The 144179-nt window shown below is 43.6% G+C and overlaps 2 protein-coding genes across 9 annotated transcripts in view; one reads left to right on the forward strand and one right to left on the reverse strand.

The window, feature by feature from the left end:
* The window catches only part of phf21aa (PHD finger protein 21Aa), a 427640-nt gene extending 406735 nt beyond the window's left edge, over positions 1–20905 (forward strand). For 3 of the 5 annotated variants that reach the window (XM_070899356.1, XM_070899358.1, XM_070899360.1), the window contains 6 exons: positions 1060–1214; positions 4212–4319; positions 5285–5440; positions 6440–6515; positions 7219–7322; positions 18687–19988. In XM_070899356.1, coding sequence (XP_070755457.1) covers positions 1060–1214; positions 4212–4319; positions 5285–5440; positions 6440–6515; positions 7219–7322; positions 18687–18905 — 818 coding nt within the window. In that variant the 3' untranslated portion in view covers positions 18906–19988. Of the gene's footprint in view, positions 1–1059; positions 1215–4211; positions 4320–5284; positions 5441–6439; positions 6516–7218; positions 7323–18686 lie in introns of all 5 variants that reach the window. The other 2 variants (XM_070899357.1, XM_070899359.1) reach the window with 2 other exon arrangements.
* Positions 20906–49404: 28499 nt separating this feature from the next.
* On the reverse strand, positions 49405–107776 carry arhgap1 (Rho GTPase activating protein 1). 4 transcript variants are annotated; one of them, XM_070899365.1, is made up of 14 exons: positions 107700–107776; positions 105240–105317; positions 93251–93406; positions 88252–88350; positions 86368–86455; positions 83043–83174; positions 78744–78830; positions 78025–78123; positions 73745–73840; positions 73093–73166; positions 69292–69369; positions 68223–68351; positions 65930–66033; positions 49405–54271 (listed from the first exon to the last, which is right to left on the reverse strand). In XM_070899365.1, the coding sequence occupies exons 3-14, from the start codon at positions 93390–93392 to the stop codon at positions 54218–54220; spliced, it is 1182 nt and encodes a 393-aa protein (XP_070755466.1). In that variant the 5' UTR covers positions 93393–93406; positions 105240–105317; positions 107700–107776; the 3' UTR covers positions 49405–54217. The 4 variants fall into 4 exon arrangements, with proteins under 4 accessions (XP_070755466.1, XP_070755462.1, XP_070755463.1 ...); XM_070899361.1 differs by having other exon boundaries at positions 49405–55341; XM_070899362.1 differs by having other exon boundaries at positions 49405–55341; positions 105240–105314; positions 107700–107741.
* Positions 107777–144179: the final 36403 nt, after the last annotated feature.

A 144179-nucleotide genomic window follows, 5' to 3' on the forward strand; every position in this document is an offset into this window, starting at 1 on the left:
TAGTATTTGTATACAGCCCCAATACAGTAATCCGATTTCACAGCTTAAGTCACTGTGGTAAAGATGATGAGTAACACCTAGGAACAGCAGTAAATACATCAACCTCCTCCCATTATGAAAACTACTTATCAGCATCCTGTTTCCCCAAAGACAGCTGACTAGCAGATCCTTTGAAAAATAAAAGTATTTGGGGGTAATAAGGTGCTTTTATATTCCACTTAGTGGGGTTCTTGGGCTGTTGGTGGCAACCTCATATTAAATTTGTCGGGGGGGGGGGGGGTTATACCAGTGATGCCTTTGCAAAAGGATGATTAGCTCATGTTAACTTAGCTGAGATTGTATGAACATTGATGACAGAATCTTCACTGTTTTAAATGAAGGAATTCGCGCATAGGCTTTCGTGAATATGATTTTTGGGGGATTTTTTAAAATAAATATTTAGACTGCTTTTACGAAACTAACTCAAATTTAAAAATTGCTGGCAAGTGTTATTGTAAATTAGTCAATAGTAGCTTTCTTACTAAATATAATAAATTCTCTGTTAAAACTGGGACTTCAACAACTGCCATTGTGCTCCAAACAACTGTGTAGGCACTTAATGTAGAGCAATCTCATTAAAATATCTTTAAAACAATTATGCTGGATATTGATTTGTGAGAAGCCATTCAGAAGGTTGATTTGGAACTTCTCCATTGCTTGCTAAATACTTAACCCTTAAGTAGTGGTTTTGAAATCTGATCAATAAAATATAATGTTAAAATTGCCAGTTCTGTATTACTGTTTATAGTTTTGGATCAGATGTGTTTCTGTATATTATAATACCAAGTGACATTTGTCCAACATATTAGTGCTGATAAATTTGTTAACTTCATTTTTTCCCTTTTAATTAAATGCTGGTTGTGTGTTATTGCTTCCTTTGTTTTGACCTTTAACTTGTGATTGTTTATTAACGCTGTCTGTGCTCCTCCTCCTCTTTCCTCAATGGCAGCCAATGAGGATCAGTGGTTGAAGGTATGTGTGTATATATTTTGTGTTCTTGTTTTTTTTTCTTATGTGTAGGTCGCCCTCCTAAGTACACTAGTGTGCTGGGTATGGGGGCACTGGCACCCTCCTCCCCTCCGAGTCATCCTGCTTCCCCAGATTTCGAAAAAACAGAGAATTTGCTCAGTTTTGGTGCTCCAGCACAGTCTGCATCCAGTCCCAGCTCTGTAGATGTAAGTTGCTGAATTTCACAGGGTTAATAAACCAGCACATTCTGAGGTATTAATTTTGACGGTTTATATATTTTTCTTGTAGTGGGTAACAAAAGAAGGAATAACACAGTAATTTGAACGACATCATGAATCTTTTCCTCCTCCTTCCTTCACCTCGCTCATTCACTCACTCATTCACTCACCACACCGCTTATGTGCATACACAGTTATTAAACAAAACCTCTAGCTGCATAAAGCAGCACAAACTGCACTAAACTATATGTTTAATGTTTCAGACTTTTTTCCTACGTTAAAAGTCTGGTCACTCCTGTACGAGGTATCAGCTGAGCAGTTCTACACCACGTGAGAGCATTGAGAGGACTATACAGACCCTCAAGTTTATATAAATTACTACTTTCTCAGTTTCACTGAGGCCCAGATCCTCTGCCCCTCAGAATTTAATACATTATTCTTTTCCTAAGGCACCCAAATTGTGATTGGGTGTACTTGGTTACAAGACATCAGGACACACTGCGACTTTACTAGAGTGTGGCTGTTTCACCACGTAGATTGTTAATATTGGCGACCTAATTTACTCAAACGTCACACAAAAAAAATACGTGGCTTGTGTTTCTGAGCTATTCATCCTCTGGGTGTTTTTCTGGCCTTTGTTTCTCTCCCCACCCCCATTTCTGTGCACAACCAGAAGTCAAGTGACTTGCTCGAATGTTTTTCAGCGCCTGAAGCCACTGCAACTTGACAATGACACTCCCTCATTTTCACCTGCAGTCAGCGCGATAGGGCAGTTTGAACTGGAGGTCCCTGCGGCTGCTATTGATGCCTTTTTGTATTGGCAGACAAGGCATGCTAGGAGCAATATTTCACACATCAGAGTGTCTTGCAAAACTGGAACTTAATCAAGGGCTTAAATGAAACCATCAACCACAGGAGAGAAGTTTGATTGACCTGATCAACTTTTTTTTTCATTTTTGTGATTTAAAAAAAAATGGTAGCTTGAGCGTTTTATAAACCACAGAGCCCCAACATTAATTACATTCCCACAGTACAAGGTTATCTCGTGCAGTATAAAGTACGCCATCTATTACAATTTATTGCTCACATTCCTCATCTGTTTTCGGTGAATGCTTGCATGTTGTTAACAGAAGAATGAATCACTGTTATCAGATATTTAGAAAAAAATAATTTGAAGCTAGATTACAGAAAAATGCTACATACGCAATATCTTCATAGTGAGATAAAAGTTCTGCTGCTTCCTGTAATGCATCTTGTAGCAAAGCTGTGGATCGTGAGTTCAATTTGAATTTCAACTGGGAAAATATCAAGTTTTGAGGAGACTCAAACTTTCACATTGAGGATTGGTTTAAATGCAGCCCAGTCTGAAAGAATGAAACTCTTCTCTCTGACAAATGAAAGGATCCAACATGAGTTACTGTGGCCTCACCCAGCCTCTGCAACACTGTATAAAATAAAAATCACAGTGAATTTACAGTACATTAATACTCTTCTAAGGTTGAGGCTAAGGCACATTGGGCTGTTGGGTATACCTGGTTAATTGATCGGATGTTGGGTATACCTGGTTAATTGATCGGATGTTGGGTATACCTGGTTAATTGATCGGATGTTGAGTACACCTGGTTAATCGATCACTTGTTGAGAGTGGGAGCTTGCCGTGTGGGACATCAGTTTGAACTGGTGTTCTTCCAGCACACTGATAGTGTAGTGCAATCTGATTTTCGATTTGTGACGGCATACTTCGAAAATATTTGCTTTTCTAATTGTCGTGATATGGTTGTTTAAAAATGTACTTTAAAATCTTGAAAAAATATAAATAATTGATTGGAATAGTTGAATTCATGAGAGACTCCTCTTTCACGCTCACACATCCATAATCAACTACCACTAATGTGCTCTAAGTTTGCTTTTCTATCTTTAACAATATGTTTTGAATAATTCGTAAACATTTGGAATAATCTGTAGGCTGGTAGAGGTAAAAACATTAGGGTTGTTCACAATACAAATGGATGCTAAGTTGGGAGAGTTAAAGTACAAGAGGGATGAGCTTTGACATGAACTTTCCTTGACCCTGACCTTTCTTATTCAGTGTTCTCACTGAAGTTCAAGATGATATGAAATGCAGATGGATGCAAATTAAAAAATTATATGAAGTAGAATTCTTGTCAGTGAGAAATGACTTCTAATTTTGTAATTACAGTATGTTGATTCTATAATGTGGTATCAAGTGTTTTTAATGTCCAGAATTACAACGAAATAGGAAATTTTAGTTGAAAAGTTTTAAACTTTGCCTTGAGGGATTAATAAATATCATATTCAATATACGTTTCCATTTTCAGAAAAGGATACATTTATATGTGCAAAGATTGTTCTGGATGTAGCAAAAACAGTAATATTGATGGAGAATGTATGTGGGAGTGTTGCTTATTGACAAACAACTACATTATTAAAGCTCTTTTATTAGTTACAACAGCTTAAATCTTAACTACTAACCTCCTCTCTCCCAGTCAGTTTTTTCTTAGAAACAGTGCAGCTGAAATCTCTATCGGAATGTTGTTTTGAAATTAAAAGTGCTATATAAATGCAAGTTGTTGAGTGTTAGAAGACTGGAAGAGAGGTGGTATTCTGTTCGTACTTCGGGAACAAACTTTCAGTTTTAACTCCAAATTAACATTCAATTGCAGTACTTAATCCAATCCTGACGTTGGTGTGTACCTGTGCTCATTGAGAACTGACTGATTCTTCCCAAAGCGCAACAGAAAATCTATGTTAATTCATACCTGCTGTGTGTGAGAATCAGTATGTGAACAGCTATTTGTTTGTACACAGAGGGCAATCAATACACCAGCAGTTATTGGAACAACACACAATTAAAGCCAGTAACAATTCATGGAAGAATCTAGATGGGTTGACATGCAATACCACGAATGGACGATTATAAATTTATTTTAATTTTTTTTTTATTTTTAAAACATCTTTAACTAGGGTTTGCCCTATTTAGCCACAAGGGCTACTTTACAAAAGGGCCCTGTCAACAAGATACAAGATGAGACAAACGACATTGAAAACATCACAAAAAATACAACCTTGTCTGTGAGTGCATTTATATTTGTTTAAAATGTGTGTCAGGCTCTCTTTAAGCACTGAATCTGAAGAGAGATTTTATTTCAAAGGTGATTAGGATTTGAAAGTAAAGGCAGCTTGGACTGGAAAGTACTGTTTGGCAAAGTTGGTGCAGGCCTGCAGTAGAATCTGTTCAGAATGACATATAAAGCAAAAAGTGGGGGGAGGACCAATTGACTTATTTGGAGGGAAACTTCTAATTCTGTTTTAACTGCCTGTCCACAGTGCAACCTAATCACAACTGTATTTGTCTTATTTATTTATTCATTTGTTCATTCATTCATTTAATTATTATTTAGTTCTTCATCAGATTTTCTTTTCAAGATACAGCAGTGAACATTGTGCTGTACAAGATATCTTATTAGGAGTCAATATAATATCCATTGATGTAATAAATAAAAACTTAATTAGGTCTAGGTTTAAGCTATGCTTTTATTCTTGAGCAGTTTGTATAAAGTTGCAGTTATATCTGTAATAACTATAAAAGGAAAAGAGAAAAAGATTAAGAAAAGAAATTCAAAGTTCCACAATTTTGAGTTCCACCTGTCCCATTCGCGGTCCAGCCCTCTGGCATCTCCACAGATACAGTCACTGCCACTCCTTGGTCGACTCACCAAGTGCTGCATTTGAGTGGTGCAGTTAGGGCCCTTCCCCACTCAGGCCAGCCTATCCTCCGATCCTTGGACATAGCTGAGGTTGGATTAAGGGAACCCCGAGTGGAAAATTCAGTTGAGACTGAGATCCAAACTTGGATCTGGTGGTCAGGACTGCCAGTGCTATAGATGCTATAGTGCCTAGGCTATCTCTACTTATTTTGACATGTGTCTGCCACATTGGGAGCCACTAAAATAATAACTGTAGCAAAAGTTAAAAATTAAAACCCAAAGTTATAACTTAAGCCGTGTAAATGATTGTGTAACTTTGTTTTTTGATAGGGTGACATCCATGAGGATTTCTGCTCTGTGTGTCGGCGTAGTGGACAGCTGCTGATGTGTGACACTTGTTCTCGTGTGTATCACCTGGAGTGCCTGGACCCGCCATTAAAAGCCATTCCCAAAGGAATGTGGATTTGTCCCAAATGTCAGGAGCAGGTGTGGGCTTAGACAGTGCCTCAGACTTAATTTAGTCTAATATAATTCTGGTAGTTGTAGGGTTTTGTTTTTGTTAATTTTTTGGTGGGACTTGCTTTTTAAAAAATTTTCTTTCATGTCGCACAATGTCTCAAACACTCCAGGGTATACACATAGATGTATAATTCAGGATGATAAGTTAATAAAATTAGTAGTGACAGTACCAGACAAACTACCATGTTTGGATGTTCTCTGGTTAGTGGGGATTACAATGATCCAATTTATCATTCCTGGCTTAAATAGTGTAACAACTTAACTTAAATACTTCAGGCAGTACCAATAGTTCTTTCATCTCTGGAATCTGCAAGTCTAGAACGCAGGGAGAATGTTGGTCAATTCTGTCAGGCAGCTGTTAAGTTTGGACGTCTCAATCTATTACTCACTGGATGTAATATTATGACACAAAACTAGCTATAACTTACAACTCATGGGCACTAGATTGCCAATTCTTTCTGAAGGTCCATGCAGTGGTGTGCAGTAAAGGAAATAATGCACCAATGTAGGAAAGTGTTGTGTTTCTGTGGCTGTGATTAAGGCATGTTGTTGGCATCTCAAACTGCATCTTAATCTGCTACACCTGACCTGAGAATATCTGGTAACACCACCCAGCTCAAAGAGGAAAACTATTTTATTCTCTACCATGGTCATCCATTTGTCATGTACATTCCCAGACACAAGTTGGACAGTGCTGTTGATACACAACGATTCAATAAATCTAATTTCCTTCCATCAAAAGACAATAGTATTCCCATTAGGCATTAATATTAAGAGAAAATTATAACGAATACATTTACTTCAGTACTTTACGGATTGAACAGCCTTTACCTAAAGGCAAGCCTTTTCTTGTCACTCAAGTCAGTTGCAAATTGTTTTTATTTACAGTCTAAACACCTTCTGCTGAAAAGAGTTTAAGCATGCAACTTGTCCTATCCATCACTGTTGAAAACGTTCTGTTTTTAGATTCTGAAAAAGGAAGAAGCAATCCCTTGGCCTGGGACACTAGCTATCGTCCACTCTTACATTGCCTACAAAGCCGGTAAGAGCTTGTTGTCTTCCGAGTTTGTCTACAAGATATATTGGCTCATCGTTGATTATATATCAGATTACAATGGTCCTTTCTCCCTTGTGAAACATTGCAGAGATATTTATTGTGGGAGCAAATGGTTCTGTTAAGGATATTGCTTAAAAACTGAACAGTCTTTCTTTATCTCATCATGGTCTAGGTTATTAAAGCAGTCAAACACAGTGTGTGTCAACTTGTCAGGAAAATCATGCTGGCTTTGAGAAGTGTAACACCATCCACATTACAACAAAATGTGTGCAGATGTTAGTGGAACAAATCAAACCATTCAATGTTTCTGGCCAGGATTCTTTGCATTTCATTTAAAGCTAATGTGTTGGTAAAATATCGATAGGGGTCACTTCGGAACAGACATTTTGTGTAGTCTTGTCTCCTTTTTCCCTTCTCTTCCACAGTGATATAACTAGGAGTGTTGTGTGTAGTCCACCTGGCAGCTCAGAAACATAAGAATAAAAGAGCTCCGAGGGACTTTGGAAAGTGTGCAACATTCTGTTTTTAATTTTTAGGATTATTTGCCAATTCAAATGAATACAGCCCCTATTCAAATATTGTGCCCCATTTTTCATTTGCTAGACGGTCTTGAATATTAGTTACATTTCTGAAATCTGTTGAGTATTGGTTTATATGTATTACAAATGTTATTTTCTCTATTCTTCAGCAAAAGAAGAGGAAAAGCTGAAGTTGTTAAAATGGAGTGCAGAACTAAAGCAGGAGAGAGAACAATTGGAGCAGAAAGTCAAACAGCTGAGCAATTCCATAACGGTGAGTAACACGCTCCAGGGACAAGAACGAGCATGTTGCTTCGGCTTAGAAGCTTACAATCAGAGTCATAAATTAAAGATAAAAAGAAGCATTCTCTGAAATGTGACAAATACTTTCTCTGGAGTTTGCTCTTAATGTTTGTAAACTGGTTGTTGAAAAGAAATTGGGAGCTTTTCTTTGATGGAGCATTTTTCTTTTGTTTAGGAGGCAGGAGAGAGCTTCATACTGGGCCCATCCTCCCCGGGTTACACACTGTCTGATCTCAGTGGGCCCCCGGGTTACACACTGTCTGATCCCACTGCTAGTTTCACTCTAACTCCTGCATGTCCCCAAACCCTCAGCTCCGGGACTGTGTTACGTTCTGTGTTTCTCCTCACAGTAAAATTCTGGCTGCCTGAGATTCCGCATTTTGAGTGGTGTGGGCGGAAATGCGCCATTTTCTCCCCAGGCTGCAGACTGAGCCACCACCCTCCATCCCCGGACCGTGCCCTGTATTGTGAGCTGGGTCAGCACATTCCCTGGGATCTGATGCTGACCGTAATCGGCCCGGTTTCCCCACTCAGTTACTGCCCATTACTGTTAAGTTTATAGTCCCTCAGTGTGTGATAGAAATCATCAGACACAAATAACGTCCCAGAAATGCTAGGGAGTCAAGAGGAATTAAAGGAACTGATTATTAGTGAGAAAATAGTGCTGGAGAAATTAATGGGACTGAAGACCGATAAATCCCCAGGGCATCCCAGAGTACTAAAAGTGGTAGCTATGGAAATAGTAGATGCATTGGTTGTCATCTTCCAAAATTCTATAGATTATGGAACAGTTTCTGCAGGTTGGAGGGTGGCAAATGTAACCCCACTATTTAAAAAAAGGGGGGAAAGAGAAAACGAGGAACTACAGACCGGTTAGCCTGACATCAATAGTAGGGAAAATGCTGGAGTCTATTATAAGGGATGTGATAACGGCACACTTAGATAATATCAATGGGATTAAACAAAGCCAACATGGATTTATGAAAGGAAAATCATGTTTGACAAAGCTATTGGAGTTTTTTGAGGATGTAACTGATAGAATAGATAAGGGAGAACCAGTGGATTTAGTGCATTTGGTTTTTCAGAAGGCCTTTGATAAAGTCCCACATAAGAGGTTAGTGTGCAAAATTTAAGTACATAGGATTGGGGGTAATGTCCTGGCTTGGATTGAAAATTGGTTAACTGACAGGAAACAGAGTAGGAATAAAAGGGTCTTTTTTGGGGTGTCGGGCAGTGACTAGTGGGTACCACAGGGATCAGTGCTTGAGTCCCAGCTATTCACAATATATAAATGATTTGGATGACAGAACCAAATGTAATATTTCCAAGTTTGCTGACGACACAAAACAAGGAGGGATTGTGAGTTGTGAGGAGGATGCAAAGACGCTGCAAGGCGATTTAGATAGGTTGAGTGAGAGGGCAAACATATGGCAGATGCAGTTTAACATGGATAAATGTGAAGTTATCCATTTTGGTAGGAAAAACATAAGGACAAAGTATTATTTAAATGGTGATGGCTTGGGAAGTGTCGATGTACAGAGGGACCTGGGTGTCCTTGTACACCAGTCATTCAAAGCAAACATGCAGGTGCAGCAAGCAGTTAGGAAGGCAAATGGTATGTTGGCCTTCATTGCAAGAGGATTTGAGTACAGGAGCAAGGATGTCTTACTACAGTTATACAGGGCCTTGGTGAGACCACACTTGGAGTATTGTGTGCAGTTTTGGTCTCCTTACCTAAGAAAGGATATACTTGCCGTAGCGGGAGTGCAGCGAAGGTTCACCAGACTGATTCCCGGGATGGCAGGACTGTCATATGAGGAGAGAGTGGGTCGACTAGGCCTGTATTCACTTAAGTTTAGAAGAATGAGAGGGGATCTCATTGAAACGTATAAAATCCTGACTGGGTTGGATAGACTGGATGTGGGGAGGATGTTTCCCCTGGCTGGGAAGTCTAGAACAAGGGGTCACAGTCTCAGGATACGAGGTAGGAAATTTAGGACCGAGATGAGGAGAAATGTGGTGAACCTGTGGAATTCTCTACCACAGAAGGCTGTGGAGACCAAGTCATTGAATATATTTAAGAGGGAGATCGATAGATTTCTCGAAACAAAAGACATCAAGGAGTATGGGGAAAAAGCAGGAATATAGTGTTGAGATAGAGGATCAGCCATGATCATATTGAATGGCAGTTCAGATTCGAAGGGCCGAATGGCCTACTACTTTTTTCTATGTTTCATACGTGTCAATCATAAGCATTTTAAGCTGTAGTGTTTCAACCCACAAGTCATTTTGTTAGTATCGCACAAGAAAAATCTTTTTTCCCCAACTGGAATGGATGGTTTATACTGACAACCTATCAGCTGAGTTGGATAACTAATCTGAAAAGTTGGAGAGAGGGACTGGAGTCAGTGAATCAGTCAGTCAGACCTTGCTATTGGTTGCACAAACTTGAAACTAAAACGTTTAAGATGAGCTTAATGGTTTCTGAGAGTCACAATTATAGGTTTGATTTGTTAGTCAGATAAATAACAAATAATCTGCTTCAAAAAACATTGTATTTTTCTCCAAGAGACTTTCTGGAGTATCTTATATTATCAGCTGTGGCTCAGTGGGCAGCACACTCACCTCTGAGTCAGAAGGTTGTGGGTTCAAGTCCCACTCCAGGGGCTTGAGCACATACATTTAGGCTGACAGTACTGAGGGAGTGCTGCACTGCCGGAGGTGCCGTCTTTCGGATGAGACGTTAAACCGAGGCCCTGTCTGCCCCCTCAGGTGGACGTAAAAGATCCCATGGCACTAATACAAAAGCAAAATACTGCGGATGCTGGAATTTGAAATAGAAACAGAAAATGCTGGAAATCTCAATGGGTCAGGCAGCATCTGTGGAGAGAGAAACAGAGTTAACGTTTCAGGTCGACGACCCTTGCTCAGAACTGGCAATAGTTCGAAATGTAACAGATTCGTAAGGAAGTGTTGGGGCCCTGAAAGAGGGAGGGGGGAACTTCTACACTATTCAACGCAAGCTCGAGAAGCAGCATCTCATCTTTCATTTAGGCACTTTACAGCCTTTGAACGCAACATCGAGCTCAACGATATCAGACCATAACCTCTGCCCACATTTTGTTCCCTTTCCTCACTTTTTTACAAAAACTCTTCTTCCCCCTCCCCCCCCCCTTTTTAAAATATTTTTATTTTGTTTCTCTCTGGTTTCCATGACAGCTGACAATTATTTCGGCATTCACACCCTATCTAGACTCACCTTTTGTTTCCTAACTTGTGCTATTACCATCTCAATTCGGCCCATCCCCTTTGTCTCTCAAATCTCTTTTGCCTTCCACCCTATCACAGACCTTCCCTTTTGTTCTTTCCATCCATCCTCCCCCTCCCTCTTTCAGGGCCCCAGCACTTCCTTAAGAATCTGTTACATTTCGAACTATTGCCAGTTCTGACGAAGGGTTGTCGACCTGAAACGTTAACTCTGTTTCTCTCTCCACAGATGCTACCTGACCTGCTGAGATTTCCAGCATTTTCTGTTTTTATATCCCCATGGCACTAGTTCGAAGAAGAGCAGGGGAGTTATCCCCAGTGTGCTGGCCAATATTTATCCCTCAATTCACATAACAAAAACAGATTATCTGGATTATCACAGTGCTGTTAGTGGGAGCTTGCTGTGCGCAAATTGATTGCCGCATTTCCTAATTACAACAGTGACTACACTCCAAAAATACTCCATTGGCTGTAAAGCGCTTTGAGGGGTCTGATGGTCGTGAAAGGCGCTATATAAATGTCAGTCTTTCTTTATGTCAAGGGGTAGTTCCTCCAAGTGCAGTTGTAGCCACTTTTCAAGATAAGGAAAATAGTGTGCATGCATTAACTAACTTTATTTCAGCATTCCTGTCTCTCGGATTGGAAATAAAATAGAAAGTGGAGTTGTAATAGTGATGGGATTTATTTAATTGAAAAAATGCAGTGGGATTCCACATTTGGATTTCACAACAGGGATGTGTGATGGAGACTGCTGGCCTGTTAGTGGGTGAGTTTTCAATGGTGGATTAGGTTCTGTCATTTGAAACCTGTTTTCAGTTTGTTTACGAGCTTGTGGTGGAAGTCCCTTTCTTACCATGTATGCTAGAGGGTTAAAATCCACAGGAAGAAGTGAGGAGTTACAGTAATAATAAGAGTATATGTACTCGACTGCAAATTCTAGACTGAAGGCCGTCAGCCTGGTCCACCCAAGACTAAAAAAGTTAATCTAGTGCCTGTTCCTGTAAGTCATGTTACCGAACATTTTCTTTTTTATGATTGTTACAGTGGGTAATGATTTTTCTTTCCAGTACAAGACATTAAGCTTTTTCCAACAGGGTCACAAAGTTAGCCCACCAACTGGGATACCATGACAAGGTTTATTATTTTCTTTACAATGAGGAAAAGCTGAAGTTAAGTTAAAGTGTCAGCCTTGGCTCAATGGCAGCACTCTTGATGCTGTCAGTCGGTTGTAAGTTCAAGTCCCACTTCAGAGACTTGAGCATAAATTCTTGGTTGGCATTTCAGTGCAGTACTGAGGGAGTGCTGCATTGTCAGAGGTGTTATCTTGCGGATGAAATATTGAAATGAGGCTCCACCTGGTCTTTTAGGTGCATATGTAAAGTCCCATATGCAATATTTGAAGAAAACCGGGGTAATTCTTTCAGAGTCTGATGCAACATTTATCTTTCAACCTGCAGAATTTAGTCAAAATAGTGAAACAATCTACAAATGGTGTTAAAGCTGAAACTTCATAAAAATAGCCACGCTTCAGAGGATTGCCAGTTTTGAAAGTTTGTTAATGTAATGCTGAACCTCATTCAAGGACTGCTGATCAATTCAACTGGATTTTTTTTATTGGTGGTACTGAAAAAACAATTGAAGGGTACGCAGTCGATGCTTAGGACTTGTATTCAGACTTTCTTCGTGTTTTTTTGCATTGAGACCTGAGTTTTAATCTGAGGAAGTTGATACTAAAATAGATCTTTTTGGTATCCATGCAAGCTAGTGAGGTGTTGAAAGCTATGGAGAATCAGAGGCAGCAGGTAATTAAAAGAGAATGAAGCAGCGATACCCAGTAAATATCTTTGTATTTTGTTTCATTAAGTACGTCATTGGCTGTAAAGCGCTTTGAGACGTCCGGTGGTTGTGAAAGACGCTATAGAAATGCAAGTCTTTTTAAAGTTAGAAAATAAATGAGCCATTGTGTGCAGGTCCAGTTTAGTACGCAACAGTTAGTTTCTATTTCCTGCTTGCAATTATGGCTTCCCCAATTCCATTATATTTTTGTGACAGCTTGTCAATTGGAACAATAATCCAGTGGAGGTGGATTATTACCCCACTCCATAGACATCATCGTGTTGAGAGTCTGAATTGCTAGGTGAGTTAGTTATGGTGACTCTATGGCCCGGATTTTGCAGTGTGTCATGATGGCGAACTGTCAGCGTTCGTTGTCATTACTCTTCTGAGACTGACTATTTTCATGATTTAGCGCATGCGCATCTAAGCATGGAAATACTGAAGTTGTGGTCAGTCATTCACTGCTCCGACACAGGCTGTGCTGTGGACCCCCCCCCCGATAGTCGGATCTGACGAAAACTTAAACATTTCCACGCTAATATCGCTGCTATAAACATCATTAAATGTTGAACCTTTTTGGAATAGGTATACCTGGGGTTTTAATAGCATATTGACTGCTAACCAAACATTCTGGCCCTAGAAAATCTAATTTTTATATTTGTGGAGTGTCAAATTTCTCCAATATTATAATTACAATTTTCTTAACAACTTAAAAAAAAAATAAAGTTTGTTCATGATATTTGAGCATCTACTTTATCCCCATGTGAAAGTCCCAATCTTTATTTCACACTCTAACATTTTTTTTAAAGTCCAGATAGAAGCTGGTTTTCATTTCCTGGTTTGCTGTCAGTAAGAATTCTTCAGTGTAATTGGCTGCTTAAACAGCTTGTTGATGTCTCTGCAGCTCTGTGCTGGGGATTCCCATTAGACTGCGCTACAATCAATTGCACGTCAGGAAAGGTAAACTTCTTGCCACAGAAATCGTGGAATCCCTGTGACCAGCTTTCTTCGAGGCCAGTGGTGAGCCCCTTTGCTTCACGTTGACCACAAATTACGGGCCATTATTTTTGTCCTCCCTAAACTACTCGGTACCTTACATAGAATCCTTACATTTAGGAAAGCTGTCATGTTTTCTTAAGTTTAGGCTCCACTATTTTTAGTGTCTGATTCTCTGGAATAAATATGAATATAAGTGGGATTCATTGAATGTCTGAATAGCAGTATATTTTTGTAAAAATAACATTGAATGAAATTTGAATTACTTCTTCATTTGGCAGCTCATGAAATCTCTTTTTGGAGTCCACTGCTTTCATGTCCATTTATTCACACTGACTGCAAACAAAACCTTTTTAAAAGGACAGGGATGGAAGTAGGGATGGAACCAAACTTAATTTGATTTTTTTTTATTTGTTTATGTGGGCATCGCTACCAAGGCCAACATTTATTGCCCATCCCTAATTGCTCTTGAGAAGGTGGTGGTGAACCGCTGCAATCCTTGTGGAGAAGGTACTTCCACAGTGGTGTTTGGGAGGGAAGGTGGAAAGGCTTTGGGAGTCAGGAGGTGAGACACTCGTTGCAGAATACCCAGCCTCTGACTTGCTCTTGTAGCCACAATATTTATGTGGCTGATCCAGTTAAGTTTCTGGTCAATGGTGACGCTCCCCCCCCCCCCTCTCCCCAGGATGTTGATGGTGGGGGATTCAGCGATGGTAATACCGTTGAATGTCGAGGGGCAGTGGTTAGACTCTCGCTTTTTGGAGATAGTCATTGCCTGGCAATTGTGTGACGCGAATGTTGCCACTTATCAGCCCAAGCCTGAATATTGTCCAGGTTTGCTGCATGTGTGCATGGACTGTTTCATTATCTGAGGAGTTGCGAATGGCACTGAACACTATGCAGTCATCAGCGAACACCCCTCCTCCCCCTCCCCCTCCCCCTCCCCCTCCCCCTCCCCCCCTCCCTTCTGACCATATGATGGAGGGAAGGTCATTGATGAAGCAGCTGAAGATGGTTAGGCATAGGACACTGCCCTGAGGAACTCACAGCTGGGGCTGTGATGATTGACCTCCAACCACCACAACCATCTTCCTTTGTGCTAGCTATGACTCCAGTCAGTGGAGAGATTTCCCCCAATTCCCATTGACTTCAGTTTTACTAGGGCTGCTTGATGCCACACTCGGTCAAATGCTGCCTTGATATCAAGGGCAGTCACTCTCTCCTCACCTCTGGGCATCAGTGTGCAGGTTATTGGTGAGTAAGTGCCGCTTGATAGCACTGTCAACGATACTTTCCATCACTTTGCTCATGATTGAGAGTAGACTGATGGGGCAGTAATTGGGCGGATTGGATTTGTTCGGCTTTTTGTGGACAGGACGTACCTGGACAGTTTTCCATATTGTCGGATAGATGCCAGTATTGTAGCTGTACTGGAATAGCTTGGCTAGAGGCGTGGCTAATGGTCTAATGGTGTCTTCAGCACGACAGCTGGGATTTTGTCGAGGCCCATAGCCTTTGCTATATCCAGCACGTTCAGCCGTGTCTTGATATCACATGGAGTGAATCGAATTGGTTGAAGATTGGCTTCTGTGATGGTGGGGATCTTAGGAGGAAGCTGATATGAATCATCCACTCAGCACTTCTGAAGATGGTCCTTGTCTTTTGCACTCGCGTGCTGGACCCCGCCTTCATTGAGGATGGGGATATTCCCGTTAGTTGTTTAATGGTCCACCACCATTCATGACTGGATGTGGCAGGCCTTCAGAGCTTTGATCTGATCCGTTGATTGTGGGATCGCTTAGCCCTGTCTAAAGCATGCTGCTTCCATTTTTTAGCATGCGTGTAGTCCTGTGTTGCAGCTCCCCCAAGCTGGCACCTCATTTTCAGGGATGCCTGGTGCTGCTCCTGACATGCTCTTCTACACTCCTCATTGACCAGGGTTAGTCCCCTGGCTTGATGGTAATGGTAGAGTGAGGGATATGTAGTTGAATACAATTCTGCTCCTGCTGATGGCCCACAGTGCCTCGTGGATGCCCAGTTTTGAACTGCAAGATCTGTTCTCAATGTATCCCATTTAGCACGGTAGTAGTGCCACACAACACGTTGGAAGGTGTCTTCAGTGTGAAGACGGGACTTCGTGCTTGGTCTGGAGTCAATGTTGAGGACTCCCAGGGCCACTCCCTCCAGACTGTATACCACTATGTTACCAGCCCTAGTGGGTCTGTCCTGCCGGTGGGACAGGGATGGTGATGGAGGAGTTTGGGACATTGGTTGAAAGGTATAATTCTGTGAGTATGACCATATCAGGCTGTTGCTTGACTAGTCTGTGCAACAGCTCTTCCAATTTTGGCACAAGTCCCCAGATCGACTGGGCTGGGTGTGCCATTGTCGAGTCCGCAGCTGGTGCTGAGGTCAATGCCAATTGGTCCGTCCGGTTGTGTTCTTATTGTTTCTTGTAGCAGTTTTTTTACAACTGAGTGGCTTGCTAGGCCATTTCAGAGGGTAGTTAAGGATATTGGTGAACCAGATGAGTTTTTACGACAATCCGATAGTTCCATGGTCACCATTACTGATGACTAGCTTTTTATTCCAGACTTTTATTCAATTAACTGAATTTAAATTCCACAGCTGCCGTGATGGGATTTGAACTCGCATATCTGGATCATTTGTCCAGGCCTCTGGATTATTAGTCCCATAACTTAACCACTATGCCACCGTTCGAGCGCAGATATATTCACCAAAAAAATAATAAATTTGGTCCATCCTCATTTTTTAATGCAGTTGGCCCTTCACAGTAGAAGAAAGTAACACATTACCTGTGAATTTCACCATCTGAGTTATGACCACGCTTGCAGAGACTTCACTGTTGCTGTCTGGTTGTATCAATGGTTAAATCTGTGGAATACTGTGCCCTCAAGCAAAAGAAACCAAAAAACGTCACTATGCCCTGAATTAAAATAGAAAGACATGCATTTATATAGCAAATAATCAGGACTTCCCGAAGCACTTTACAGCCAATTTAAATACTTTTGAATTCACTGTTACACTGTAGTAAACGTGGCAACCAATGTGCGTACAGCAAAATCCACAAACAGCGATGTTATAACGAGTGGAAAATCTATTTTAAATGATGTTGCTTGAAGGATTATATTGGCCGGGACACCGGTAGAACTCCCCTTTTCTTCTCCGAAATATCGCCATGGGATCTTTTGTGTCGATCTGAGAGGACAGACTGGGCCTCAGTTTAATGTCTCATCTGAAAGATGCCACCTCTGACAGTGCAGAACTCCCTCAGTATTGCACTGGAATGTCAGCTTGGATTATGTGCTCAAGTCTCTGAAGTGGAGCTAAAACCCACAACCTTTTGACAATTACAATTAACAATTAGAATACCTGGCTAGCAACTAAAATAAGAATTATTTGTCTTCATTTTAGGTTTTTAAAAATTGGAAGCTTAATGGTGGCTTCCAATTCTTGGCAGTACTGACAGAGGATGTGTGTTTGAAGCACTTCTTTAAGTTCTCAGGGTCAAATAGAGAGTTGCCCTTGTAGTGTATCTATCCAGTTCATGGTCTGTATGTAGGCTCTCTGTAAATTCCATCTTCCTCGGGCAGATAACAGCACCACATAAGAATGGTTTTAACCATGCAGTAAACCTTGTACCAATAATTTGTAGTGCTTTTATGAAAAGAATGAGCAACATAAAGTCACATTTCTTTTGGAAACAGTCCAAGATGGAGATGATAGTAATAGCCTTGTGACTTTGGATGGAAAAACATTATATCCAAATATAGAGTAAGTTATTTAACGATTGATAATGTAATATTTTATTGGCCTCAATATTAATTTGCATTTTGGGGGTGTGGGGTGGTGCCTTCACCTCTAATCTGAACAATTTAAATACCTGACTGATTTCATTAAGCCTTCACCTCATGAGGATCTGAGATAATCACTCCATAATATCCTCTGATCTAAAAGCTCCAATTTTTCCAAGTCTAACTTCCCACTTGTATTTCCTCATACCAGACAGCATCCTGATGAATCTGCACTGAACCCTCTATATTGCCTCAACATTCTTTCTATCATCATCATCATAGGCGGTCCCTCGAGCGAGGATGACTTGCTTCCATGAGTTCACAGGTGTTTCAAGACCCGATATTCCAGTCCTGAACTCCAATTGAGGGTGTGGAAGATGCCTATGCGTGAATTTTTTTAATGTGTGGTGACCATTGCACATCAGCCACCACACAGGCTTGACAGAGCTAGGCCTTTATCCAGTGGCAAGGATTAACCAGGACGACTGGAGACCTGCTCTGCTGCATGGACCTAGTGCGCACACATATTGCAGTGTGGGCTGGTCCGTGCTGCTCCTGGGCCCTCGGCTCTTCTGGGCCCCCTACCCTCATTTGCCTCACTTACGCCACAATCTCTCGCCGCTCCTCCGACAAACATTCGCCTCACCTCCACTGCAATCTCTCATTGCACCTCCATCGCGATCTCACATCGCTCCTCCGCCACGATCTCTCGCCGCTCCTCCACCGCAAGAACAATCACCACACCTCTGCCACGATCCCTCACCACTCTTATGCCACGATCTCCCGTCGCACCTATGCCACAAATTCTCGCCGCTCATCCGCCCCGATCTTCCCACTCCTCTGTACCTGGGTCCTGCCGATGTTCCTGCCCATGCTCCAAAACGGCGACCAGGTTTTTGATGACGTCACCCAGTCGCCCATCTCAAAATCATCGCACACTTGGAGCAGCTCGCGCTGGAGGTTGAAGTGGTACGCTGCTCCAGCTCTTTTATAGCCCGACCTGGGGAGCTGTAGCATGGAGCTCAAAGCTGCACACAGTACTCTAACTAGGCTTGCTAAGATTTTACATTCTATTCCTCTTGCCATAAACCTAGTATTCCATTAGCTTTCTTTATGATCTTACCCACTTGAGGTGCTGCTTCTAACGTCTTGTGAATCTGAAGTCCCAGTCGCTCTGCTATTCTACGACACCCAACCTTCCCCCCCCTTTTAAACAAAATAGACAGCCTCACATTTATTGCCAGTGAATTTTATCTGACACAATGAGGGTCATCACTAAAGACCAGTATGAGAGCTAATGTGGAGTCTCCCAAACCTGGTTATTGGGTGTGAAAGATTATATAGGGAACTGGAAGTGGAATAGAATTTGTCTTTTCAGTAGGATTCACAATTACACTAAAACAAACTTTTCTTTTCTTTAGAAATGTATGGAGACTAAGAACACTTTACTTGCCCGGCAAAAGGATATGCAGACCTCGTTGGAAAAAGTGAAACGGCTGATCCGCCTGATCCAGGGTATACAGCTCTCACAAAATGCCACACTAACAGATGAGGCGATCAACAACCCCACAGACTGCATGAACTCTCCCATTGCTGCACCTTCACCAGTGAACTGTGACAGTAACTCAGAGACCAAGTAGCTGAAAGAAAGGGCTGGATTCTGTAGAACTTGTAAACCTTTCTGGGAACAAAATATTGACAGGCGGTTCCTGATTTGCCAATTTAAGGGGGATTCTGTGCTGGATTGTGTTCTTGTAGATCCATATTGGGAGTGCCAGCTGGGTAAGGACCAGCATCAAGCCAAGTGAAATACCAGTGTGTGCCTGCTGCCACCAGTTTGGTTTTAAGTTTGTCTACTCTTCAGGGAAATAGGTAGAAAACAACAGCAGAGACTTAGTGAGCTGCCCTGGTCTTGGATTGCATTCTCACAATTCCCAAGTCTAGGGTTACTTGAGCAGAATAGCAGACATTTAGTACAATGCAACACGATGGGGAAAAAATTGTGTCGAAGGGTCAGAGGCATGAGAACACAGAGGTGGCAATCATTGACTGTGACTGAAGTAGCAAAGGCTGAATCAAAAGCACAGACAGAGACAGGTATATTGTATAATGGGCACAGCACAAAGTACAGTGATTCTCCTCTTATTTTATTTTAAATACAAAAACCACAAATGTAGGTTTATTATTGGGATTGGTAGGCGGTGGCACCAAAACCATGCATGGCTTATGATGAAGAGTGTTTCTTTTATAAATAAAAAAAAAATCACGTGCTTGTTCATTGTGCAAGTAAGTGTTTCAGTGTCTTGGGCACTGGAAAGACACAAGAGGGACAGACTGAATTTGTCCTGAGATTTTTTTTTAAAGCTTAGGGAAATAGTCAGGTCTTCCTCGTGTTACAGAAATTAGATCAAGTAAACTGTTGAGTGCTTTTGTTTCCTAACGAGGTGATTTATAGAAAACAAAGTGTTAGAAATTGAGCAGATTCTGTATATATAAATATATATAAATATATATATATATATATATACACATATATATATATAAAAAATTGTGTGTGTATATATAAAAAGGAAAAAAACACAAATCTGTTATCGTCTGAACTGCCAAATGCTTCTATATTGAACCTGCAGGGAATGGTCTTCAGTTTACTGGGGAATATACTGGAACAGTTTTACAGTTCTTACTATTTCCATCTTTAAGAAAAGTGGATTGAAGTTCACAGGTAACAAGATCAGTTAAGTAAAAACGGTCATGGGTCATTAGTTGTGTAAAGAATGCAAAAAGTCTGTTGTCTGTTGTGCAAGTACAGCCAGAATGGAAATTTATATTATCTTTGCATTAATATTTAATGTTGGTTGTACTTATTCACATATCAGGGTGTGCTTGCCTTTACATTTGGCACTGGGTGAAAATTTCAGCCATTTATACTTACATTTGTAATTACTAGCCAAACAATGTGGCAGATGGGAGAGACTTTTAATGCAGAGTTTCTTCTGAATCAGTTATCTGGGGAATTGGGTTTTCCTTATTGCTGCCTGCCCAACCTGACAATGGTACATGTACAGAACAGGGTTTTTCGGGATGGGGGGGGGGAGGGAGGAATTCGCCTAGAAACAGTCACAATAATTTTCTGTTGTTATTTAGTGATGGTCTTTTACAATGTTTTTAACCCAATTCTGGAACATAACTCATATTAAAGATATTTTTTAATAGAATTGATACTCATTTCAAGTGATAGAAAAGCACCAGACTAACAAGAGGAAAAACTGTCTCAAAACCAAAAGATGAAAGTTTTTTTCAGAATTAGTTTGCAACCAAATAATCGCTCTTCAAGACTGGAATAGTAATTTAAATAAATGAATATGGTTGCAGAAGCATTTCTGAATGTAAACCAAAATCTTTCTGTTTTTATTCTCCATTCCCTTGACATCAGTACTTTCCTCAACACTCTCAAATACAATCACATACTCTCGCTCCCTATTCTCAGTCAGGAAAGTCCAGTCTGCAGATATCTCCATAGTCTTTATTAGGGCTCTTCCTAACATTATTACGTGAAAAATTTGTTTTAAAGTTAACTCTTAAATGTATATCATTTGATAACGGCAGTGAGCTGATAAATATTTCCACATGTGAGGCCAACTACAGCTTGTTTGTGTAGATGTTTATAATATTTCCCTGCCAACCTTGCTCTGTCCAGGTAGCGGATATATCATGATTAGCTCATCTCTAATCTGTTGTCAGAAGAAATATTAGAGTATGCTACATATCTTCCGTTCTTAAGTCACGGTCATATTGAGCCCTTCATCTACATTACACTACCACTTTTTAACAGCACACTTTTCGTGTGTGTCATATATACAGTAATAGCTGGCCCTGCATTCAAGGCGATAAATTGATTGACATGTTTTGCTCATGTTCAAAAACCATCTTTCAGTTAATGGTAACTTTGGGAACCATTTGAGTCAATAACTTTTGCAACTCATTGTCAGCTTTCCACCACCTGTTAATTTAAGCTGTGTCATTGTTAACACAGTTTAAATTAATACTGCACAGTGCTGTTCAGAGTACTTTCTAAAGCTGTCCAGATGGTTCGTTTGGTAAAACCAACATTGAAGAGCCATACAGATTAGAAGCCTGTGCTGAGTTAGCTGATTGGTGCTCGGTAGCAGCTATTGATGGCAGTGCTACAGTATTTGGTACCTCTGAGATAGGGAGGGAAAATCAACAAAAGTTCATGCCTTTTAATCACTAGTGACTTCTGCTGGAAAGCACCAAGGTGTGGACATTAGGAATGTACAGGTTGTGGCTTAACTGTGATGTCCTCCATAGTCATTCATTGTCTAGGCTTATGATGATGATGATTTTGCATGAATAATGCAACTTGCTTGGGTGACTGGGACCTAATGATACTGTGGCAGGGAGGGGGAGATAAAATTGACAAAGAAAAATCCTAATATTCAGACCAAAAGTAGAACTTAGCTGCAATATAAGGTCCCATATTGGCATTCTCTTATTTCTGATAATGACTCTCTAAAGTTTGTTTTGCTTTTGAGTAGTGACTTTTTGCACTCCCATTTGTTACTATTTGGTCATGATCCTAATACATTTTTCTCATTCTCATCACAATAAACAGTTTCCATAGGTGAACCTGAACTCGCTTGAGATATGAAACTTAAGCTGACACAACAGCAACAACTTACGTTAATATATGGGGAATAGCAGGGCAAACAATTCATCTCTTTCCCCCCCCCCCCCCCCCAATAAACTCCCACCTTGTTACCTTGGTACTGAATAGCAATTCATTGCATCTCGTATCACTTAAGACAACAGATAGTATCAGCCATACCAAACATTTTTCACGAGGTTAAGCTATTTAATAAACAGGTTTATTCATGAATAGAATTACTTACAGAAGCAAGCAGTATAAACAAGATGTTGAACAGTCCAACACAATGCTAGAAATCTGGAGACAGTTCACAAGAGGGTAATCAAACAAACCATTTAAACAAGATCCTATGAAATGTTTCAAAACTTGAGATAGAAGGATTTTCAGAGAAATTATTAATATTGATTATCAATCTTGTTCCTTAGCAAAAACGCACTATGGCCATTTGTACGAACTACAAAAGCAGCAGTTTACGGAGCTTAATTTGTTCTCGTGCTGATGCGAGACAAGCTGAACTAACACAAAATGTACTGTTTTTTAATACTCCCAAGTCTTTTCAGGAACAGTCACATATCTTGAATGGCTGACTACCAGATTTAAGTGATCGACTGATCAAACGTTTACAACTTGTAGACATAGGCACAAGGATGATCACCTGAGGGTATTAGAGAACTGCAAATATACATCCAACAAATGCTGAAAACACTCAGCAGGTCAGGCAGCATCTGTGGAGATAGGAAGGTGTAGGATTAATGTTTCAGATCTTATGACCCTTGTTTTGTGACAGACTGAGAAACTGGGAGAAGAGACTGGAATACTTAAAGGAAGTGAGATGGGAAGGAGTATAATCGAGGTAGCTGTGGGAATCAGTGGGCTTGTAGTAGATATCAGTGGACAGTCTATCCCCAGAAGTGGGGATAGAGAAGTTGAGGAAGGTACGGGACAAGTCAGAGATAGATCTCACAAGGTAAGGGAGGGGGAGGGGCAGTGTGGAAAAAGAAGCAAAGTTAATGAAATTCACCAGCTCAGAGCGAGAACAGGAAGCAGCACCAGAAGAAGAGGTCTTCATCCATGTACCCGAAGAAGTGGTGAGGGAAGGGACCTGAGTAGGACTGGAGCAAAGAATGCTCAACATAGCCCGCAAAATGGCAGGTATAGCTTGGACCCATGTGGGTTCCCATAGCAACATCATTTATTTGGAGGAAGTGAGTGAAGTTGACAAAGGGTCGCAAGACCTAAAATATTAACCTCACCTTTCTCCACAGATGCTTCCGAGTGTTTCCAGAATTTTCTATTTCAGACTTCCAGCCTCTGCAATATTTTGATTTTTGCAGTTCTGCATCATCTGAGTTTGGGCAATTTGTGACAACGTCAACCCACAATAGGTGTTCAGACACATTCCCTTCATACCTGGTTTAAAGCACATTTAACTTCATTGATTTTTCAGAAACCGGCAGCCTTCCAGCAGTCTGTCCTAATAGAATGGAGGAAGTATTCTTGTACATTATCAATCAGCACATTAGCATGTCGAAATGCTTTGTCTATTTCCAGCATGTACTGTGGCCATAAGCTACACATCGCTCCTCCAAACAAACATACTGACATTTAATGGATATGTCACCTCTTTGAGTGTGGTGTATTTAGGAACTAAGCAAAAAGAGATACCTTTTTATCCCATTACTTTCCCCACCTGGCAGAGGTTTCTTGTGAGTGCTGATGATGTGTTGCTCTTGAGGATCAAGACTGTTTCAATCTTGATCTGAAAGTGCGTTAGCATTCCTGACCTGCAAATAACAAAGTTGACTGTGTTACACCCCTACAGTGCATTGCTCCATCATAACAAACATGCTTTCTTTTTGAGTTTAACCAAACTAAGGAATTGTGGTCAGATTATACAGTGAATATGGTTGTAATTTTTGCAGTGCCCAAATGATGCTTAGACATTCATTCAGAATTGGCTTATACACCATGTTTTTTGACTTCACCTGAATCAGCGCAGAGCCAATGCCCCTGTTCAATGCGTTCTTGTGCATTGTAATCTGGACCGTGAAACACTTTATCTGCCCGTAATGTGTCTTTCTTTTACAAAATTGTTCTCCATATTGAGCAGGACCACCTGGTTTGGGTGTTGCCTTTTGAGTCGAATCTGCAAATAACACAGCTATGCTACAGCCCTTAGGGGGGAGCTAATCTACAATAAAGTCAGCACCCACCTCCATCCGCTTTAAGAATGCATGAATGTGTTTCGTGATTGTCCAACAGGCCTGTTGTGTGATGATGTCCATCTTTTCCAGTTCCAAAGTTACACGTTCTAGACGATATAGGCAAGGTGGTCATCATCCTCCAGCCCCCAACTAAATATAGCAATATCATCTGCATATGCCAGAGTGAATCCACCGGTCACTGGAACATGACGGATGCATTTTTTCATCCCAAACTCGCAACTCCCAACGTTGTAGCAAACAGAGCATGAGTGGGCTGCAGAACTTAGCAGTATCTCCCAATAGTTTTGGAGAAATTGAGAATTGTTAGATGGTTAACATGCCTTAGCCTCTCCAGGATTTCCTCTATGTGATGCACAGGATGTACATCTCAGGTCGTTTCTTTCTATTAGTTCATACAGGACCACGTGGTCTTATTTTAGAGACCAGACAACCCTATAACCCACCAGATCTAACATCTCTACTTCCCTGTCTTTAAATCCCATCACACAGTGTGGGACTGGGCAAGTGCATTGGCACGCTATACTTATAGTACCTATCTTTTAACTCATTACATAGAATTTGAAGCACAGAAACAAGCCATTTGGCCCAACTGGTCTATGTCCATGTTTATGCTCCACACGAACCTTCTCCCACCTAACTTCATCTAACCCTATCAGCATATCCTACTATTCCAATTTCCCTCATGTACTTAGCTAAAAACATAGAAAATATGTGCAGGAATAGGCTGTTCGAGCCTGCACCACCATTCACTAAGATCATGGCTGATCATTCCCTCAGTACCCCTTTCCTGCTTTCTCTCCATACCCCTTGATCCCTTTAGCCGTAAGGGCCATATCTAACTCCCTCTTGAATATATCCAATGAACTGGCATCACCAACTCTCTACGGCAGGGAATTCCACAAGTTAACAATTCTCCTGAGTGAAGAAGTTTCTCCTCATCTCAATCCTAAATGGCCTACCCCTTATCCTAAGACTGTGTCCCCTGGTTCTGGACTTCCCCAACATCGGGAACATTCTTCTCGCATCTAACCTGTCCGGTCCCGTCAGAATCTTATATGTTTCTATGAGATCCCCTCTCATCCTTCTAAACTCCAGTGTATAAAGGCCCAGTTAATCCAGTCTCTCCTCATATGTCAGACCAGCCATCCCGGAAATCAATCTGGTGAACCTTCGCTGCACTCCTCAATGGCAAGAACGTCCTTCCTCAGATTAGGAGACCAAAACTGAACACAATTTTCCAGGTGAGGTCTCACCAAGGCCCTGTCCAACTGCAGTAAGACCTACCTACTCCTATACTCAAATCCCCTAGCTATGAAGGCCAACATACCAGTTGCCTTCTTCACCGCTTGCTGTACCTGCATGCCAACTTTCAATAACTGATGAACCATGACACCCAGGTCTCGTTGCACCTCCCCTTTTCCTAATCTGCCGCCATTCAGATAATCTGCCTTCGTGTTTCTGCCCCCAAAATGGATAACCTCACATTTATCTACATTATACTGCATCTGCCATGCATTTGCCCACTCACCTAACCTGTCCAAGTCACCCTGCAGCCTCTTAGCACCCTCACACCGCCACCCAGTTTAGTGTCATCTGCAAACTTGGAGATACTACACTCAATTCCTTCATCTAAATCATTAATGTATATAGTAAAGAGCTGGGGTCCGAGCACTGAGCCCTGCGGCACTCCACTAGTCACTGCCATTCTGAAAAGGACCCGTTTATCCCGACTCTCTACTTCCTGTCTGCCAACCAGTTCTCTATCCACGTCAGTACATTACCCCCAATACCATGTGCTTTGATTTTGCACACCAATCTCTTGTGTGGGACCTTGTCAAAAGCCTTTTGAAAGTCCAAATACACCACATCCACTGGTTCTCCCTTGTCTACTCTACTAGTTACATCCTCAAAAAATTCCAGAAGATTTGACAAGCATGATTTCCCTTTCATAAATCCATGCTGACTTGGACTGATCCTGTCACTACTTTCCAAATGTGCTGCTATTTCATCCTTAATAATTGATTCCAACATTTTCCCCACTACTGACGTCAGGCTAACCGGTCTATAATTATCCGTTTTCTCTCTCCCTCCTTTTTTAAAAAGTGGTGTTACATTAGCTACCTTCCAGTCCATAGGAACTGATCCAGAGTCGATAGACTGTTGGAAAATGATCACCAATGCATCCACTATTTCTAGGGCCACTTTCTTAAGTACTCTGGGATGAAGACTATCAGGCCCCGGGGATTTATCGGCCTTTAATCCCATCAATTTCCCTAACACACTTTCCCGCCTAATATGGATATCCTTCAGTTTCTCCTTCTCGCTAGATCCTCGGTCCCGTAGTACTTCCGGAAGGTTATTTGTATCTTCCTTCGTGAAGACAGAACCAAAGTATTTGTTCAATTGGTCTGCCATTTCTTTGTTCCCATTATAAATTCACCTGAATCTGACTGCAAGAGACCTACGTTTGTCTTTACTAATCTTTTTCTCTTCACATATCTATAGAAGCTTTTGCAGTCAGTTTTTAGCTTCCCTTAAATGCAGTTATGCTGTTTGTCGCATCTACTCCATGCAAGTTCTACATTCTAACTGCTCTCTAGGTAAATAAGTTTCTCCTGAATTCCTTATTGAATTTGTTAGTGACTATCTTGTGTTTATGACCCCTAATTTTGGACTCCTTTAGAAGTGGAAACATTTTCTCTCCATCTATGTTATCGAATCCCTTCATATTTTTAAAGACCTCTATCTGGTCACCCCGCAGCCTCTTTTCTAGGGAAAAACTCCCAGCCTTTTAAGTCTTTTCTGATAATTGCAGCCTCTCCGTTCTGACATCATCCTTGTAAATCTTTTTTTCACTTTCTCCAGCGTCTCTATATCCTTTTTGTAATATTGAGACCAGAACTGTGCACAGTACTCGCAAGTGTAATAAAATGAGTCATGCTCAAACTATTTTGCATAAACTAGCTTACCTGAGGATAGTGACAAAGCATTCCAACGTATCTAGCTTGCTTTTTCTGTGCAGGGAATACCTAATCTGCTGGATTAATCTTGGCTACTGAGGAGCAAGTTTAGGTCTTGGCCCCAAGGTCTATAATGGTGATCTCTTCTGGGGTGGACTCGACATGCAGTATCATCTCCTAATGGGCACTGTTTAAGCTTTCAGCATGTTCATGTGGTAGATCTGTTTCTGTTTAAGTAGCCTGACTATTTACCCAGTTACTCTTCTTCATCAACATGAATAGACCTGCCACTTGGCCTGGAATTTGTCTCAGTAGTAATAGAATTTGCATGCTCTGGCCTGTTTGGTGCATGGTTTTACTGGCAGCCCTGCACACAGTTGGCTAACCTAGTCAGGTAATTTCTCACCCGGAATGTATATAAAATATGTTCCTATCGTCAGGGATTTTCTTTGGCGCCTCCTTGGTTAATATTAACAGACTACATTCAGCATCTGTATAACAATTCAAATGTTGAAAGCCCCATTAATTTTCATGGCATCATATAAGCAAATAATCAAAACTTTTTAATTATTGTCCTCTGATCAGTTCCACATATATGTAGAGCAATATTGTTGAGTAGAAATCGCTGTTTGGCCACATGCCTGGCCACATTGCATCGTTTTAGCCAAATGCACTCATTTTAGTAGAAAACGCCTTTCACAATACAAATACACTTACGCAATACAAATAAATGGACTTCATGGGTGTATATTTACTTAGCAAACGTCTACCACAATTCAATAACCAAGGAATTAAAGCATTCACAACGATTAGAAAACACTCACATTCTGCTTATAGTATCACCATTTTACCAACAAATGCACAAAAAGGTTAAAGTACACATGTAAACGGCGTGTAACTGGGATCACATGCCCAACGACGATGTTAAACTGTATGTGGCTAATGTATTGGACAACACTGATGTGGAGCAATATGCCATTAGACTTCTCTGCCAGCCCATTCATATGAAAATGGTACTGATGTTGATCGTATGTCCTACAAAATCTTTAAGTCATTGAGAAATTGTTATAAAAGTCTACTTTTTGTGCATTTCATCCATTCCCTGCTGTCCGTCAAGTAGGCTGCCATAGGTTGCCTTTAATAAATCTCGGCAGTGCAGAGCTTGGAGTAGCACTATTTCCTGTTCCTGTCCCTCACCTACTTTCAATCTCCACTGTCAAATCATGAGCTCTTCCTCATAGCGATATCACTCTGCTGCTCTGACTGTGAGCCACTGATACCCCATCTAGCCTTGGTTTGCCCACCTTCCAATTTGGGGGTCAGTACATTGCACAGTGCAGTTCAGCCTATTTGTGCTCCCTGGTTGATCATTTATCTGAGATATTGTCCAAAGAATCCTCTGCTATGTCCTTGTATCAAGCACCTTGGAGTGTTTTACTATGTTAAAGGTGCTATATAAATGCAAGTTGTTGTTGTATCTGCTGACTTTAGCCCATCTTAGCTGGGGCAGTGGTAGGGGCACCACATTTGACTTGAGTGTCCTCCGTTGAGACAGGTGAAAAACCACTTGACGGTCCTGCTTCTGATATGTAATGTGTTTGCTTGTGACGCCTCTACTGTCAAGCAACCTGCTGATGGCCCTCATTTACTAGAATGTAAAGAATGAACACTTGAATTAGGACTGTCTTTGGGGAGAGAAGTAAAAGAACAAACCTATCGTAAATTATTGATTGAGGTGTACGGAGTCAGATAAATATTTTCCCTGCAAATCCTTTCAATTGGGATGTATTTTGCTTTGGTAAGTTTCTCTCATCATTCTAGTTTATGTAAATCAAAACCAATTCCACTCATTACCCAGGGATAACCTACAACGACAACAACACCAGCTTGTATTTATATCTGCTAGGAGGCATACTGTTGAAGTGTGTTGAGTCCTATCTCTGAGGATTACCTGGAAGATCATTTTCAAGGTATGATTGCTCACTCACATTTAATGGTGGGGAGTGGAGATTCCTCGTTCTGAAAGTAGCCTCTTCCTTTCCTGTGGTCAGATAGCCTGCTGACTCTATCTGGACTCTCACTGCAAAATGCTCACTTGGGAAATGTTCAGATGTTCAGATGGTCAGCAGGTGACAGTGGAACTACATGACTAGCTGAGTTAACATCTGTAAGAGAATGAGGGTGGGGGGGGATTATATTGGGTTACAGTGAATGATATGTATACTTACCTTTTTAATGTTGTACATGTGCAGTGAAGGATATATATTTACCCCATAAATACTGCACTGATATTTTACTTAAAAAAATTAATTGCATTTATACAGGTAGAAGGCTGAACATATCAATTTTACTGGTCTGAATGTAGAGTATAACATGACAGAGATTCCTTTCCAGCATGCCCTCTCCAGAGCATTGAAAATATAAATCTGTTAATGGTCTGTTAAACTATTCTTTTTTTTTACCCCCATTCTTGCCCTTGAATATTTTTTTGTTCTTGAAAATGCAATATTTTTACAACCTATTTTATGATGAATGGCGCAGCATTGATGACACCTGACATTAGCCCAGGTTCTAATCTCAGCCCCAAACTCTTGAGTTAACCATTTTCACAGACTCTTGTGGCATACTCGTGAGTGGCTGCCCTTATTTTGGCTCCAAGATGGCGCACCCGGCAATGCGAGATTGGAAATGACTCTAGCAAACTCTGTCTCGAGTATCATCTTCCTATCAGGTCTGGAGTACTCTAGATCACTGGTGATTGACCAGCCTCCAACCTAGCTCATTAATGAGACCTAGAGGGATAGACTTGTCATGGGACTGGAATTCTTCCCATCCTATTCCAAATAACAGTCCCAAGCCAACTCTGTAGGAGGTAGAATAGTTCTAGCTGGTGGAAAGTTACCAGTGATCCGTACTGGTAAATTGCGCTGTTTAAGCCAGGAAGGAAATATGGTGTGACAGTGAATCAGAATTAAATAAGTGAAATATAAAAATGATACGCGCAACATTAATTTAGAAGAGGATTGGCAGCCAAAACCCATTGTGCATTTGTTTGTTTGTTTTTGTGAGTGTACATAGTAGCTCAGCATGGACTGTTACAGGCACTCTTTCACTCATGTGTTTTGCACTTGTAATGTAACAGGGTTATCACAGCGACAAACATAAGGATTTCCCTCACGCAGAACTGTCCTCTGTTTATTTATAAACTTTAAACTCCTCAGGGTCGCTGTCCCTGTCTCCACCACGCGCACACAAATGTACACAAAATTGAAGCCTAACCTCCTAACGAGGTGTGGAGTAATTTAAGCGGGTTTGCTTTGTTGCTTTAATCAGTAACGCAACCTTTTATTGCTTTAAGGCGTATGTTTAAAAAGCAATAAAATTCACCTTTTATACAACTCTAAAAATGATCAAAATACATCTTTTTGCATCTAGTTTGGGCTAGTATATTAGGGTTACACACTTGCATACAAACAATGTCCATAGTTTAAGGATACTTTGATTACATTTTCCAGGGTTGAGGTCAAAATACTTATTTTTGCTGACAATGCCACAGAACAACTCTTGCAAAGTTAGCAAAAAGGAGTTTGTAAAAATAATTGTATTTGTAAATATTTAAGTTTGGGAGATTTATTTACTTGATTTTGAGAAACAACACTGATGTTTATTACAGCCCCTATGCCTGTGTGTGTGAAACTTTAGAAACAGCCAGCAAAATATGAACTTCTCTATAATTCCAGTAGTTTTGCTGAATTATAAAAATGTTCTCAAAGAATGTTGTAACTCCAGTTATGTAAATTTCTAACTTAAACTAATGGAAGAATGATACAACAGGCATGTGTAGCACACCTGAAACCAACGAGTGATGTTTTTTTGGGTTTTTGTTGGCTCCAGTCTCGGGAGGGAATCCTCCATGCACTGCTCTCTCGAGTTGCCTTGTTCCAGCCTGCCCGTTCATTCATCAGAGATAAGTTCAGGGGACGGACATGGAAGCAGCACGGCATGACATAACTGCATGCAGTGGGCAGGTGAGGGAATTTTAGGCTGAGCCAGTCACATGCAGCATCCTATTTACATCGTAATGTTAGGTTGTGTCATTATGAAAGCACAGAGGGGGTAGGTTTAGCTCATTTAACAGGTCACAGAAGGAGATTATTATTCCAACAGCAAAATGTGGGACCCATGGAAGAGTGGTTCTCCGCTGCCATCTGCCATGTGGAGGTTGAGTATTTGAGTGCCATTGACTGCCCTGGGTCAGCATTCCACTGCACTTTAATAACGTAAAAGCATCTTGCGACAGTTGCAAATAGTAAGTTACTGACCCTTTCAATTCAAACCCTTTCTCAAGATAAAAGCATCAATAACATATGTTATGAACTTGTGGACCTCATTTGACAGGGCCAGTTCCGGTCATATTGATTTCCTGTAATCTCTTTTTTTCCAGGAAACTTAACAGCACCTCTTATCCCAACTTTACTTTAAACTGACACTAGAACAAAACAACTGACGAAAGCATGATTTTGTTGATTTTCCCTCTTGGCCTAGTTGGAAAAGGCACCTCTGGCCCAGTTGTAAGCCATATGAACCCAGATGATTACACGTTCACTTCCTGGTCTGTGCTGAGTTGGGATGTTACAATTGGCCTGAACGATTCTGAGTCAGTCAGGAATCCTGCTGCTGATTGCTGTCCAGACGATGTAATGCCTTTTATGCTCAAATAGTCCAATGCATATTGTCTAGCCTCACAAGTGAAGAATGGTTACTTGGGTGTTGTACTACACAGATGCCATCACACTTGAAACTATACTCAGCAAGAAACTTCCTCCTCTCCTGAAGGTGTTATTTTTTAAGCGAAAGAGTTGAGTTTGTTACCTTAAAGCTTAAAGTTTATTGTTAACGTAAAGTTTGTTCATGAAAGTAGACTCTTGTCTACATACTTTATAACTTCTGACAGAAACCGAGTCCCTTAATAAAATTCTTGGTCTGTACTTTAATTTGTATTGATTTAAAGAAAGGACAGTTGTGAGACTCAGCCACTATTGTCCACCCCTTTCAAACTACATGATTTTTGAACAAAGAATGGTTTAGTTCCTTCTCATTTTAAAGCTAGTCAATTTAGTTACGGCAGATTAAAGATTCGTTGATTCAAAGAATCAATCATCGTCTCCCGATTAGCTGTAGTGCTGTAAAATATAGTGTTCTGCTGACTGCACATAGAAACATAGAAAATAGGTGCAGGAGCAGGCCATTCAGCCCTTCTAGCCTGCACCGCCATTCAATGAGTTCATGGCTGAACATGAAACTTCAGTACCCCCTTCCTGCTTTCTCGCCATAACCCTTGATCCCCCGCGTAGTAAGGACTTCATCTAACTCCCTTTTGAATATATTTAGTGAATTGGCCTCAACTACTTTCTGTGGTAGAGAATTCCACAGGTTCACCACTCTCTGGGTGAAGAAGTTTCTCCTCATCTCGTTCCTAAATGGCTTACCCCTTATCCTCAGACTGTGACCCCTGGTTCTGGACTTCCCCAACATTGGGAACATTCTTTCTGCATCTAACCTGTCTAAACCCGTCAGAATTTTAAACGTTTCTATGAGGTCCCCTCTCATTCTTCTGAACTCCAGTGAATACAAGCCCAGTTGATCCAATCTTTCTTGATAGGTCAGTCCCGCCATCCCGGGAATCAGTCTGGTGAACCTTCGCTGCACTCCCTCAATAGCAAGAATGTCCTTCCTCAAGTTAGGAGACCAAAACTGTACACAATACTCCAGGTGTGGCCTCACCAAGGCCCTGTACAACTGTAGCAACACCTCCCTGCCCCTGTATTCAAATCCCCTCGCTATGAAGGCCAACATGCCATTTGCTTTCTTAATCGCCTGCTGTACCTGCATGCTAACCTTCAATGACTGATGTACCATGACACCCAGGTCTCGTTGCACCTTCCCTTTTCCTAATCTGTCACCATTCAGATAATAGTCTGTCTCTCTGTTTTTACCACCAAAGTGGATAACCTCACATTTATCCACATTATACTTCATCTGCCATGCATTTGCCCACTCACCTAACCTATCCAAATCACTCTGCAGCCTAATAGCATCCTCCTCGCAGCTCACACTGCCACCCAACTTAGTATCATCCGCAAATTTGGAGATACTGCATTTAATCCCCTCGTCTAAATCATTAATGTACAATGTAAACAGCTGGGGCCCCAGCACAGAACCTTGCGGCACTCCACTAGTCACTGCCTGCCATTCTGAAAAGTACCCGTTTACTCCTACTCTTTGCTTCCTGTCTGACAACCAGTTCTCAATCCACGTCAGCACACTACCCCCAATCCCATGTGCTTTAACTTTGCACATTAATCTCTTGTGTGGGACCTTGTCGAAAGCCTTCTGAAAGTCCAAATATACCACATCAACTGGTTCTCCTTTGTCCACTTTACTGGAAACATCCTCAAAAAATTCCATAAGATTTGTCAAGCCTGATTTCCCTTTCACAAATCCATGCTGACTTGGACCTATCATGTCACCATTTTCCAGATGCACTGCTATGACATCCTTAATAATTGATTCCATCATTTTACCCACTACTGAGGTCAGGCTGACCGGTCTATAATTCCCTGTTTTCTCTCTCCCTCCTTTTTTAAAAAGTGGGGTTACATTGGCTACCCTCCACTCCATAGGAACTGATCCAGAGTCAATGGAATGTTGGAAAATGACTGTCAATGCATCCGCTATTTCCAAGGCCACCTCCTTAAGTACTCTAGGATGCAGTCCATCAGGCCCTGGGGATTTATCGGCCTTCAATCCCATCAATTTCCCCAACACAATTTCCCGACTAATAAAGATTTCCCTCAGTTCCCCCTCCTTACTAGACCCTCTGACCCCTTTTATATCCGGAAGGTTGTTTGTATCCTCCTTAGTGAATACCGAACCAAAGTACTTGTTCAATTGGTCTGCCATTTCTTTGTTCCCCGTTATGACTTCCCCTGATTCTGACTGCAGGGGACCTACGTTTGTCTTCACCAACCTTTTTCTCTTTACATACCTATAGAAACTTTTGCAATCCGCCTTAATGTTCCCTGCAAGCTTCTTCTCGTACTCCATTTTCCCTGCCCTAATCAAACCCTTTGTCCTCCTCTGCTGAGTTCTAAATTTCTCCCAGTCCCCAGGTTCGCTGCTATTTCTGGCCAATTTATATGCCACTTCCTTGGCTTTAATACTATCCCTGATTTCCCTAGATAGCCACGGTTGAGCCACCTTCCCTTTTTTATTTTTACGCCAGACAGGAATGTACAATTGTTGTAATTCATCCATGCGGTCTCTAAATGTCTGCCATTGCCCATCCACAGTCAACCCCCTAAGTATCATTCGCCAATCTATCCTAGCCAATTCACGCCTCATACCTTCAAAGTTACCCTTCTTTAAGTTCTGGACCATGGTCTCTGAAATTACTGTTTCATTCTCCATCCTAATGCAGAATTCCACCATATTATGGTCACTCTTCCCCAAGGGCCCTCGCACAATGAGATTGCTAATTAATCCTCTCATTACATAACACCCAGTCTAAGATGGCCTCCCCCCTAGTTGGTTCCTCAACATATTGGTCTAGAAAACCATCCCTTATGCACTCCAGGAAATCCTCCTCCACCGTATTGCTTCCAGTTTGGCTAGCCCAATCTATGTGCATATTAAAGTCACCCATTATAACTGCTACACCTTTATTGCATGCACCCCTAATTTCCTGTTTGATGCCCTCCCCAACATCCCTATTACTGTTTGGAGGTCTGTACACAACTCCTACTAACGTTTTTTGCCCTTTGGTGTTCTGCAGCTCTACCCATATAGATTCCACATCATCCAAGCTACTGTCTTTCCTAACTATTGCATTAATCTCCTCTTTAACCAGCAATGCTACCCCACCTCCTTTTCCTTTTATTCTATCCTTCCTGAATGTTGAATACCCCTGAATGTTGAGTTCCCAGCCCTGATCATCCTGGAGCCACGTCTCCGTAATCCCAATCACATCATATTTGTTAACATCTATTTGCACAATTAATTCATCCACCTTATTGCGGATACTCCTTGCATTAAGACACAAAGCCTTCAGGCTTGTTTTATTAACACCCTTTGTCCTTTTAGAATTTTGCTGTACAGTGGCCCTTTTTGTTCTTTGCCTTGGGTTTCTCTGCCCTCCACTTTTCCTCATCTCCTTTCTGTCTTTTGCTTTTGTCTCCTTTTTGTTTCCCTCTGTCTCCCTGCATTGGTTCCCATCCCCCTGCCATATTAGTTTAAATCCTCCCCAACAGCACTAGCAAACACTCCCCCTAGGACATTGGTTCCGGTCCTGCCCAGGTGCAGACCGTCCGGTTTGTACTGGTCCCACCTCCCCCAGAACCGGTCCCAATGCCCCAGGAATTTGAATCCCTCCCTGTTGCACCACTGCTCAAGCCACAGTTTCTCCTCATGCCAAGCAGAGTACTTGGTGATCACTTTCCATTTGGCCTCTGAGCAGGTAAGGGGGTAACCCAAAAGTTAGAATTTGGTTGACTCTCAAGTGGGTGGTTAATTGAATTACCAACTTCAGGGGGAAGAGGTGGATCCTTGTTGCGGGGGAGATATGAAAGGTGAATGTCCAGGTTCGAAGATTGGTTGTGTAGTATTCACAGTTGTGACCAGTTTGTGCACTGGTTTATGGAACATAGTGTCTTTCAGTAGATACACATTCTGGGCTCAAAACTGAATGTGGTCTGTGAATCTTGCATTGAAAATAATCTTTTGATTCAGGCTATCAATTCATTTATTGTGTGCTGTTATTTTTTTTAATTCTGACCTTTAAGAAGTACCATATTAACTTTGAGGTTCCCACTAAGTGATTAAAAAACAGAAGGTCCCAGGATCAAATCCCAGACTCTGCTCAGTTCTGTGATCTCACGGCAGTATTTGGGATGCATCAGTTTGCATTTAGATCCTTTTTGATGTGGGGGAGGGGGAGACAGGAGGAAATGAACCAGGGTTCCTACCATGATCACAATCCAGACCCGTGTGTATTTTAACCTTTTTGTGCATTTGTTGGTAAAATGGCTAGGGAGAACAATAAAATCGAGTGTTTAAGGTAAACTTCAAGCATCAGTCTAAGCAATCTTTCTAAATGGCATAACTTGTGGCATTTACAGTACAGTCACCAATACACCAGATATTACAATGTAACAATTTTATCTGAGCTGGTATCCCTGAACGTTATTAATAGAAGCAGGGAGGAAAAGAAAATGCATAATATGTGACTGGTTAAAATAAAACTTGCCGCTATTCATGAATGATAAAATTAATGCATATTTTATATTCAGCAAAAATTTACAGCATTCAAGGCTTTTATAACTGGCAAATAAAAATATTTGGTGGCTGCTTTATGGTTGGGTTTACGGAGCTTTTAAAGGAACCAAGTTACATCGGTTATTCCAGGGGTTGATGGCCCATTAGCATCAAATTGTAAAAATATAGGAACATGAAAATATAATGCTGGGTGATGGAGAAGAAACTGAGCACAGAAAATATTTGTACTCTTTATTTTAATTTCCAAAGGATTTTTTCAAGAACAAGGAGCAACAAACAAATGGGGATAAACTGAAGTAAATTTGTAAGACCGACTGCAACAGGGATTTATCATATCAATTACAGCACAGCCATGTTCCAGATTAACACTGTGATACAAAGAATGTAAACCAAGTCAGCAAATTGAAGAAATCTGATCCAGAGGCAAATTAGATTGGGAGAGCCCTCCGAGACTGAATCAGCCACAGACCATGACCACTGGTGTTGCTATATCAAGTGGGAAATGCAGAATATCACTGTTAGAGGGTAACTAATTGCAGAGGATCGGTCTGGGAATGGGGGTAAGTGGAAGTAATAACAAGGTAAGAAATAGAGCAGGGGTAGGCCATATGGCCCCTCGAGTAATGAGATTAACCCTGTGGAAAATTAATGTGCACCATGTTTTTCATATTTTGATGTAAATCATATCCTTTCTTTTGCTCTAGTGCCTGAACTATCTGTGCGTCTCATTAAATCCTGCAGTTTAGTTGAACAAACAGTACATCAAGTATGCAATCATGGTGTTGCCTGAACTTTGGCCAGTTTCCCAGATCTGAGTCGATGAACCTTGCTGCAAGGGAAAATATGTCCATTCTTCTCGTGTGCTCATAGCATGCCTTTTGAAAGTTGCTTATTTATTGCTTTTGGCTTGAATATTTTAAAGTAAAAAGAGATCGATTTCTTTAATACTCTCCAATAGTTTACAAAATGGATATAAAAACGTGTCCATTTTTATGACTTATGGTTGCGCTAAATGCAACAATGCCACACATTCTTGAGTTTTGATCTTTTAGAAACCTACAAAAATGATCCCTTTCCCAAACACTCAAGCAGTCCGTTTAGAAACTTGTCCATCTTGCTGATGGAATTGTATATGTAACATTCTCTGCAATCAGTAAAACCTATTTGTATTGATTTTAATTGCATTGGGAATCACTGAATGATGGCATAGATGCCATCTGTAGAGAATTGGTTCATTCACTATAACACTGGTTATCATTAGGAGACGAGAGCTTGGGTTCAAGACTGAACTGAATTTAGGCCTACAGGAATCCCAAAAGCAGACCTGTAGTTTTTAGTTGAATCATCTGAGAAGGTCAAACTGGATTCAAGGGGAATCTCTTTTGGCTGATCAGGGATTGTAAAAGCTAATGGTGTTTTAATCACCCTACACAGGCAAAAATCTAGAGCAGCCCACAGATTGACCTGTCTAATCCTCCAGACTGAGAATAGTTGGATTTGAAGGGGAGGGAGGAGAAAATATCCATATTGCTTGTGTCAGTTGTTTTACTGTATATCAATCGATATTGATTGGGCCAGAAAATCGATCAAACTGTTCAGCTGTAGAAAAGACCCTCATTCTTCTCATTACCCTTTAGCTCCTCTTAGAAAGAGGGATTTTAGTGTATGAAGCTAAATGTTCATTCTCTCCTCCCCCCCGGCTCCCCAGCCATAAAAGGTGTGGCATTTGATTTATTTTCTAATCCCATAACAGAGTTGCAAACTGTTTCTAATAAAATGTTTAAATTCGCTGGAGCTGGCACTGAACAGAACAAATACTGGACTAGTCAAACAACAAAATATATGCTGTATACCTCCAACATTGTTCTCCTCTTCAGCTTTAAGCAAAGCAACATATGATCCCACTCATATTGTGAAATGAGCTGAAATATGCAAATCAATCTCTTCACTTATGATGAGATGTGTTGTCCTGACTACCAGACTGCGAGTCCATTACTTTTTTAAAAAAACGATTGTATTTAAAAAGCCCAAGAAGTCTATTCATTAATTCTTTTTTTTAATTAAATAGCTTGAGGAATATAATTTACATTGATTACTGCTTACAAATTAGCTATTTGCAATGGATGACATCACAATTTTTTTAAGGTTAGAAAACAATAACAGCCTTTCAGGATTCACTGAAATCAGATACTTTTTAAGATCTAACCATGATTATTTAATAAATTGCATATCTGCATTATGTTGTTGATAAATTAATTTAATTAGTGGTGCTGTATTTAAGAATGAAGTTTGCTGCATCAATCCCAGGATATTTGGTGTAAAACAGTGGGAGGACTTGATTGGATTTAACCCATTTGTATCTGAATACGTTAAACAACCTTGTTTTCTTTTTAAAAGTTGGAACCACCAATGGTGCCCTGATGAAAGTGTTGTGCAAGTTCTAGATTTTGAATATGGGATCAGTCATGTTTTGTGGAGGTAAAATATTTTTACTGAAGGATAAATGTGACTCTGACAGAAACACTGCTATTCTCCCCCTCCCCCCCCCCCCCCCAACCCTTTGTGTCTCTTGTTGGTCTTGATGCCAAATAGTCTGGCTGAAGAAAGTGTGCTTGCCGCCTGTCCCCAGACTCCAGGAAAGCCCAAGTGCTTCACTGCAGGATGATCTAACTGAGGGTGCAAAACTTGTATCCCCAAGCAATATATCAGAATTTTAAAATAATTTATAAATTTTTCATAATCTAAATTTTGTCACGGTCAAAATGGCTTGTAACATTTAGCTTGCTGATCCCTTTTGGGCTCTCTTGTTCTATGCACCATTCCCTATCTAGAGGGTAGAGAGGCAACTGCTCTGCTTCTGGACTCTTTGTTCTGTGGCTGGCTGCAGAATGCCTTAAGAGCTCCCTCTCTTTTCTCCCCACCTTGTTAAGTGAAAAGTTTTGCCCTCATACTCCACTCCTTGACATCCCATGTGGGTTATGAAGTGTGTAATTCCACTTCTTACCTTCTGTAGTGTAGCACGTTGGACTGCACCAGTGGGCTGCTCAACTTTTTTATCACGATTCCAGAGTAGTTGCAGAATCTGAATCGCAATTACCCAACACTTGAGTTGGTGTGTCACTGTGGGCAGGAGTTTTAGTCCATTGACAGCATGCGACCTAAAACAGCCTCATTGTGCAGGGATGGACCGAGAAACAGAGAGTGTGTAACATTTTTCCCATGCCTAAATAATGTATCAATTGCCAGAATTTGAGGTTGTGGATAATATTACAGCAAGAAATGAACTGCAAGGTGAATGACTGGATTTCTGCCAGATTCTGACCACGATGGAGTGAAAACCTGAACCAGTTTTATTGTCCTAGCTCCAAATGACCTTGTGACAGAGTTTGATCCCATGTTAGGCATGTGCTTGGATCAGTAATCCCCTCTAGCTCAGGACTTTCCTTACCATTGACGGCAGGCATAGCCTTAAAAAAGCTTCACAAAACCCATGCGCACATATTGATGTGTTTCTCTTGTGTGCATGCCTGCCTATTGTAAATGATTTCCTTTTTTAAAAAAAGAAAATGCAAGTTGCTATAAGTTGCACTGGTATATGGACCCCCAATATTTAGAGAACTATGAAAACAGGAATGGAGGTATAATTTATACAATACATTTTATAACAATTATATTTCCTACCGTGTTAGCTGTACTTAAATATGTTTTATTTATTTCATTTATAAGTCTGCTTTTGTTACGATATTTAACCATTGCACCAATGCTATTGCTTCAATCATTGGCATTATGATTGGCATTTAACTACTTCTAAAGTTCGCAGGTGGTCCTCAACCTGAATAGTTCTGCAATAGTGGTTTAATATCTCTTTGCATTAGAATCACTGTGGCAACGTGTTTGATACCCCAGTCCCAATCTCTCTCTGATTCATAACAATACTTTCCCCTCCCCCTTAGCAAAATTATGATAGTTGTCAGGTCACCACATCACCCACAAACCATGGCAGGGTAGCAGAGCATGGCATCTTGGTTGAGTGGAGAAGTCCGTGGTTCTTGTCTGCCTTTTTGTGTGATACAGAGCCGGGTTAGACAACAGCTATGGATCACATCTACTATGTAGAGGTGATCTTATTAACTTGTTCATTCAGTTGGAAATGAAGTGATAACTTATCCAAACCTTATTTGATGAAACCCCTTGGCACTGATTCAACTAAGATGTCTAGCATCAGAGAAGATGTTCTCTGCCCGGAAAAAGAACTCCAGCTACTATGTTCCAATTAACTGGTGTCAACTGTGTTACTAATATTCCTGTAGCCAAAAATAATAATTCATAGGATTTTCAAATGTGCATATAAAAGCTTATAGGCTGTACAGTGACCTTTTACTGGTAGAAAAGGTTTTAAAATCTGACGTTGTGCAGGATACATTGGTAGAGTTACCCTGCAGTGGCTAATGGTTAGTGCCCTAAAAGGTTAATGGTGTAGGTACCAAAGTGACCCGGAATAAAAATAACTTCAATTTTTGTGTGTTTGAGCTTGGCAAGGCAGGAAACAGTAATGCACTGACCCAAGTGATCTGTGACGATACCAACGGTACTTTAAAGGATAGCCCACTTTGTCACAGTGCCCCAGGTATCTTGTCACAATTCCTGCTCTACATTTGCTGATGGTCTTATCTTTTTAAACAAGAAAAGAAAGCGAGTAAGTGGCAGCAATCAGTGATGTTCTGTACACTGGAATTGAGACAAAACCAGCATCAGTATTATATCTGTTTACTGTAAGGAGAGAAAGAGGAAATCAGAACCTTTCTCAAGGTACTATGGTACGTTATAATATTTTGCACATACTCTGCTTTTTTTTCCAATTTAAATTATTTTGCCATCACTGGTATTTTTTCCCCTGTTGTTTTGACAGATTGTGACTAATCGGAGGAAACCGTTAAATAGGCTGGCCTGTTGACATTGTGCTGCTGATTCCTGCTGCCTGAAACAGCCCTGCAACAGACTCTGCCTGTACTCCAAAACAGACAAAATCGAAAGCCTTCCAATTTGTTTGAAAGGAAGGAAAGTTCTTTCAAAATTACTCTTGCAGTTTTCAGAATCTATTTACTTTACTGTTGGAGAACTGCAACATTTATTGTGACCCACTAAATTAAATCTGGAAATGGTTTTGTTAATACGCGCTATATCGAGTCACTTGAGGTCATAATTCTCGCCATCAGATTTCCATTTTGTTTTCTTCTAAATAGTGTACATGTATAGAATGAGGTAGATGCAGGGAAATAATTCAAAATCAGGCCTGAAGAACAAGTGTGTCCAAACTTCTTGATGTGAGTGAAATTATCTTCCTATATCTCACTACAGTCAGCAACTATTTTTTTTAACTTTCCAATTTTGTTTGCTCATAAATCTGCTGAATTAGATGGGATTATAGTTCCACAGATGCTGCCTCTTGTATCTCACCCAAGTGAGCCTGAACAATGAGTGTTGGCAGGTTATTCATACTTGGGAGAGCCTGATTATGTCTTTTAATGTCTTCGCGTGCACAAATACACAAGCACTCGTGCGTACATGAGAATACACATGCATACACAAGAAAGTGCAGACATGCGTACACGAGAAAGTGCACACAACCCACGCGCGTACACGAGAAAACACACACGCGTACATGAGAACGCGCACATACATACACACACATACTTTCCAGAAGGGCTTCACTACGGAAACTGGAATCATTATTTTTTTTTTCTCTCACTCTTTCTATCCATTATATTGCACCAATTACTACCTCAGATCAACTCACTCAGCACAAGTCAGAGATCCAACCTGGGACCTTCCTGGTTTTAAGGACCAAGGACCAAGAATCATGCTGAACAGTGCACTTGATCTCTGAGCCATGGGGGGTGGGAGTGGGAGGGAGAGCCAGGCATGCTCTGTTCCAAATGGTCATATCGAACAATACAGTTTGGATAACTAAAAATGCTGATGGTGGTGGTTGACTGCATGTGACCTGAGGTAATGTGGCGTTACATCCTGCTTTCAAAACAAACACCCTACTAATAGTTCTTGTTGCGATAACGTGCCCTAGTGAACAACCAACTGAAAAATAAACCCTACTCACGTGGGGTGATATGAATTGCGCTTTAAAAAAATTAAGATAAACTGTCCAGTCTACATTTTATTTCTGTCAGCCATCAAAAAACGCATTGGCTGAGCTAGACTTTCGTTATGAAGGGTCACAAACGGCAGTAGGAATCGCTGTCAGTGTTTTCAAAACCAGATTATTCTTCAAGCAGCAGGTTGGAAAGTGTTGGTGCTGTTGGCTTATGGAGAGCAGTCCCTAACAAAATAGGGTACTAACTGTTTACGTTGGTTATTGTTTATTTTTTTTAAATAAACTCCTTTACCTCATATGCACAGTACTTTTACTCTTGTATTATTGTCTCTATATACAGAGGGGGGAAAAGGCAAACAAAATGAAACAGCAAAACAAAACTAGCAAAAATGTTTTTGAGATTATTTGCCTCATGCTTCCAGATTTAATGCAGATAATTAAGCAGGAAGTGTCACCGTATATTATCAATCCATTCAGGAGGGCAAAACAAACACTAGAACTGTTTGAATGTGCTGCAATTTGTGTAAAATGTATCATTACACTGATTTAAATATCAGTGCTTATTTTATTGTAAGATAGTGGTCAGTTTTTTGAAAATTGTATAGATTTTTTTCAAGTTGGTTTGATAGAAAACAGCAAACTCAACAGACTTTTTTAATGTAATTGTTTTCTAATATTGTTTGTTCAAGAACCTGTGCTAAATTTTTGTTTCTACATTTTCAGCGACTGATTGCTAGCAGTTTATGCCTCTTATTTACTCTTTTCCCTTCTGTTTCAAAACCAATGTGATTTTTAATTGGTGGTGTATCTAGATAATAGCTGTACTAAAAAAAAGGACAAAAATCTTGAGATGCATCTGAAGCCTTTTGGATCAATTTGTATTTATTTTATTCTTTGCTAAGTAAAGATTGTACACATGATGCTTTTTGGACTGTTTTGACCATGTCTTTTTGTATGATGTAAGCCTCAACCAGCAGAAATCTTTTTAGGATGACGTATTCTTTGTTTTTTTTATTTTACTTTCTCTTGTTTTTTTCTGAGGAAATGGTGGCCAAAATAAATTTTACTGGAAATTACAACCCTGCACCGTTTGTGCTCCTCTGTCTAAAGGATATTTTTTGTTGTGTTTTGGAAGATCGGTCATGTACACATCTGCAATTGTTGCTTTCCCTGTTCATATATGCACAGTGGGGGGTATGTCCCAAGTTTGCCACTGTATGCCAGAAATGCCTAAAGGGAAGTTAATGTTACATTGCTGACTTCAAAATTTTACAAACTATAATGAATACTGTTTAGACCCGGCTTCAGTCACATATACGGAGATGTATGTCGATTTCTTGTGGCGTTGCTCATGGTAAGTCAGAGAATGTGGGCTCTTTCTTACCTCTATACTGCTTTCGTGTTGCTGTTTTTCTCTCTTCTGACGCATTTTATTTCTCTTCTTGCAAAATAGAATTGGATAAAGACTCGAAGTAAAAAAACATTGCAGGACTATGGGGAAAGAGCAGGAGAGTGGGATAAATTGGATAGCTTTTTCAAAGAGCTGGCATTACGGGCTGAATGGTCTCCTGTGTTGTATTCTGTGATTCTATGCTTCTTTCTCCCCAACTCTCGCTTTTCTCACTATCCTCTGCTTTCCCCTCCATATTTCTTATTTTCCTTTTGGGTGGGACATGGTACACGTGGCATTAAATGGTGTAGTGGAGAAAGAAACCACCATATGGCTGCAGACTGCATTTGGGTCATTGTTCCCTTTAAGCTGCGCAGCGCTCCAGGGGTCCCGCACAGCCGTGAACCATTTTTTTTAAATTGAAGAAAACGCGCATGTGTGAAATTTTGAATGGGCCGCGCAGCCCGTTAAAGGGGCCGTGTGGGCCAAAATAAAATTATGGGGAACATTATTGAGGGTTACATGGAAAACGTCTCTTTTAGTGACTCCCTTCCCATTCACTTATCCTTCACCTTACCTCCCTCCTGTTTGAATTGCCTATTCAACCTTTTATCTGATTTCACTCACTTCACCCTTCATCCATCCTATCCTGCTTGAACCTGTCACTCTTCCTACCCACCCTCCTTTCCTATATGTTTCACTCAGGCTTTATCTGCTTCCAAAATTTAATTTGCCTATACCTGTATTTAAAAAAAAAATCTAATTCAAATGTGGAAAGATACTGTCTTGTTCTCTCTCTCTTATAGGTGTTAGCAATTAGAATCTGTCTCAGCAGTAAGTAATTATAAATTACTTTTCTAACTTGTTAATAAAACGCAGATGAGATCATTAGTTGCCTTCAAAATTCAAGTTTAAAAAAAGAAATGGAACTAATATTAAGGTGAAGACTTTCTCTTGTGTGTGCTTCTTGTCCCCCAGCTTAATGCATTTCCTGCAGTTTATAGAAAGTCGATGCATTTACTGCTTTTCCTAGAAGTTACTATTACCCCAGTGGCTGGAGTTAAGAAATGGGATTACTGTATTGAGGCCGTATACAACTGCTGCGCGAACATTTCTTTCATTTCCCTCTCTTGAAATATATGTCTAAATATCCTGTGGGTGGAAAGGATCGAAGGTGTCTGAATTGGACAGCCTCTCGATATAATACAGATTAGTTGTGGCACTAGCACAATTCGTCAATACTATATAGTGTAATTACAAATCATGCTGAAGGCATCTTGGATCAGATTGTAGCAACTGCACCATTTCTGATATTATACGGCTGAAAATTTGACACTTGGGGTCTGAGTATTAAATCCATCAGACCTTCTTGGTCATTGCTATAATTAGGATGCATTTGGTTATGGTTCAATCATGCAGATCACAGGAAAAAAACAGATCACTGCCTCTTTTCAGAAGATGTAACTAAATAATTATTTTACCCACTTCCCTTTCAGTCCCTATGCACACATCATAGTTTGTTAATCAATCATTATTGATATAATAAACAAAAATCTCCCCGTTATTTTGTTGCATATTTCCTTCGATTTAGACTCTACTAGATAGAATCTTGTCAGTGTTGCTGAGGAGCTATCCCCAGATGATGAGGAAGTGGTAGCTTGCATGCCACCATAACTTGTATTGTGAATGAGACCTTACTTACTGAATATCCTATTTCACTGCCATTTGCTTTGGAGTAAATTACTGAAAAGTGCAGTCATTTAAAAAGGATGCCAGTGTTCCCACTTATTGCAGGCATTCAGTCCTCTGAATAAACGAGAGCTGCTCTACATTACTATGTAAGTACTTAACTTTTAAACACAGCCAGTTTCCCCATTCCTTTACTGTTTTCAAATGTTATTTTGCCCACTCAACATGCACAACCCTCCATTAAGAAGCACTTTGAAGTATCATTTCAGTATTTACATTTTTTTAAATGCGTGTCACAATGAATCACTGCCAGCACAGCTTTACCACACACACAAGTGACGTATGGACCAAGACAAACCCATCAATCTCCCTGCAAGGACTCTCTACAATCCAATCTATTACAGATTCAACCCAAACTATTGTAACCGATGCTCTATTTGGCCATATCCATCTGTTTTTAATCCCTACACCTTTTAGTCTGCTCCAACCAATACTTAATTAGCTTCTTAAAAATAGGAATTAATTGCAACTTCTTTTGCTTAGATCCTCTTTAATATATCCACTGCTGTGGGGGTGGAGAGAAAGAAATCTTCCTATCTCAAATTTAACTCCAGAACACTGTGCGAGAAAACTAGCTTACTTACCTCTCCGCCACACCTGGTCCACCCTCAGTCTTTTTCCTAATGAAAAGAAATTCAGCTCTGCAAGTCTTTCCTTATAATTCCAAGCATCACCCTTCTTTGCTGATCGCTCACCAATACATAGTCACTTGGAAGGTACAAAGCGGCACCCCATATTCCTAAAGTGGCTTCAGTTTTATCTTCTTGTTAGCAACGTGACTGTCTTTTCCAGATAAGATGTGCTTTAATTCACATTAAATGGATTGGTTCGATCCCCACCTTGATGCCACTGGTTGTTTGCAATCTTTCTCCAGAAACGGGACCATTGGGAACTGCATTTGACTATTCCGTTAGACAGTGTGATTTGGAGTACTGTTGATGAGTAGTATCGTATGGTTCATCCCAACAATACCTTAGTTCCTGATTTCAGTTGTGTAGGGTTTGAGAAGGGGAGGAAGGCACTGTGTAATGATTGCACGGCGGTTTTGTGTTTGTGCAAGTCAGTCCCAAATGTGAAACATAAATTAACTATTTTACAATTAGATCAGACTCTACCTGAGCTTTCTTGCTCCAGGTCTGAGGGTTGCCAGAATACCCTGCTCCACTAAACACACTGCCACATATATCGGTCCCCTTTTAACCATTTCAATGTTCTTCCAATTTTTATTTTGAGGAGTAAAGACAGGCAGGCAGATGAGCTGAGGGCACAAATAGACACGTGGGAATATGATATAGCTATTACTGAGACATGGCTGAAAGGGCAGCTCAACATTCCTGGTTACAGGGTTTTCAGACAAGATGGAGGGGAATAAAAAAGGTGGGATCGCAATATTGATTAAAGAAACAATTACAACTTTGAGAAGGGATCTGATGGTAGAAGGAGCATCAAATAAGGCCATATGGGTTGAACTGAAGAACACTGAGCAAATATGTAAACATTTCTGAGAAGGGCAAAAACATTAGGATACTGCCCTATTATTAACTGAGATAAAATGAGTGTGAAAGGTATAGAGGGACCAGAATTCTTAAAATAAATTCAGGAGAACATTTTTAGCCAGTAAGTAGCAAGCCCAACAAGGGAGAGGTGATTCTGGACTTAGTTTTAGGGAATGATGCTGGGCAGGTGGAAGAGCATTTTGGTGGCAGTGATCATAATTCAGTTAGATTTAGGGTAGTTATGGAAAAGGACAATGATAGACCAGGAATAAAAGCCAAGATGTGATTTAGCCAAAGTGGACTGGAAACAGCTACTTAAAAATCAGTGTCAGAGCAGTGGGAGGCATTCAAGGAGATAGTGAGGGCTCAGAGTAAGGATAGGACTAACAAATCTAGAGCCTTCTGGATGTCAAGGGGCATACAGGGTAGGAAAGAAAAAAAGGGAATCTTATGACTGATACTGATACCGAGGGCTCAATACTGCAGAAATTCTGGAGGAGTATATAAAGTGCAGGGGTGAAATTAAAAATGACATTAGAAAAGCAAAGAGGGCACATAACAAAATATTGGCATGTAAAATCAAGGACAACCCAAAGATGTTTTATAAATACATTAAGAGCACGAGGATAACTAAAGAAATAGTACGGCCTATTAGAGACCATAAAGAAAACCTGTGGAGGCAGAAGTAGATATGGTTCTTAATCAATACTTTACATCCATTTTCACAAGAGAGGGACAATGCAGACATTGTAATCGGCGAAGGAGTGTGAAATAGTAGATGAAATAAACATCGAGAGAGAGGAAGTATTAAGGGCTTTAGCATCTTTGAAAGTGGATAAATTCCCAGGCTATTAAGAAAGGAAATAGCAGAGGCTCTGACCATCATTTTCCAATTCTCTCTGGCTACAGCTGTGGTGCTGGAGGACTGCTAACATTATAGCATTATTTAAAAAGGGATAGACTAAGTAATTACAGGCCAGTCAGCCTAATCTCGGTGGTGGGAAAATGATTGAAAAAAAATTCTGAGGGACAGGATAAATCTTCATTTAGAATTACACAGATTAATAAAGGACAATCAGCATGGGTTTGTTAAGGGAAGGTCATGTCTGACTAACTTGATTGAATTTTTTGAGGAGGTGACACAGGTCGATGAGGGTAGTGCGTTTGATGTAGTCTATATGGATTTTAGCAAGGCTTTTGATAAGGTCCCCTATGGCAGATTGGTCACAAAAGTAAAAGCTCATGGGATTCAAGGCAAAGTGGCAAGTTGGATCCAAACAGTAATGGTCAATATGTGTTTTTGTGACTGGAAGGCTGTTTACAATGGAGTTCTGCAGGGCTCAGTACTAGGTCCTTTGCTTTTTGTGGTATATATCAATGATTTGTTCTTGAATGTAGGGGGGTATGATTAAGAAGTTTGCAGATGATACTAAAATTAGCTGTGTGGTTGGTAGTGAAGAAAGCTGTAGACTGCAGGAAGATATCAATGAATTGGCTATGTGGGCAGAACAGTGGTAAATGGAATTTAATCCAGAGAAGTGTGAGGTAATGCATTTGGGGAGAGGTAACCAGGCAAGGGAATACAGAGAGAAGTGTAGAGGATAAGGGAGCTTGGCGTGCATGTCCACAGATCCTTGAAGGTAGCAGACCAGGTCGAAAAATGGTTAAGACGGGATAATTGCCTTTTAGCCGAGGCATAGAATACAAGAGCTGGAAGGTTATGCTTGAACTGTATAAAACACCAGTTAGGCCATAGCTAGAGTACTAAGTGTAGTTTTAGTCACTACATTACAGTAAGGATGTGCTTTTGAGCAGAGGAGATTTACGTGGCTGTTGCCTGGACTGGAGAATTTTAGCTATGAAGATTAGATAGGCTAGGGTTGGTTAATATTGAGGGACCTGGATAGAGTTGATGGGAAGGACATATTCCCCTTAGCAGAGAGGTCAATAACCAGGGGGCATAGATTTAAAGTAAGTAGTAGGAGGTTTAGTGGGGATTTGAGGAGAAATTCTTTCACCCAGAGGATGGTGGGGGTCTGGAACTCATTGCCTGAAAGGGTGATAGAGGCAGAAACCCTCATATAGCATTTAAAAAGTTCTTGAGTATGCACTTGAAGTGCCATAATCTACAAGGTGACGGACGGCGCTAACACGATGGGCCAAATGGCCTTCTGTACTGTAAATTTCTATGATTCAAACAGAAAAACATGATACAATTCACATATATATTTTATTTTAAAGTCAGTTTGACCACCACACTATAAAACTGAAAGCAAATTACATGAAATGTGATTGAGGTCCCCAGAAATTAAGATGGAGCTTCCCCTTCCCTACACACTACAGAAACATGTAGAGATATTACTCAATTTACACAAATATCAAAGCATAAAGCAGAAATGGCTGGCAATAAATTTCAATATTAATAGTGAACTCTTTATATTGGTGAAAAAAGTGGAGCATATATTTCAAAGACCATGATAATAGGATGATTTTGTTTGCTTTTCTACACTCTTCCTCCCCCTTACCCCCTCCCACGCGATGCCTCACTGCATCATCCCCAGTTCGAACTTCAACTCCTAGAAGAGATCGGTCCTGAAACCATGTGAGGTTTTGATAAATATGGAAGGAAATATGTGGCACCTGCTAGGACCCAGAAATAATAAAAACAGTGAATTGCTATACTCCAGTCTGAAGATATGCAGGAACATCCTAAAAGACAGGACAGACAAGAAAGTCCCTAAAGGATGCAGAGTAAGTGGTCAAATAAGAAAATGGCAAAGGCACTGGAATCAATCTGGTTCGTTGTGCTTCAAGTTCTAATAGTTTCAAGAGAGGATACATACTCCTGCAAATTCTCTTTTATAAAAATAAGACTTGAGGCATGGTATCCCTAACATATGGGAGAGGCATGGCTTTTATACAGCAGATGGGTGTTAAGTTAAAGACCTCAAAACCACCACATTGATCAGACAATTCTAGCTTTGGTTGTCTCTACACTGCTTCTCCAGACTGAGAATGTTGAGCAGCAAGTGTGCTTAAAACCTTCAACAGAAAAATTCTATCTTAGCACCAGACTGTTCTAGAGATCAGAGGAGAAAAAAAGTTGAGATGGTGGCTGTCTTTGGATATTGGAAAATAAATTCTGTAGTGTGGACCACAGGTTTATCTGTAAAGAAAAAAGTTTGCAGTTACATAGCACTTGATCATGTTTCAATGAAGTGTATCGCCATATCCAAATCATGTATGGGATGAATAGCTCACATTTCCGAGCTTGAAGACCAAATATTGACATGGATGCGTCCACGGTAGTCGAGGGAGAAACTGAAGTCCAACAGAAGTTGACATGAGGAAAAGAGTTAAAACAAGGACTGGCTCACCAATTGCCGATCAATGATCCACTAATATGCACATTAAAATCTTAGGGCTCACCTCTGGAATTAGATCAATTTGATCCTAAAGTTAAGGTTACAGCCCTCACATTTGCCAAGTATATGACCATCCTCAACTCAACCAAGAATATGGCCAAATACTTGCACTTATAAAATCCTACTGTAAAATGACTGGCCTTTCTTCCAACAGGATAGACTTTGTCCATGGAGTAAGATAAAACTGCCCAAGTGGCAGATGGTCAACCAGTGAGGTAGAATAAAACTCATTAGGCAGTGCAGAAAATTGCCTGCTGACACATTAATTGACCCTGGATCAGTGTTTATAAAAATTGGAACCCTAAATTATTAAACTCATTGTCGATTGAAGCAAATACTGAACTCCTGAAGATCCACATAGTGAGAATGACTATCTATCCAAGGCCAATTCTACTGTCAAACTGGAGGGATAGTCAAAAACGAGGGAAGCAAAAAAATTTACATTAGGCCCAGTACAAGACCAAATTCTACAGGTGAGTACTTGTGGACTTAGGCTTTATACTGGTAGTAGTGAAGAAGCTCACGGTCCTGATAAAAATCTAAAGATCAGATAATCCCAATCTCCTCTCTCATTGGAGCAAGATCAACAGCAAAATGAAACAAAACCAACCTTTATTGTCAAATGTAAGGCATCAGAATAGAGGTCACTGCAAAGATGAAAATATCTCTGGCTTAAGCACACAAGCATATTTGGCAAATGTTTTTTTAGCATCTGGACATGCCCAGATTGGCACATTCTTCATCTGGTTTCCGAGTGTGACAAGGCGTAGTGTAATAGAATGATTGAGTGCACTCCTCACGCGGGGGAGAATTAAAAGTTTATGTCCATGTCTTGGGGGAGGGTACAAACGGGCTATCCCATTTTCATTTTGTGCAACTCTGATCAGCTCCTCAGGTAGAATGGAGGGGGGGGGGGGGGGTGTCAACATTTAGAAATCACTGGAGTAATCCCACTCTAACCTTAAAAATCTGCAATTATTCAGTATGTATATTTTTATGATTCAATAGACAGAAAATGTAGGTGTCTTAAGACTATGGAGAGTTCAGTCTAGTTATAAGACTACAGGGCTTTGGTTTATAACTTTTTCCACATTACATTTTTAGTTCCTCACATTAACACCCACTATATTGTATATGCTAGGCTACTAAGTGAAGCTTAGGTTCACTGTAGCTATGCTAGTACTGATGTCAGGTGGAGGAAGGGAACAGAAACCAATGGTACATAAACAACTAACATTAACACGTACATAAAATTAGAGTGTGCGAGACAACGAACATCCTTGTGTATATAAACAGGATTACAATCAACCAGTTTAATTATCGCATCACAATATTAAATAAACCACATTGCCTCTGAAAAACTTCAGGGCAAAAACTCTGAGGTAATGAAAGATTTAAAAATCCAAGGACACAATCTCACCTTGTGAAGGGAGGATCAGGGAGAGTCAACAGGAGAATTGTAGTAATAGCTGGAAGTACGATGCAAAGCTTTAGCACACGATGTTTGAAAGAATCATACAATTACTGAAGTTTGTTGGTTTATAATGGTTAGTGCCTCAAATATGGTGTAATTTTTTCTCTTGTATTATTGGTTTTTACGTTGCTGTAAAGGTGGAGCTGTCACAAGGGCTGTAAAGATAGGCTCAACCCACTCACTCAGTCAGGAAGGACACTGATCTCTCTCTCCTGTGGTGGAGTTCATTTGGCCACTGCTGCTATCAGATGCATGAGCATAAGCTACCTTTCAAGGTGGGTCTCAACCTCCAGAGACAGGGGTGACACCTCATTCACTTTATCATGCTGCTGCCACCACCAGGAACATCTGGCAGTGTAAGGACTTGTTTTGAAATACAGGGCCAAGAATACATCACAAACAGGTGTCACAAAGTGCAAATTCTCCAAAACCAAATGGATCATGCCATAATCATTACTTTGCTGTGGAATAAAGATCAATGGAATCAGCAGATTTTTTGTCAGATTAGAGACAGGCTGCAATGGCCCTGTTCTCTGGCTTCTGAAAGATACCAGTGACAAAAGTATTTTTTTTTTTTAAACACAAAGATGACAAGTTAAAATGTTTCTGGCTATGGCCTGTATCTTCCTGTCAATGTTGAGAGCTGATTAATACTGGCTGCAACTTAATTCAAATAAGATTGTCGTACACACTGCAAAAGTTCAAATAAGGAGTTTTCAAACATTCATGTGTTGGAGATTGTCACCTTAACTCAGGGATGTCAGTGGTTGGTAGATGATGTTCTGGGGACTGTTTAAATAACCAGTAGCAGAATCAAGCACTGGACTGATGCATAAACTTCTGTCCTACTAACCCAAGATGCTAGAATAATGCTTACTCCTGCAACAGTTCACTTCTATTCCCACCCACGTGAGTCCTGTGGGCAGAATGAGATCACCACTTCCACTTTGTCGAAATCTTCTGCTGTGCAACACAACTGGAATAACATTTTGTATTGGGGGGGGGGGGGGGCGGCGAGGATGATGTATGCATGGATCTCTGGTGAGGATGATGTGGACTGAGCTTTCCTTTTAAAAGGCAGAGGGAGCCAAGTTATTCAAGAAAGTTTGAAACTTGTTCATTGAATTCTCTGCTTATGCAGTAAATTGCTTCTAGGGTCCAGCCCTCTCGAGTTCTGAGTTATAACTTCCCAGTAAACATCTTAAAAATGATAATTTGACTACAGTATTTGCAGCTGCCTGTAGAATTATTAATATGCTGTACAGCAAACAAAAGAGGTTAAGTGGTATTTACTATAGCCTTGTTTTAAGTTAACGCTATAATATTATGATTTTAGCAGTGGCCAATTCAGGACAGATTTGAGGCAGGCTTTCTTGTCAAAATATTGGGTTGCATACTTTGAATGATCTTGGAAAAAAGCCCCACATACTTTATTAAACGCGCCAGAAATGACACTCACTGCAGAAACCCACTAAATGCACAATATTTTAAAAAGACAAGCTCACTATCAACAACAAACAATGATTATTCATTTCATGTTTGTTTTTAAAAAAAGGGAAAAAAAACAAACATTGAATGCTGAGGATATTATTGAGAACTTGTATAAGTACAGGCAATTTCTCACATCTTCAATATAAATGACCCAAACTATGGCGACTCAGGCCTAGAAATTCTTCTTGGGCATTTACGCAAACGGACGGTATTGGATTGGGTGCCCGGTTTACGCAGTGCCTGATATTACAGTCAATGGAGCTGAATAGCAGGCACTGCGTATAACGGGCGGCCAATCCGCCACACCCCGTTTTGCATCACCGCCCGAGACGAATTTCTCGTCGATAGTAAGTTACCACCAGGTCTCCCGATAAAAGCAGAGCCAGCTTCCCTCCCTTTGATCAATGGGAATCGTGTAGATCTCCAGCCTTTATTGTAAATTGGCAGTCGGAAGAAAAGTAAATAATGGAGTACCAGTTTGGGCATACTTCACCAGACCACTTTTACAATACAAAACACCCACAAGTCTGACATGTACAGTTAAAATGACATGACAACCTGAAGCATCCTGAGATAATGACAGCTTCTCCATGGATGTCAGCTCAACTCCTGACCTCAGCTAATCTTTCTCTGATTAAGCCAGTTCCCATGATGATGTAATTGACTCAAGAATATGGAAAGGCTCCCTCTAAACAAAACAGAGCATGGAGAGACTTTAAAAAAAAAAATTTAAAATATGCAGGATACATTGCAACATAATATTCTTAAACATTTAAAACTTTCAGTGCTGATCAAGCCAAACCATTTGATATTATGGAATTTTCTTAGAGAGCACCTTGCACATCAGAACAAACTTACACCACCAGACTTGTTACATGAATGAAACAAACCCCCACCGTCAGCTCACATGGACCAGCACGGAATGTGTGAAAGGTACAAAAAAATTTAAATTATGAAATTGTACGCAGCACAGTTAACAAAAATGGTGCACGGCACGGTAAAACTGAACATCTTTGCAACAAATCTATTTTCACACCAGGGAATCAAGAGTGTATATTATAATAGTGGCACACCAACAATGCACTTATTCGATATATAAAAGCAGGTTTGGGTGTGGAATGAAAACATTACCCACAAAATGATCAGCTTCAAGGTGTATCCAGCATGGAAATATCCCAGCAATGGAAATTCTTTGTAAATCTTGCATCATTTACAAAAATGATTAATGTGCTGAGAGCCAGGATAGAACAGGAAAAGAAATATTCAGAATTTAAAACATGAGCACACGCACACACAAATAAATCAAGCTTCCCAACACACCGATTCTCGAGTCGACAAATTAACAAAAAGAGCCAGGGAATCCAGCCCTGGACGCATGGTGATTTAATCCCATCCCCCGAAGCTTGTGCACACAGACAAAGCAGTGTAAAGACATGCAAACCCCAACCCTGACTCAAGAGTGCACCCTTTAATTTGACCTCTCTCCTGCGCAGTGCCACACGCAGGTACATTGCATGAACATTTAGAAAGAGAAGAGCAACCTGATTTGACTCCAGCAGTGGTTTAAGACAATAAAGTTTTGTCCTATTTGGCTGGAAAGATTTCAGTATAATTTTCAAAGAGTAATTGAACAAAGCTATTAATGGGGTTGATGGCGTTGAGTGAAATTGCAGTATCCTTTGCCCACATGAGGGTGGGTCCAAACACCAGAGCCAAGTTGGACGGCGTCATTTTATTCAGTTCACTGTAGTCAGCAACCTGGGAACAGATAGGAAACACAATGCAGTCATGTTGATGAATTAAGCATTTGGGAAGGACTCTACTCTTTTGTTCAAGAAGGATTTGATTAAAACCCTTCCTTCATATTCTCTCCTGCCCCCAATACCGGACCAACAGGAGTTCAACCTCGGCCGATGCTGCTCGCAGCGAATTAAAAGGAGACCGGTGTGCCTAGTGCCCTGTGTAAAAACATTTATTCTCTTAATTTCTCTCCCAACCCCCAAAAAAAGTAACCCCGCTGACACACCCTGCAATGAATCACAGGTGTAAAAGCTTGTGCCTCTGAACATTTGTGCTTCAACAGGCTGTGTTAACATGGTCAGCGACTTAGATGTTAAGGTTAGTTGGGTCTGTTAGATCAAGGCAGTGAAACCTGACGAAAGCACATCATTTACCCAAAGTTTCTTTAATGCAGATAGCGCTGAGAAAAGCTCTTGCATATTGGCCACAGCACAGACAGAATATGCTTGACCTGACATCAAGGGAGTATGATAAAGTGAAAGAGTCTACACTTTGATGAACCAATTTTTACATAACATGGCAATGAACTTATCTAAAATCTTTCTATCTGATGCTCTGTGAATCATCAATGGAGTGGTATTTCCTTTCAGTGGAAACATGTGGGGTGTATATAGATTAGTGAAACCCATATATTTAATCAAAACAATCTGAAGTGGCTGTCCTATTGGCATCGATCAAGATAAGTCAGACCAAGTGCTGAGGCTGGAGTTGTGCACTGAGATAAATACAAGGTGGGTGATCTTTCTTAATGTGTTTTTAAAGACAGAGCAGGTCATTAAAGGAAATGTTTAAAATGTAAAACAAAGCACACACAAAAGACAGACTTGGATTTATATAGCGCCTTTCACGACCACTTAACATCTCAAAGCACTTTACAGCCAATGGAGTATTTTTGGAGTGTAGTCACTGTTGTGATGTAGGAAACACGACAATCAATTTGCGCACAAGCAAGTTCCCACAAACAGCAATGTGATAATGACCAAATAACCTGTTTTTGTTAAGTTGATTGAGGGATAAACATTGGCCAGGACACTGGGGATAGCTCTCCTGCTCTTCTTCAAAAAAGTGCCGTGGGATCTTTTACGTCCGTCCATTTGAGAGAGCAGACAGGGCTTCGGTTTAACGTCTCATCCAAAAGATGGCACCTCCGACAGTGCAGCACACTCAGCACTGCACGTCAACCTCGATTGTTTTTGTACTCAAGGACCTGGAGTTGGACTTGAACCCACAACCTTCGGACTCAGAGGTGAGTATGCTACTTATTAAGGCACAGCTGACATTATTTGCCAATATTCTCCCCACAGTTCTAGGCTCATGGTGATTTAAAAATCACATAGGCACAAGAGAAATCTTATTCACAGTAATCATTTCACACGGACAAAGCTGTATAAATCCCTTCATTTGATGGGATTTCTCTTGCATTGCCACAAATAGCAAGGTTCAAACTGATGTGACACCCAAATCCCAGGCAGTTAACTGTTCAACAGTTGAACTTTACAAGGCCAAAGGGCACAGTTATAGTGGAAAAATATTTATTCTCCTAATTTCTGTATCAAACCCCAAGAAACATAACCATGCTGACACACCTATCAGTGAATCACAGGTGTAAGAGTTCATGCATTAATGCTCCAACACAGGTTTCTTGGTGAGATGTATGATGGGTCTGACCCAGCTCTTCCTGACTAAGAGAAGGATGAACCATCTGTGACTAACTCAGGAAGTAAAAGATGGTATCAAATTGAAACATAGAAAATAGGTACAGGCCCTTCGAGCCTGCACCGCCATTCAATGAGTTCATGGCTGAACATGCAACTTCAGTACCCCCTTCCTGCTTTCTCACCATTACCCCTTGATCCCCCTAGTAGTAAGGACTTCATCTAATTCCCTCTTGAATATATTTAGTGAATTGGCCTCAACAACTTTCTGTGGTAGAGAATTCCACAGGTTCACCACTCTCTGGGTGAAGAAGTTTCTCCTCATCTCAGTCCTAAATGGCTTACCCCTTATCCTTAGAATGTGACCCCTGGTTCTGGACTTCCCCAACATTGGGAACATTCTTCCTGCATCTAACCTGTCTAAACCCGTCAGAATTTTAAACGTTTCTATGAGGTCCCCTCTCATTCTTCTGAACTCCAGTGAATACAAGCCCAGTTGATCCAGTCTTTCTTGATAGGTCAGTCCCACCATCCCAGGAATCAGTCTGGTGAACCTTCACTGCACTCCCTCAATAGCAAGAATGTCCTTCCTCAATTTAGGAGACCAAAACTGTACACAATACTCCAGGTGTGGCCTCACCAAGGCCCTGTACAACTGTAGCAACACCTCCCTGCCCCTGTACTCAAATCCCCTCGCTATGACAAAGGCATACAATGTTGCAAAGAACAGTGGAAGGCCAGAAGATTAGGACATTTTTAGAAATCAGCAAAGGACGACTAAAAAAAAAAAGAGTTTGAGTAAACTAGTAAGAAATATAAAAACAGACAGCAAGAGCTTCTACAGGTATATAAAAAGGAAGAAAGTAGGTAAAGTAAACGTCGGTCCTTCGAGGAAGAGACTGGGGAATAATGGGAAAACAGGGAAATGGCAGAGACTTTGTACAAATATTTTGTATTGGTTCTTTGAGGATGTAATGAGCAGGTGGATAAAGGGGAACCAGCAGATGTCATGTATTTGGATTTCCAGAAGGCATTCGATAAGGTGGCACATAAAAGGTTACCACACAAGATAAGAGCTCATGGGATTGGAGGTAATATATTAGCATGCAGAGAGGATTGGCTAACTAACAGAAAACAGAGAGTGGGGATAAATGGTTAATTTTCAGGTTGGCAAATTGTAACTAGTGGGGTGCCACAGAGATCAGTGCTGGGGCTTCAACTATTTACAATCTAGATAATGATTTTGATGAAGGGACCAAGTGTAATGTAGCCAAATTTGCTGATGATACAAAAATAGGTGGGAAAGCAAGTTGTGAGGAGGTCACAAATAATCTGCAAAGGAATATAGATAGGCTAAGTGAGTGGGCAAAAATTTGGCAGATAGAATATAATGCGGCAAAATGTGAGGTTACCCACTTTGGTAGGAAAATAAAAAAGCAAAATTATTTAAATGTTGGCCTTTATTGCAAGGGGGGATGGAGTATAAAAGTAGGGAAGTCCTGTTACAACTGTACAGGGCAGGGTGTTGGTGATCCCACACCTGGAGTACTATGTACAATTTTAGTCTCCTTATTTAAGGAGGGATATACTTGCATTGGAGGCAGTTCAGAGAAGGTTCACGAGGTTGACTCCCGAGCTGAAGGGGTTGTCTTATGAAGAAAGGTTGAACAGGTTGGACCTAATACTCAGTGGAGTTTAGAAGAATGAGAGGTGATCTTATTGAAACATAAAGATTCTGAGGGGGCTTGACATGATAGATGCAAAGAGGATGTTCCCTTCGTGGGGAAAATCTAGAACTAGGGGGGCATAGTTTCAGAATAAGGGGTCGCCCATTTAAAATGCAAATGAGAAGGAATTTCTTCTCTCAGGGTTGTAAATCTGGAATTCTCTACCCCAGAGAGCTGTGGAGGCTGGGTCATCGAATATATTTAAGGTGGAGATAGACAGATTTTTGAACGATAAGGGAGTCAAGGGTTATGGGGAGCGGGCAGGAAAGTGGAGTTAAGGCCAAGATCAGATCAGCCATGATCTTATTGAATGGCGGAGCAGACTCGAGGGGCCAAATGGCCTACTCTTTCTTATGTCCATGTGTGCACTTTCTAACAGAGGTCACCAGATAGTGACCAGGAGCCCTGGCTAATTGTCCAACTATCTCACGACATTGCAGCATCCTCATTGGTGCCTGATTGAGACCAGCTGAGCACAGCCATGGTCTGATCCTGGGACCTTCCTGGCAAGTTTTTCCTTCCCCAGAAGGTTACCGCCCCCAAGATGGGAGCCTGTGTGGGGAGGCAGAGGGAAGTTGAGGGGAGACAGGGCGGGGGATGGAGGAGAGAGTGGTGGAGGTGGGGGGCGGAGAAACCTAGGGCGGGGGACAGGAGGGCCCATATTGCAGCGAAGGTCTGGGGGGGCAAAGTGGGTTGGAGGGGCAGGCCTGGGGGCTCTGTGCCTCGGTGCGGGGAGTGTTCGGAGTGGAGTGGATGGGTTGACTGCGCAGATGGCAGTTGGTGGATGTGGTGTGGTTGGCGTCGCGGGGGTGTGGCTCTGGGGTGGCCAGGGCTGGGGGCTCGACATCCGGGGGTGTTCGGCATTTGGGAAGGATTTGGACAGGACGGGGCGGGTTGGGTGCGAGGGGAGTGTTCCCGGTGTTGGGTGGATCCGGAGCCGGGAGGGGGGGTGGGGACATGCTCTTGGGATGGGGGGTGGGCTGTTTGGGACTGGGATTGGGAGAGACTTCTTCACTCGGGGAGTTGTTGGCCTGTGGGGTTCCCTGCCGCGGAGAGTTGTTGATGCCAATTCATTAGATGTGTTCGGGAGGGAGTTGGATGTGGCCCTTGCGGCTGGGGTGTGTGGAGGGGGCAAGGGGGGGGGGGGAGGTGCTGGGGTGGGTGATCAGCCATGATCTTGTTGAATGGTGGTGCAGGCTCGAAGGGCTGAATGGCCTACTCCTGCACCTATTTTCTATGTTTCTAAATATCTCAGTGGAAAGCACAGACTACCATCTTGCAGCATAAAGCACTTCCTGTTTAATCTACTCTTCCTGAAAATAAGTGCATCTTGGAGTCACTGTGCATGAAGATTGAAGTGATGGAGACTTGCATTTGGTCCCATGGATGTGAGACTGTAAATCATCAGTCACAGGATGTAGATGTAGCAATGAGCCTTGTACCGTACCCTCATGCCAGGAAATGTGACCTGCATCTTCTTCACATGCTCCAACAGTAACAAGATCAGTTTTCCACAAGCTGTAAATGGCAGCTCGTTAATTGGCAGGGAACTCGATTTCACGAATAAACTCACTGTGGAATGCACACACAAACAGCAGAAAATTTCATGGAGGCCAATAAGACACCATTGGAATATCGGAGCATTCGGGTTCAATTTTCCCAGCCCAGTAATTACCCCACAAATTTGTGCGAAGTGGGCTGCAATCCAGTGCACCAGAATTCCGCTCCATTTTCCAATCAGTAATGCCACTTTACGGCTGAAAATTGGGCACTATCAACCAGAAAATAAAGTTTTGTAAATGAAATGAATTTAGCCAATGTCTGCCTGGTTCCACACAGGCATGGGCTCATAGCACAAAACTTGGCACTAAACGATCAATCTCATTCAGTAGCCACAAGGATGGCTGATATGGGAAATGGAAATATCACGGTGGTACAGACCGAGGCTGCTCATTTCAGATTAGGGTTAAGATGCATTGGTGGGATAGAATAGAAAAAGGAGTTATACGCTGCAGCTAACCACTGCGTTATCTGCTGAGTGTGCATCGTGCTCACACTGGGTGTTGGATACAAAACTCTGCAATTTCTCAGCAATAATATCTTACACTGACCGACAAAAAAAATTCACTAAACATTAAAAAAAACAGCAAGTAGTGCTGCAGCTCTTTAGTGCTTTGCTCTACATCGTGACCACATAGAAATCATGAGACCTTTACGGAAATAAGCAAGCCTGCAAGCAACAGCAACACTTAATCAGGGGTTCAACTGGGTTTTTGCACACAGCTTCTCTTTACATAACAGAAATTGGAGCAGGAATAGGCCATTTGGCCCCTTGAGCCTGTTCCACGCCATTCAATGAGATCATGACTGAACTTCTACCTCAACTCCACTTACCTGCACTATCCCCATATCCCTCGATTCCCTTAATATCCAAAAATCTATCGATTTCTGTCTTGAACACACTCAACGACTGAGATTCCACAGCCCTCCAAAGATTCACAACCTTCAGTGAAGAAATTTCTCCTCATTTCAGTCCTAAATGGCCGACCCCTTATTCTGAGACTGTGACCCCTGGTTCTAGACTCCCCAGCCAGAGGAAACATCCTCCCTGCATCTACCCTGTCAAGCCCTGTAAGAATTGTGTATGTTTCAATGAGATCACCTCTCATGTGAACATAGGCCTAGTCTACTCAATCTCTCCTCATAGGACAATCCCCCATCCCAGGAATCAGTCTGGTGAACCTTTGTAGAACTCCCTCAATGGCAAGTATATCCTTCCTTAGGCAAGGAGACCAAAACTGTACACACTATTCCAGGTGTGGTCTCATTAGGACCCTATATAATTGCAGTAAGATGTCTTTACTCTTCTACTCAAATCCTGTTGTAATAAAGGCCAACATACCATTTGCTTTCTTAATTGCTTGCTGTATCTGCATGTTAACTTTCAGTGATTTGTGTACAAGGACACCCAGATCCCTCTGAACACCAACATTTCTCAATCTCTCACCATTTAAAAAATACTCTGCTTTTCTATTTTTCTTACCAAAGTGGATAACTTCACATTTCTCCATATTATATTCCATTTGCCATGTTTATTGCTCACTTACTTAACCTGTCTATATCCCTTTGAAGCCTATTTGCATCCTCCTCACAACTAACATTCCTACCTGGCTTTGGAGCATCAGCAAACTTGGATATATTGCATTTGGTTCTCTCATCCAAATCATTGATAGATTGTGAATAGCTGAGCTTGCCAACCCAAAAATGACCCATTTATTCCTACTCTCTGCCCGTTAACCAATCCATGCTAGTAAATTAGCCCAATCCCATGAGCCCTAATTTTGTTTATAACTTCGTGTGGCACCTTATCGAATGCCTTTTGAAATACACAACATCCAATGGTTCCCCCTTATCTATTCTTCTGGTTACAACCTCAAAAACTCTAACAAATTTGTCAAACATGATTTCCCTTTCATAAATCTGTGTTGACTCTGGCCAATCTTCTTATTCTTTTCTAAGTGCCTTGTTATCATGTCCTTAACAAATTCTAGCATTTTCCCTAATACTGATGATAGGCTAGCTGGTCTGTAGTTCCCCTTTTTCTCTCTCCCTCCTTTCTTAAATAGTGGGGTTACATCTGCTACCATCCAATCCACAGGAACTGTTCTAGAATCTATGGAATTTTGGAAGACACCACCAATGCATCCATTATTTCTATAGCCACCTCTTTCAAAACCCTAGGCTATAGGCCATCAGGTCCAGGGGATTTATCGGCTTTCAGTCCCATTAATTTCTCCAGTGCCATATTTTTACTAATGCTAATTTCTTTCAGCTCCTCATTCTCGCTAGATCCTGGGTTCTCCAGTATTTCCAGCAAGTTTTTTGCGTCTTCTTCCATTAAGACGGACACAAAATATTTGTTTAATTTCTCTGGCATTTCCTTATTCCCCATTATAATTTTTCCTGTCTCAGCCTGTAAGGGACCCACATTTACTTTCACTAAACTTTTCCTATTTACATACACAGTCTCTCGCTAGTTTACGCTCATATTCTATTTTCCCTTACTTTAATCAATTTCTTGGTTCTCCTTTGCTTAATTCTAAATTCCTCCCAATCCTCAGGCTTACTGAGCTTTTCTGAAACAATATAAGCTTCTTCCTTTGAACTAATACTATTTTTAACTTCTCGTTAGCCATTTTTCGGACCATTTTTCCTGTGGGGTTTTTGTGCCTTAAAAGGAATGTATATTTGTTGTAAATGATGTACTAATTCTTTAAATGCTATCCATTGTTTGTCTACCATCATACCTTTTTATGTAGTTTCCCCAATCTACCTTAGCCAACTCGCCCCTATGCCTACGTAGTTTCTTTTGTTTAGATTTAAGACCCAAGTTTTGCATTCAACTCAATATAAAATTCTATCATATTAGGGTCACTCTTCCCTAAAGGCCCCTTTAGTACAAGCTTATTAATTAAGTGGGACAACAATTCCGGCCACGCCAGATCCGTACGAAGTGCGCACGGACCCAGCGAGGTCTCGCAAAAGCCGGTTTTTGGGACGCGATGCGCATGCGCCAAAAAACAGCTTTTCCGTCAAGAGTTCTATTATATTCAAGATTTCTATTCAAGATAGACTATTCAATATTATTTTTTTGTTTCTAGATGTTGTTCTATTTTCTCCATGAGTAGGGATTCCATTATCTTTCTCACCACTAATGTTAAGCTCACTGGTCTATAGTTCCCTGGACATGTTCCATCTCCCTTCTTAAAGATAGGTATTATGTTAGTTATCCACCTGTCCACTGGTACTACACCTTTTTCTAATAAATTAATATTGCTGCTAAAATAGTTCCTAAATCAGTCTTGTGCTGTGCCAATATTCACGGAAAAAAGATCAACATGGAGGCAGCTAAATGTGGCACACTCCAAAGAGTTGGAATATCACATGTGATGGTTCTGGTGGAAGGGTGAATGTGTTGAACAGGATGTCATAAGAACATAAGAATTAGGAACAGGAGTAGGCCATCTGGCCCCTCAAGCCTGCTCCGCCATTCAACAAGATCATGGCTGATCTGGCCGTGGACTCAGCTCCACTTACCTGCCCGCTCCCCATAACCTTTAATTCCCTTATTGGTTAAAAATCTATCTATCTGTGATTTGAATACATTTAATGAGCTAGCCTCAACTGCTTCCTTGGGCAGAGAATTCCACAGATTCACAACCCTCTGGGAGAAGAAATTCCTTCTCAACTCGGTTTTAAATTGGCTCCCCCATATTTTGAGGCTGTGCCCCCTAGTTCTAGTCTCCCCGACCAGTGGAAACAACCTCTCTGTCTCTATCCTGTCTATCCCTTTCATTATTTTAAATGTGTCTATAAGATCACCCCTCATCCTTCTGAACTCCAACGAGTAAAGACCCAGTCTACTCAATCTATCATCATAAGGTAACCCCCTCATCTCCGGCATCAGCCCAGTGAATCGTCTCTGTACCCCCTCCAAAGCTAGTATATCCTTCCTTAAATAAGGTGACCAAAACTGCACGCAGTACTCCAGGTGCGGCCTCACCAATACCTTGTACAGTTGCAGCAGGACCTCCCTGCTTTTGTACTCCATCCCTCTCGCAATGAAGGCCAACATTCCATTTACCTTCCTGATTACCTGCTGCATCTGCAAACTAACTTTTTGGAATTCATGCACAAGGACCCCCAGGTCCCTCTGCACCGCAGCATGTTGTAATTTCTCCCCATTCAAATAATATTCCTTTTTACTGGTTTCCCCCCCCACCACCCCCAAGGTGGATGACCTCACATTTTCCGACATTGTATTCCATCTGCCAAACCTTAGCCCATTCGCTTAACCTATCTCAATCTCTTTGCAGCCTCTGTGTCCTCTACACAACCCGCTTTACCATTAATCTTTGTGTCATCTGCAAATTTTGTTACACTGCACTCTGTCCCCTCTTCCAGGTCATCTATGTATATTGTAAACAGTTGTGGTCCCAGCACCGATCCCTGTGGCACACTGCTAACCACCGATTGCCAACCTGAAAAGGACCCATTTATCCCGACTCTCTGCTTTCTGTTAGTTAGCCAATTCTCTATCCATGCTAATACATTTCCTCTGTCTCCGCATACCTTTATCTTCTGCAGTAACCTTTTGTGTGGCACCTTATTGAATGCCTTTTGGAAATCCAAATACACCACATCCATCGGTACACCTCTATCCACCATGTCGCCTCTGTTTTCTCTTAAAAACTACAAGGTACATCTTGGAACCAGAATCAAGCAACAGGTAAATATTTAGTACGTCTAAGTTAATATACACGAGGTGGGAATAATAGCATTTTAAAACACATAGTGGCATCTGGAATACAATGTCTCAAAATGGAGGTAAACCTTTTGCTTTGGCTCTGTAAAGGTTTGCAGAACATTTTTTTTTAAACTAGATTTTCAATGTGGTTTCAACTTTCCAAAATTATCAATGCTGTAATATTCAATTAAAAAAAAAACAATTACAAAGCTTAGCTCCTCATAATTACTCTTAGACAATGGAGAAGCCAGAACTCAATATGTATGGTGTCAGGGGGGGGGGGGGAAGGAAGAAGAAGAGAAAGATACTTCGAACACAACTTATGAAAATGCTTTGCATTTGATGACAAAGTAGTGTGTGCAAGAATAGTACAATTACAGCACTGGTCCCATCTGCAGTACAAGAGAGGGCTGTGCAAAGACCTTTTAGCCCACCTCGGTTGCCCTATGATTTAGGTCCATGTAGAAGATTTCTACACTGCACGTCCCTCAGGCAATGCCATTGGGCCCTTGCACCTCTATTCTGCTGAATCAGGAATGATATCAGAGGAGAAACAATTCCCCTTTTCCACCTTTTGTTGTTGGATTAATTGCAGAGAAAAGCTCTTTGCAGTGGTCTACAAAACAATGACCTGTAACTCTCAACAATCCCTACTGAAGGACTTTTACAGGGGAACCTGGAAACCTCCATCCCAGTGGCTTCAGATTGAATACAAATCCATTGCACCACCAGTCCCGAGTCAGTGTTTCCCATCAGCCAATCAAAAATATATTTTTTTAAAACGTAATTTGTCTGGACAGCCCAGTTGGCAAAGGTTAAGCCATTTCAACATTTGATGACAAGACAACTAAACTTACCATTCCCAGGAACTCCACCAAGTAATTCAGCACAGTGTAGTTATTCTTGGGCAGAGATTGAATCATTTCAACTATGGTGTCGATCTGTTTATGTTCTGCCACTTCTGGACATCAATAAGTAAAAAACAAATAGTTACACAAAGTACAAAATGAACACATGCGACTACAATACACAGGCACTACTGGATTAAATCATGATCATACAAAGTTGTAAAGGAGGATGCCGTCAATTCACTAAGATGCATGTATCAATTAAATCTGGAACTTGTCCACCACTTTCCAAAGCAGTGGAAGACTTATGTGCCTGAAAGCAAAGCACTTAGCATAGTAATGGTGGAGGACTTAATATCTGCTTGGCCAGGAGTTACTTCTGTAACTCACTGCTCCCTCTAGCAGTATGAAGTCACTCAACAGGTCACAGGGGCTTTACAGAGATGTTTGTTGATGGCGATTCCAGATCTCGAAAGGAAGAAGTCTTTTTGGAGTATTGAATTTTGCAAATTTCCACCTCTTTAGATCTCCACACAGTGCACTTTAACCTTCAGTCAAAGGAACGTAGACAATCTGCTCCCATACCTCTGTAAACGTTATTCTTCAGCCAGTAACGAAAACGTAAACTGTGGTGTTGCCCTCGGATTAATCCTCTCCCAGTTTTGGTTGTGGAGGGAGGGAAAGGAGGAGGAGCAAAAGAGAGAGCGAGTGAAGGAGGGAACCGCTTCCAGCCTCTGCTCAATGTACCTTTCCTTCGACAGTACAGCTAAGATTGGGAGTTACATCAGGAAAAGGTGAGCCACTTCCCATTACTCCTGCAATGAGCCTGTAGATGTGCAGACATCTAGTTTCTTCACTCTGCCTCCTTCCCACACTCCAGTGAGCCAACAGCCACCACTGCACACTTCCCCATGGCTAGGTTAACTGCTGCTGCAGTTTGACATCAACGCTCTGTGACTGATCTGTTGCTTTAGCTTTGGATTATCATTAATCAAAAGCTCAATTTTATAAAAGGTGCAAGACACTCATCTTAGCTTTGAGATAGTTTCCAATATGTCGTAGCTTCAACTTGGATGGAAAGGGGAGGCGGCATTTGAGACCTGTTGCAAATGTTCTTTTTAAAAAAATCAACACTTTTTTGGGTGAATTTTGTGCTTTTTAGGTCAGAGATGTTAGCGTTGGTGAATAGAACACCTTCCATTTCTGGTACTCAGTGGCAGCAGCAAGCACTCCCAGGCCAAATATAGTTCAGACGGAAGTAAAGCTTCCGCTACTCAATGTCTCAGCTTCAGAACAACATCAACTGCACCATTGTGACTGTTCCATTCCCCATACCAGCGGGAGAAAATGCTTTACCCAAAATGTGGTTAGAATGTAGAATGCGCAACCAGAAGGAGTAATTGAGGTGAACAGCATAGATGCATTTATGAAGAAGCTAGATAAGCACGAGGGAGAAGGAATAGAAGGGATCTGCTGATAGGGTTAGAAGAGGGGTGGGTGGAGGCTCGTGTGGGCATAAATGCCAGCACAGAAAAGTTGGGCCGAATGGCCAGTTTCTGTGCTGTAGACTCTACGTAACTAAGTAAGCAACACCACGGAAGCAGATTATCTGGTCATCATCACATTGCTGTTTGTGGGAGCTTGCTGTGCGCAAATTAGCTGCTGCATTTCCTACATTACAACAGTGACTACACTTCAAAAGTACTTCATTATTTCATGTCCCAAAGTACTTAACCAAAGAACTTGCATTTATTCAATTTCACCACCTCAGGACATCTCAAAGTACTTTGCAGCCAATGAACTACTATTTTAAGTTTAGTCACTGTTGTAATGTAGAAAATGCGCAGCTAAATTGCATCCATCCTGGGTGTCACACTAAATGTAACTTATATTCAGAAAAAAGTGAAAACAAACATTTTGTTTTAAAATGCTAGTAATCTATCTATACATTGTATAAAATAATAGCCACTGACTGTTCGATAACTCCAAATAAAACAATTGCTTCCTGGAGACGTAAACCATTGTGTGGCTAGTGCCACTCAGCTGGTTAATGACATCTGTCCCTTCCTACAGGGTGTGATGTTGAATTATGCAATGGACAAAGCTTAGCAGTTTTAAGTGAGGAGCAACTTTTGGAGTCAAAGCTAACTAAACTGTCCAATGTAATTCTTTTCAAAGCTCGCATAACAATTGGGAGTCTTTCAAAGGGAAGCTAACCAGTTCGGGGCACTTCAATAAGTATTCTGAAAAATTTAAGATGTAATAAAGAACACAATGTGGGATGTTGACATATGCAACTTACTTCCAAATGAGACCACTTGGTTATACAGGTTATAGGTCAGCAGAGGCGTAGGCAACTCGCGAAGAAAGGTCTTTAGCATAACAGCCGCCAGGTGAACATCATTATAGATTCCAAAATCCACAGCAACACCTGCAGAGAGGTCACAGCATTAATTATTTTACACAAACACTCCTCTGGCTAAACTGCATGGGCTAAAGCAGCAGATACTCAGAACTAATACCCACAATATGGTGCAAATGTTTAGAGTGCACGTCCAGAGTGTGACACTGCACACCAAAGCAGCTCACATTTCACTTATTAAAATAATTCACACTCTGCGTTCTGTAATGATATGACTCTCACGTACTTAACCAAGTAAAGTTTACGTGTTATATTAAATCAAATAAAGTAGTATGGAATATGGCATTTAAAATTCAGTTGCAACAGGAACACAGGATAATTTGTTTTGATCAGTTCCATTGCTTTTTCGATGACCATGGAAATCATCACTGCCCCTCTACATCATGCAGATTCACCTTGTGGTGCTGCCCACATGAAAATCTGAGTTGAAAGTTAAACCAAATAACTAATTATTCTCATGTAACTAAACTCATTTTCAGTTTGATGATTTTTTAAGTTGCAATTTTATTTGGTCCCTCCATCTCACCTCCCTAGTGCAACGTAGACGGGCTTCAAAGATTTTTGACAGAGCGCACACAGCGGGGGAAAAAAAACAAAATTCTATTTCGAGGTGGTATCTTAGAAACCTTGCTTTTAAATTGGTGCTGTAGCAGACAATCTGGCAAAACTCAGCAAACTACAGCCGTGAGGAGACCCAAGTCTTATCCCAACCTTGTCTCCAAGTCCATGGCACAGATCACTGCACTAAACCACAGGTGTGCTTAGCCCAGCAATACTTACCATGTAGCCTGGAGCCACTTGCAGCTACCTGTCAGAGGTGGCTATGGGCTTCCATTCACAGCCTGTCCAACTGTGGAGTGTTGATTGAACTAAGATTTAGCACAGTTCCCTCTCTAAAGTATGTTGAGTAATTACCGAGTGCACGCAGCTTGTTCAGCAGCCCACTCACCATTATTGTATTTATCCAGCACTTCCTTTACCAGATACATGTTAGCTGACCTGCGGAATATCCCTTCTTTGTTCAGACCTGAGGACAGGCAGACAGCACGTCATCAAACAGAACTGACAACAAACATCTGAACCTTTTTAGCACTGGCTTTCCAGCAGACAATACTGGTGAGTAACCTTTACTCTGGGTCACCCAATAAACAATGTGACCAGCAGCTTAATAAAATTTGCTTGTGAATGTGCAGGGGTTGGAATTTGCTGTTATTGTTGCGCTTAATCACAGAAAAGGAGCGGTGTGGAGGCCCCGACCTGTGTGAGAACACCAGCGGCAGGTCGGGGCTATAAAAGGAGCAGCATGGTGGCATATTACTCCAGGGAGCAGTGCGAGCTGGTGCAGGAGGGCGACGGCAGCGAAGAGTGACATCTTCAAGGTCCAGTTCGGTGATTGGAGCGTGGGCAGATACAGCAGGAGCTGTGAGAGACTGTGGAGGGATGTGATCGGGGCCCAGGAGAGGCATGAGTTCGGGGCCCAGGGGCAGCACGGGCCAGCCCACACTGCGATATGTGTGCACACTAGGCCCGTGCAGCAGAGCTGGTCTCCAGTCGTCTTGGTTAACCCTTGCCACTGGACCAAGACTAGCTCGGTCAAGCCCGTGTGGTGGCTGGTTTGCAACGGCCAACACACATTAAAAAAATCCACGCACAGGCATCTTCCACCCTTGAGGATATAGTTCGGGTCCTTGATTGAAACACCTGTGAACTCATCCTTTTTTCGCGTGGAAGCAAGTCATCCTCGTTTCGAGGGACCGCCTATGACTAACTGAGAATTTGTTAGATTGCATTTAGTTTTGCGGGAAACTTCGGCGGGGTGTGGGGGGGGGGGGGAAGAGGAAAGAGGGGGGAATTATGCAACAAATATTCTTAAGGCTACTGACATGATAAACTAGGATTCAATGACTGCATATAGACATAAAATTACCATGAATTAGAATTAGAGCTCCTCGGCAGTTTAACTGGTTAAACTTTGTAGAATCCAGCGCAGATTAATAGGCGGCCATTTTGTGCATCAGCAAGATCCCGCAAAGAGCAATGAGGTGATGGACGGCAGAAGCTGAGCCATGCGAACACCACCAGGTCTTGGGGTCAATCACTGCTCTGTCCTCAGTTGGCTCATCCCAGCCCAAAGTCATCATCATAGGCAGTCCCTTTCAACAAGGATGACTTGCTTCCTCGCTGAAAAGGGATGAGAGTTCACAGGTGTTTCAAGGAAGGACCCAATATTCCGGATCCCAAACTACATCCTGAAGGGTGGAAGATGCTTGTGCGTGTATTTTTTTTTTTTAACGTGTTGTGGCCATTGCACACCAGCCACCACACGGGTTTGACAAAGCTCGGTCTTGGTCCAGTGGCAAGGATTAACCAAGACGACTGGAGACCAGCTCTGCTGCACAGAGTGCAGCGAAGGTTCACCAGACTGATTCCCGGGATGGCTGGACTGATCTATGAGGAGAGACTGGATCAACTGGGCCTTTATACAGTGGAGTTTAAAAGGATGAGAGGGGATCTCATCGAAACATAAGATTCTGACGGGATTGGTCAGGTTAGATGCTGAAAGAATGTTCTCGATATTGGGCAAATCCAGAACCAGGGGACACAGTCTTAGGATAAGGGGTAGGCCATTTAGGACTGAGATGAGGAGAAACTTCTTCACTCAGAGTTGTTAATCTGTGGAATTCCCTGCCGCAGAGAGTTGTTGATGGCAGTTCATTGGATATATTCAAGAGGGAGTTAAATGTGGCCCTTACGGTTAAAGGGATCAAGGAGTATGGAGAGAAAGCAGGAAAGGGGTACTGAGGGAATGATCAGCCATGATCTTATTGAATGGTGCTGCAGGCTTGAAGGGCCGAACGGCCTCCTCCTGCACCTATTTTCTATATCGCAGTGTGGGCTGGCCATGCTGCCCCTGGGCCCTCGCTTCTCCTGGGCCCTGATCATGTCCCTCGACGAACTCTTGCCGCTCCTTCGCCCCGACCTCGCCGCTCCTGCTGTACCTGCCCGCACTGCAATCAGCCAATGCCCTCCTGCAGCAGCACGCGCTGCTCCCTGCAGTGGTATGCCGCCGCACACTGCTCCCTCTAATGGTCTTGCAGGCCAAAGTAGGAGTACTACAATTGGCTTCAGTATCCCTGAGTTAGGACGAGGGAAAAAAATCCCGGTCCCAATTACTATCCAGTGACATGTAGGTTGAGTGGACATCACACGAGGCTGGGTCAGGACAATTGAATCGCCTGCAGTCTCGGCTTTGCACACAGAAGACATGTTTGGGTGAGGTAAGAAGGGAGCCAGCGACCATGGAACCACACCCCAGTAACAAGTCAACCTTTGCGAAGGGGCAGGGAGAAACCAGCCAGTAAAAGTTGGAGGAAGTTGTGTTTTCGAAGCTATGAAATCACTCCAACATCTTCCTTTGCCACGAACCGTCGAGTGCTGAGATGAGGCTCAACAGATTCAATCGAGTCAGTAGGTGAGCCATGCAGACCAGGAAGGTGCCAAGTTTGATCACGGATTGTGCTGAAGGGCTGCTCTTAACTGCTGGAAATGCATGTTTGTGGGAATCAGGGGACGAGATCAGGCTCGGCTGCAATAGCCCACCCTCCATGGTCAAATAACCTGTCGCAATCACTGACATGTCTCAAATATGAATAATAGCAAACTTGGGCCAGGCAATAGAGGGCCCCCAGCAACTGTGGGACTGTATCCCAATAAGGAGTCAATGCCTTCAATAGTGGGGAAGGGAGAAAATGAACAGGAATTAAATGGAAGGAAATAGGAGAAGTAGACCATACGACCCCTCGAGCCTGCTCCACCATTTAATACAATCATGGCTGATCCAATCTTGGACTCAGGTCCACTTCCCTGCCCGCTCCCCATAACCCCTTATCATTTAAGAAACTGTCTATTTCTGTCTTAAATGTATTCAATGTCCCAGCTTCCACAGCTCTCTGAGGCAGTGAATTCCACAGATTTACAACCCTCAGAGTAGAAATTTCTCCTCATCTCTGTTTTAAATGGGCAACCCCTTATTCTAAGATGATGCCCTCTATAGTTCTAGTCTCCCCAATCGGTGGAAACATCTTTCAGCATCCACCTTGTCAAGCCCCCTCATAATCTTCTATGTTTCTAAAAGACCACCTCTCATTCTTCTGAATTCCAATGAGTAGAGGCCCAACCTACTCAACCTTTCCTCATATGTCAACCCCCTCATCTCCGGAATCAGCCTAGTGAACCTTCACTGAACTGCCTCCAAAGCAAGTATATCCTTTCGTAAATATGGAAACCAAAACTGCACGCAATATTCCAGGTGTGGCCTCACCAATATCCTGTATAACTGTAGCAAGACTGCCTTGCTTTTATACTCCATCCCTTTTGCAATAAAGGCCAATGATCACTTGCTGTACCTGCATACTATCCTTTTGTGTTTCATGCACAAGCATCTCCAGGTCCTGCTGTACAGCAGCACTTTGCAATCTTTCTCCATTTAAATAATAACTTGCTCTTTGATTTTTTTTCTGTCAAAGTGCATGACCTCTCACTTTCCAAATTTTTGCCCACTCACTTAGCCTATTTGTCCTTTTGCAGATTTTTTGTGTCCTCCTCACACATTGCTTTCCCTCCCATCCTTGTACCGTCAGCAAACTTGGCTACGTTACACTCAGTCACTTCTTCCAAGTCGTTAATATAGATTGTAAATATGGACCATGTCCACAATTGGTTCCCTCTGGTTTCAGTGCATTTCACTCACCATGTTTCTTGAGGTACGTGACTGACTGCTCCATTACTAGTGGGATGGTTCGATCAGGATCCTTTTCTTGGAGCCTGAAGCAAACAAAAGGTTGAAATCAAACAATAAATGAGAACTAGACCTCTACACAACAGAGGTACTGTACACTCCACAGTTTCTCTGCTGACACGCAGAGAGCTATGAGGAGAGAGGGTACTGTTTAGTTGGAAAACACTCAGGCTGAAATATATTACCTAGCCCACAGAGGTATCAATTTTTTTTTCCTTAAGCAGGAAGTCCCTCGCCCGCTGTGTTCAAGAACTCTTGGTATAGGTAATTCTGGGAAATAATGCATTTTTATATATGTTGAATAAGTGGCCGGGGAGGGGAACAGAGGAAGTCAGTCCGTACGTCCTAATTTCTACCCAGCAATGCTGCTGGATACTGCATGCACATCAAACAAAAACAGAATTAGGCCTGCTGCCCCACTGCCAACATGCACCGAGCTAGCCCATGAGCAATGGGGACCTTGGCAAAGTAGCAGGGGGCTGCTGCTGTCCATGGAATCATAAGTCAGGAAGGAATCATCGCCATCAGAAGAGGATGAGAAAACTGGATAGAAGAAACATCACTTATCAGGGAACTGACACCAACAATCCCACAAAGTACTTACATTAGAAGGGAGATTCCAAACTGCTGGTGAGGCATCGGCTTTAAGTGTACCGGTGCTGGCATGGATTTCTGTGCTGCCTGGATACTGTCATCAAACCTATAATAAAGATCACGAACAGAAGAGGATAAGGGCCACTCAGGAAACAGACAGAGCCCTTGCTATGAAACAATGATATCACAGCATTCATTCCAACAAACAAACAACTTGAATTTTGCAAGTTCTTGGGATGTTCCAAAGCGCTTCAAGGCCATGGATCACTTTTAAAGTGCAGACACACATCATGCAGGTAAATATGCAACCAATTTGCATATAAAGCCCCATAAACAGTAAATGATTGTCCAGATAATGTTTCTGCTAGTGTTGGCTGTAGGATAAATGGTAGCTCCAGGTAGGGGCTCCAGGGGTACACTGCTCTTCAAAGAGTGCCACTGAATCTTTTCCATCTGTTGCACAGGCAGACAAGGCCTGCGTTTAATATCTTACCTGAAAAACAACAGCTTCTTCAACAATGCAGCACCCTTGCAGTATTGGGGTGGCAGCCTAGATTATGTGCTCAAGTCATTAATGGGGCCAAAACCTTAATTCTTCAAACTTGGAATGAGGGTTCTACCAACTGAACCAAGCTAACACTTAGTTCAGTTTAACAACCTCGAATAGGCTGAATGTCTGGATGAATACCTCTGCCTTTTCTAAAATTTGTGATCTGAAAATAGGCCTCCAAATGGCAGGGCAACTTTGCAATGCCAACCAGGGGTAACTGGGGTGGGAAGGGGGTGGTAAACAATGGAATTTTCCAAATGAAAAAGTGAAAGGTACAAACATCTGGTAAATATCCATTAATATAAAAGCAAAATACTGCTGGAAATCTGAAATAAAAGCAGCAAATGCTGGAAGTACTCAGCAGGTCAGTTAGCATCTGCAGAGAGAGAAATGGAATCATAGAATGGTTACAGCACAGAAGGAGGCCAATACAGCCCGTACTAGGTACCTATCCAATTCCCTTTTGAAAGCCACGATTGAATCTGCCTCCACCACCCTTTCAGGCAGTGCATTCCAAATCCTAACCACTCGCTGCGTAAAAAAGTTTTCTTCATGTCGCCTTTGGTTCTTCTGACAATCACCTTAAATCTGTGTCCTCTGGTTCTCGACCCTTCCGCCAACCCGAACAGTTTCTCCCTCTCTACTCTGTCTAGACCCCTCATGATTTTGAACACCTCCATCAAATCTTCTGAAGAGAACAGCCCCAGCTTCTCCAGTCTATCCACATAACTGAAGTCCCTCATCCCTGGAATCATTCTTGTAACCATTTTTTCTCGAAGGCTTTCACATCCTTCCTAAAGTGCAGTGCCCAGAGTTGGACACAGTACTCCAGTTGAGGCCAAACCAGTGTTTTATAAAAGGTTCATCATAACTTCCTTGCTTTTGTACTCTATGCCTCTATTTATGAAGCCCAGGATCCTATATGCTTTTTTAACCACTTTCTCAACCTGCCCTGCCACCTTCAATGGTTTATGCACATATTGTCCCAGGTCTCTCTGTTCATGCACCCCCTTTAGGATTGTACCCTTTAGTTTATATTGCCTCACCCCGTTCTTCCTACCAAAATGTATCACTTTGCACTTTTCTGCCTTTAATTTCATCTGTCACATATCCACCCATTCCACCAGTCAGCCTATGTCTTCTTGAAGTCTTTCACTATCCTCCTCACTGTTCACTATACTTCCACGTTTTGTGTCATCTACAAATTTTGAAATTGTGCCCTGTACACCCATGTCCAAGTAATTAATATATATCAAGAAAAGCAGTGGTCCTAGTACCGACCCCTGGGGAACACCACCGTATACCTTCCTCCAGTCCGATACACAACAGTTCAGCACTACTGTTTCCTGTCACTTAACCAATTTCGTATCCATGCTGCCACTGTCCCTTCTATTCCATGGGCTTCAACTTTGCTGGCAAGCCTCTTATGTGGCACTTTATCAAATGCCTTTTGGAAGTCCATGTACACCACGTCAACTGCATTGCCCTCATCAACTCTCTTACCTCATCAAAAAAATACAATCAAGTTAGTTAAACATGATTTGCCTTTAACAAACCTGTGCTGGCTTTCCTTAATTAATCCACACTTGTCCAAGTAACTGTTAATTTTGCCACGGATTATGGGGCCCAAGTTTCCACATGATTCGCGCCTGATTTTTAGGAGCAACTGGTGGAGAACGGACTATTTTAGAAATCGCAATTCTCCACATTTTTTTTTCTGCAGTTCTAGTCAGGTAGAACAGTTCTAGTTTAGAACAGAATTTTTTCTTCAAAAGGGGGCGTGTCCGGCCACTGACGCCTGATTTGAAAGTTTCCACAGTAAAAATGTACTCCAAACTAAAGTAGAATGGAGCCAGTGAAGATTTTTGTAGAACTGAAAAAACCTGTTCTACACATTAAAAAATCAGGCGCAGGTTACAAATTAGGCGTCCAAAATGAGGTGGGGGGGGGGGGGGGGGGGGAAGGGAACTCATTAAATTCTACAATAAATCCTTATTTATACTTCTACAAATATTATACAAATAAATCCAACCTGAATAAACATTTATAAGCCAAGAAAAGATTAAATAAACCATCTTCCTACCTGTGTGAAAGTGCTTCAGCCAGGGAGAATTCTGCAGCCGTTCGTGCTGCTGAGCGGGAGGGGGAGAGAGAGAGAGAGAGGGGAGGGAGGGAGAGAGGGGAGGGAGGGAGGGAGAGAGGGGAGGGAGGGAGGGAGAGGAGGGAGGGAGGGAGGGAGGGAGAGAGAGAGAGAGGGGGGGAGGGAGGGAGGGAGGGAGGGAGGGAGGGAGGGAGGGAGGGAGGGAGGGAGGGAGGGAGGGAGGGAGGGAGGGAGGGAGGGAGGGAGGGAGGGAGGGAGGGAGGGAGGGAGGGAGGGAGGGAGGGAGGGAGGGAGTGAGAGAGAGAGAGAGAGCGAGGGGGGGGAAGAGAGAGAGAGCGGGGGTGGGGGGGGAGAGAGAGAGCGGGGGGGGGGGGGGGGAAGAGAGAGAGAGCGGGGGGGGGAAGAGAGCGGGTGGGGTCTGGTCGGCAGGGGGGGGGGCAGGTGTCGGGCCGGGTCTGGTCGGGCCTGGTCGGCGAGGGGGGGCGCGGGTGTCGGGTCTTGTCGGGGGCGGGGAGCGAGTGTCTGGTCTGGTCGGGGGCGGGGAGCAGGAGCTGTCCGTGGGAGGAGCCTTATCCACGCAGCCCCAGTGAGGCCATTGGGCCAGGGCTAGGGGCTGCGTGCTTCGGGCCCCTCCCACACAGTTCGGCGCCTGGAGCTACTGCACTTGTGTGCCGACTGTAGCGCGCATGTGCAGAGGTCCCGGCACTGTTTTCAGCGCCGGGACCTGGCTCCGCCCCCTACAGCTCGTGCTGGCTGCGCCGAGGGCCAGAGGACCTGTAAGTAGGTGGAGAATACAGAGGATTTTTTTAGGCGCCGTTTTAGGCGCGAAAAACGGGCGCCCAGCTCGGAGGGGCGCCCGTTTTTTTTATTGTGGAAACTTGGGCCCAATGTTTCTAAAAGCTTCGCCAATATCGAGGTTATTGACCGGCCTGCAGTTGCAGTTGCAGAGTTATTGTTTCAGGTCGATGACCTTTCATCAGGTTATGGTAAACAGCCATGCTGGTCTTGCATAGTTTCCAGCAGCCAGTTACAAAACAAGGTTGATATCGGGTTGAGAACTGATCACAGCTCACTTGCTTAGGTCAAGAAATAGGGCCATAGGGCCGAGTTCAGAAATGTGGGAGACAGAAGGGAAATTAAAAATAATTACCAAAGGCATTTCCAAATTTCACAATGAAAGGTGAAGGGTGGGAATTTATGTACAGATGCTTGGCATAATCCAGCAAGGTTTAGACTGAGGGGGGAGGGGGAGGAGAAAGTTACAGCTCAAATGAGAGACAAAATACAAGGCTGACAGATATGACCCGAACCCTATCTTTCAGTTTTTTAGTTCACAGCATCAGTTTGGACAGAGTTAACAGCATCTGCTTATCTGTTCTTTCTTAAATAGATCTACCACACCTACACCATCATCACTCACCACACACTGTATTTATACAAAAAACAATCTGTTGTATAAATAAAAAGTTTTGATAAATTCTTAAAAATCACAAAAAACAATTAAAAATTAAACTCTCGCCTGAAAGGAGACAACATGATCACAATCCCTCCACCAAACTGGGTCCTGCATAAATCTTAGTTACCTGAAAATGACCAATAGAACCCTTCTCACCCAGGGACACAATTTACACGTACCTACCTTTTCACACACAACGGGATCACCATTCGTTCACACTTCAAGTACTGTTCAAGTTCACCCAAATGATTCACGTACAGGATTTTCCGGCCAAACTTCATGCTAGAATGGGGGGGGGGGGGGGGGGGGGGGGGTGGAGAAAAATGGAATGGAAACAGAAGATGCACAAGTGAGACCACTGCATTGTTTGCCAAATCGCTCCACAGACAAGTTACATATTCTTTATCCATTTCACTTACCTAGTCCCAAATGACTTCCTATCTTTTGTGAAATTCAAGATGAGGGAGGAAGCAGGAGTTAGAAGTGACTGTCTCGATGACTCAGTGGGTATATGCCACACATAACGTGGCTCCCAGACATGCAGTCCAGGAAATTCAATCGCTGCATTTTGCGACCATTCCCAGATGCCTTTCCTCATCTGTGAGCGTGGATCACGAGTGTGAGCATGTGAGCGCATGTAAACCTGGATTGGAGGGAATGAGAGAGGGCACGCAAGTGTGGGGGGAGGGGAGGGCGGAGGGGCCGAGCAGAATTAGTTACGAGTGCTCTTTGTAACTGCCATGTCCGCACAGCTGGCCTGAAATCAGGTATGACAATATAGACCAGCTTTAGAGAAACTGAGTTAGGGAAGCAAGATATTAACAGCAATTTTTACAATGCAAGTGATTTAATTTGTATTTATTTATTATTCAGAATAAACTGATCACTGGGCATGGACTGACCTGATTATGGGTTTGAAGACAACGAGGAGTGTCTTGATGAATCTGGTAGGGTGGACGATGTACAGAGCCTTTATGTTCTTCTTGTACCTGTGTGTGACGGGGGGGGGGGGGGGGGGGGAAAGAGAGAGAAACAGACAAGGTCACCAAACACATTTTCACACTGCTCTTCAGACCTTCCCTTTGCTCTTTCCTTCCCCCCCATCCCACACTTGCTTAAAATTGTTGTATATATAACTTTTTGCAGTTCTGACAAAAGGTAAGCGACATGGAATGTTAACAGTTTCTCCACGGATGTTCCCGACGTGCTGAGTGTATCCAGCATATTCTGGTTTAGATTTCCAGCACCGCAGTATTTTGCTTTGCTCTGTTCAGGATACTGATTTTAACAGAGAAACGTTCAACAGTTCATCCCTCAAGACCAAAGCTCAACATCGGCAAGCGTGCTGGTTCCTCCAGAGTCATAAGTGCTAAAGACAGGGTTGGCATTTTCCTGATTGTTAATGATGGGGAAGATACCTAGCTCTCCCAGAGGGAAGCTGTGTTAAATACTGATCACTTGAGAAACCACTGCCTAGAATTCTGTTGGAACATGTCAGGCAAGCTCAGTTTATACTTGGATACCCTGGTATATACTGAGCCAAACTAAAATCTGTGTAATATCCACCACATGTTCATGCATACCACAAGCCAAGTGTGTCAAACTGTGACCCACAGCCCAAGTCCTGTCCACCAGTTCTTTTCATTCGGCCTGTGAAACCCCTACCAGCACACTTTTGTGCGCAGCAGATTAAGACTTAATCTCAGCTTCAGCTGTTTAAAGCTTCCTGGGTCTAAAGGACTGGGAAAGGACTTGAGACCAACTAGGAAGCAACCTTTATTGCACCCATCAGGAATCGGCCTGTGCTCGCCCTCCAGGGCTGGGAAGTTTAGAGAGCCCAGGCTCAAATTTCCAGTTTCAAACGTTGCAGGGTAGGCGGGAAGGGTGAATAGCAGTTTGCGAGTATTGTGGGAGGTCTTCCAATTATTGGGTATTGGGGGGGTGGGGGGACGACCTCTCACACTCCAGGTAGGTGGAAATCACATTTTGGAGTAATGATACGCAGCCTACTCACTGACTCTGACACATCCCTGCTACAAGGCATCAGGATAAACATGGCTCCAATTGGCCAAGAACTGGTATAAAAACACCACGCAGCCATTTCTCGTGGCTTCTGATGTACATTCCACAGGCACATTCTGGCGCCTTGCTCCAGCGGCCATTATTGATGTGCGTGCGAGCCTTGACAGTGAGTGTCAGGAGGCTTCTTGACCCCGAGACACATCGCAACTGAGCTCAATCCACACGTACAATTTTTGAGAGGGTTTATTTGATAGCTCAGAGCAGGAATCCTGACTAAATTTTCCCTCCAACACAGAGACTAAGATCAATTACAGCATCCTAGGGAGAATAGCTAAAGCAACACAGACCAAGAATTAAACCTTGGACTTTCTGATCTGTTTACCTTTCACACTGCTGAGTCATCAGCGGAGCATACCAAGTCCATTTAAAACACAAGGCATTGTCCAGTGCTGTACAGTATATTTGGTAAGGGCAGAGGCAGAATTACGATAAAGTTTGAGATTGGCTCAGTGGTATCACTCTTGACGCAGTCAAAAGGGCATGGGTTCAAGCCCCATCCCAGGGATTAAGCACATAATCCAGGCTGACACTTCACTAACACTGTGGGAGTGCTGCACTGTCAGAGGTGCTACCCCTCAAGATGAGATGTTAAAATAAGGCACTGCCTTGCCTGTTCAGGTGGATGTAAAAGATCCCACAGTACTTGAAGAGGAGTGAGGATTTCAGCACAATTGGCTGCCATGGTTAACCAAACAACAGTAACTTAACTAATTGCTAACCGCCTGCTCTCATATCAAGGACATAAAAGTTGCAAAGCTGTCAGCAAACTGCGTCAGCTTTGTTCTCACCATTGTTACTAAGAACATAAGAAATAAGATTTGGACCATTTGGCTCCTCGAGCCTGTTCCGCCATTCAATTAGATCATGGCTGATCTGATCATGGACTCAACTCCACTTCCCTGCCCATTCCACATAACCCTTCACTCCCTTATTGCTCAAAAATCTGTCTATCTCCCCCTTAAATATATTCAATGACCCAGCCTCCACAGCTCTCTGGGGCCGAGAATTCTAGATTTACAACCCTCCAAGAGAAGAAATTCCTCCTCATCTCCGTTTTAAATGGGCGGCCCCTTATTCTATGTCCTCTAATTTTAGTTTCCCCCATGAGTGGAAATATCCTCTCTGCATCTACCTTGTCGAGCTCCCTCATTATCTTGTAAGTTTCAATAAGATCACCTCTCATTCCTCTGAACTCCAATGAGGATAGGCCCAACCTACCTTCATAAGTCAACCCCCTCATCTCCAGAATCAACCTAGTGAAACTTCTCTGAACGGGCTCCAGTGAAAGTATATCCTTCCTTAAAAACAGAGACCAAAACTGTACGCAGTATTCTAGGTGTGGCCTTACCAATACCCTGTACAGTTGTAGCAGGACTTCTCTGTTTTTATACTCTATCGCCCTTACAATAAAGGCTAACATTCCATTTGCCTTCCTGATTACTTGTTGTACCTGCATACTAACTGAGTGTTTCCTGCACAAGGACCCCCAGGTCCCTCTGTACTGCAGCACTTTGCAATTTTTCTCCATTTAGATTATAATTTACTTTTCTATTATTTCTGCCAAAGTGGATAACCTCACATTTTCACACATTATAATCCATCTGCCAAATTTTTGCCCACTCACCTGTCTAAATCCCTTTGCAGATTTTTTGTGTCCTCCACAAAACTTGCTTTCCCACTCATCTTTGTATCATCAGCAAACTTGGCTACGTTACACTCAGTCCCTTCATTCAAGTCATTAATATAGATTGTAAATAGTCGAGGCCCCAGCACCGATCCCTGCGGCACCCCACTAGTCACTGTTTGCCAACCTGAAAATGACCCATTTATCTCCACTCTCTGTTTTCTGTTAGTTAGCCAATCCTCTATCCATGCTAATATATTACCCCCAACCCCTTTTACCTTGTGCAGTAACCTCGTATGTGGCACCTTATCGAATGCCTTCTGGAAATCCAAATACACCACATCCACTGGTTCCTCCTTATCCACCCTGCTCATTACATCCTCAAAGAACTCCAGCAAATTTGTCAAACATGATTTCCCTTTCATAAAACCATGCTGTCTCTGCTTGATTGAATTATGCTTTTCCAAATGTCCTGCTACTGCTTCCTTACTAATGGACTCCAGCATTTCCCAATGACAGATGTGATGCTAATTGGTCTATAGTTTCCTGCTTTTTGTCTGCCTCCTTTTTTAAATAGGGACGTTATATTTGCGATTTTCAAATCCGCTGGGACCGCCCAAGAATCCAGAGAATTTTGGTAGATTACAACCAATGCATCTACTATCTCTGCAGCCACTTCTTTTAAGAGCCTAGAATGTAAGCTATCAGGTCCAGGGGACTTGTCCGCCTTTAGTCCCATTATTTTACAGAGTACTCCCTGGATTATCCACTATTGGGATGTTTTTAGTGTCTTCTACCATGAAGACCGATACAAAATATTTGTTCAATGTCTCTGCCATTTCCCTGTTCATTATTAATTCCCCAGTTTCATCCTCTAGGAGGCCAATATTTACTTTAGCCCTCCTTTTCCTTTTTATGTACCTGTAGAAACTCTTACTATCTATTTTTGTATTTTGTGCTAGCTCACTTTCATAACCTATCTTCCGTCTATCATTTTTTTTCAGTCATTCTTTGCTGGCTTTTTTAAATTTCCCAATCCTCTGGCCTCCCACTAGTCTTGGCCACATTGTATGCCCTTGTTTTCAATTTGACACCATCCCTTATTTCCTGGATTGTGGTATTTCAGTCTTTGTATGAAGTAACTGTAGCTTAGGGAACATCAGGACATGGTATTTTGACTACCATTTTTGTAGGTGCAATCTCCAATCCTACATTCTTGAATTTCCCCCCCTTTAACTCTTGATTCCCCAGCATGAGAAATACATTCTCAGAAGCACAATTTTGTTTTCCCAAATTAAATAGATAGGCCAACTGAAAATATACATTTGCCAGACATATGTCCAATCAGAGCCAAGTACTCCTGGACACTCAACAAACCTGTATTTCTAGGTTACATTAAAGTATAATGCAGCAGCAAATCACAGTGCAGAATAGGATAAACACGTGTGTTTGGTTGAAATGTATAAAAGCCTATGTAAGGCACAGCCACACTTACTTCCGGTCAAACTCCCTGTAGGCTAATCGTAACCAAGCAAATGAAGGTTTATTCTGACTGGTGAGTCCGTAATGAAAGTACACAACTGAGTAGTCACTCTCTACGTACTTGTCCAGTGTGTGTTTCAGGTATCTAGTGACCGGGAGAGAGAAACAATCTCAGAACTGCTCAAAGCCTAGAACTGTAAGCACAAATCATGTTGATTAATTAACACACATTAGCTACGCAATTCAACTGAAGATTCAGACGGAAACTAAATTCAATGGGTTGGACATTGGCTGGTTACCTCTAGCCCCGTGATTGAAATACAGCCTAGATTGGTGGGTGGAAGTCTCATCTACTGGCTAAATGTAGGGTCCTACGTGAAATGATTTTTGACAGTTTCAATATAGCACCTGGTGGCATGGGCCTAAAGTACTAAAACTTTCCTCTAATTGGCACCAAATTGTTAACCCAATAGGCCACCGGATGGCTGGTGTGGAACAAGCACCCTTCTATACTCTTCTAAAGTTAGCTCTGAGGCACATTGTTGGGTCAGAGTAGAGAACATTCAACGGCTATACCTGACCTGGGGAGTACTTCATGTTGCGCAGTGTGACTCTGATCAGAACCGGGCCAGGGCTGTGAGCGGGCCGAGGCAAATCCGAATCAACAGGGCACAGGGGAGTAACGCACCCAGCGAGTAGGCTTCATAAACACCTGGTGTAGGTCACAAATCCTGACTCAGAAACTACAGGTCCCGAATTTGCGGATCTGGGGCTTTTTCGCGATAACAGGCCCAGGCTGACGGCCGCCATCTTTGTAAAGGAAAGCTGCAGGTTTGAGATTCATTGACACAGAGCACATGCGTGACCATCTTGCTTGTGATATACATCAATGATCTAGACTTGTGACCACCTCCTTCAGCGACGACAGGCGTGCTCCTTCTCCAGCACATGGTGAGCATCATGGCTGTGACCCCCCGACCCCCTACTCTGAGCCCCAGTGGGCCACTGACCCTCCCAATGCCTGTCCCCAGCAAAGCCTCGGACCACCTACAATCAAGGGCGCTACTCAGCCCCGAGCCTTCACCCAACATCTCGCTGTAGGCAATTAGGCCCATATAGCAGTGCCTAGTCTCCAGTCATCTTGGATCCCCTTGCCACTGGATCAAGACCATGCTCAGCTAAACCCGTGCAGTAGCCGGTGTGCAATGGCCACCCCACGTTAAAAGAACTTACACACAGGCATCTTCCACTCCTCTATCATGAAGTTCGGGACCTGGAACATCAGGACCCTCATGGATAACCCCAACAGTGACAGGTCTCGTATTGGACTGTACAGCCAGCTAAGAACTCAATATGAGAGTGGAAGCAAGTCTTCCTCGATTCCAAGGGACTGCCTATGACGAGGCATCCAAATGGATAGGTTTCTCTACCCTCAGTATTACCAACACTTTGATAAGTAAAGCAAAGCAAGAGGAAAGGAAATTCAAGAGCAGATTGCAGACATCTGAATTTAGATCAAACAGGAACTTCTTAACCACTGGAGATTAAAGATAAATGTGGTGATGATGTAGTGTCACAGGATCAAGCAGTCAGTGACAGTTAGATTAACCCTTATGGGAAGTCAAACAATGCCCATGAAGTGTGCTGCCAGAAGCTAATCTTTGTGAATGGAAGATGGCGAGTTTGGAAGCTCACCCATGCCCTGGACCATAAGCTTTCGGGGCTGCTGACTCCTCCCGCATCAGCAACCACTGGCCAACATTTTAATCACTCCAGGGAGAATTCTCAAAGGAAATCCAACTCCCCTCCTCAAAATATTCAGAAAGGAATCAGGGGCCCAGCTGTGAGGAAACTAGATGCTCACTCAGGTTCAGCTCAAGGCATCAAACTCTGTCGCTGATTCTCCGAAGTAGTGGATTTCTGGGCGGGGCGGCACAAACATATCAAATCCACCACTTGCCCACAAGTTCCATTTTGTGACGTTGCTGACTCTTCTGCCTCACAGACTTTCTCCTCTTTTTGACTCATAATGGGGTAGTACCATGGACATTAGCCACCCTCGCGCAAGCAGCCATTCTCCACGGGCTAATCTAAGGCCAGTGAGGTGTTCAGCCACGGGAGCATCATATCCCAAACTACCCAGTGTCCATATAAACACAATCTTCAGTGAGCAGCAGGAATCCTGTAGACGTATTCCCCCCCCACCCCAGGGCACTGAGGCCAATGACTGCCCCTCCAGCTACATTTGTTAACTTAACTGTTTAATCTTGTGCTAGTTTTATTTTAAATTATTGGGTGGTTGTATGCGAGATCTCTTTTGGAGCTTCAACAATGAGTTTCAATTAAAGTTTAATCCGACCTCTTAAAAAAAATTCTACTTGCCTTTCAGTTAGTTCTCCAGCATAATTCCCTCCCAAATTCTAGCTCGCGAAAGGACTAGTCGATGACCTGCCCCAAGCCATGCACTAATTCAACTTTACAACCAGGTGTGGGAACATACAGAGAGCAGACCGAGATGTTGCACCTAGTTGAAGAATGCTCTGCCTCTACTGGGTGCTGTCCTCCGATACCTCAAACCTTAGATTGGGAGCACTGTAAGCACAGCCACCCTTGGGTGAGGGAATGTGCATGTGTACATGCAAGGTGGATTCACGGATTCGTATTTATATACAAATTGTATTTATATAGCGCCTTTAATGTAGTGAAATGTCCCAAGGCGCTTCACAGGAGTATTACACGATTAAAGATTTGACACCGAGCCGCACAAGTAGAAATTAGCGCAGGTGACCAAAAGCTTGGACAAAGAGGTAGGTTTTAAGGAGCGTCTTGAAGGAGGAAAGAGGAGTAGCGAGGCGGAGAGGTTTAGGCAGGGAGTTCCAGGGCTTGAATCCTAGGCAACAGGCGGCATGGCCATCAATGGCTGAGCGAATATAATCAGGGATGCTCGAGGGCAGAATTAGAGTGCAGACATCTCAGGGGGTTGTGGGGCTGGAGGAGATTACAGAGATAGAGAGGGACGAGGTCATGGAGGGATTTGAAAATAAGGATGAGAATTTTGAAATCGAGGCATTGCTTAACCGGAAGCTTGTACCTTGTGATTGGGGAAATGTGAAGTGGAGAATATTTATAGGTGCACTATAACAAGCTATCTTGCACTGTCCCCACCCTCAGATCCCACTGTGATGCTTGGCTGCCAAACTGCATCCATACCCTCCAACAAAAAGGGGGTGGGGGGGGTGAAAGAGTCTCAATGCATTCCAAAGGATCACTCAATTTGCCCCTTATGAAGTGGAGTTTTACAAGACTAAGTAACACAGCATATCTTTTGGCAAACTCACTGAAGCAGTTTTGTGTGGTCCAACTGGTGACTGGGAGGCATCCGACAGGCATTGAACACGATCACCTTCCTGCCAAAGTTATCATCCCCTGTAGAAACAGATGTGATTGGTCAGTTCATTTAACACAAGCCAGGGTTGTCCCCAGTAAACCAATCAGGACTGAGGCACCATGCCCTCCCAAACAAAACAGGACCTTAAAAAAAAACACACAAAAGCAGAAAATGCTGGAAATATGCAGCTCTATAAATCAGTAGTTTTCCTTTTTTAATCTCATTTAAATGTCATCACAAGGGTTCCTTATTGCCTTGGTTAATCTACAAAGGTCTAAAAAACAAAGACAAGCTTATTTAGGCCAACCAAATCTCACCTCCGAGTTCCAGTATCTTGATTCCAACACCCATTTGCTGCGACCCCCCCTAACAAATATCCCATCGCCTCTCCAGTACTGTAACTCCTCCTGATGCTGCTACTCCATCTCCCACACATCTTAAGAGTCATTAACAAAGCGCACTGAAGCCGACAGCCCTGGCTTGCTTGAAGGAAATACTGCACAGGAACAATTTGAAATTATTTGGAGGTGGAAAGAAAAATCCCTCTCGACGTCAGCAAATATGTGGAACTCACTACCACAAGTAGTAGATGGACCGAGTAGCATCGATGCATTTAAGCGGTAGTAAATAAGGGAGGAAGGAATAGAAGGATATGTTAATAGGGCGAGATGAAATAGGCAGAGAGGAGACTTGTGTGGACCAGCTGTGTCCAATGGCCTGTTTCTTTGCTGTATATCCTTTTGTAATTCTTCGTAAATAAAAAGGAAGACTTTTAAAACACAATAGTTGAAAATATTTCTCTCTCTTCCCCCCCACCCCCGTCCTCACACACACCAATCTGAAGGGGAAGCTCCAGCCCAAAACAAATTGAGGATGCGGCGAGGCTGAGACAACACAAACAATTCAGCAATTTGCTAGCCAGTTCAGCAACACTTCCTCAATGAAAGAAGCAATGTTCCCTGAACTCTGAAAAACAGTGTTAACAACACTTTTTACCTTATGGTGCAAAAACAGCCTGGAGAGAGAACAGCCTTCTTGCACCATCGATCAGGCCCAACGCACTGAACCACGCATGGACAAGGCTCAGCCGGCACTGCATCATATGGTGAAAAGTGGCGTGCCCCTATGGGAGGCAATGTGCACACACCATCAGGCAAACAGAAACTCTGCCAGTGTAGATTTCTCAACAACTTGGTAGAGCGAGCCTTTGGCTTAGTGGTAGTAATCCCGCCTCAGAGTCAGAAGGCTTCAAACCCCGCTCCACAGTCCCAGTGAGGGGAGCCCGCTCCAGCTCAGAATTCTGTGGCAACAGCCTTGCATCCCGTGGCTGTGGGTGGGCCCCACTCCCTTCATTGTATGGGTTGAGACAGCCAATAAAGCCCTCCCACCATATAGGGCTAACCATCATATAAAGATGGTTACGGCCATGGAAGTAGAATTCGCGTCAGAGCTGGTCAGACTTACTCAGGCTCCTAATTGTTCAACTACTTCAACTATTCTCCCAGGGGAAGAGTGTAAAGATATGGAAACAACTAAAGCTTGGCTAGGAGACTCTTTTCAGAGAGAAGACATCCAAGAGGCAAGATAGGTAATTTTAAGAATGTATTTTCCACAATTCATGTTGCAATGGGTAAAAACCACTTGCAGAAAGGGGTATTGCTTCATTTTAATACTACAGATCTGACAGGCACAAGGAGTTACATCAAAAATGCTTCAGTTGGAGTATTCTTCCTACTAGTCCCCCTCCCCCGGAGATAAGGATGTACACACGTATTTCTATTCCAAGCATCAACAAGTGGATGGTATTTACAGTTCAGAATTTTATAGCACCTACCTGCTACCTCCACAATTTGGCATCTTGCAATGTCGTAGTACGGGTCATCCCACTTCAAATCAGAGGGAGGATCAACAATTTCAGGTGAGCACTCTTTATCTGGATAAAATTAAGAGAATATTTAATGTTCATACATGCTAATCAGCTTTTTGTCTGCTTAATTTTCCACTACTATGTTCTATACCGAGCAAAATGTAGGTAGGTGCCGGATAAGTAAACACAGGCCGAGTCCATCCAGCTGTCCTGCAGAGGTCTTTGGGCTGTTTCTTTGAAATGTGAATGTATCAGACTGGAAATGCGCGGTGTAGGTGTATTGTTTTAGAATATGAAAATGATAGAACTGCACATATTTCCTACCCTTCCTATGTCATACCATGACGTTACATACAGGCACATGAATATGTCATTCCTAAAACAGCAGCAAATCAGGACTCTCCCTGTGAGCAGTGAGGAAAATTACCAATTATAAAAGAGAGAAATTGAAGCAAATCACTCAAAATATATATTTTTTAATTCTTTAAGCAATTTTATGCAGGAGCTGAAATTTCCATTTTGAACATGTATTAACATAAAGAAGACATAATAAATTACACATTTTACAGCAGGATTAAACTTACCTAAAAAAACTATCTCGTGTCTTTAAATACTTTCATCGGTGTTTGACATGGCTGACCACTCCATCCTTCAATACCTCTCCACCGTCGTCCAGCTGGGTGGGACTGCACTCACCTGGTTTCATTCTTATCTATCTAAACATAGCCAGGGAATCACCTGCAATGGCTTTTCTTCCCGCTCCCGCATCGTTACCTCTGATGCCTCCCAACGACCTATCCTTGGCCCCTCCTATTTCTCAGCTGCATGCTGTCCCTTGACGACATCATCCGATCATCCGAAAACACAGCGTCAGTTTCCACATGTACGCTGATGACACCCAGCTCTACCTCAATACCACTTGTCTCAACCCCTCCAGGTCTCTTAATTGTCAGACTGCTTGTCCAACATCCAGTTCTGGATGAGCAAAATTTCTCTCCAATTAAATATTGGGAAGATCAAAGCCATTGTCTTCGGTCCCCGTCACAAACTCCATTCCCTAGCCACCGACTCCATCCCTCTCCCTAACATCTGTCTGAGGCTGAACCACTGTTCGCAACCTTGGTGTCATATTTGATCCTGAAATGAGCTTTCGACCACATATCCGCAGCATAACTAAGACCACCTGTTTCCGCCTCCGTAACATCGCCCATCTCCGCCCTTGCCTCGGCTCATCCGCTGCTGAAACCCTCATCCATGCCTTTGTTACCTCTGGACTTGACTATTCCAACGCACACCTGGCTGGCTCCCACATTCTACCCTACGTAAAATAAAGGTTATCCAAAATTTGCTGCCCATGCTGCGGCTCGGTATCAATTTTTTTTGGTCTCAATACTCCTGTGAAGCACCTTGGAACGTTTCACTACGGTAAAGACGCTATATAAATACAAGTTGTTGTTGCTGAAGATTGATCAGATCAAGGTTTGAAAGTTCATCAGAAATGAGAGGTTAGTAACAGAGGTTGGTTTTAGTTCCCGAGTGTGGAAACATAGAAAATAGCTGCAGGAGTAGGCCATTCGGCCCTTCGAGCCTGCAGACTTGAAGGTTTAGAAAGTTAGTAAAAGCTAGTTGTAATTAGTCACATCACTCAATGAAGTCTCCTGGAGCTTGCTTGACAGCCTTCAGGGATCAGAGAGGAAGCTCCCAGAGCCTTTTCCTAAACTAAAGTTTTTTTTCCTCATCTTTTATTTCCTCTCCCAGGAGACTGCATACCTTGGGAGTGTGTGCCTGATGCTGCATGTAGGCTGCACTGTGTCTGGATGAGACATGGTAGATGTGCCATTTGGTCTTTTCCTGCCCTTGTTCATTATGTTCATATAGAGCGCAAATATCAGGGTAACAAGTTCTTAAAAGTAACAATATTTTTCCTACTCTTCTGGCCTCCAGGTGCTTGCAGCCTTCAGTACTATGCCGTAGTAACTACTCTTCGTGTCTTGAGCCCAGGCAGTAGAGATCGGCAGGCTATTTGACCATGGAGGACAGCTGAACCCAATCCTGCTCTCATCTGATACATGTGTGGGTGCACTCCAGGAGGCGAGGTTGAGGAACTTTGGATAATCTTCTCCCGTCCTTGCTCCAGCATTCTCAGACCAATTAGATTACTGCAACTTACTGCCTGGCTGAGATCAGTTAACATGACCCTGGGACATGTTTTTGACCTGCATGCCTCAGTGCTATCCTGAGCTATGCCCTTAGCCCACTTGGGAATCAAGAGGAGCTCCAGTTTTACTGTTATAGGTGGCCGTGCCTTCTGTTGCCTAGTCCCTAAGCTCTGGAATCCTTGCCTAAGCCACTCTGCCTCTCTTTCCTCCTTTAAGATGCTCCTTAAAACATATCTCTTTAACCAAACTTTTGGTCACCTGCCCTAATTTCTCCTTATACAGCTCGGTCTCAAATTTTGTGTCTCATTATACTCCTGTGAAGCGCCTTGGGATGTTTTACTATGTAAAGCTGCTATATAAATACAAGTTGTTCTTATTTCAACTAACCAACAGTTTGAGTCCCACACAATCATGCGCCTTACCTTGCCCCGGAAGGTTGAAATGGATGCTCTTGTGTGCCTTCATGGTCACAATCAAAGTCACTTCTTCTGGATTGCTTCCTTGAAACAGCTGATCTTCAGAAGGTCTTAATATTGTTTTATTTACAAACCTAAAATTTGAATTCTGTTACTGGGCTCGCACAAGTCCCTCTTAAATGAGTTTAAATAACTTTTCTTACCTATTTTCTTCTCATTTGAGAAGATGAGTTTGCGCCAAAAAATGCAAAATGTGCAGTCAAAAGGCATTCTATTGCTGGTGGGTGGTAGCATAGGGACTTGGGCCACTATGGGATTGGTCACCAAGACTGACAGACGGCCTGAGGAGCCAATCGGGGATGGATACATGCTGGTGATGTCACAAAAGGCAACATCTGCCTCTGGTTTTCTGGTGTATGCCTGAAGTGTACAGTAGGGAGTGAGAAATGCGGCAAAAAAGCTAGAAGGGGAGATGCAATACAGCCTCTACAACAAAGTAAGGTAATTCAGGAAGACAGAATTGAAGGCTAAATTAAAATAAAAATTTTGATTTTACAATTTAGGTAAATACAATTTGCTCAGCCCTGACCCATAGGTTAAATGAGTGCAAATGCTGAATCAATCATAAGGAATCCACATTAGGGAACATGCCTACTGCAAGATCCTTAATAAGAGGTCTTAGGTGTGATTTATTAAAAGCTCGGGTTAATGCAGGTAAAATTGTGCAGAAATCTTTGAAGACGCTTTGGAAATTGCAAATAATTGCTCCGAAACTCACATTAACAGTTGGATGTTTGATAATTGCTATGTCTGACTTGAAAAATGTTAATATACTGCATTTCATCACTCCCCATTATATAACCTGTAGATTTCCTTTGATTTAATTTGATCCACTTTATCAACTAGAATGCCAACACTCATTGACACCTTCAGGAGAGAATGTTGGGATGGGCAGGAGGCTGGCTGACTAGGAGGAGCAAAAATACTTTGCAGTGAAAGTTCCTTCCCTCTCCCCTCCAAAGTACTGCTGTTCTTTAAGCAACAACTTTACTTTTCTAAGTTGCTCTGAACCCCTGCAGCTTTCTCAAGTTATTTTTCTGCCCAGTTTTATCTCTTCTGTTGTAGGTACTCACTCTTGCTTGAGTACAGTCTCATGGATGCTGGGAAGCCAAAGTTCGTGTGTACGCTTAGATGGCCACGCCATTGGATGCCTGCCCATCTGTTACTAGAATTTTTAAGAAAATAAATTGCCAACCACAGTCATCAGTGCAAGTTAGTGTCCAATTTGTGCACAGCAAATCTTGCAGCAATCACACAACAGCCCGAGGATCCTTTTGTAAACAGCCAAGCTTCTGGTTATTACCAAACGTTTTAATCAGACACTGTCAGATGTCCCATTTGTTGCTCACAAGCTGCAGATAAAGCCCATGTATATGGCAGGTTCAAGTGTGAGAGATGCAGATATGGGTGGGGCGTATCTTGGAGACCGATACTGTACTGAGAGGTGTCTGGGTGAGAGGATAGGTTTGGTGCACGGCTAAGCTGGGCTGTGAATTCGATGGGATTGGCTGTTCGGGACATGGGTTCTGGTTGAGCCTGTAACCCAGGACCCAAGCTTAACCCAAGGTTGAATTGTAGTTTGGAAGCCAGGAATACAGACAGAGAGATTGTGGTTCATGTGGGGGCACTGCAGCTTGGCAGAGGTTGACGTGAGATTGTGGGCCTTGGAAGGCTGGACATGGGGATGATAGCTTGGGAAATAGGTAACAGGTTTGGGGCTGTCTGCAGTGTGTGGACGAGCTGGGCTGTGACATAGGTGTGGGAAGGAATATCCAGCTGGAGATTTCTCTCAATCATAGAATGGAAGGCCATTCAGCCTGTGCCGACTCTCAGCTAGTCCTACTCCCCTGCCCTTTGCCTGTCGCCCTCCATTTTTTCCCCCTTCAGATACGTACCCAACTCCCTTCTGAAAGATAAAATTGAGTCTGCCTCTAGCACCCTTTCAGGCAGTGCATTCCAGATCTTAACTACTCGCTGCGTAAAAAAGTTTTTTCTAATGTCACATAGAAACATAGAAAATAGGTGCAGGAGCAGGCCATTCAGCCCTTCTAGCCTGCACCGCCATTCAATGAGTTCATGGTTCTTTTGCCAATCACCTTAAATCTGTGTCCTCTGGTTCACGACCCTTCTGCCAGTGGGAACAGTTTCTCTCTATCTACTTGGTCCACACCTTTAGGGTCTTTAAGTCAGTTGTAAATGGCTCATGAGATGACAGCTCTGGCAATTCTATGGTATTAACAGCTCAGTATTTGTGTATGAAAACCAGCTTAGTATTTAGAGCTTCTGCACAGATTCTGCTCCTTAGCAGAAACCCCATCAGTCAGTACTAACCTGACTTTGTTAAGTCACCATCACTATCTGCAGGCCACGTCTTTTCATCCAGTGGGGAGAGTTTGAGTTGTCCAAGTGCATTGGAAGTATCATCGGACACCAGATCGTCTTGTAAATCCACCAACAGATCAGTTGCTGCCATAGCTGATATTTCACCTAAATAAATTGTAAAGAAGATTTACAAAAATGATCTGCTAAAAGTAGACCAGTTCTGGCAAAAGCAGAGGTGTTGTACTGTGTCCAGTAGTTTCATACTTTAAGTCAACCAGTTTTCTAATAACTAGGATTCAGATGGAAATGAACTTCACTTGCCGGGAGGTTAGAGACAAATTGACAACGGACCCAGAATTCCCTTTCTTGATCACTAACAAGTGACCCTTTGTTCTCACATTGTTACTAAGAACATAGGAAATAGGAACAGGAGTAGGCCATTTGGCCCCTCGAGCCTACTCCGCCATTCAATAAGATCATGGCTGATCTGATCATGGACTCAGCGCCACCTGCCCATTCCCCATAACCCTGCACTCCCTTATCGCTCAAAAATCTGTCCATCTCCGCCTTAAATATATTCAATGACCCAGCCTCCACAGCTCTCCTGGGGCAGAGAATTCCACAGATTTACAACCCTCAAGAAGAAATTTCTTCTCATCTCAAAATGGGCAGCCCCTTATTCTAAGTCTATGTCGCCTAGTTTTAGTTTCCCCAAATGTGGAAATATCCTCTCTGCATCCACCTTGTGGAGCCTCCTCATTATCTTATATGTTTCGATAAGATCACCTCATTCTTCTGAACTCCAATGTGTATCGGCCCAACCTGCTCAACCTATCTTCATACATCAACCCCCTCATCTCCGGAATCAACCTCGTGAACCTTCTCTGAACAGCCTACAATGCAAGGAGGACAAAGGGTTTGATTAGGGCAGGGAAAATGGAGTATGAGAAGAAGCTTGCAGGGAACATTAAGACGGATTGCAAAACTTTCTATAGATATGTAAAGAGAAAAAGGTTAGTAAAGACAAACGTAGGTCCCCTGCAGTCAGAATCAGGGGAAGTCATAACGGGGAACAAAGAAATGGCGGACCAATTGAACAAGTACTTTGGTTCGGTATTCACGAAGGAGGACACGAACAACCTTCCGGTTATAAAAGGGGTCGGGGGGTCTAGTAAGGAGGAGGAACTGAGGGAAATCCTTATTAGCCGGGAAATTGTGTTGGGGAAATTGATGGGATTGAAGGCCGATAAATCCCCAGGGCCTGATGGACTGCATCCCAGAGTACTTAAGGAGGTGGCCTTGGAAATAGTGGATGCGTTGACAGTCATTTTCCAACATTCCATTGACTCTGAATCAGTTCCTATGGAGTGGAGGGTAGCCAATGTAACCCCACTTTTTAAAAAAGGAGGGAGAGAGAAAACAGGGAATTATAGACCGGTCAGCCTGACATCGGTAGTGGGTAAAATGATGGAATCAATTATTAAGGATGTCATAGCAGTGCATTTGGAAAGAGGTGACATGATAGGTCCAAGTCAGCATGGATTTGTGAAAGGGAAATCATGCTTGACAAATCTTCTGGAATTTTTTGAGGATGTTTCCAGTAGAGTGGACAAGGGAGAACCAGTTGATGTGGTATATTTGGACTTTCAGAAGGCGTTCGACAAGGTCCCACACAAGAGATTGATGTGCAAAGTTAGAGCACATGGGATTGGGGATAGTGTGCTGACATGGATTGAGAACTGGTTGTCAGACAGGAAGCAAAGAGTAGGAGTAAATGGGTACTTTTCAGAATGGCAGGCAGTGACTAGTGGGGTACCGCAAGGTTCTGTGCTGGGGCCCCAGCTGTTTACACTGTACATTAATGATTTAGATGAGGGGATTAAATGTAGTATCTCCAAATTTGCGGATGACACTAAGTTGGGTGGCAGTGTGAGCTGCGAGGAGGATGCTGTGAGGCTGCAGAGCGACTTGGATAGGTTAGGTGAGTGGGCAAATGCATGGCAGATGAAGTATAATGTGGATAAATGTGAGGTTATCCACTTTGGTGGTAAAAACAGAGAGACAGACTATTATCTGAATGGTGACAGATTAGGAAAAGGGGAGGTGCAAAGAGACCTGGGTGTCATGGTACATCAGTCATTGAAGGTTGGCATGCAGGTGCAGCAGGCGGTTAAGAAAGCAAATGGCACGTTGGCCTTCATAGAGAGGGGATTTGAGTACAGGGGCAGGGAGGTGTTGCTACAGTTGTACAGGGCCTTGGTGAGGCCACATCTGGAGTATTGTGTACAGTTTTGGTCTCCTAACCTGAGGAAGGACATTCTTGCTATTGAGGGAGTGCAGCGAAGGTTCACCAGACTGATTCCCGGGATGGCGGGACTGACCTATCAAGAAAGACTGGATCAACTGGGCTTGTATTCACTGGAGTTCAGAAGAATGAGAGGGGACCTCATAGAAACATTTAAAATTCTGACGGGGTTAGACAGGTTAGATGCAGGAAGAATGTTCCCAATGTTGGGGAAGTCCAGAACCAGAGGTCACAGTCTAAGGATAAGGGGTAAGCCATTTAGGACCGAGATGCGGAGGAACTTCTTCACCCAGAGAGTGGTGAACCTGTGGAATTCTCTACCACAGAAAGTTGTTGAGGCAATTCACTAAATATATTCAAAAAGGAGTTAGATGAGGTCCTTACTACTCGGGGGATCAAGGGGTATGGCGAGAAAGCAGGAATGGGGTACTGAAGTTGAATGTTCAGCCATGAACTCATTGAATGGCGGTGCAGGCTAGAAGGGCCGAATGGACTACTCCTGCACCTATTTTCTATGTTTCTATGTTTCCTTAAATACGGAGACCAAAACTATATGCAGTACTCCAGGTGTGGCCTCACCAATACCCTGTACAGTTGTAACAGGACTTCTCTGCTTTTATACTCTATCCCCCTTGCAATAAAGGCCAACATTCCATTTGCCTTCCTGATTACTTGTTGTACCTGCATACTAACTTTTTGTGTTTCATGCACAAGGACCCCCAGGTCTCTCTGCACTGCAGCACATTGCAATTTTTCTCCATTTAAATTATAATTTGCTTTTCTATTATTTAAACCAAAGTCGATACCCTAACATTTTCCCACATTATACTCCATCTATCAAATTTTTGCCCACTCACTTAGCCTGTCTATATCCCTTTGCAGATTGTGTGTGTCCTCCTCACAATTTGCTTTCCCAGCCATCTTTGTATCAGCAAACCTGGCTATATTACACTCAGTCCCTTCATCCAAGACATTAATATAGACTGTAAATAGTTGAGGACCCAGCACCGATCCCTGCGGCACCCCACTAGTCACTGTTTGCCAACCGGAAAATTACCCATTTATCCCAACTCTGTTTTCTGTTAGTTAGCCAATCCTCTATCCATGCTAATATATTACCCTCAACAAGAGCTTTTATCTTGTGCAGTAACCTCTTATGTGGCACCTTATCGAATGCCTTCTGGAAATCCAAATACACCACATTCACTGGTTCCCCCTTATCCACCCTGCTCATTACATCCTCAAAGAATTCCAGCAAATTTGTCAAAACATGATTTCCCTTTCATAAAACTATACTGACTCTGCTTGATTGAATTGTGCTTTTCCAAATGTCTCACTACAGCTTCCTTAATAATGGACTCCAGCATTTTCCCAACGACAGATGTTAATCTAGCTGGTCTATAGTTTCCTGCTTTTTGTCTGCCTCCTTTTTTAAATAGGTACGTTACATTTGCATTTTCCAATTTGCTGGGACCGCCCCAGAATCCAGGGAATTTTAGTAGATTACAACCAATGCATCCAGTATCTCTGCAACCACTTCTCTTAAGACCCTCGGATGTAAACCTTCAGATCCAGGGGACTTGTCCGCCTTTAGTCCCATTATTTTACCTAGTACTACTTCAGTAGTGATAGTGATTGTATTAGGTTCCTCCCTACCTATAGCCCCTTGATTATCCACTATTGGGATGTTTTTAGTGTCTTCTACCGTGAAGACCGATACAAAATATTTGTTCAACGTCTCTGCCATTTCCCTGTTTTCCATTATTAATTCCCCAGTCTCATCCTCCAGGGGACAAACATTTACTTTTGCCACTCTTTTCCTTTTTATGTACCTGTAGAAACTCTTGCTATCTGTTTTTATATTTCGTGCTAGTTTCCTTTCATAATCTATCTTCCCTCTATTTATCATTTTTTTAGTCATTCTCTCCTGGCTTTTAAAAATTTCCCAATCCTCTGGCCTCCCACTAGTCTTGGCCACATCGTATGCCTTTGTTTTCAATTTGATACCATCCCTTATTTCCTTAGCGAGCCACGGATGGTTATCCCTTCTCAGTCTTTCCTTCTCATTGCGATATATTTTTAGTGCGAGTTATGAAATTTCGCCTTAAATGTCTGCCACTGCTCATCAACCGTCCCATACTTTAGTCTATTTTCCCAGCCAACTCTGCCCTCATACCTTTGTAGTCTCCTTTATTTAAGCTTAGGACCCTGGTTTGAGAAGCAACTTTCTCATCCTCCAACTGAATTTAAAATTCAACCATATTATGGTCACTTGTTCCTAGAGGATATTTTACTACGAGATCATTTATTAATGATGCCTCATTACACAGTACCAGATCTAAGATAGCCTGCTCCCTGGTTGATTCCGCAACATACTGTTCAAGGAAACTATCCCGGATACACTCCATGAACTCCTCCTCAAGGCTACCTTGGCCAATTTGCTTTGTCCAATCAATATAAAGGTTAAAATCACCCATGATTATTGCCGTTCCTTTACTACAAGCCTCCATTATTTCTTGATTTATACTCCGTCCAACAGTGTAGCTACTGTTAAGGGGCCTACAGACGATGCCCACCAGCGACTTTTTCGCCTTATTATTCCTCATCTCCACCCAAACTGATTCAATATCTTGATTGTCTGAGCCCATATTGTTTCTCTGACGTACTGATCCCATCCTTTATTAACAGTGCCACCTCCTTTTCCTTGCTGCCTGTCCTTCGGAATTGTCAAATACCCCGGAATATTTAGCTCCAGTCCTGGTCACCTTGCAGCCACGTCTCTGTAATGGCTATCAGATCATACTCATTTGTATCTTTGTGCCATCAACTCTTCTATTTTGTTACGAATGCTACGTGCATTTAGACTCAGCTGTGGTGCCCCTCTACATCCCCACAGACTATGTACAATTCTGGAAAGGAAACGTTAGCAACGAGCACCGGCACCATCCATGGAATCACATCCCAGCAAGAGTTGTGACCTTGGACGAGGGAAGTAGTAACATTAAATTCTGTTGATTAAAAAAAGTGGTGAATTTTAATTTGGATTTTGGGCCCTGGGGACTGAACTCAAAGGTTAAATGGTCACATTTGTGCAGCTTTCAAAACAATAGGTTTATTATCATAACTTTTTGTTTAAACGCAGGCTGTCGTGCAATATTCCTTGAAATGAAATTTTGCACGCCCATCATTTCCACGCAGGAAGGATAGAATAAAAGGAAAAGGAGGTGGGGTAGCATTGCTTGTTAAGGAGGAGATTAAGGCAATAGTTAGGAAGGACATTAGCTTGGATGATGTGGAATCTATATGGGTAGAGCTGCAGAACACCAAAGGGCAAAAAACGTTAGTGGGAGTTGTGTATAGACCTCCAAACAGTAGTAGTGATGTTGGGGAGGGCATCAAACAGGAAATTAGGGGTGCATGCAATAAAGGTGCAGCAGTTATAATGGGTAACTTTAATATGCACATAGATTGGGCTAACCAAACTGGAAGCAATACGGTAGAGGAGGATTTCCTGGAGTGCATAAGGGATGGTTTTTTAGACCAATATGTCGAGGAACCAACTAGGGGGGAGGCCATCTTAGACTGGGTGTTGTGTAATGAGAGAGGATTAATTAGCAATCTCGTTGTGCGAGGCCCCTTGGGGAAGAGTGACCATAATATGGTGGAATTCTGCATTAGGATGGAGAATGAAACAGTTAATTCAGAGACCATGGTCCAGAACTTAAAGAAGGCTAACTTTGAAGGTATGAGGCGTGAATTGGCTGGGATGGATTGGCGAATGATACTTAAGGGGTTGACTGTGGATGGGCAATGGCAGACATTTAGAGACCGCATGGATGAACTACAACAATTGTACATTCCTGTCTGGCATAAAAATAAAAAAGGGAAGGTGGCTCAACCGTGGCTATCAAGGGAAATCAGGGATAGTATTAAAGCCAAGGAAGTGGCATACAAATTGGCCAGAAATAGCAGCGAACCTGGGGACTGGGAGAAATTTAGAACTCAGCAGAGGAGGACAAAGGGTTTGATTAGGGCAGGGAAAATGGAGTATGAGAAGAAGCTTGCAGGGAACATTAAGACGGATTGCAAAACTTTCTATAGATATGTAAAGAGAAAAAGGTTAGTAAAGACAAACGTAGGTCCCCTGCAGTCAGAATCAGGGGAAGTCATAACGGGGAACAAAGAAATGGCGGACCAATTGAACAAGTACTTTGGTTCGGTATTCACGAAGGAGGACACAAACAACCTTCCGGTTATAAAAGGGGTCGGAGGGTCTAGTAAGGAGGAGGAACTGAGGGAAATCCTTATTAGCCGGGAAATTGTGTTGGGGAAATTGATGGGATTGAAGGCCGATAAATCCCCAGGGCCTGATGGACTGCATCCCAGAGTACTTAAGGAGGTGGCCTTGGAAATAGCGGATGCATTGACAGTCATTTTCCAACATTCCATTGACTCTGGATCAGTTCCTATAGAGTGGAAGGTAGCCAATGTAACACCACATATTTTAAAATAGGAGGGAGATAGAAAACAGGGAATTATAGACCGGTCAGCCTGACATCGGTAGTGGGTAAAATGATGGAATCAATTATTAAGGATGTCATAGCAGTGCATTTGGAAAGAGGTGACATGATAGGTCCAAGTCAGCATGGATTTGTGAAAGGGAAATCATGCTTGACAAATCTTCTGGAATTTTTTGAGGATGTTTCCAGTAGAGTGGACAAGGGAGAACCAGTTGATGTGGTATATTTGGACTTTCAGAAGGCGTTCGACAAGGTCCCACACAAGAGATTGATGTGCAAAGTTAGAGCACATGGGATTGGGGATAGTGTGCTGACATGGATTGAGAACTGGTTGTCAGACAGGAAGCAAAGAGTAGGAGTAAATGGGTACTTTTCAGAATGGCAGGCAGTGACTAGTGGGGTACCGCAAGGTTCTGTGCTGGGGCCCCAGCTGTTTACACTGTACATTAATGATTTAGATGAGGGGATTAAATGTAGTATCTCCAAATTTGCGGATGACACTAAGTTGGGTGGCAGTGTGAGCTGCGAGGAGGATGCTGTGAGGCTGCAGAGCGACTTGGATAGGTTAGGTGAGTGGGCAAATGCATGGCAGATGAAGTATAATGTGGATAAATGTGAGGTTATCCACTTTGGTGGTAAAAACAGAGAGACAGACTATTATCTGAATGGTGACAGATTAGGAAAAGGGGAGGTGCAAAGAGACCTGGGTGTCATGGTACATCAGTCATTGAAGGTTGGCATGCAGGTGCAGCAGGTGGTTAAGAAAGCAAATGGCATGTTGGCCTTCATAGCAAGGGGATTTGAGTGCAGAGGCAGGAAGGTGTTGCTACAGTTGTACAGGGCATTGGTGAGGCCACACCTGGAGTATTGTGTACAGTTTTGGTCTCCTAACCTGAGGAAGGACATTCTTGCTATTGAGGGAGTGCAGCGAAGGTTCACCAGACTGATTCCCGGGATGGCGGGACTGACCTATCAAGAAAGACTGGATCAACTGGGCTTGTATTCACTGGAGTTCAGAAGAATGAGGGGACCTCATAGAAACATTTAAAATTCTGACGGGGTTAGACAGGTTAGATGCAGGAAGAATGTTCCCAATATTGGGGAAGTCCAGAACCAGAGGTCACAGTCTAAGGATAAGGGGTAAGCCATTTAGGACCGAGATGCGGAGGAACCTCTTCACCCAGAGAGTGGTGAATCTGTGGAATTCTCTACCACAGAAAGTTGTTGAGGCCAATTCACTAAATATATTCAAAAAGGAGTTAGATGAGGTCCTTACTACTAGGGGGATCAAGGGGTATGGCGAGAAAGCAGGAATGGGGTACTGAAGTTGAATGTTCAGCCATGAACTCACTGAATGGCGGTGCAGGCTAGAAGGGCCGAATGGCCTACTCCTGCACCTATTTTCTATGTTTCTATGTATGCATCAGAATCGTGAGTGTGTCTGTGAGGGGGATCCATCTTGAAAATAAACAGATGCTGTAAAACAGTGTAGCTATAGGAAGCAGAAGACAAACAGGAGCAGGCATCGGAGATGCAAACTGCTACACGCATTGTCCAGAAATCAAATAACTCAAGATAAACACCTTCATGATCCACTGTACATTACATTACTTGACTCCCTCACTGAGGCGGCATCACAACCGTACACAGGCGACCATTATTCATATGCAAGGCTCGACAGCGAGTGGCAGAAGGCTATTGAACTGTGGACATCAGCGGCATGCAGTGTCCACATACCCAGGGTCCACTGGATGGCGATTAAAAGTGTGAACCCTGAGCAATTTTCCCTTCTCGAACTCAGCTATCTGTAGCACCCTGGCTGACATCAGCTAACTCAGCACCAAATCTGGGACTTCGCTGCCGACAAGCCTCTGACACGGTGATTTCATCTCCGAAGAAGCCTTGGTTCCACATCCCCACATTTTTGTAAAGCAGACAACTTGTCGGAAAAGTTACCATGGATTCTGGAGCGTGCAAAACTTTGTGCAGACAGCAATGGATTAAAGATGATTGTTTGGGTCCAAGCTATATTTTATGCCTGTGCAAAGCCACAGGTTACACGTCGAACGCCTGCTTCTTCAATGTGACAGGGCCTCGATTCTGGATCTCACTGCTAACACATGGTTGCCAATCACTCGCTTTCTGAGTGAGCCGTCAGCAATTCTGGCCCTGCCCCGTGCTACTTGCAGTTTGTTGAAACTTTTCACCAATTTCAGAATTGTTCAATTACTGTCAGAGCCAGGTTATATTTTTTTGGGGGGGGGTGGGGGGAGCACAGGGAACAATGGTAGACAGTTGTGAGTGACACCAGTGAATCACAGCTAGTGAAGCAGTAAAAAGGGGGTTCACAGCCTATATATGCATATACCAAGACACAGGCAATGACTGATGTTCCGATGTACTGCCTGTATTCTGATCTGATCCTTGTATGTGTACGAGGTAGTGAGGACAGATTAAAGACAGATATTCTAAAGTTTGAGTTTTAAGTTAACTATAATTGTCCAACAGCTCATATCAAGGAACTTTCCCAAACAGTTGCTATAGCCAAAGGAGAAAGAAGCGATCCAACTCAGAAACACAAAGCGGTTAGGCTACAAGGTAAGGTACTTACTTATTTAACTTTAAATTTGACTTGCAGCTTGGCCTTTAAACAGTGAAAACTAGAATCTTGCCCCGAGTCAGAAGGTCCCATTCCAGAGACTTGAGCACAAATCTAGGCCGAGTCTCCAGAGCAATGCTGAGGGAGTTCTGCATGGTCAGATGAAATGTTAAACCAAGGCCCCACGTGTCCCCTCAGGTGGACATAAAAGGACCCACTATTTCTAAAAAGAGTTCTTCCTCGGTGTCCTGGCCCATATTTATCGTTCAACCAACATCATTAAAACAGACCATCCAGTTATTGCTTGTGGGGCCTTCTACATTACAACAGGGCTACACTTCAGAGGCATTTAATTGGTTGTAAAGTGCTTTGGGATGTCGAGAGGTTGTGAAAGGCACTATATAAATGCAAGTCTTTCTTTTAAATCAGATTGTAATTAAATACTTCATTATGCGAGCACTCTCTGGTACCGGGGGGAAAGTACAAAGTAAAAGGCCAACTTCCAACAATGGGACGTGAAAAATCTCGTCGAGCATTATTTTCAAAAGGGTATATAGTATTCCTTGGAAAAATTACCAGGGAATATTTTTGGACATGTTGCTTCCAGGAGGCTGGGATTATCTAGACATATCAGTCAATAATGTCACTACAGGGGGGCGTTTGGAAGGGACCTCCCTAATTTAGTGCATGTGGGAGTCAGAACTATAAGAATGTACATCTGGCAAGATATAGTTTATTTGATCCATATGATAAAAAGTATATAGAGGCACTAGAAAAGGTGCAAACAAGATTTTCAGGGATGATACCAGAACCGAGGGGTTATAACTATCAGGTAATCAGGAAGGCGAATGGAATGTTGGCTTCATTGCGAGAGGGATGGAGTACAAAAGCAGGGAGGTCCTGCTGCAACTGTATAGGGTATTGGTGAGGCCGCACCTGGAGTACTGCGTGCAGTTTTGGTCACCTTGCTTAAGGAAGGATATACTGGCTTTGGAGGGGGTACAGAGACGATTCACAAGGCTGATTCCGGAGATGAGGGGGTTACCTTATGATGATAGATTGAGTAGACTGGGTCTTTACTCGTTGGGAGTTCAGAAGGATGAGAGGTGATCTTTTAGAAACATTTAAAATAATGAAAGGGATAGACAGGATAGAGGCAGAGAGTTTGTTTCCACTGGTCGGGAAGACTAGAACTAGGGGGCACAGCCTCAAAATACGGGGGAGCCAATTTAAAATCGAGTTGAGAAGGAATTTCTTCTCCCAGAGGGTTGTGAATCTGTGGAATTCTCTGCCCAAGGAAGCAGTTGAGGCTAGCTCATTAAATGTATTCAAATCACAGATAGATAGATTCTTAACCAATAAGGGAATTAAGGGTTATGGGGAGCGGGCGGGTAAGTGGAGCTGAGTCCATGGCCAGATCAGCCATGATCTTGTTGAATGGCGGAGCAGGCTTGAGGGGCTAGATGGCCTACTCCTGTTCCATGTTCTTATGTTCTTATTAATGTTGGGGAAGTCCAGAACCAGGAGTCACCGTCTAAGGATAAGGGGTAAGCCATTTAGGACCGAGATGAGGAGAAACTTCTTCACCCAGAGAATGGTGAACCTGTGGAATTCTCTACCATAGAAAGTTGTTGAGGCCAATTCACATAATATATTCAAAAAGGAGTTAGATGTAGTCCTTACTACTAGGGGGATCAAGGGGTATGGCGAGAAAACAGGAATGGGGTACTGAAGTTGCATGTTCAGCCATGAACTCATTGAATGGCGGTGCAGGCTCGAAGGGCCAAATGGCCTACTCCTGCACCTATTTTCTATGTTTCAATGAAAGACTGAAGAGGCTGGGGCTCTTTTCTCTAGAGGAGTGATCTGATAGAGGTCTTTAAGATTATGAAAGGGTTGATAGGGTATACGTTGAAAAGTTGTTTCCACTTGTGGAGGGAGACCAAATCTAGGAGCGATAAATACAAGACAGTCACTAATAAATCCAATGGGGAATTCAGGAGCAATTCCTTATCCAGACACTGGTTAAAATGTGGAACTCGCTACCACAGGGAGTAGTTCAGGCGAATAGCAGTTGTATTCAAGAGGAATAAACACTCAAGGGAGAAAGGGACAGGATAAGTTGATAGGGTGAGATGAAAGAGGGGTGGGAGGATGCTTGCATCGGGCATAAACACCAACATGGACTAGCTGAGCCAAATGGCCTGTTTCTGCGCTGTACATTCTATATAATACGACTTATCACATGCATGCAATTAAGCCCACTGGGTTGTGCAGGCGTTAGCAAAAATATGGTACAATGCAGACTGCAAGGCTTAAAATTATTACTGTAATAGGACATTCTGGAATTATACATTAGTCACTTCAGGGGACATCAACATTTCACTTAAGCATCTGTATTTCTCAGTGCTAAAGTTGTCTGGTTTCCCTCCACTAAAGGCCAACATTCCATGTTTTTATATCTTTGGATACATAACAAAAGGGCTGTTTAAAACAAAATTTGAAGAGGTTAATGTAAAATCCGCCCCCCCACCCCAAAAAAAAAAACAGAGATGCACAAGTAAGCAACACTACCTGTGAATCAGAAGCTTCATTAATCACCCCGACACAGATGATCACGTAGTCGGAAATTGTGGGCTGATCCAAACCCTACTAAAATTGAATTAAACTATAGTTAGGCATGGTTGTTTTACATTCATTGTTGTCAAATAAGCTCACTTAGGCTTTAAAGCCTTAAAAGGGAAGAGGAGAATAATCAGCACGGGGGAAAAATTCTCCACAATAAAGTTATTGGCTTCAGTGCTGAATCATTGTGACTTCAACGTGCTGGTAAATGCTCCAAAAAAGTGAGAATAATCTAGATTGTGCATCAACATAGCTCACATCACCATTCAACAATTTCTACAACGATCTCTGGAAAAATGTCACTTTCTCAGTGATTTATAAGACAAGTGATGGTATCCCTGTAGCTTAAGTTATGACATTCCTGCTGCATTCCTGTGTAGTACTACAAAATCATACACAAGGACATTGGGCTTCAGTTTTCACAGGAAAAACAAACTGATCCCGACAACTGATAAAAAAGACCTGAAATCTAATGTTTAAAAAAAAAAAGATTTTAATTCATCCAATCGCCTTGAAGCAGTGACCTTGGTCATCGGCCTTCATTCAGGACTGTGTTTTCTTTTTAGTTGTGTGTCAGCTTTTCTGGGATATTTTTTTATGCTAGTCATCAGCTTTTCCTCAATTTGTAGGTTTCCATAGATGCCAACATCACAGTCTCGCTCAGGTATATCAGCCAAAAGACATTTGGAAAGTTTGTAATGGGGGGGTAGGGGGGTGGTGGAGAGGAGGAGGAAGAGCCAATGAGGGTACCAGTCCACTGCATCCCCCACGAGCCAGCTCCAAAACAGCATCAGTCGAGGGCTGGGAGCAGCCGCCTAGCCCTTCGTGCATAGACAAGTTTCACCCTCATCAAAAAAAGTTTAAATTACACAAAAGCTTATTCTCAGGAAACTAACACAGGCACGAGCTCAGTATTATCAGGCTGCATTGTCCAGCCCAAATAAAACAAGGCTGATCAATCAGATAGCAACATTACTTTTTTGTTGCATAACATTTCTCATATGTGGCAATGCAACCACAACAACTTGCATTTACATAGAGCCTACAATGTAGTAAACAGTCCGGAACATTTCACAAGGATCATAACCAAACAACAATCAACACTGAGCCAAATAAGGAAATTTTAGGTCCGGCGACCAAAAGTTTGGAGGGTGAGGTAGAGATTTAGGGACAGAATTCAGAGCTTGAAGTCGAGGTAGCTGAAGGCTCGGCCACCAATGGAGGAGCGATTAAAATCGGGGTTGCACAAGAGGCCAAAATTAGAATGACCGCAGATCTCGGAGAGTTGCAGGAGGTTACAGAGATGGGGAGGGGCTTTGAAAACAAGGATGAGAATTTTAAAATCAAGCTGTTGTCAAACCAGGAGGCAATGTAGGTCATCAAGCACATAGGTGGTGGGTGAGCAGGATTTGGTGTGCGTTAGGATATGTGCAGCAGAGTTTTAGATGAGCTCAAGTTTACAAAGAATGGAAGCTAGGAGGCCAGCCAGAGCATTGGAATAGTTGAGTCGAGGCAACAAAGCCATGGAGGAGGGTTTCAGCAGCAGATGAGCTAAGGCAAGGGCTGAGACAGGCAATATTAGGGAGGTGGAAATAGGCAGTTTTGGTGATGGAGCCAATATAGGGTCGGAAGCTCAGCTTAGTGTCAAATATGACGCCAAGATTGCAAACAGTCTGGTTCAGCATCAGACAGTAGAGAGGGATGGAGTCAGTGGCTAGGTAAAGAGTTTGTGGTAGGGACCGAAATTTGCTCTTCTCAATATTTAACTGGAGCAAATTTCTGCTCATTTAGAACTGGATGTTGGACAACCAGCAAGGCAGTGGAGGGGTCAAGTGAGGTGGTGGTGAGGTTGAGCTCACATCTCCTTAAAAACCACAGTGGATGTGAAATTGTTCATGTCAACAGTTTGACCTCATCATTACACAGTCAGTTTCGATATAATCCTGGTGGGAATGTTCACTGAGTGTACAACATTTAGCCAACAGCCCACAACATCGCACAATGCTGCCCGTGTGAGGGGGGGGGGGCGGGGGGGAGAGAGAGAGAGGGAAGGAGAGAGGGGGGGGGGGGAAGAGAGAGAGAGAGGGGGGGGAAAGAGAGAGAGAGAGGGGGGGGGGCGAGAGAGAGAGAGGGGGGGGGGCGAGAGAGAGAGAGGGGGGGGGGCGAGGGAGAGAGAGAGAGGGAAGGAGAGAGAGGGAAGGAGAGAGAGGGGAGGAGAGAGGGAGCAAGGAGACATTGGAGCCCCTGCAGACACTGACGGCGGGTAGCGCCTCCACCATCACCCTCCCTCCCTTCTCTCTCTCACACACACACACACACACACACACACACACACACGGAGCCGGATTGCGGCGGCTGCTGCCGTCACTCCCCCGCGGGAGTCTGGGGCCCCGGTTGTCTCCCTCTCACCTCCTCCCACTCGGCGAGCCGCTCTCGCTGTTTTGATAATTGCACCGCCAACCGGAACTGAGCGCAAACATCAGCTGGTCACATCCGGCCACTGCCCCACCTCCCACCCCCCGGAACCGGAATCGGAATCCACTTCCGCCACAGCCCATCGGTCCGTCTGCCATTACCGTCCCGCACCGCCCCAGATCTCATGTTCGATTCGCCTGACTTTACTGTCGATCCCGAAGGCAGGGACTGGAGGAGTGGATTGCACCTGTTTATTCAACGTGTCAATCAGATTTTATATCAATAAATAAAACAATTCCTCCTTGTTATCACATAATTCATTATCAGACCAATCTTTGCATATTTTGGACACCTGAATGAAAGATAGACTTACATTTATCATCATCATCATCGAACGAGGATGACTTGCTTCCACATGAGTTCACAGATGTTTCGATGACGGACCCGATGTTCCAGTCCTGAACTAAGGGGTGGAAGATGCCTGTGCGTGGATGTTTTTAACGTGTGGTGGCTGTTGCACACCAGCCATCACACGGGCTTGACAGAGCTAGGCCTTTATCCAGTGGCAAGGGTAAATCAGAACGACTGGAGACCTGCTCTGCTGCACGGACCTAGTGCGCACACATATTGCAGTGTGGGCTGGTCCGTGCTGCCCCTGGGCCCTCGGCTCTTCTGGGCCCCGTACCCTCATTCGCCGCACCTCCGCCACGATCTCCTGCCGCACAATGTAGATCCTGAGGCTTTGTTTTCCCGCTGCTTTGTTTTCCCGCTGCTGATGTGGTTTCTTCGCAGGGTCCTGGCCGGGATCGCTCAGCCCGGCTCTATGCATCAGTGTCGGGCTGATCGCGTGGCAGCCCCGCTCCCTGGTGGTCCAGAAAGGTCCCTTTTTCTTCTGCAGAGTCGGCAGCGTGGGCCCTTCCCTTTAAGTGAGGGAAGGGCCCCTCGGACGCGGCCACTGGACATCTCAAAGTGCTCTACAGCCAATGAAGTACTGTTCCAATGAAGCTCAACGTAAGCTCGAGGAACAGCACCTCATATTTCGTTTAGGCACTTTACAGCCTTCTGGACTCAACATCGAGTTCAACAATTTCAGACCATAACCTCTGCCCATATTTTGTTCCCTTTTTTTTTACAACCACTGCCCCCCTCTGTTTCCCATGGCAGCTGGTAATTATTCCGCCATTCACACACTATCGAGACTCATCTTTTGTTTCCTAACTTCTGCCATTACCATCTCAAGTTGGCCCATCATCCCTTTTGTCTCTCAAATCTCTCTTGCGTTCCACCCTATCACAGATTGTTCTTTCCTCCCCTCCCCTTTTCCCTGCCCCTGCACTTGCTGAAGAACCTGTTAATTTTGAACTTTTACCAGTTCTGTCGAAGGGTCATCGACCTGAAATGTTAAGTCTGTTTCTCTCCACAGATGCTGCCTGACCTGCTATGATTGCCAGCATTTTCTGTTTTTATTTAAGTACGTTTGGAGTGCAGTCACTCAAAAAATGTGGGAATGGTACCAAGCATGAGGGACTTCAGTTACGTGGATAGACTGCAGAAACTGGAGTTGCTTTCCTTAGAGCAAGAAGGCTAAGAGCAGATTTGATAGAAGTGTTTAAAACCATGAAGCATTTAGATAGAGTAACAATGGCTGAAGGGTCGATAACCAAAGGGCACAGATTTAAGATGATTATTGGCAAAAGAGAGGAGATGAGAAAATTTTTTTGCAGTGAGTTGTTATGATCTGTAATGCACTGCGTGACAGGGTGGTGGAAGAAGATTCATTAATAAATTTCAAAAAAGAATTGGATAATTACTTGAAGGGAAAAAATGTACAGGGCCATGGGGAAAAAGCAGGGGAATGGGATTAATTGGATACCTCTATCAAAGAGCCAGCACAGGTACGATGGTCTGAATTGACTCCTTCTGTGCTGTATCATTGTATGGTTCTCTGATATCGATCATAATATTTTCACTGGATTATTTTTTTCTTGGCCAATGGGGCAGGGGCCTGTATTTAACGTGAAAGGGATCACTCCAACGTTACACATACTTGAAAATTAATTTCTTTATTTTATTTATAAACGTCAAAGATGCATGATATAAAATCAATAACTGATTGGAATAGTTGTATACACAAAATAATTCACCTCACGATGTCGGCTTGTGTAATGAATGTAACGACTCACAAGATTTGTTACTGTAAACTGCCTCAGGTGTAAACCTGATCCAACTTTATTCGCGCCCAAAGTAACCCGCATGACGTGGTACCCATGCTTATATACCAGTGACCGCGCACGCACGCGTACAGCCCGATGACCTCCGACAGTGGCGCCCCCTGGTGTCTGGTGACCCTAAGCATAAATACATAACAACATCCTCTTTCAAGATCCTAATATCAGTCTTTTTACTAATTAAGACGGTCACGAGTTGATCGTCTCAGTTCTAGGCGAGCGTTCTGAGTCAGTTGTGACTGAAGGCGAGTAACCGATCTGATGGGAGTGGTAATGATCACATCAGAGACTGGAGGTCCAGGTTCAGTAATGACAGCAAAGTCCTCTGATGAATGAACATTGGTTGGTTGGTCACTGACTGCAACTTCCTCAAGCGGTTCCAGTTATTCCGTGTGCCGCAGTTTTATCTGATCAACATGTTTCCTGCATGTTTGCCCATTCTTGAGCATGACAATAAACACTCTGTTACCCTCCTTGGCTGTAACAGTGCTGGCGATCCACTTTGGACTTGACCATAGTTCAGTACATAAAGCGGATCATTGACAGAGATATCATGTGACACAGCAGCACGATCATGATACCCTTGCTGACTTTGACGTCTGTTTTCAACACGATCATTCAAATCGGGATGAACAAGAGAGAGCTTGGTCTTGAGACTTCTCTTCATCAGTAGTTCAGCAGGGGAGACCCCAGTAAGCGTATGAGGTCTGGTCCTGTAACTGAGCAGTATACAGGACAAGCGAGTCTGCAGTGAACCCTGAGTTACACGTTTCATACTCTGCTTGATCGTGTTGTGCATCTGTAAAGCATGAACTCCCATGTTCCGCCATCAGGGAGTGCATCCCCTGAAGTCCCAAGGGATCCCAGCATCCCTTGGGAGCACTGTATATAAGCCTGCCCCTAAGGGCTGTTCCTCTGGAGTGTCTTAATAAAGACTGAGGTCACTGTTACTTTAACCTCCCTGTGTGCAGTCTCATCTGTGTTAGGAACACAATAGATCGTTTGAACAGCACGCGCTGCTTGAACATTAGAAGCAGGTTTGAATGGGGCTGACCTCACATGTTTAATACCATTGAGTTTCATGAACTCTTGAAACTCCAGACTTGTGAAGCAAGATCCGTTGTCGCTCACAACAATGTCAGGCAAACCATGAGTAGCAAACATGACACGAAGGCTCTCAATAGTAGCTGTAGACATACTGGATGACATAATAATACATTCTATCCACTTAGAATATGCATCCACCACAACAAAAAACATTTTTTCCACGAAAGTTCCCGCAAAATCGATGTGGGTCCTCGACCATGGTTTAGACGGCTACGACCAAAGACTCAGCGGAGATTCCGCTGGTACTTTACTAAGCTGCATGCAAGTATTGCACTGATGCACACATGCTTCCAGATCAGAGTCAATTCCAGGTTACCATACATGAGACCTAGCAATAGCTTTCATCATGACAATACCAGGATGAGTGCTATGTAGTTCACGTACAAATTTTTCTCTACCTTTCTTAGGCATGACAACACGATTACCCCACAGTAAACAATCTGACTGAATGGACAGTTCATCTTTGCGACGGTTGTAAGATTTGGTCTCATCATACATCTCCATAGGTATTACAGACCAATCACCACTGAGGAGACAACGTTTCACAACCGATAAAATAAGGTTATGGATGGTCCAGATCCTGACTTGTTGAGCAGTGACAGATGTTCCTTCACTCTCAAAAGCATCCATTACTAACAGTAGATCTGCAGGTTGAGGCGTCTCCACCTCAGGTGTGGGGAACGGCAGACGACTCAGTGCATCGGCACAATTCTCAGTGCCCGGTCTATGACGAATAACATAATCATAGGCAGACAATGTCAACGCTCACCTCTGGATACGGGACGATGCATTGATATTAATCCCTTTGTTATCCAAAAACAATGAAATGAGTGGCTTGTGATCCGTTTTGAGTTCAAAACGAAGACCAAACAGGTACTGATGCATCTTTTTTACCCCATACACACAGGCCAAAGCTTTATCTACCATGATGTAGGCGCTTCCCGTCTTTGACAAACTTCTCGAAGCATACGCAACAGGTTGTAGCTTACCCGACTCATTTGCTTGTTGGAGTACATAGCCAACCCCATATGATGAAGCATCACAGGCCAATACACGGATCATAATGAACAAGCAACTTGTTTGAACACAGCAGATTCTTAGCTTTCTCAAAGGCTCTATCTTGAGACACACCCCAGACCCAGTTGTCACCTTTTCTGAGTAACACGTGCAGTGGCTCTAACAAAGTGCTCAATCTAGGTAAGAAATTACCAAAGTAGTTGAGTAGCCCAAGGAATGAACGTAGCTCCGTCACATTCTGAGGCCTGGGTGCATTTTTGATGGCCTTGGTTTTCAAATCAGTAGGCCTGATGCCATCAGCAGCAATCTTCCTCCCCAGGAATTCAACTTCAGGTGCCATGAAGGCACACTTCGAACATTTCAGCCTGAGTCCCACTTTGTCCAGATGATGTTGGACTTCTTCAAGATTGTTTAGATGTTCAGTAGTGTCGCGACCTGTGACCAGAATGTCATCTTGAAACACGACAGTTCTAGGAATGGACTTCAGTAAACTCTCCATATTCCTCTGAAATATGGCTGCAGCCGAACGAATTCCAAAAGGACACCTGTTGTAGACAAACAGTCCTTTATGGGTGTTGATGCAGGTGAGTTTCTTTGAAGTGTTGACAAGCTCCTGTGTCATATAGGTCGACGTCAGATCCAATTTAGTGAACGACTTTCCACTAGCTAGCATGGCGAACAGGTCATCAGCCTTCAGTAACGGGTACTGATCCTGTTTCGAAAATCAGTTAATCGCAACCTTGTAGTCTCCACAAATCCTGACAGTGCCATCACTCTTCAATACAGGAACAATAGGCCTGGCCCACTCGTTAAACTCGACCGGTGATATGACCCCTTCACGTTGGAGTCCATCAAGCTCAATTTCAACCTTCTCCCTCATCATGTAGGGAACAGACCGAGCCTCAGATAGTCAGGCCTTGCATTCGAATCCAGGTGAATCTGCACCTTGGCTCCAGTAAAATTACCAATGCCCGATTCAAACAAAGAAGGAAACTTCTTCAACACTTGAGCACACGAAGTGTCATCCAACGATGACAACACTTTGATATCATTCCAATTCCATTCGATTTTCTCGAGCCAATTCCTGCCAAACAGCGTTGGACCATTACCTGGGACGATCCACAATGGTAGATCATGAACCATACCATCATACGACACCTTGACTACTGCACTGCCAATCACCGGTATGAGTTCCTTAGTGTAAGTACGCAACTTGGCATTGACTGGACTCAGCTTAGGCTTAACAGCCTCAGTGTCCCACAGTTTGTCAAATGTCCTTTGGCTCATTATCGACTGACTCACACCCATGCTCAGCTCCATTGATACAGGCACGCCATTCAGCTTCATATTAACGATTATCGGCTGGCTCTTTCCCAAGAATGAATACGGACCATACACTTCCTCCTCGGGTTGTGTATCTGGGCCAGTACTGGACTGGTCATCATCAGCAATGTGATGAGTGGCAGCACGCTTGCTCAGTTGTGGGCACATTCTCTGAAGATGCCCCACTTTGCTAGTGCTGTTGGGGAGGAGTTAAACTAATATGGCAGGGGGATGGGAACCAATGCAGGGAGATAGAGGGAAACAAAAAGGAGGCAAAAGCAAAAGACAGAAAGGAGATGAGGAAAAGTGGAGGGCAGAAAAACCCAAGGCAAAGAACAAAAAGGGCCATTGTACAGCAAAATTCTAAAAGGACAGAGGGTGTTAAAAAAACAAGCCTAAAGGCTTTGTGTCTTAATGCAAGGAGTATCCGCAATAAGGTGGACGAATTAACTGTGCAAATAGATGTTAACAAATATGATGTGATTGGGATTACGGAGACGTGGCTCCAGGATGATCAGGGCTGGGAACTCAACATCCAGGGGTATTCAACATTCAGGAAGGATAGAATAAAAGGAAAAGGAGGTGGGGTAGCATTGCTGGTTAAGGAGGAGATTAAGGCAATAGTTAGGAAGGACATTAGCTTGGATGATGTGGAATCTATATGGGTAGAGCTGCAGAACACCAAAGGGCAAAAAACGTTAGTGGGTGTTGTGTACAGACCTCCAAACAGTAGTAGTGATGTTGGGGAGGGCATCAAACAGGAAATTAGGGGTGCGTGCAATAAAGGTGCAGCAGTTATAATGGGTGACTTTAATATGCACATAGATTGGGCTAACCAAACTGGAAGCAATACGGTGGAGGAGGATTTCCTGGAGTGCATAAGGGATGGTTTTCGAGACCAATATGTCGAGGAACCAACTAGGAGGGAGGCCATCTTAGACTGGGTTTATGTAATGAGAGAGGATTAATTCGCAATCTCGTTGTGCGAGGCCCCTTGGGGAAGAGTGACCATAATATGGTGGAATTCTGCATTGGGATGGAGAATGAAACAGTTAATTCAGAGACCATGGTCCAGAACTTAAAGAAGGCTAACTTTGAAGGTATGAGGCGTGAATTGGCTGGGATGGATTGGCGAATGATACTTAAGGGGTTGACTGTGGATGGGCAATGGCAGACATTTAGAGACCGCATGGATGAACTACAACAATTGTACATTCCTGTCTGGCATAAAAATAAAAAAGGGAAGGTGGCTCAACCGTGGCTATCAAGGGAAATCAGGGATAGTATTAAAGCCAAGGAAGTGGCATACAAATTGGCCAGAAATAGCAGTGAACCTGGGGACTGGGAGAAATTTAGAACTCAGCAGAGGAGGACAAAGGGTTTGATTAGGGCAGGGAAAATGGAGTATGAGAAGAAGCTTGCAGGGAACATTAAGACGGATTGCAAAACTTTCTATAGATATGTAAAGAGAAAAAGGTTAGTAAAGACAAACGTAGGTCCCCTGCAGTCAGAATCAGGGGAAGTCATAACGGGGAACAAAGAAATGGCGGACCAATTGAACAAGTACTTTGGTTCGGTATTCACGAAGGAGGACACAAACAACCTTCCGGTTATAAAAGGGGTCGGGGGGTCTAGTAAGGAGGAGGAACTGAGGGAAATCCTTATTAGCCGGGAAATTGTGTTGGGGAAATTGATGGGATTGAAGGCCGATAAATCCCCAGGGCCTGATGGACTGCATCCCAGAGTACTTCAGGAGGTGGCCTTGGAAATAGCGGATGCATTGACAGTCATTTTTCAACATTCCATTGACTCTGGATCAGTTCCTATGGAGTGGAGGGTAGCCAATGTAACCCCACTTTTTAAAAAAGGAGGGAGAGAGAAAACAGGGAATTATAGACCGGTCAGCCTGACATCGGTAGTGGGTAAAATGATGGAATCAATTATTAAGGATGTCATAGCAGTGCATTTGGAAAGAGGTGACATGATAGGTCCAAGTCAGCATGGATTTGTGAAAGGGAAATCATGCTTGACAAATCTTCTGGAATTTTTTGAGGATGTTTCCAGTAGAGTGGACAAGGGAGAACCAGTTGATGTGGTATATTTGGACTTTCAGAAGGCGTTTGACAAGGTCCCACACAAGAGATTGATGTGCAAAGTTAGAGCACATGGGATTGGGGGTAGTGTACTGACATGGATTGAGAACTGGTTGTCAAATAGGAAGCAAAGAGTAGGAGTAAATGGGTACTTTTCAGAATGGCAGGCAGTGACTAGTGGGGTACCGCAAGGTTCTGTGCTGGGGCCCCAGCTGTTTACACTGTACATTAATGATTTAGATGAGGGGATTAAATGTAGTATCTCCAAATTTGCGGATGACACTAAGTTGGGTGGCAGTGTGAGCTGCGAGGAGGATGCTGTGAGGCTGCAGAGCGACTTGGATAGGTTAGGTGAGTGGGCAAATGCATGGCAGATGAAGTATAATGTGGATAAATGTGAGGTTATCCACTTTGGTGGTAAAAACAGAGAGACAGACTATTATCTGAATGGTGACAGATTAGGAAAAGGGGAGGTGCAAAGAGACCTGGGTGTCATGGTACATCAGTCATTGAAGGTTGGCATGCAGGTGCAGCAGGCGGTTAAGAAAGCAAATGGCATGTTGGCCTTCATAGCAAGGGGATTTGAGTACAGGGGCAGGGAGGTGCTGCTACAGTTGTACAGGGCATTGGTGAGGCCACACCTGGAGTATTGTGTACAATTTTGGTCTCCTAACCTGAGGAAGGACATTCTTGCTATTGAGGGAGTGCAGCGAAGGTTCACCAGACTGATTCCCGGGATGGCGGGACTGACCTATCAAGAAAGACTGGATCAACTGGGCTTGTATTCACTGGAGTTCAGAAGAATGAGAGGGGACCTCATAGAAACATTTAAAATTCTGACAGGGTTCGACAGGTTAGATGCAGGAAGAATGTTCCCAATGTTGGGGAAGTCCAGAACCAGAGGTCACAGTCTAAGGATAAGGGGTAAGCCATTTAGGACCGAGATGCGGAGGAACTTCTTCACACAGAGAGTGGTGAACCTGTGGAATTCTCTACCACAGAAAGTTGTTGAGGCCAATTCACTAAATATATACAGAAAGGAGTTAGATGAGGTCCTTACTACTAGGGGGATCAAGGGGTATGGCGAGAAAGCAGGAATGGGGTACTGAAGTTGAATGTTCAGCCATGAACTCATTGAATGGCGGTGCAGGCTAGAAGGGCCGAATGGCCTACTCCTGCACCTATTTTCTATGTTTCTATGTTTCTATGTTTTCGAACAGCCATTACAGGAGTACTGTTTAAACCGACATTGATGGGGCCGATGATTGCCCCCACAACGCCAACAGCGTGAAATCGGATTCGTACCAGTTGCCGGACTTTGAGCAGCTACAGGTTTCACATAAGCAGTCGAGTAGACCCTGCCATAAGCAGCTCTGCCAGACGACGACACAATCTTGTTTACAGTACTTGCCGTGGAGCTCCGACTCTTCGATGATATCTGCCTCAAATTATCATCAGTCGTCATGCATGCCTGGGCAGTCGCGATGGCCTTGCTCAAATCCAGCTTCTCTTCGGCCAATAACTTCCGAAGAATCACATCATGGTTGATGCCTATCACTAAGAAATCTCACAGCATGTCTTCCAACACGTTCCCAAACTTACATGGCTCAGGTCGGCGACGAATCCCAAAACATCCTGGCCATCAGCACCAACATGCCTGTAGAAGCGATAGCGTGAGATAATGATCCCCTCTTTTGGCTTAAGATGGTCACGCACCAAAGCACACAAATCCCCATATTCTTTGTCCGTTGGACGTAAAGGTGAGAGAAGATTCTTCATGAGGCCATAAATCTTTGGACCACAAACGGTGAGGAAAACCGCCCTGCGCTGAACTGCGTCAGCGTCTCCCTCCATTTTGTCGGCCACAAAATACTGATCCAGGCGGTCGATAAAAAAGCAGGTTATCAAAGGTAATAATCTCCAGATGACTCCCGGTGCCATGAGCTAGTGAGTATAGAAATAGGAGGATAGAGCAGAACAATGAGTGGCTGGAGAGATGTTGCAGGAGGGAGGGCTTTAGATTCCTGGGGCATTGGGACTGGTTCTGGGGGGGGGCGGGTGGGAACAACGACACACCTGTACAGGCCAAATGGGTTGCATCTGAACAGAGTCTGGACCAATGTCCTCCTGGCGAGGGGGGCGGAACGAGGTGGGTGGTGGGTTCTAGTGCTGTTGGGGAGGGTTGGAGCACCGGAATGTCGCATTAGAAAGGAGAAACATGGTGTACAAAGGATTGGGAGAGACGGATGGCACTATAGTAAAAAGTAGTACGGTATTAGATGGGGTCAGACTAAGAGAGAATACAAGAAGGTCTAAGATAGGGTTACAGTGTACCACCACAAAGTGTGGTAAATAAAGTTGGTGAGCTGCAGTATAGATTAATTAAGGAAAGCCAGCACGGATTTGTTAAAGGCAAATCATATTTAACTAACTTGATTGAGTGTTTTGATGAGGTAACAGAGAGGGTTGATGAGGGCAATGTGGTTGACGTGGTGTATATGGACTTCTAAAAGGCGTTTGATAAAGTGTCATATTGTTATGTATGCATTAAAGGTACAAACTGAGTACTGTTTAATTGAACAAGGTACACCCTTGGCTCTGCTTTATTATGGGCCAAAGTGCCTCTCTCACAAAATAGCTGGTCTTTTATACCAGAGCAGCACCATGTGCGTGCTGCTCAGTGGCCTCCAACAATGGCACCATCTGGTGGCTACAAACAGCATGTACATACTTGACAATATCCTCCTCTGAGATCTTATCACAGTCTTTCACAGGTTGAGACCGTCCGATGCTTTACGCTCCCGGGTTGACTGTCTCAGTTCGATTCCGGCCTTGGGTGAATGTCCGGAGTCTGTTGTGGCTAGTGGCTGGATGACTGACTTGATGGGGGTGGCAGTGGCCATGTCAGGAATTGCAAGTCCATTTTTATTGAACAAGTCCATGATGGAAATTCCGGGTTCACTGATGACCCTTGAGTCCACTGAAGGCTGCTGGTAGGTTGGTTGGTCGTCGACGGTTTCTTCGTCGACTGTTCTGGCTCGTCTGTGTGCCTCAGCTTTGTTTGATGCATGTGTTTCCTGCAAGTTTGCCCATTCTTGAGCTTAATCACAAATACTCTGTTGCCCTCCTTGGCCATGACCGTACCAGTGATCCATTTGGGACCCTGACCATAATTCAACACATATATAGGATCATTCACAGAAATCTCGCGTGACACAGTTGCACAATCGTGGTACCCTTGTTGACTCTGTCTTCTGTGTTCAACATGATTACTTAAATCCGGGTGTACAAGAGATAACTTGGTCTTAAGACATCTTTTCATCATGAGTTCAGCAGGCGAGACCCCTGTGAGTATGTGGGGTCTTGTCCTGTAACTCAGCAGTATGCAGGACAAGTGGGTCTGCAGTGACCCTTGGGTTACTCTCCTCATGCTTTGCCTGATAATTTGTACTGCGCGTTCTGCTTGCCCGTTGGACGCAGGCTTGAACGGTGCTGACCTTACATGTTTTATGCCGTTAAGTTTTACAAACACCTGAAACTCCTGACTGGTGAAGCACGACCCATTATCGCTCACCACTATGTCAGGCAGACCATGTGTCGCGAACATGACATTCAGATTCTCTATGGTTGCCGTGGATGAACTGGATGACATGATTATGCATTCTATCCACTTCGAATAAGCATCCACCACCACTAAAAACATCTTCCCCAGGAAGGGACCTGCAAAATCTACATGGATCCTGGACCAAGGTTTAGATGGCCATGACTACAGGCTCAGCGGCGATTCCGCTGGTGCTTTGCTGAGCTGCATGCAGGTGTTGCACGCATGCTTCCAGCTCAGAATTAATTCCTGGCCACCATACGTGGAACCTGGCGATGGCCTTCATCATCACTATACCCGGATGTGTGCTGTGTAACTCATGCACGAACTTCTCTCTCCCTTTCTTGGGCATTACAATACGATTGAGCCACAATATGCAATCTGCTTGAATAGACAGTTCATCCTTGCGACAAATATATGGTTTGGCCTTCTCGCACATTTGCTTAGGTATGACAGACCAATCCCCTTTGAGGATGCAACCTTTACCACCAATAATATCGGGTCCTGGCTGGTTCAGGTCTTAATTTGTTGAACCGTGTCAGAGGTACCTTCACTCTCAAAGGCATCCATGATTAACATTAAATCAGCTGGTTGTGGCGTTTCCACCTCTGGAGTGGGCAACAGCAACCGGCTCAAAGCATCGGCACAATTCTCTGTGCCAGGTCTGTGGCGAATGACATAATCAGAGGCAGATAATGTCAGCGCCCATCTTTGGGTGTAGGATGAAGCGTTGGTATTGATACCTTTGCTCTCAGAAAAAAACAAAATGAGCGGCTTGTGATTGGTCTCTAATTCGAACTTCAGACCGAACAGGTATTGTTGCATCTTTTTAACACCGTACACACACGCTAAAGCTTCTTTTTCTACCATACTGTAGGCTCTTTCTGCTTTAGACAAACTTTTGGATGCATATGCGACAGGTTGAAGTTTCCCTGACTCATTAACTTGTAACACGCAACCAATTCCATTTGACGATGCATCAAAGGCCAAAACTAAACGTTTACATGGGTCATAATGTACCAGCAGCTTGTTCGAGCAAAGCAGATTGGTGGCTTTCTCTAAAGCTCTGTCTTGCCATGCGCCCCACACCCAGTTGTTGCCTTTTCTCAATAGCATGTGCAGTGGTTCTAGTAAGGTGCTCAATTTAGGTAGGAAGTTACCAAAGTAGTTGAGTAGACCCAGGAATGAACGCAGCTCCGTCACATTCTGCCGGTTGGGTGCATTCTTGATGGCCTTGGTTTTCACGTCAGTAGATCTGATGCCATCAGCGGCAATTTTCCCCCCCGAGGAATTTGACCTCCAGTGCCATGAAGACGCACTTTGAGCATTTCAGTCTGAGTCCCATTCTATCCAAATGCAGTAGAACATCTTCCAGGTTGTTCAGATGTTCCTTGGAGTCACGACCGATGATCAGGATGTCATCTTGGAACACGACAGTTCTGGGAACGGACTTCAGTAGACTTTCCATATTCCTCTGGAATATTGCTGCAGCCGAGTGAATTCCAAACGGGCACCTGTGATAAATAAACAGTCCTTCATGCGTGTTAATGCACGTAAGTCTCTTCGACATCTCGACCAACTCCTGTGTCATATAGGTCGATGTCAAGTCCAGTTTTGTGAACGACTTCCCTCCGGCTAGCCTCGCAAACAAGTCATCAGCCTTTGGTAATGGGTACTGATCTTGTTTCGCGACCCTGTTGATCGTAGCCTTAGAGTCTCCACAGATTCTGACTATGCCATCACTTTTCAGCACAGGAACAATGGGGCTGGCCCATCCATTAAATTCAACTGGTGATATGATCCCTTCACGCTGGAGTCTGTCCAGTTCCATTTCCACCTTCTCCCTCATCATATACGGCACTGCCCGAGCTTTATGATGGACAGGTCTTGCACCTGAGTCCACGTGGACCTGCACCTTGGCTCCCGTGAAGTTGCCGATACCCAGTTCGAACAGCGAGGGGAACTTGCTCAATACTTGGGCACATGAATCTTCGTCCAACGACAACGCCTTTATGTCGTTCCAGTCGCATCTGATTTTCTCTAACCAGCTCCTGCCGAGCAGCATTGGGCCATTGCCTGGAACAATCCACAGCGGTAACTCGTGAACTGCACCTTTATACGACACATTAATTTGTGCACTGCCAATCACCTTTATCAGTTCTTTTGCGCAGCTTGGCATTAACAGGGCTCAGCCTGGGCCTCACAGTCTTAATATCCCACAGCTTATTAAATGCCCTCTCGTTCATGATCGATTGAATTGCCCCTGTGTCCTGTTCCATCGATACTGGTATCCTGTTAGATTTTTCATTAATGAAATTTTCATTCATGAAAATTGGTTTACTCTTGGTTATGAAAGAGTACAGTCCATACACTTCCTCCTCTGGCATCTCGGATTGCGAATTCGGATCCAAGCTAGTCTGACTCTCATCCTCCATGTGGTGTGTCGCAGCTCGCTTGCGCATCTGTGGACACTTGCGCTGGAGATGCCCCATTCTCAGACAGTCTTTGCAACTATATTGCTTAAATCGGCACTGCTGGTGCCGGTGATTTCCCCCACAGCGCCAACACAGAGAAGTCGGATGCATTCCCGCTGGCGGACTTTGGGCAGCCACAGGTTTCGCGAACGCAGCCGGATAGTTCCTGCCATGTGCCATTCTGCCGAACGGCGAATCATTCGTGAACACAGCCGGATAGGCCCTGCCATGTACCGCTCTGCCGAACGCCGAATCAATCGCATTTACAGTACTTGCCGAGGTTCGGTTCTTCACCGCTATTTGCTTTAGGCTCCTGTCCGTCGTCATACATGATTGAGCGATCTGGATGGTCCTTTTTAAATTCAATTCCTCCACTGCCAGAAGTTTGCGCAGGATCGCCTCGTGGTTGATACCGATAACGAAGAAGCCCCGCAGCATGTCTGCCAACACCGTCCCGAACTTGCACGGTCTCGCTAGACGTCTCAGGTCGGCAACAAATTCTACTGTGCTTTGGCCCTCCGATCGAACGTGTGTATAAAACCTGTACCTCGAGATGATGATGCCGTCGTCTGGCTTGAGGTGCTCCCGTACCAATGTACACAACTCCTCGTACGTTTTCTCTGTTGGATCAATAGGCATGAGTAGATTCTTTATCAGACTGCAGATCTTTGAACCGCACACAGTGAGAAACACGGCCCGGCGCCGATCTGCATCGTCGACCCCCTTCATTTTGTTGGCCATGAAGTACTGGTTCAAACGGCTCACAAAGTCTGCCCAATCTTCTCCCTCCACAAATCGCTCTAAAAATCCAATCGTGCTCATTTTGCAAACAAAGGTTCTTGTATTCTCGTCGCCAAATGTTAAGTATGCAATAAAGGTTCAAACTAAGTACTGTTTAACTAAGCAAGGTACAACCTTGGCTCTGCTTTATTACGGCCCAAAGTGCCTCTCTCACAAAATGGCTGGCCTTTTATACCAGAGCAGCACCATTGTTGGCCTCCAACAATGACACCATCTGGTGGCTACAAACGGCATGTACATACATGACACATATAATAGGCTTGCCACCAAAGTTGAAGCCCATTGAATAAAAGGGACAGTGACAATACGAAATTGGCTAAGTGACAGGAACCAGAGAGTAGTGGTGACCGGTTGTTTCTCGGACAGCAGGAAGGTACATAGTGGTGTTCCCTAGAGATCGTTACTAGACCACTGCTTTTCTTGAAATATTTTAATGACTGAGACATGGGTGTACAGGGCACAATTTCAAAATTTGAAGATGACATAAAATGGGGAAGTATAGTGAACAGTGAGGAGGATAGTGATAGACTTCAAGAGGACATAGACAGGCTGGCGGAATGGGCAGATACGTGGCAGATGAAATTTAACGCAGGAATGTGCGAAGTAATACATTTTGGTAGGAAAAACGAGGAGAAGCAATATAAACTAAAGGGTACAATTCTAAAGGGAGAGAGACTTGGGGGTATTTGTGCACAAATCAGTGAAGGTGGCAGGGTAGGTTGAGAAAGCGGTTAAAAATATATACGGGCTCCTGGGCTTCATAAATAGAGACATAGAGTACAAAAACAAGGAAGTTATGAAGAATCTTTATAAAACACTGGTTCGGCCTCAACTGGAGTATTGTGTCCAATTCTGGGCACTGCACTTTAGGAAGGATATAATGGTGCGTAAAGCCCTGAGATCATCTGTTGCTGCATGATTTGTGTCTTTAATCAGGTATCACGAGAAATGATCAATGATGTAATAAAACCAATTCTCAAGTCTCCTGTCATCAATGAGGTTTCCATCTGGCAAAATCCTTTAAGAGCCGGAATAACATGCTGACATGTTCTGGCTCACTTTGCCCTCCGTGCATGAATCTAGGTCGGTGGATGTCTGAATGTTATTTGACATTGGTAGGACTCACAGCTGACCCCCAAAGTGGGGGGGTGGGGGTATGGAGGAGGGAGGGGAGGGGAGGGAGAGGATGTGGGGAGGGTCGGAGGGTGAGAAAGCTAGGTCTCAAACTAGTGTCCTGAACTTAAATAAAGGCAATTACAAAGGTAATTGTAATTGGACTGGGAAAATAAATTAAAGGGTAAGACGGTAGAAAAGCACTGGCAAACATTTAAGATGCTATTTCATAACTCTCAGCAAAGATATATTCCAGTGAGAAAGAAAGACTCTGAGAAGGATGAACCATCTGTAGCTAACTAAGAAAGTAAAGGATGGTATCAACTTGAAAACAAAGCCATACAATGTTGCAAAGAATATTGGAAGGCCAGAGGATTGGGGCATTTTTAGAAACCAGCAAAGGACAACTAAAAAAATAATAAAAAGAGTGAAGATAGTTTATGAGAGTAAACTAGCTAGAAATATTAAAACAGACAGTAAGAGCGTTTGCAGGTATATAAAAAGGAAGAGAGTAGCTAAAGTAAACGTTGATCCCTTAGAGGATGAGACTAGGGAATTAATAATGGGGAACAGGGAAATGGTAGAGACTTTGAACCAATATTTTGTATCAGTCTTCATGGTAGAAGCCACTAAAAGCATCTCAATAATTGATAATCAAAGGGATATTGGGAGTGGGGGGGGAACTTAAAACAATCACTATCACTAGAGAAAAAGTACTAGGCAAACTAATGGGACTTGATGGCCTGCATCCAACGGTCTTAAAAGAAGTGACTGTAGAGATAGTGCGTTGGTGGTAATCTACCAAAATTCCCTGGATTCTGCAGAGGTCCCAGCGGATTGGAAAACCGCAAATGTAATGCTCCGATTTAAGAAAGGAGAAAGAAAGAAAGCAGGAAACTATAGACCTGTGAGCCTAACATCTGTCATTGGGAAATAAGAACATAAGAAATAGGAGCAGGAGTAGGCCATACAGTCCCTCGGGCCTGCTCCACCATTAAATACAATCATGGCTGATCCGATCATAGACTCAGGTCCACTTCCCTGTCTGCTCCCCATAACCCGTTATCGTTTAAGAAACTGTCTATTTCTGTCTTAAATTTATTCAATGTCCCAACTTCCACAGCTCTCTGATTTACAACCCTCTGAGAAAAGAAATTTCTCCTCATCTCAGTTGTAAATGGTCAGCCCCCTATTCTAAGATTTTGCCCTCTAGTTCTAATCTCCTCCATCAGTGGAAACATCCTCTCTGCATCCACCTTGTCCAGCCCCCTCATAATCTTATGCGTTTTGATAAGATCACCTCCCATTCTTCTGAATTCCAATAAGTAGAGGCCCAATCTACTCAACCTTTCCTCATAAGTTAACCCCCTCATCTCCGGAAACAACCTAGTGAACCTTCTCTGAACTGCCTCCAAAGCAAGTATATCCTTTTGTAAATATGGAAACCAAAACAGCACGCAGTATTCCAGGTGCGGCCTCATCAATACCTTATATAGCTGTAGCAAGACTTCCCTGCTTTTATACTCCATCCCCTTTGCAATAAAGGCCAAGATTCCATTGGTCTTTCTGATCACTTGCTGTACCTACATACTATCCTTTTGTGTTTCATGCACAAGTACCCCCAGGTTCCGCTGTACTGCAGCACTTTGCAATCTTTCTCTATTTAAATAATAACTTGCTCTTTGAATTTTTTCTGCTAAAGTGCATGACCTCACACTTTCCAACATTATACTCAATCTGCCAAATTTTTGCCCACTCACTTAGCCTGTCTATGTCCTTTTGCAGATTTTTTGTGTCCTCCTCACACATCGCGTTTCCTCACATCTCTGTATCGTCAGCAAACTTGGCTACGTTACACTCAGTCCCTTCTTCCAAGTTGTTAATATAGCTCTGATCCCTGCGGCACCCCACTAGTTACTGATTGCCAACCAGAGAATGAACCATTTATCCCAATTCTCTCTTTTCTGTTAGTTAGCCAATCCTCTATCCATGCTAATATATTACCCCCAACTCCATGAACTTTTATCTTGTGCAGTAACCTTTTATGTGGCACCTTGTCAAATGCCTTCTGGAAGTCCAAATACACCACATCTATTGGTTCCCCTTTATCCACCCTGTCCATTATATCCTCAAAGAACTCCAGCAAATTTGTCAAACATGACTTCCCCTTCATAAATCCATGCTGACTCTGCCTGACTGGATTTTGCTTTTCCAAATGTCCTGCTACTACTTCTTTAATAATGGACTCCAACATTTTCCCAATCACTGATCTATAGTTTCCTGCTTTTTGTCTGCCTCCTTTTTTAAATAGGGGCGTTACATTTGCTGTTTTTCAATCTGCTGGGACCTCCCCAGAATCCAGGGAATTATGGTAAATTACAACCAATGCTCACACAATCCCTGCCGCTCCTTCTCTTAAGACCCTAGGATGCAAGCCATCAGGTCCAGGGTATTTATCTGCCTTTAGTCCCGTTATCCTACTGAGTACCACCTCCTTAGTGATTGTGATTGTGTTAAGTTCCTCCACCCCTATAGCCCCTTGACTATCCACTGTTGGAATATTGTTAGTGTTGTATATGCATGCCTGTTTACTGTGTGATATCTGTAACACTGAATGTACCCTTACACTGTACACACCTTACTTGTACACCAGAGGGTGCTGCTGTTGGAGACCAGGTAACCCAGTATAAAAAGGAGCTCACAGCTTGGTGTCCTCACTTGAGGAGCTGCAAATAAAGGACTACAGGTCTACACAGTTTTAGTATCATACTCTGCCTCATGGAGTCATTTACTAAAAGTGTCTACATACACTACAATTAGTGTCCTCTAGATGAAGTACGAGCAGGACATTTAGAAAATCATAATAGAATCAAGCAGTGTCAGCATGGTTTTATAAAAGGGAAATCACGTTTGACAAATTTGCTGGAGTACTTTGAGGATGTAATGAGCAGGATGGATAAAAGGGAACCAGTAGATGTCATGTATTTGGATTTCCAAAAGGCATTCAATAAGGTGCCACATAAAAGGTTACTGCATAAGATAAGAGCTCCTAGTAAAAGATCCCCTTGGAATGAGTGATCATAGCATGATTGAATTTCAAACTCAGATGGAGGGTGAGAAAGTTGGATCTCTAACCAGCATACTAAGCTTAAATAAAGGAGGCCATGAAGGTATTTCCCCCACTACTGATGGCAGTGAAGAAGGCAAATGGTATGTTGGCCTTCATAGCTAGGGGATTTGAGTATAGGAGCAGGGAGGTCTTACTGCAGTTGTACAGGGCCTTGGTGAGACCTCACCTGGAATATTGTGTTCAGTTTTGCTCTCCTAATCTGAGGAAGGACATTCTTGCTATTGAGGGAGTGCAGCGAAGGTTCACCAGACTGATTCCCGGGATGGCGGGACTGACATATGAGGAGAGACTGGATCGACTAGGCCTGTATTCACTGGAGTTTAGAAGGATGAGGTGGGATCTCATAGAAACATACAAAATTCTGATGGGACTGGACAGGTTAGATGCAGGAAGAATGTTCCCGATGTTGGGAAAGTCCAGAACCAGGGGTCACAATCTAATGATAAGGGGTAAGCCATTTAGGACCGAGATGAGGAGAAACTTCTTCACTCAGAGAGTTGTTAACCTGTGGAATTCGTACCGCAGAGAGTTGTTGATGACAGTTTATTATAGAGGGAGTTAGATATGGCCCTGATGACTAAGGGGATCAAGGGGTATGGAGAGAAAGCAGGAAAGGGGTACTGAGGTGAATGATCAGCCATGATCTTATTGAATGCTGGTGCAGGCTCGAAGGGCTGAATGGCCTACTCCTGCACCTATTTTCTATGTTTCTATGTATGAGGGCAGAGTTGGGTAAAGTGGACTGGGAAAATAGATTAAAGTGTAGGACGGTTGATGAACAGTGGTGTACATTTTAGGAGATATTTCACAACTCTCAAGAAAAATATATTCCAGTGTGGAGGAAAGGGTGTAAGAGAAAAGATAGCCATCCGTGGCTGACTAAAGAAATAAAGGATGGTATCCAATTAAAAACAAGGGCATACAAAATGGCCAAAACTAGTGGGAGGACAGAAGACTGGGAAGCTTTTAAAAGCCAACAAAGAACAACTAAAAAAATGATTAAGAAAGGGAAGATAGACTATGAAAGTAAACTAGCACGACATATAAAAACAGATAGCAAGAGTTTCTATAAGTATATAAAAAGGAAAAGGATGGCTAAAGTAAATGTTGATCCCTTAGATGACGAGACCGGGGAATTAGTAATAGAGAACATGGAGATGGCAGAAACTCTGAACAAATATTTGGAATCAGTCTTTACGGTAGAGAACACTAACAATATCCCAACAGTGGATAGTCAAGGGGCTATAGGGAGGGAGGAACTTAATACAATCACAATCACTAAGGAGGTGGTAATGGGACTAAAGGCAAATAAATCCCCTGGACCTGATGGCTTGCATCCTAGATGTTATATATGTAAACTTGTATTTACTCTGTACAGTCACCAGAGGGCTCATCCCTGGGAGTCCCAAGGGATCCCATAATCCCTTGGGAGCACAGGTATTTAAGGAGGCTTCACAGATTGGAAAGGCACTCTGGAGACCTGCAATAAAAGACTAAGGTCACACCTTACTTTGAGCTCAGTGTTCCGTCTGACTCTTTCTCCATACACAACTGGCGACAAGATACAGATAGCGAACCCAAAGATGCAAAGACAGTGGGCATCCTAGAGAAATTCTCAGAGGGAGATGATTGGGAAACTTTTTTTGAGCAACTCGACCAATACTTTGTGGCCAACGAGCTAGATGGGGAAGAAAGCGCTGCCAAACGGAGGGCGATCCTCCTCACCGTCTGTGGGACACCAATGTGTGGCCTCATGAAGAATCTGCTCACTCCAGCGAAACCCACGGAGAAATCATACGACGATTTGTGCACACTGGTCCGAGAGAATTTGAACCCGAAGGAAAGCGTCCTGATGGCGAGGTACCGGTTCTACACCTACAAAAGGTCTGAAGGCCAGGAAGTGGTGAGTTATGTCGCCGAGCTAAGACGCCTTGCAGGACATTGTGAATTTGAAGGACATTTGAAGCACATGCTCAGAGACTTTTTCGTACTTGGCATTGGCCACGAAACCATACTTCGCAAACTTTTGACAGTAGAGGCCCCAACCTTGAGTAAGGCCATAGCGATAGCCCAGGTGTTCATTGCCACCAGTGACAATACGAAGCAAATCTCTGAGCACACAAGTGCTGTTACAAAGTGATGTTGTTTTCGAATTGTAATGTACAGGGCAGATCACACATGCATGCAGCTGCACGTCTGCATATGACTCCGAGTCCATCATCAAGGGTGATGAATGCAAGGCCATTAACACCTTGTTGGCACTGCGGGGGTGATCATCGTTTCCATTCATGCTGATTCAAAGAGTAAGTTTGCAAGGGCTGTGGAACAATGGGACACCTCCAACGAGTGTGCAGGCGAGCTGCAAAGCCTGTTAAACCTGAAAACCACCACGTAGCAGAGGAGGACAGATCCACGGAGGATCACGATAAACCAGAGCCTCAGATCGAGGTGGCAGAGGTACATGGAATGCACACATTCATCACGAATTGTCCCCTGATAATGCTGAATGTTGAACTAAATGGACACCCGCTGTCAATGGAGCTGGACACGGATGTGAGCCAGTCCATCATGGGCAAAAAGACTTTCGAAAGGTTGTGGTGCAACAAGGCCTCAAGGCCATCTTAACTCCAATTCGCACGAAACTAAGAACTTACACAAAAGAACTGATTCCTGTAATCGGCAGTGCTACCGTAAAGGTCTCCTACAATGGAGCGGTGCACTCTGGGTGGTACCGGGTGATGGTCCCACGCTGCTCGGCAGGAGCTGGCTGGGAAAGATACGCTGGAACTGGGACGACGTCCAAGCGCTATCGACCGCTGACGAAACTTCGTGTGCCCAGGTCTTAAACAAATTTCCTTTGCTGTTCGAACCAGGCATCGGGAAATTCCAATGAGCAAAAGTGCAGATCCACCTAATTCCGGGGGCGCAACCCATCCATCACAAGGCGAGGGCAGTAACATACATGATGAGAAAAAGGGAAGAGATCGAGCTAGACCGGCTGCAAAGAGAGGGCATCATTTCACCGATTGAGTTCAACGAGTGGGTCAGTCCTATTGTCCCAGTCCTCAAGAGAGATGGCACTATCAGAATCTGTGGCGATTACAAAGTAACTATCAATCATTTCTCCCTGCAGAATCAATACCCACTATCAAAGGCCGACGACCTCTTTGCAATGCTGGCGGGAGGAAAGGCATTCACAAAGCTGGATCTGACTTCAGCCTATATGATGTAGGAACTGGAGGAATCATCAAAGGCCCTCACCTGCATCAACACGCACAAAGGTCTTTTTGTTCATAACAGATGCCCGTTTGGAATCTGATCAGCGGCGACGATATTCCAGAGAAACATGGAAAGTTTACTGAAGTCGGTCCCGCACACCATGGTCTTCAAGGACGACATCTTGGTCATCGGTCGGAACACAGTCGAGCATCTGAAGAACCTGGAGGAGATTCTTAGTCGACTCAACTGTGTGGGGCTCAGGTTAAAATGCTCGAAGTGCGTTTTCCTAGTCCCTGAAGTGGAGTTCTTGGGAAGGAGGATTGCAGTGGACAGCATCAGGCCCATCAACGCGAAGACGGAGGCAATCGAGAACGCACCAAGGCCACGGAACGTGACAGAGCTGCGGTCGTTTCTGGGACTATTGAACTACTTTGGTAACTTTTTACCAGGTCTCAGCACCCTGTTAGGACCACTGCATGTCTTACTACAAAAAGGGAGTGAATGGGTTTGGGGCAAAGGTTAAGAAAATGCCTTTGTAAAAGCAAGAAAGTTGTTATGCTCAAACAAATTGCTTTTGTTGTATGATCCAAGCGTTTGATACTAGCATGTGATGCGTCGTCATATGGCGTCGGGTGTGTATTGCAACAAGCTAATGATTTGGGGAAACTGCAACCGGTTGCTTATGCATCCAGAAGTCTGTCTAAGGCTGAGAGAGCCTACAGCATGATTGAGAAAGAAGCGTTAGCGTGTGTCTATGGGGTAAAGAAAATGCATCAAATCCTATTTGGGCTAAAATTCGAATTGGAAACTGACCATCAGCCACTTATATCCCTGTTTTCCGAGAGTAAAGGGATAAATACCAACGCATTGGCCGCATCTAGAGATGGGCGGTCACGTTGTCCGCATACAACTACGCCATCCGCCACAGGCCAGGCACAGAAAACTGCGCCGATGCTCTCAGTAGGCTGCCATTGCCCACCACGGGGGTGGAAATGGCGCAGCCCGCAGATCTAGCCATGGTTATGGAATCATTTGAGAGTGAGCAATCACCCATCGCTGCCCAGCAGATCAAAACTTGGACAAGCCAGGACTCCTTATTATCTCTAGTCAAAGCTATGTGCTTCACGGGAGCTGGTCCAGTGTCCCAGTGGAAACGCAGGAAGAGATTAAGCCGTTCCAGTGGCGCAAAGATGAAATGTCTATACAGAGACTGTCTTCTGTGGGGATATTGAGTAGTGGTCCCCAAGAAGGGCAGAGACCTTCATCAATCACCTCCACAATAACCACCCAGGCATCGTAATGATGAAAGCAATAGCCAGATCCCACGTGTGGTGGCCCGGTATCGATGCGGACTTAGAATCCTGCATTCACAGATGTAATACATGCTTGGAGTTAAGCAATGTACCCAGGGAGGCGCCGCTAAGTTTATGATCTTGGCCCTCCAAACCGTGGTCTAGGGTACACGTCGATTATGCTGGCCTGTTCTTGGGTAAAATGTTCCTTGTGGTTGTAGACGCGTACTCAAAGTGGATTGAATGTGAGATAATGTCGGCTAACATGTCCGCTGCCACTACTGAAAGCCTGTGGGCCATGTTTGTCACTCACGGCTTACCCGATGTCCTGGTGAGCAGAACTGGCCATGTTTTACGAGTGCTGAGTTCAAAGAATTCATGACCTGTAATGGGATCAAACTTGTCACATCTGCCCCATTTAAACCAGCGTCCAATGGTCAGGCAGAGAGAGCAGTGCAAACCATCAAGCAAGGCTTGAAGAAGGTAATTGAAGGCTCACTGCAGACTCGCCTATCCCAAGTCCTGCTTAGCTACCGCATGAGACCCCACTCACTCACTGGGATCCCACCTGCTGAACTGCTCATGAAAAGAGCACTTAAGACAAAGCCCTCGTTAGTTCACCCTGATCTACATGAACAGGTAGGGAGCAGGCGGCTTCAACAAAGTGCATACCATGATAGCGCAAATGTGTCACGCGAGATTGAAATCAATGATCCTGTATTTGTATTAAATTATGGACAAGGTCCCAAGTGGCTTCCTGGCACTGTCGTGTCCAAAGAGGGGAGCAGGGTGTTTCGGGTCAAACTTTCAAATGGACTTATTCACCGGAAACACTTGGACCGAATCAAACTCAGATTCATGGACTATCCTGAACAACCCACCTTGGACCCTACCTTTTTTGATCCCCCAACATACACACCAGTGGCAACCGGCACCACGGTTGACTACGAAGCAGAACCCATCATCCACAGCAGCCCAGCAGGGCCCAATACACCAGGCAGCCCAGCAAGGCCAGCTGCACAGCAGCCCAGCGAGGGCCCAACAAATGATTCAACAACAATAGCTTTCACACTGAGCCGATCAACCCGAGTACGAAGGGCCCCAGATCGACCACATTGTAAACAGTTACACTATTGACTTTGGGGGCGGGGGGAGTGTTATTATATATGTAAACTTGTATTTACTCTGTACAGCTACCAGAGGGCACATACCCAGGAGTCCCAAGGGATTCCATAATCCCTTGGGAGCACAGGTATTTAAGGAGGCTGCACAGGTTGGAGAGGTACTCTGGAGACCTGCAATAAAAGACTAAGGTCACACTTTACTTTGAGCTCACAGTGTCCAGTCTGACTCTTTCTCCATACACAACACTCGGGTCTTAAGAGAAGTAACGGCAGGGATTGTGGATGCATTGGTTGTAATTTATCAACATTTCCTGGATTCTGGGGAGGTCCCGGCAAATGTCACGCCTCTATTTAAAAAAGGAGTCAGACAAAAAGCAGGAAACTATAGATCAGTGATTAGGAAAATGTTGGAGTCCATTATTAAAGAAGTAGTAGCAGGACATTTGGAAAAGCAAAATTCGGTCAGGCAGAGTCAGCATGGATTTATGAAGGGGAAGTCACGTTTGACAAATTTGCTGGAATTCTTTGAAGATGTAACGAACACGGTGGATAAAGGGGAACCAGTGGATGTGGTGTATTTGGATTTCCAGAAGGCATTTGACAAGGTGCCACATAAAAGGTTACTGCACAAGATAAAAGTTCATGGGGTTGGGGGTAATATATTAGCATGGATAGAGGATTGGCTAACTAACAGAAAACAGCGAGTTGGGATAAATGGTTCATTCTCTGGTTGGCAATCAGTAACTAGTGGGGTGCTGCAGGGATCAGTGCTGGGACCCCAACTATTTACAATCTATATTAACGACTAAGAAGAAGAGACTGAGTGTAACGTAGCCAAGTTTGCTGATGACACAAAGATGGGAGGAAAAGCGATGTGTGAGGAGAACACAAAAAATCTGCAAAAAGGACATAGACAAGCTAAGTGAGTGGGCAAAAATTTGGCAGATGGAGTATAATGTTGGAAAGTGTGAGGTCATGCACTTTGGCAGAAAAAAATCAAAGAGCAAGTTATTATTTAAATGGAGAAAGATTGCAAAGTGCTGCAGTACAGCGGAACCTGGGGATACTTGAGCATGAAACACAAAAGGATAGTATGCAGGTACAGCAAGTGATCAGGAAGGCCAATGGAATCTTGACCTTTATTGCAAAGGGGATGGAGTATAAAAGTAGGGAAGTCTTACTGCAGCTATATAAGGTATTGGTGAGGCCACACCTGGAATACTGCGAGCAATTTTGGTTTCCATATTTACGAAAGGATATACTTGCTTTGGAGGCAGTTCAGAGAAGGTTCACTAGGTTGATTCCGGGGCTGCGGGGGTTGACTTATGAGGAAAGGTTGAATAGGTTGGGCCTCTACACATTGGAATTCAGAAGAATGAGAGGTGATCTTATCGAAACGTATAAGATTATGTGGTGGCTTGACAAGGTGGATGCAGAGAGGATGTTTCCACTGATGGGGGAGACTAGAACTAGAGGGCACGATCTTAGAATAAGGGGCTGCCCATTTAAAAGAGAGATGAGGAGAAATTTCTTCTCCCAGAGGGTTGTAAATCTGTGGAATTCGCTGTCTGAGAGAGCTCTGGAAGCTGGGACATTGAATAAATTTAAGACAGAAATAGACTGTTTCTTAAACGACAAGGGGATAAGGGCTTATGGGGAGCGGGTGGGGAAGTGGAGCTGAGTCCATGATCAGATCAGCCAGGATCTTATTGGATGGCGGAGCAGGCTCGAGGGGCCGTATGGCCTACTCCTGTTCCTATTTCTTATGTTCTTATGAGATATGAGGCAATGTATTCGTGCAAACAGTGCTTCTCTGCCATACTTCAGTGCCTCAGCAGGGATTGCATCCGCTCCCGTAGCCTTGTTGTTCTTAAGCTGTCTTATGGCTTTTTCTACCTCGTGCAGTGTTGGGGTTTTGCTGAGGTGGTGGTGGGTAGCATGCCGGGGGAATGGAGTCAAGAACCCTCGAGTCAAAGGCAGAGTCTTTATTGAGGATGTAGTGTCCTTACACACTACTATAAATTAACACGAGGCACATTCTGCAGACAAGGTCAGTCTGTGACCTGAACCTTTATTCACAGGACCAAGGAATGATGACCCTGCGTGGGACCTCCCTTTATATACCTGGATGACCAGGTCAGGAGTGCCTCCCACAAGTTCACCCCCTGTGGTCAAGGTGTGCATTTCTTAGATGTATACAGCATGCAGTGTTGTTATGAAGGTTACAGTTACATGAAGGTTACATACATGACATCACCTCCCCACCCCCCCCCAACGTCTTATGGGGTCAAAGATTAAGTCTTTCAGGCGGTCGACGCTCTCTTGTGGAGCGCCGCAGTTGGGGCTCTGGTTGTTGAGCCTTGGCATGCGTCTCTGTCACCTGTGTTGATTCCAGCTTGTCCAGGCTGGCCACAGCGACTGTGCATGCTGCTGAATGTTCTTGTTGCTCGTTCACTGGTGGTGGTGTGAGCAACATCTCATGATCTTCCTCAGGTTCCTCAGTGTCCATGCTGAACCTTTTTTTTACTTGGTCCAGATGCTTGCGGCATATCTGTCCATTGTTAAGTCTGACCACTATGACCCTATTCCCCTCTTTGCCAATTACAGTATCCTCAAGCCACTTGGGCCCCAAAGCGTGATTAAGAACAAATACAGAGTCATCGATTTCTATCCTTTGAGTTACGGTCGTGGCACTCATTTTGGGACTGGCGCTTGCCCTCAACAATGTTTGACAGGACAGGATGAATGAGGGACAGCCGAGTTTTAAGTGTACGTTTCATGAGTAGCTCCACGGGCGGGACTCCCGTGAGCGAATGCGGTCGGGACCTATAGGCCAGCAGGAGGCACGATAGGCGGCATTGAAGGGAGGGTCCTTGAATCCGGAGCATGCCTTGTTTTATGATTTGGACCGCACATTCCGCCTGGCCATTGGAAGCTGGCTTGAACGGTGCCATCCTGACATGTTTAATGCCATTACCCGACATGAACTCCCGGAATTCATAGCTAGTGAAACACGGGCTGTTGTCGCTAACCAGGATGTCCGGCAAGCGTGGGTCGCAAAGACCGCACGCAGACTCTCCACAGTGGTGGATGTCGTGCACGAATTCAAAATGATGCACTCGATCCATTTCGCGCATCAACAACAATGAGGAACATTTTTCCCGTGAATGGGCCCACGTAGTCTACGTGAATACGTGACCATGGCTTGGTGGGCCAGGGCCACGGGCTGAGTGGGGCCTCCCTGGGGGCATTACCCAGCTGGACACACGTCGTGCACCTGTGAACAGAGTGTTCCAGGGCTGAGTCAATTCCCGGCCACCATATATGTGACCGGGCAATGGCCTTCATTAGCACGATGCCAGGGTGCTCGCTGTGGAGTTCCCTGATGATTGCTTCCCTTCCCTTCTGGGGCATGACTACCCGGCTGCCCCATAGTAGGCAGTCGGCTTGGATGGAGAGCTCATCCATCCGTCTGTGAAACGGTCTGACCTCCTCGGGGCATGTTCCGTGTGCCCAGTTAGGACACATTTCTTAATCAAGGATAGGAGGGGATCTCTGTTGGTCCAGATTTTGATCTGGCGGGCTGTGATGGGGGAGCCTGCGCTGTCGAAGGCTTCAACGGCCATGACCATCTCAGCGCTTTGCTCCACTGCCCCCTCAGTGGAAGCCTGCTGAGCGCGTCAGCGCAATTTTCGGTGCCAGTGCTGGGAGAGCGACCTGGAGGCATAAGCCACAGGTTGGAGTTGGCCCTCATCATTACTCTGCTGCAACACGCACCCAACCCCATAGGATAATGCATCACATGTCAAAAACAATTTCTCACAGGGGTCGTACAGACTCAACAGCTTATTAGAACAAAGTAGGTTCCACGCCCGATTGACAGCCCGTTCCGGACAGTCCCCGCAAAACCAATCGCAACCCTTACGCAGGAGCAAGTGTAGCGGCTCTAACAATGTGCTTAAGTTCGGCAGAAAGTTCCCGAAATAGTTCAAGAGTCCCAGAAATGAACGCAATTCCGATGTGTTGCTGGGCCTGGGCGCATGACGAATTGCCTCCGTTTTGGATTCGGTAGGCCTGATCCCATCTGCGGCAACCCTCCTGCCCAAAAACTCGACCTCTGGGGCCAAAAACACACACTTAGACTTCTTTAGTCAGAGGCCTACCTGGTCCAGTCGGCGTAGCATCTCCTCCGGGTTGTGGAGGTGTTCCTTGGTGTCTCGACCCGTGATAAGGATGTCGTCCTGAAATACGATTGTTCCCGGATGGATTTGAGCAGGTTTTCCATGTTTCTTTGAAAGATAGCGGCTGCTGATCGGATGCCAAATGGACACCTGTTGTAGACAAACAGTCCCTTGTTCATGGTGATGATGGTCAGTAGCTTGGATTCTTCAGCCAGTTCCTGGGTCATGTAGGCTGAAGTGAGGTCCAACTTGGTGAACAGCTTGCCGCCTGCCAGCGTGGCAAAAAGATCCTCCGCTCTCGGAAGCGGGTATTGGTCTTGTAGTGACACTCGGTTGATAGTGGCCTTGTAGTCGCCACAGATCCTGACCGAGCCATTCATTTTTAGGACAGCGGCGATGGGGCTTGCCCAGTTGCTGAATTCAACGGGCAAAATTATGCCCTCTCTTAGCAACCTGTCCAACTCACTCTCAATTTTCTCCCGCAACACATACGGCACAGCTCTGGCTTTGTGGTGCACTGGTGGGGTGTCCGGGGTGATGTGTATCCTTACTTTGGTACCTTTGAAGGTCCCGACACCAGGTTGAAATAGTGACCCAAATTTCTGTAGGACCTGTGAGCATGAACTTCGCTCCACAGATGAAATGGCGTGCACATCCCCCCATTTCCAGTTCATCTCAGCTAGCCAGCTCCTCCCCAAAAGCGCGGGACCATTTCCTGGGACAATCCAGAGTGACAGCCGGTTCTCTGATCCATTATGTGTGACCACCAACATTGCACTGCCTAGCACTGGGATGATCTCTTTGGTGTATGTCCGTAGTTGCGTGTCAATGCGTTCTAGTTTGGGTCTGCTAGCTCTGAGTGGCCATAGTTTCTCAAATTGTTGGACACTCATAAGTGACTGGCTGGCCCCTGTATCCAGCTCCATGCGTACCGGGATGCCATTTAATAGGACTTTCATCATCATAAGTGGTGTTTTGGTATATGAGCTGTGAATGATTGCCACATGAACCCGCTGAACTTCAGCGTCCATTGCTTTGTCCCAAGCATCAACCTGCCTTGCAGACCCCTCTTCTGGTTCATCTGCCTCGTAAATTAGCCTCGCTGCGGGCTTCCTGCACATTCTGGCTAAATGTCTACTGAAGTCACAATTTCTACAGATAAATTGTTGAAACCTACAGGTTTTTGCAGCATGTCTGCCCCCGCACCTCCAGTATGAGCTGAGATCGTTGTGAACAAAAGGGCTGTTACCAGGCATTCCTCTCTGATTGTCTCTTTTTGATTACTCTTGAGCACTCTGTTAATGGGTGTCAATGGCCCCATCCCGGGACGCATTGTCCACCGTGATGGTGTAAATGTCCGTTCAACCTGCCATTGTCTCTGTTGAGGACCCACTCTCGAGTCTGTTGCTGCCTGGGTGGTATCGAATTGCCCTTGCCTGCCTGCGGGGTTCTGAGTCGCGTTTACAATGTTAACTCCCTGATCCATCGCCACGTTTGAAGCAGAGTTTCGTGCGTATATTATCTTGGTTTCCTCCTCCCCCGCCATGAAGGTCTGAGCCATCAACACTGCCGCTTCCAAGGTCAAGTCCTTGGTCTCAATGAGCTTTCTGAAAATCCCGGCATGATCAATGCTCAATAAAGAAATCCCTTAACATCTCCCCCCTGTAGGCATCTGTGAACTTACAGAGGCTGGCCAAGCGTCGAAGGTCCGCAACGAAGTCCGGTATGCTCTGTCCTTCCCGACGTCGGTGTGTATAGAATTGGTGTCGGGCCATGTGTATACTGCTCGATGGTTTGAGGTGCTCACCGATCAGTTTGCTGAGCTCTTCAAAGGTTTTGTCTGCCGGCTTCTCGGGTGCGAGGTCTTTCATCAGTGCGTACGTCTTAGGTCCACAGCTAGTCAGTAGATGCGCCCTTCGCTTGTCGGTCGCTGCATCTCCCAGCCAGTCCTTCGTGACAAAGCTCTGCTGGAGCCTCTCAACGAAATCGTCCCAGTCTTCACCAACACAGCACCATTCCTCTGTGCTACTGGTGGCCTATCTCGTGAGACGTTGATTCCCGTTTCTCATCGCCAAATGTAGTGTCCTCACACACTACTATAAATTCACATGAGGCACATTCTGCAGACAAAGTCACTCTGTGACCTGAACCTTTATTCACAGGACCAAGAAGTGATGACCCTGTGTGGGACCTCCCTTCATCTACCTGGATGACCAGGTGAGGAGTGTCTCCCACAAGTTCACCCCCTGTGGTCAAGGTGTGCATTTCTTCAATGTATATGGTATGTATAGAAACATAGAAACATAGAAAATAGGTGCAGGAGTAGGCCATTCGGCCCTTTGAGCCTGCACCGCCATTCAATGAGTTCATGGCTGAACATGCAACTTCAGTACTCCATTCCTGCTTTCTCACCATACCCCTTGATCCCCCTAGGACTACATCTAACTCATTTTTGAATATATTTAGTGAATTGACCTCAACAACTTTCTGTGGTAGAGAATTCCACAGGTTCACCACTCTCTGGGTGAAGATGTTTCTCCTCATCTCGGTCCTAAATGGCTTACCCCTTATCCTTAGACTGTGACCCCTGGTTCTGGACTTCCTCAACATTGGGAATAATCTCCCTGCATCTAATCTGTCTAAACCTGTCAGAATTTTAAACATTTCTATGAGATCCCCTCTCATTCTTCTGAACTCCAGTGAATACAAGCCCAGTTGATCCAATCGTTCTTGATATGTCAGTCCCGCCATCCCGGGAATCAGTCTGGTGAACCTTCGCTGAACTCCCTCAATAGCAAGAATGTCCTTCCTCAAGTTAGGAGACCAAAACTGCACACAATACTCCAGGTGTGGCCTCACCAAGGCCCTGTACATCTGCAGTAACACCTCCCTGCCCCGGTACTCAAATCCCCTCGCTATGAAGGCCAACATGCCATTTGCTTTCTTAACCACCTGCTGTACCTGCATGCCAACCTTCAATGACTGATGTACCATGACACCCAGGTCTTGTTGCACCTCCCCTTTTCCTAATCTGTCACCATTCAGATAATAGTCTGTCTCTCTGTTTTTACCACCAAAGTGGATAACCTCACATTTATCCACATTATACTTCATCTGCCATGCATTTGCCCACTCACCTAACCTATCCAAGTCACTCTGCAGCCTCATAGCATCCTCCTCGCAGCTCACACTGCCACCCAACTTAGTGTCATCCGAAAATTTGGAGATACTACATTTAATCCCCTTGTCTAAATCATTAATGTACAGTGTAAACAGCTGGGGCCCCAGCACAGAACCTTGCGGTACCCCACTAGTCACTGCCTGCCATTCTGAAAAGTACCCATTTACTCCTACTCTTTGCTTCCTGTCTGACAACCACTTCTCAATCCACGTCAGCACACTATCCCCAATCCATGTGCTTTAACTTTGCACCTTAATCTCTTGTGTGGGATCTTGTCGAATGCCTTCTGAAAGTCCAAATACACCACATCAACTGGTTCTGCTTTGTCCACTCTACTGGAAACATCCTCAAAAAATTCCAGAAATTTGTCAAGCATGATTTCCCTTTCACAAATCCATGCTGACTTGGACCTATCATGTCACCTCTTTCCAAATGCGCTGCTATGACATCCTTAATAATTGATTCCATCATTTTACCCACTACTGACCGGTCTATAATTCCCTGTTTTCTCTCTCCCTCCTTTCTTAAAAGGTGGGGTTACATTGGCTACCCTCCACTCCATAGGAACTGATCCAGAGTCAATGGAATGTTGGAAAATCACTGTCAATGCATCCGCTATTTCCAAGGCCACCTCCTTAAGTACTCTGGGATGCAGACCATCAGGCCCTGGGGATTTATCGGCCTTTAATCCGATCAATTTCCCCAACACAATTTCCCGACTAATAAGGATTTCCCTCAGTTCCTCCTTCCTACTAGACTCTCTGGCCGCTTTTATATCCGGAAGGTTGTTTGTGTCCTCCTTAGTGAATATCGAACCAAAGTACTTGTTCAATTGGTCTGCCATTTCTTTGTTCCCCATTATGACTTCTCCTGATTCTGACTGCAGGAGATGTACGTTTGTCTTTGCTAACCTTTTTCTCTTTAAATATCTATAGAAGCTTTTGCAATCCGTCTTAATGTTCCCTGCAAGCTTCCTCTCGTACTCTATTTTCCCTGCTCTAATCAAACCCTTTGTCCTCCTCTGCTGAGTTCTAAATTTCTCCCAGTCCCCGGGTTCACTGCTATTTCTTGCCAATTTGTATGCCACTTCCTTGGATTTAATACTATCCCTGATTTCCCTTGATAGCCACGGTTGAGCCACCTTCCCTTTTTTATTTTTACGCCAGACAGGAATGTACAATTGTTATAGTTCATCCATGCGGTCTCTAAATGTCTGCCATTGCCCATCCACTGTCAACCTGTTAAGTATCATTCGCCAATCTATCCTAGCCAATTCACGCCTCATATCTTCAAAGTTACCCTTCTTGAAGTTCTCTGAATTAACTGTTTCATTCTCCATCCTAATGTAGAATTCCACCATATTATGGTCACTCTTCCCCAAGGGGCCTCGCACAACGAGATTGCTAATTAATCCTCTCTCATTACACAACACCCAGTCTAAGATGGCCTCTCCCCTAGTTGGTTCCTCGACATATTGGTCTCGAAAACCATCCCTTATGCACTCCAGGAAATCCTCCTCCATCGTATTGCTTCCAGTTTGGTTAGCCCAATCTATATGCATATTAAAGTCACCCATGATAACTGCTGCACCTTTATTGCATGCACCCCTAATTTCCTGTTTGATGCCCTCCCCAACATCACTACTACTGTTTGGAGGTCTGTACACAACTCCCACTAACGTTTTTTGCCCTTTGGTGTTCTGCAGCTCTACCCATATAGATTCCACATCATCCAAGCTAATGTCCTTCCTAACTATTGCATTAATCTCCTCTTTAACCAGCAATGCTACCCCACCTCCTTTTCCTTTTATTCTATCCTTCCTGAATGTTAAATACCCTTGGATGTTGAGTTCCCTGCCCTGATCATCCTGGAGCCATGTCTCTGTAACCCCAATCACATCATATCTGTTAACATCTATTTGCACAGTTAATTCATCCACCTTATTACGGATACTCCTTGCATTAAGACACAAAGCCTTCAGGCTTGTTTTTTTAACACCCTTTGTCCTTTTAGAATTATGATGTAGTGTGGCCCTTTTTGTTTCTTGCCTTTGTTTACTCGGCCTTCCACTATTGCTTTTTACCTTTCTACCATCTGTTTCTGACTTCATATTACTTCGCGCTTTCTCACTGCATAGGTTCCCATCCCCCTGCCATATTAGTTTAAACATTCCCGAACTGCATTAGCAAATGTTACCCCCAGGACATCAGTTCCAGTCCTGCCCAAGTGCAGACTGTCCCTTTTGTACAGGTCCCACTTCCCCCAGAACTGGTTCTAATGTCCCAGGAATTTGAATCCCTCCCTCTTGCACCACTGCTGAAGCCACGTATTTATTCTATGCAGTGTTGTTATGAAGGTTACAGTTGTATGAAGGTTACATACATGACAGAGGAGATCTTCGAAGTGCTCCTTTCAGCGGGCCCTGACTGCCTCGATGTCCTTGATGAGTGTTTCCCTGTTGTTAGCCAGCAGTGGGGTGGGGCCTTGGGTGTTTGGCCTGTAGGTGGCCTTGACTGCGATGAAGAATCCTCGCACATCATGCTTGTCGGCTAGCTGCTGTATCTCCTGTGCTTTCTCCATCCACCACCTGTTCTTTAGGTCCCGGGTTTTTTGTTGGACCTCAGTCTTGAGCCGTCTGTAATGCTGTTTTGCTGCTCCCAAGTTGGGTTGTTGTTTAAGGCCCAGAAATGCCCTGCACTTGCGATCTATTAGCTCTTGGATCTCCTGATCATTCTCATCAAACCAATCCTGATGTTTCCTGGTTGAGTGATCGAGTGTCTCTTTGCAGGCACTGGTTATGGAGGCCTGGAGGGCAGACCAAGCGCTGTGGTCATTCTACATTTGGGGTCATCAAGGCATGCCAGGTTAGCTGTGAGGCGCTGACTGTATAGGGCTCTCTTAGCTGGGTCTTTAAGTGCCCCGGCATTGACTTTTTTGTGGCACTGCTTCTGCTGCCCCCTCTGCTTTGGGGCTATGTTGATGTCAATGATCGATTGAATTAGGCGGTGGTCCATCAGGCAGTGATCAGCTCCCGTCATGGCGCCGGTGATGCGCACATCCTTGCGATCCCTGGCTCGGACAATGACATAATTGAGCAGGTGCCAGTGCTTGGAGCGAGGGTGTTGCCCCGATGCCTTGTATTTGTCCCTCTGGTGGAACAAGGTGTTGGTGATGACAAGTTCATGTTCTAGACATTTTGTCAGGAGTAGGGTACCACTAGAGTTGGCTTTCCCTACCCCCCCTCTGCCAATCACACCCTCCCCAGAGGGCTGTGTCCTTGCCGACCCTGGCATTGAACTCACCAAGGAGGATCAGTTTGTCGTCCGCGGGGACGCAGGACAAGGATTTTTCGAGGTTGGAGTAAAAACACTCTTTGGTCTCATCTGTTGCACCGAGTGTTGGGGCATACGCACTGATGGCTGTGGTGCAGTGATTCCAGGATTGGGTGAGTCGAAGAGTCATGAGGCGTTCGTTAACCCCGCAGGGGGAGTCTTTGAGGCGATCGACCAGCTCGTTTTTGATGCCAAACCGACTCCGTGGAGGCGACGTTCTTCCTCTGGTTTCCCTTTCCAGAAGAAGGTGGAACCTCCACCTTGTTCCTTGAGCTGGCCTTCCCCTGCCCGCCGGATCTCGCTTAGGGCGGCGATGTCGATATCAAAGCGTCTAAGTTCCCGGGCAACTATGGTGGTGCGGCATTCTGGCCTGTCGCTGTTGGATTTGTCCATGAGTGTTCTGACGTTCTAGGTCCTGAACTTCATGTTAACGGAGTGGAAGGTGCCTGTGCGTGAGTTCTTTTAACGTGGGATGGCCGTTGCACTCCGGCTACCACACGGGCTTAGCTGAGCAAGGTCTTGGTCCAGTGGCAAGGGGGTCCAAGGCGACTGGAGACCAGGCACTGCTGTACAGCGAGATGTTGGCCGCAAGCTCAGCGCTGAGTAGCACCCTTGATGGTAGGTGGACAGAGGCTTGGTTGGGGGCAGGCATTGGGAGGGTCAGTGGCTCACTGGAGTTCAGAGTGAAGGTCACAGCCATGATGCTCACCAGTCAGAAGAGGCTGATTAGCCATTAACCTAATCAAGGAATGGCACCGGCCCTCCAGACGGTCACATGTATGAGGAGAAGCCAATCAGGAACGGTCCTGGAACCAAGACCCAAACCTGAGGCTTTCTGAGAAACAATAGCCTTAAGGGGTATAATAAGTCAAGCCAAAGATTGCTGGGTTTCTTCTTCTCTCTTTTCTTAAGTACATCGCAAAAGCAGGACCTTCCTCTACAGACAAAGGATCAGGATGTGTGCTTTGCCAAAGGGAAGTGAAGTATACCTTCATTATTGTAACATCATTGTATCTGTTGTAACTAAGTAGATCCGTAGGATTGCTGATGACTGCTGATAGATGTGCATGTGTGTGTGTTTAATAAACTATTCCAAATTGTTTTAAAAGAATCGGTCTTGCTGTCAATTTAATGCCAGGGATTTAGAAATCTTAGAAAATTGGGGCCTCGTCTGGAATCTGGCGAGACAGCTTTTGATCATTCTTTTGAACAATTGGAAATCTTGTGAGTTGCGATTCTAACCTGTGTTGTGAATTGT

The sequence above is a fragment of the Pristiophorus japonicus genome, chromosome 14, assembly GCF_044704955.1.
Source record: "Pristiophorus japonicus isolate sPriJap1 chromosome 14, sPriJap1.hap1, whole genome shotgun sequence".
Taxonomy (NCBI): Eukaryota; Metazoa; Chordata; class Chondrichthyes; family Pristiophoridae; genus Pristiophorus; species Pristiophorus japonicus.

What these genes read in the sequence shown, in the direction of transcription:
- arhgap1 (XM_070899361.1), bottom strand. Translation starts at nt 93,392, where the DNA reads ATGGCAGCAACTGATCTGTTGGTGGATTTACAAGACGATCTGGTGTCC. An exon ending in GTCTTCAAACCCATAATCAG is followed by an intron (nt 78,124 to 78,743) that starts GTCAGTCCATGC and finishes CCCCCATTCTAG; the next exon opens with CATGAAGTTTGGCCGGAAAA. An exon ending in ATCCCGTTGTGTGTGAAAAG is followed by an intron (nt 73,841 to 78,024) that starts GTAGGTACGTGT and finishes TCTTTATTATAG; the next exon opens with GTTTGATGACAGTATCCAGG.